The 143,338-nt window shown below is 40.4% G+C and overlaps 1 protein-coding gene across 3 annotated transcripts; it reads left to right on the top strand.

The window, feature by feature from the left end:
- The first annotated feature begins 23,227 nt into the window (after positions 1-23,227).
- On the top strand, positions 23,228-128,633 carry EPSTI1 (epithelial stromal interaction 1). Of its 3 annotated transcripts, XM_089668827.1 has the most exons (15): positions 23,228-23,487; positions 32,495-32,553; positions 45,085-45,168; positions 48,424-48,497; positions 62,294-62,377; positions 65,787-65,860; positions 89,186-89,273; positions 97,214-97,267; positions 99,630-99,683; positions 111,010-111,078; positions 112,170-112,370; positions 116,640-116,732; positions 126,445-126,515; positions 128,164-128,242; positions 128,454-128,633. In XM_089668827.1, the coding sequence occupies exons 1-15, from the start codon at positions 23,285-23,287 to the stop codon at positions 128,457-128,459; spliced, it is 1,293 nt and encodes a 430-aa protein (XP_089524953.1). In that variant the 5' UTR covers positions 23,228-23,284; the 3' UTR covers positions 128,460-128,633. The 3 variants fall into 3 exon arrangements, with proteins under 3 accessions (XP_089524953.1, XP_089524954.1, XP_089524955.1); XM_089668828.1 differs by lacking the exon at positions 97,214-97,267; XM_089668829.1 differs by lacking the exon at positions 128,164-128,242 and having other exon boundaries at positions 23,229-23,487.
- Positions 128,634-143,338: the final 14,705 nt, after the last annotated feature.

Here is a 143,338-nt window from a genome sequence, read left to right as displayed (position 1 = left end):
TAGACCCAGATGGATACCAGCAGCACCCTAGGCTCTTCAAGAAAGCTTAATTCATTGTCCACTAAAAAAGTACGTATTAAAAATCTTTTAAAGTGTGTTTGTCATTTCATTGGGTTTTACTGTAGCAACTGAGTATCTTCAGGTCTGCTTTTATATGTGACTTTTATTACACTTCTATGGCAATGAGGTACCCTATATAGGCATATATATACAGTCATGGCCGAAATTGTTGGCACCCTTGATATTTTTCCTGAAAATCAAGTATTTCACACAAAAAAGGTATTGCATTAACACATGTTTTGCTATACACATGTTTATTCCCTTTGTATGTATTGGAACAAATATAAAACAGAGGCAGAAAAGCAAATATGACATAATGTCACACAAAACCCCAAAAATGGGCTGGACAAAAGTATTGGCACCCTTAACTTAATATTTGGTTGCACACCCTTTGGAAAACATAACTGAAATCAGTCGCTTCCTATAACCATCAATAAGCTTCTGACACCTCTCACCCGGAATTTTGGACCACTCTTCCTTTGCAAACAGCTCCAGGTCTCTCTTATTGGAAGGACACCTTTTCCCAACAGCAATTTTAAGATCTCTCCACAGGTGTTCAATGGGATTTAGATCTGGGCTCATTGCTGGCCACTTCAGAACTCTCCAGCGCTTCTTTGCCATCCATTTCTGAGTGCTTTTTGACGTATGTTTGGGGTCATTGTCCTGCTGGAAGACCCAGGATCTTGGACGCAAACCCAGCTTTCTGACACTGGGCCCTACAGTGCGACCCAAAATCCTTTGGTAATCCTCAGATTTCATGATGCCTTGCACACAGTCAAGGCACCCAGTGCCAGAGGCAGCAAAACAACCCCAAAACATCATTGAACCTCCACCATATTTTACCGTAGGTACTGTGTTTTGTTCTTTGTAGGCCTCATTCCGTTTTCGGTAAACAGTAGAATGATGTGCTTTACCGAAAAGCTCTATCTTGGTCTCATCTGTCCACAAGACGTTTTCCCAGAAGGCTTTTGGCTTACTCAAGTACATTTTGGCAAACTGTAGTCTTGCTTTTTTATGTCTCTGTGTCAGCAGTGGGGTCCTCCTGGGTCTCCTGCCATAGCGTTTCATTTCATTTAAATGTCGACGGATAGTTCGCGCTGACACTGATGCTCCCTGAGCCTGCAGGACAGCTTGAATGTCTTTGGAACATGTTTGGGGCTGCTTATCCACCATCCGGACTATTCTGCGTTGCAATCTTTCATCAATTTTCCTCATCCGTCCACGACCAGGGAGATTAGCTACAGTGCCATGGGTTGCAAACTTCTTGATAATGTTGCGCACTGTGGACAAAGGCAAATCTAGTTCTCTGGAGATGGACTTGTAACCTTGAGATTGTTGATATTTTGCCACAATTTTGGTTCTCAGGTCCTCAGACAGTTCTCGTCTCCTCTTTCTGTTGTCCATGCTTAGTGTGGCACAGACAGACACACAATGCAAAGGTTAAGTGAACGTCTCTCCTTTTTATCTGCTTTCAGGTGTGATTTCTATATTGCCCACACCTGTTACTTGCCCCAGGTGAGTTTACAGGAGCATCACATGCTTGTAACATTCTTATTTATCCGCAGTTGTGAAAGGGTGCCAATACTTTTGTCCAGCCCATTTTTGGAGGTTTGTGTGACATTATGTCGAATTTGCTTTCTTTCCTCCCTTTTTTTGTTTTGTCCCAATACACACAAAGGGAATAAACATGTGTATAGCAAAACATGTGTTAATGCAATACGTTTCGTGAGAAATACATGATTTCCTGGAGAAATATCAAGGGTGCCAACAATTTCGGCCATGACTGTATATTCTCTGGATGCAGATAGTGATGTAACCTGGCCATGCTTCCACTACGACAGCTTTGATGAATGCTGAAGCTAAAAAACCTCCGGGTTTGACAACATCCTTTACAACACTCCTCATTCAATAAAGCAAAGTTATTTTAATTGAATTTATTTAGTTGTCTTTGTCATGCAAATATCCTAGCTGCTTCCTCATCATCACCTTAATCACAATAACTACTCCGATAAATGAAAATTTTGTACATGCACATGAGCAAAACTGGAACATAATCAACATTTCCAGATTTCTTTTGAATTCAGTTACTAGCTGCCATTTATTTAATAAAGTGGATTTTAATCCACATTTTGGCTTTTTAGGTGTAGACGGGTTTTAGACCCTTGCACATGGGGCTGTCTAGGAGCATTGCATGCCTCCTGGCATTTTTGTCCACCCAGGAGGGGCAGGTGCAGCGTTCAGACCCTGCTTCAGGCAGCCTGTCAAAATCTAGGCACTGGTTGTATGGGTCTGAACTCTGTATCAAGTGGTACCCAAGTCTGAGGTTCTGTGCTTTCAGGGATGAATGTCTAGAACACAGAAGACCTGTGTTCATGATCTTTGTCCTGAAAATGTACAGGGTCCAAAAATTGGTACCAATCATTTAGTCCTTTCCAGTCACAGTTTTTTTTTAATCTTTTTGGTTACTTATGTCATGTTTTTGAGGGAGGACACAAGGAAGAGATTTTTGACGAATTTTGATTTTTGACGCACTTTGACGTCTGTTCCTGCAAGCTTTATTATATTCAGATAGTATCAAGTCTGATGCCACAAGCATTTATTAGACCCAGATACAACAAGGATCTTCACACATAGTGAGAATCCTAGGGAAAAAGCATTATCTTCTGTTTGCATATTAGGATTGTTTTGTTTTGATATAGGCTTTGAATGGACATTTGGACAGTATTAATAGTACTGGCTTTGAGTTTTTATGTTTTAGTCTGCCATGGGGGGCATAGTGTTGCCAGCTGTTGGGGAGTATTTTTTTTCTTTATTTACTCCTCCTGTGCAGATACTGTATTAGAGAAAATTTCATAGGGGTACCTGTTCAGCTGTTGTATTTAATAACTTAAATCTGATCATTCTGGCTCTCTTCAAGATGCATGTCCCAATAACATTCTACAATGTAATATGGCTTTTGTAATAATTAAAGTGGAGTTCCAGTTGATTTAAAAAAAAATAAAAGTCAGCAGCTACAAAAACTGTAACTGCTGACTTTTAAACTACAGACACTTACCTGTCCCTCGGTCCAGCGGTGTCATCACCACGGCTGGTTTCACCAGCCATATTCTTTTCCTGGCGCCGACATCTTCAGTGTGTGCACCCGGCTGTGACAGCTTGCGGCTTCACAGCCTGGTGCCCTCTGCACATGTGCGCGTAGCGCTGCACTTTGTGAATGGCCCCATAGTCTTCTGGGACCTGTCACGTGACGCAGAAGACTACGGGGAGGACAACTTTTGCTTCCGATCGTCTTAGGCGATCGCAGCGGATGTGGGAGCGGGTACCTGTCAAATTTGGGTACCCGTTCCCCAAAGGTGCCAATCCTTAACGGGGAGCAGGGACAATGCATTAAAGCGGAACTTTCCCTTTTGGGTGGAGCTCCACTTTAACTGATTTGACTGATATTTGTTAAGGAAGATCTAAAGTCACATCATACACTTTCATTTTACTGTATGTCATCAGGATTTTAACATAGTTATGTTTGACAATCACATATAAGCTAAATGATGTGAGTGCTGCCTATCTGTTGGTCATCTCGTTCAATAATGTGCAAAGAAGGTAAAAGTGAGCGCTAAAATTCAAGCTGCTGTACACTGAAAAGGCACCAAAGAACCTCTCTTAACTAAACTGACAACAAAGGAGCAGCGCTGTTCTAACATGGAATATAAATGCTGATATGGCAAGAAAATGATTAATATCAATGTAATCACAATGGCACAGTCTTAATAAGCATATAATCCCACTAGTAATGGAAAAGGTGACAGTAGTACATATACATAAAAGTGACCACTTAGTGCAAAAGTGTCAAAGTCTATGTATATAAATGAATGACGTATGTGATCCGCTGTGTGTCTTCTGGTGATCAAATATTCGAATTATACATTCACCAGATGCATAATTCCAATATGCATATAGAAACATGTATCATCTCCATGGTTCAGTGGAATCATCTTACGGGTACGTCTACCATCTTTGGTACCATCTCTGGGTACTTCTATCCTTTTATGGGGTTCCCTCTGGATCATCCGGTTGGATACTGAACCTCTGGACTCCCTTCCCTGAGGACTTTGTGGGTGATGGGCTCATCAAGAGTCCCAAGAAAGGATGCCAGAATGGTGTGATATCGTTTTAAAATAAATGTATTGATCCATAGTAGACATAGATAGGTAAAGAAAAACACTGACCATGAACAGATTAAAGATGGCCGCCGGCCCATATAGGGACACGGCGGCGTGACGTCTGGACTCCGCAGCTCTTTCCCTTTGCGTTTTGTGCTAAATGCCACCCATCTCTTTTATTCAGTGGATTTCAGTTTTTTTCCAGGCTGGTATCCACCCATTAAAGCATTTTGCTATTTGCATAACACTCTCAAAAGCCAGCCCACTGCTTGGATCAGGACTGACGGCTCTTGAGAGTAGTACAGGTGCTGTAATGTTTTCAGGAAGTTAAGTACAGCACCCTGCCAGCCCCATGATCAACCTGCATTACATAGAAAAGCACATGGATCTGGATCTAAAATAATTTATGTAGTAGAAAAAAAAAAGTTTTTTTAATTAATAAGCATGTAGAAAAGAGTATGTAGCGGAGAACCATAGAAGGCAACAAATAAATAGATTTAATTTCTGCTTCTGCTTAAACCCTTTATAAAATGAACATAGTTTTCTCATTTTCTAGCAGGGTCATGGTATAGAACGGGTGTCGGCAACCCACGGCTCCAGAGCCGCAAGCGGCTCTTTTTCACCTTGGCTGTGGCTCCGGAGCACACTGCCCACCAGGTGACAGGCAATAGGGTCTTCTGTGTGCCGGGCGCCCGCTCCCCTCCCTCCTCTCAGGCTGCCGCCCCAGAAGTCAGGACTCTGCAGCTAGCCCAGCAATGGGCAAACTACGGCCTGGCGGACCTTTTAATCCGGCCCGCGGAGCGTGGCAAACATTGGCTGTCAGGATGTAGGCGGGGCAGCGTGACGAACTCCTCTCCTCTCACAGTCCGCCCTGAAGACCGGAACGGCGCGGGAACACGGCGAGAGGAACGCGCGGAGCAAAGGTAAGTGAATTGACACAATATGGGGAATGAATTACTATAGGGGGGATGAATTACTATAGGGGGGATGAATTACTATATGGGGGATGAATTACTATGGGGGATGAATTACTATATGGGGGATGAATTACTATGGGGGATGAATTACTATATGGGGGATGAATTACTATGGGGGATGAATTACTATATGGGGGATGAATTACTATGGGGGATGAATTACTATATGGGGGATGAATTACTATGGGGGATGAATTACTATGTGGGGGATGAATTACTATGGGGGAAGAATTACTATGGGGGATGAATTACTATATGGGGGATGAATTACTATATGGGGGGTGAATTACTATATGGGGGGTGAATTACTATGGGGGATGAATTACTATATGGGGGATGAATTACTATGGGGGATGAATTACTATATGGGGGATGAATTACTATGGGGGATGAATTACTATATGGGGGATGAATTACTATGGGGGATGAATTACTATATGGGGGATGTATTTTCAGTTTTAAAAATGTGACTCTCAAAATAAATTTCAATCGTGGTTTTGGCGAGATTTGGCTCAGTTGAAAAAAAAGGTTGCCCACCACTGACCTAAGGCTATGATTGTGATTATGACGATACACTGTGGCCCTGATTAACCCTTTGCTTATTGGGCCCTTAAACCCCCTTCATGACCAGAGCGCTTTTTGCAATATATGCAGTGTCAGATTTGTTTTAAATGTTGCAATGGTTTTGCGGCTCCCAGTCTTTTTTTCCCTCTCGGAAACGGGTCCAAGTGGCTCTTTATGTCTTAAAGGTTGCAGACCCCTGGTATAGAAGCTTAACAGGTTAATGTATTCTCAACTTTTTTCTCACAGGGTAAGATGTGTACTTGTAAACCTGTAGATCAAATCTGGCATCATCCAATCCACATGGAAGATACATGTAAGCATAGTCAAGCAGTGTGTTGCAATCCTACTAATCCTTCAGGTACTGTATATAGTCAGGCACACTGCTTTAGTGAAAAACACCACAAAGTAGAAAGATGAATAAGTGTAACACTGTACCAGTAATTAATGTCCACAATCCATGCAAAGAAGTCCAATGTGCCAATCTGCTCAATAGAGTATCATATACTGTACCAGCATGTCTTTAGAGTATGGGAGGAAACCAGAATGTCCAGAGGAAACCCACACAGACACAAGAACATGGAAATTCCAAGCAGGTAGTGCCATGGTTGGGATTTGAACCTATGACCCTAGTGCTGCATTTTGAGCAGCATATTTTATAAATACATATTTTGTTGGGTGGTTTTTCTTCACTTCAAAGGCCAGCTCCTTAGCATTAGGTGAAGGTTGTAGCATGAGATAGCCTATAAGAAACAGTTTAAATCATGTACAGCTTTAGATCTGTAAAGAAAACATATACTTTTTTGAACAATGTAAATTAAAATGTTGAGTTGATTGTGGATTTTTTATTTATTTATAGCATGTTTGTCAGCTGCTGTATCCCAAGAAACTCAGGTGCAATTTTGAGGCAGAACGGGAGAATATCTAAACTCCTTGTGGTGCCTTACATCTAGTAAATCAAATAATCTGACCATATTTTAGATAATCAAATTCAAATTGCCAACTACTTGTAGACTGATGGAATAAAATTCCTTACAGTTTAGAGATATACACCAATCAGCCATAATTTTAGGACCACCAACCTAATATTGATTAGGTCCTCCTTTTGATACCAAAACAGCCCTGACCCTTCAAGGCACAGAAGCCACTAAATCTTTGAAATTATGCTGTGGTACCTAGCACCAAGTCACCACTAGCAGATCCTTTAAATCCCGCAAGGTGGAGCCTCCATGGATTAGACTTGCTTTTCCGGCATATCCCATAGATGCTCGGTTGGTTTGAGAGAGTCAACACCTCAAACTCATTGTGCTCATCAAAGCATTCTTGAACCATTTTTGCAGCGTGGCAGGGTGCATTGTCCTGGGGAAAAAGCCTAATGCCATCAGGGAATACCATTTCCATGAAGGGGTGTACTTGGTCACCAACAATATTTAGGTAGGTTTTACTGTACATGTCAAACTAACATCCACAAGGATTACAGGACCAAGTTTTCCTAGCAGAACATTGCCCAAAGCATCACACTGGTTTTCCTTTTTCCCATACTGTATCCTGGTGCCATCTATTCCCCAGGTTAGCCTCACACATGCACCCAGCCATCCACATGATATACAAGAAAATGTGACCAGGCCACCTCCTTGCATTGCTCTGTGAACCAGTTCTGATACTCGCTTGCCCATTGTAAGCGCATTTGGCTATGGACACGAGTCAGTGTGGGCACCCTGGCGGTCTGTGGCTACATTGGGCATTCCAGCAATACTGCAAAAACCATTTTTCACAAGATCATATCCTGATCTCAACAAAGACATTTCTATATATTTTTGCTCTAACTGGTACATACAGTAGCTACCAGCGGCGGACTGACAACTCATGGGGCCCCCGGGCAATAGGGGATCATGGGGCCCCTGTGTCCTTGCCCAAACTCACAAAAAGCCTATGAAAAAGGTACCAGGGGCATCTCATGGGGCCCCCTACTGACCCTGGGCCCTCGGGCAGTGCCCGAGTTTCCAAATGGTCAGTCCGCCCCTGGTAGCTACTAATACATCCGCAAGCCACTGTGATAAGGAGGCCTGAGATATACCCATCAACAGCCTGCTTGCAAAATTCCTTTCCAAGGAAATGGAGACAGAAATAAAAAAAACCCTTTACTAGGCCAGTAACTACATCGCTACGGTGTGCTGCTTTTCAAATGTGGGCACATTTTCTCATACAGACAATAAATCATATCTGCGGTTAGCTGATATGTCACAATAACCACTGTGTCAGAGAATGATCCAACTGACATCTTGGACAAATACCTTGGATGAAATAACAGCTATCCTTCTTTTCCAACAACTCGGGATAATTTCAAAATCAAACATAAAGCCTGAAGAGAGTTCCCTAGCATTTATACAGGATCAGATCAGAAGCTGACACCGAATCATTCTAAGAGCTGACAGAGGACCGCAGCTGCAGCAGTAATAAATACTGCCAAAACAAATTGGGGTTGATTTACCAAAGGCAAATAGACTGAGCGCTGTGCAAGTGCAGTTGCTTCAGAGATTGGTAAATAAGGTAAAGCTTCACTTTACAAAGAATACCCAATCATGTGTAGGAAAATAAAATTTTAAAAAATGCACTTTTGCTCGCACATGATTGGATAATGGAAGTTATCAAAGCTTCCCTTCATTTACTAAACTCTGGAGCAACTACACTTGCAAAGTACACAGTCTATTTGCCTTTAGTAAATCAACCCTATTATCTTCAGCAACAGAAAGAAGACATTACCCTTGACCCATAATAAGTTATCATCGACATTTTATGAACTGTTTTTAGTTGAATATTTATAAGCAAAATTTTATTAATGTCAGTGTAGAGCTACCCCTGTAGGAGCTGTTGGATGATGCGTGTCCTCTGGTGCTGCCTTGACCCTCTAAACTCCTCAACCCTTCTGACACTTTAGGTTTAGATATAGTTAGACCAATATTGTTCATTAAGAATACTCAGCACAGAATAAAAAAGGGCAATGGACACAATAGTTTCAAAGCCAATAATATTGGACACAATAATTCAAATACCTCAATTATGACTTGGGGGATTACAAACTATTTACAGCAATACACTCAACTGGAAAGAATAAACAGTGCTACTTCAAGTGAATATCAATGTTTAAATAACACTGCAGGAGATGCAGTGATGAAGGTTTCTGGCTTGTATTCAAATATATATTTTGCATTGAGCATGATAACGGAATGGACTGTTGTCCAAAATAGCTGAATCAATGCACAGAAATATAAGATATGCAGTATTGTGGCTGCTTTAATGTTACATTGCTAACAGATAAAGGACATACTATTTGGGGTAACTTTTAGTATAGTAATATTAGTATACTGTATATGGAGTATACAATACCACTGTCCAAAGATATTGTAATCAATAATAATATTGGACACAATAATTCAAATACCTCAATTATGACTTGGGGGATTACAAACGATTTACAGCAATACACACAACTGGACAGAATAAACAGTGCTACTTCAAGTGAATATCAATATTTAAATAACGTCAGCAGTGTATAGCCATTGTGCATCATTTGTGCCTGTTGAGACTGCAACATTAGTTGTGGGGAGGAAGCTTAAGAAAACTGCCAACTCCCTTGTGACCACTGGTGCAACACAATGGGACCACATGAATGCCTTTTTATGGATGTTTGTATAAAGAAGGGGTGCCAATTTAAATAAGTGAGAAGCAGCGGGGTATATGGAATACAGTCAGTCCAGAGGTTGGAGATAGTTTCTTCTGCTAGCATCTTGGGGCCTGTAAATGGTGAAGAATAATGAAGAATTAATGGAGTCAGATCTGCAGACAGAACTGAGTAAATTGCAAAGCAAGGATCCCTTGATTGATTTGAATGGACCTGTGTCTGCTAGCTGTGTCTCTATGCAACTTGGTAAATCGATAGTTGGGCCACTCACCAATCCTGGTACAGATGAAGTCTCCAGCACTCCAGGATGAGCTGGGTGGTTGCAGGAGATGCAGTGATGAAGGTTTCTGGCTTGTATTCAAATATATATTTTGCACTGAGCATGATAACAGAATGGACTGTTGTCCAAAATAGCTGAATCAACGGACGGACATATAATATATGCAGTATTGTGGCTGTTTTAATGTTACATTGCTAACAGATAAAGGACATATTATTTGGGGTAAATTTTAGTATAGTAATATTAGTATACTGTATATGGAGTATACAATATCACTGTTCAAAGATATTGTAATCAGTTCTTCAAATATGACTGGTAATAGAGTTTTTGTGGTTGAGGAGGCAGAAATGCTTCAACGGAGGTCATAAAACTGAGTTCAGAGATCTGACTCTTAATCATTTTCCAGATAGAGATTCCCCTGAATTCTATGCTGACTTTTGTCACCAGATACTAAAACATATTATTTTTATAATACAGGATTTATATAGCATCAGTCTGCACAATACTAAAAATAAAGGGATACAGTACAGTTACAATACAAGAGGGTTCTTGAGGGCCTAACGTGTGAGAGCCTACAATCTGATGGGAAGGGAAAGTGATACAAAAGATAATACCTGTTTGTGGGAAGATTTTATGGAGAAAGCGAGAGCCCAGTCTTTAGGTAGAGGCAGAATAAGCTTCCCTGAAGAGATAAATTTTCAGGGATTGCGTAAAGGTGGACAGAGTAGAGGATAACCAGACAGATTGGGGTAGGGAGTTCCAGAGAAAGGGAGAAGTTCTGGAGAAAATCTGGTTGTGAGCATGGGAGGAGACAACGAGGGAGCAAGAAAGCAGGAGGTCTTAGGAAGAGTGAAGAGGATGGTTTGGGCAATTTTTTGAGACCATGTTGGTGATGTATCATGGGGCATAGTTGTGGATGGCTTTGTAAATTGTTAGGATTTTGAATTTTATTCATTGGGTGAGCCGGAGTCAGTGGATGCTTTGTTACTGACTCATAGTATAGGAACAGCGCTGTGGTAATAGAATATGGATATACAGGACAATGTTGGTATTAAGGTAAAAGAATGCATGGGCAAAGCTTTATACACATGTACTAGATAAAGTGGTATGACTGTTACCTACAGATAAAACGTACAGCAGCTTTCTGCTAAAATAGACTGATTGTGTAAAATAAGAACCATGAGAAGGAAAGCCTAAGTACGCAATTTTAAAAATGTTGCTATAAACAGAATTTCTGTTCATAGCAGAATACATTCTATTCTAGACTTCCTAGTAATAATTACAAAGTAAAGCTTTTGCATTGTGGCTTGATATTTAGTATAATTCGGTTGTATTCTAGCCACTGAGGATGACAAAACTGATTTGCACCTAAGGCAAGTTGGTAAGTCGCAAACATTTTTTCAGCCCGATATACTGTATATTTGTTCAGTCTGCAGTAAACCATACAATTAATCAATCCTCAATCATAACAGGCCAGCCACAAATTTTTGGTTTACGTGTGTATTTTTATGTCGGTGTATCTGATGTGAGTAGAATTAAACAATTCAGGATTCAGTTAAGCTTGATTAATATTCAAAGTGTGTCATTAGATAATTCTCCAAATACAGGTTCCAAGATTAATAAATTGTATCATTCTCTGTGCAATACATTTTTTTGATTATATGTAAATTAATTTGCTCTTCCTTACTCATGTAGTGCTTCCTCTGTAGAGGGCTCTGGCAATTACAGGCTGTCCACCACTGCAAGCACCAGTCCATTCACACCAGAATCAATTATATAGTCCAGGTCAAGTCTTTTTAGAATTTATTTCTTGAAGAAACTTTAACAGGAGAGAGGTTTATGGTCACAGGATACTCCAAAATGATCGATAGCAATAATGGGAGGACAAACTTCTCACTAATCGACTTACAGCAGCCTTTCCTGGAGGTAACAGGGAATGGCCAGTATATCTAGGACTCCATAAGGGATTGTAACACGGGGACTGTAGGTTAGAAGAGACACAGTACATTTTAGTTCAGCATGTAGTTTGCTCTCTAGTGTAGGCTATATTGCCATTGCTAGGGACAGCCATACAAGTATCATAGCTTAAATTCAGCCAACCAGCCAGGGAATGGGTGACTGGCATAGGGTGATGGTTTCTCTGGTAGTGAAGGGGTGGTGTGGTTGTCCCCTTCACTGACAGCCAGTTCCCCACATCTTGGAATCAGACCTGCAGCACAGGTACCTAGGGACCTAGTCTGGGAGTCATGCATGAAAGCAAGATCCTGCCTAAAAGGCATATACAGAAAGTGCAGTACTAAAATAAGTGAATGATATTATAGTGAAAATAAAGTGCAAAGTCAATCAGACATACAGCGAGAAAAAAAAAAAAAGATCAGAGGAACAGTCAAGTGCAGCATATACAAATCAAATATAAAAAATGTTCAATAAATCATTCAATACATGTGAAACAGTAAAGTGCAGCATAAAAGTGAGAATATATAAAGTCCATAAAATGTCAGTGGAGTAAGAGCTATAAATTGTCTGTAAGGATATCAGTACGGCAATCATTTCTATATATTTATCCATAAGGTGTTGTTACCGATACCTTGGTGCTAGCTGCTTTATAGTTCCAGCGCTCACCTACGCTTGATATTTATGTAAGTTAGTGACTGTAGTTCTAGAGTCCCCCACAAGGGCAACTAAGCCCCACCCACAAGTCTTCTCTAGGCCCTGCTGAGACCCAGACTGTAATTTCCTGTTTCAGAAATTCCCTTCTAGGGGCAGTAACCCCCCCAGGAGACTTGAACCCTTCCTGATGAGGAAAGACACTCACTCAAAGCTTTCCAAACATTTATCTCCTTCCCAGCCACCTCCTGGATGCCTCCTTCCTGGGATTGGCTGGAGCGTGATAAATATTCATACTGGTCACCTTCATCTCTGTGCCGTATATTCCTGAAGCTTCTTCCAAAGACAGTAGGTAATCTAACACCCAGCTTAGGAAACCCTGAACAGACAAACGCTATCACTCACTGTTCCACTAACTACAGTGAAGCCAAGAACTATATTTACCTAGCGGCAAACTAGGAGGGCGCTACACTAGCCATAGGAAAGATTTTGCCGAGGGTCTATCCATGGACATGTGCTTAAGCCCAGCTCAAGACAAAACATTTTTGTTTTTCATTTTGAACATGGAAAGTTTAGAATGTAATACTCCATTTGGGGAGGAGGGTGTCTCTTAATTTTCGTTCCCTGGAACACCAGGACAAATGACGGAACAGTGATCTTTGGAACAGGAAAGCATAGGCATCAATGAACACTTTACCAGGGGCAGACTGACAACTCATGGGGCCCCCGGGCAATAGGGGATCATGGGGCCCCTATGTCCTTGCCCACACTCAAAAAAGCCTATAAAAAAGGTACCAGGGGCATTTCATGGGGCCCCCTACTGACCCCGGGCCCTCGGCCAGTGCCCAAATGCTCAAATGGTCAGTCCGCCCCTGCACTTTACAGAGGTTCTATCCTTATCCCACTCCAGCAAGACAAAGTATTTTTGTGGTTACCTCTGTCCTCACTGGAGAAAGATCTTATCACTTTCTGTCCAGAAACTTGCTAGAGGTTTTACACATTTCCCAAACACTTTGGTTAGGAGCAGGGGCGGACTGACAACTCATGGGGCCCCCAGGCAATAGGGGATCATGGGGCCCCTGTGTCCTTGCCCCACTCAAAAAAGCCTATAAAAAAGGTACCAGGGGCATTTCATGGGGCCCCCTACTGACCCCGGGCCCTTGGGCAGTGCCCGAGTGCTCGAATGGTCAGTCCGCCCCTGGTTGGGACTGAGCGTATAAATGCTACTTAAATCACTGAAAGTTGTATTGTACATAAATGTTTTTCACTAAATGTATATGCAGCCCTGGGTCAGCAGTGGAATAAGTAGCAATTTTAGAAAATTGCCACAAAGGATGCAAACCCTATTAAGTGAACTATATTCATAATATAAAATGTCCTCATAAAATGGAGTATGATTAATAAGGCAGAGCATTGATTATATGGAAAGTTGTAGTAAGCTTGATATAAATAGAGATGTCACTTCACCAAAATGTCATTAGAGGGTAGTAATAGAAATTAAAGTGTATGGGTACAATGGCTTTATATGGCTTCTGAAGGTTGTGTAAAGCGCCTGTCAACAATCCTTTACCTGTTTGTATGGCAAAAATATACTAACATTTAAAGTGGTTGTAAACCTCAAGCATGAAATATGAACAAACATATCCCTCTATAGTGTGTACTCATCTCAATTCAAAGTGTTAAAGTGTTACTAAACCCAGGACCCTGCATCCACTATATCTGGTCTCCCACAGTACACACAACATGGAAGTGCAATTATTTTAGTAAATATAAACTGCCAAATACCTTTTCTCATCAGAAGTTAGAGCAGTGTTGTGACTTCTATCAGTGTCCAGTCCAGCACCAGCTAAAGCTTGTAGGAGGAGATTTCTTTCTGCTGTAGGAGGATGTAAAACCCCTGATCTCTGTCTGGACAGTGCTGATTGCCCCTGTACTGTTCTCATGCACTCTCCCAAGAAAAAAAAAACTCTTTAGCAATACGCACCAAACTGAGCATGTGCAAATGCCTACAGTTCAGTCTGTCTTATCAGGAAATAAGAGGTGGTCGCTTGAAAAAGGGGAGGAACAGAGAAGTAAGGATCAAACAGCCTTTTTACACAATGCAGAGAAGTAACCCCTTAGGTTCCACAGTGAGTATAACAAGCATGCCTTACTGCATATACAGACTGATTTTACTGTTGTGGGTTTAGTAACACTTTGTCATTTCTGTCCACTGCCTTATTCCTCTGCTATATGCATGAACCACTTCTGATTAGTTTTTCTGACATCAAGAGAAAAATGGTGACAGGGGAGGGCACAGGTTGTGACTGACAGCTACAGCTCTGTTCATGTGTGCTCTGTGAAGGAGGGTGTGTCCCCTACCTCCAATCAGCTCTCAGAGCTCTAATCACTGATGTAACGTCAGCTCTCTGCCCCCTGCTTTTAAAAGATGAGAAATCCTGTGTAAAATCTACACTTTGAATGGATGTAGGGGAAATATGACTATAGATAAACAGGTACAACTTAGGGTGATTTGTTTAATCTCTGTGTATCACCTAAAACCAATCAATTTGCTGGGTATATTTAAGGGTTTGCAACCACTTTAACTCTAAGGGTAACAGCCTGACCCTAAGGTAAAACATAATAACCAAAACTCTGTGTTTATTAAGTGTTCTTGCATGGCAAGACCACTTACTGTTATCTCACATATATATTCTTATTATTACAGCCAAATTTACCACCCTAACTCCTCCCACAGTTTTTACACTACATAGACAGTAATATACCGAAACGTGCGGATTGTTCCCGATTGGTGTGCTATTACTTTGTGGAACGTTTCGCCGAATGGTTCACTAAATATCGGCGTTTTTGTGGTGAAATTGGTCCCATAGGAATGAATGGCGCAATGTTCAAAACTAGAGTGGGAGCTGACAAAAGCTAGAGTGTGAGCTGAAAAATCAGGACATGATTTCTAAACTGCCATCACTCCCTCATTTTCAAGCCCACCTACCCAAATCTTACATCAAAACGTTATGCTGCCACTAAAAATGTCCACGGCTAAGCCATAGTCCTGATAGTTTTCACAATATGATCATTTGTTTGCCACTCACGCCGCCAATTGACATTCATTGAAACTCCACTCTAGCCACCTCAAATATGAAGGGCAATTTCTAAACTGTGACTGTGCCTTCATTTTTAATATTTCAGAGACATACTATGCATCAAAATGTAGGTCTGGGTCTTGTGATTCTCACTAACTACAACTGTTTGAAGATGGCAACCACCAGTGAAGTGAGCAAGTTGGAGCAGTTTGTTTTTAACCGCTCTTCTCTGCCCTTGCTGTAGAGTGAGTTGCCATAGGAACCCAGGTGTGTGAGCAGGCAGCAGAGTGACAAGCCACTCCACCCAGTTACTCCGCCCACTCCAGTTGAAGATTACTGGTGGAGGCAAGAACACTTCACACAATTTCCCAGAAATTGTAGCTTTTCTAGTTAACAAAGCCATGCATTTGCTATGTTAGTTGATCATATAAGTGTTTATTAACAAAACCATGTGATGTGTCATGTGCTGGTATGGTAATAGATAGCTTTGTTTATAAAAAAAGGTTATTCATCATCAACACTGATGAAAAATGTAAAACGTAAAAACCTGCCCTTGAATAAATACATACAAAATAAAAAATTTAAATTGAATAAAAGAAGCTGCTTGCAAAAAAGGCAAAATACAAAATGAAAACAAAGAAAATGCAGTGCTAATCTATAAACATAATAGATAAACATAAAGTCCAAATAATAATCAAAAAACATTTGGATAAATTGCATGAGAGGAGTTTGGCACCATATTCCATCACCAAGGCACCTGAATCAATAAGCTCCTTACCGGACTTTAAGACCGTAACACACCGGCCATTATATGTAGCCCAAAAAGGGATCAATAGTATGGATGATAAAGCTGACAGTCATCCTAAGGATAAGGTTCACTTTTCCTCTTATAAGGTCCTCGAAAAGCCATAAAAAGGGCTCCCATCCAGTAGTCAAAGGATATAGAAAGAAGACCACTCACAGTGTAGTAATTTGTTAATATTGCTGAGGCTCCACCCAACATGTTTCGTCATCCAACCGACGATGTCGATTGGATGATGAAACGCGTTAGTTGGAGCTTCAGCATTTTGGAAGGACAGCGGCCATCTTTTTGGTTGGAAACATTTATGTTTAATGTTGGTAACTATTCACATGGTGTACGTGGAACTTTTATTAAATTGGTTTGCAATATTAGCAAATTACTACACTATGAGTGGTCTTCTTTCTATATCCTTTGTTTGACTACTGGATGGGAGTCCTTTTTCTGGCTTTTCGACGACCTTATAAGGGGAAAAGTGAACCTTATCCTTAGGAGGACTGTCAGCTTTATCATCTACACTATTGATCCCTTTTTGGGCTGTGTATTTTGACCGGTGTGTTTCGGTGTGAAGGTCCGGTAAGGAGCATATTCATTCAGGTGCCTTGGTGATGGTATATGATGCCGAAATCCTCTTGTGCAATTTATCCAAATTTATTTGATTATTATTTGGACTTTATGATTATCTATTATGTTATAGATTAGCACTGCATTTTCTTTCTTTTCACTGATGAAGAATGGCTTTGTCATTAAACAAAAAAATGTATCACTAGCTCAGCTGCACTAAAAATAAATATAGTTATCGGCAAAGCCAAGTCACACAGCAAGGTGTAACACAATTTTGTTGATAAGCAAAGTCACATCACACATCAATTAGGCTGGCTTTGTAAAAAAAAAAAGAAGAAAACAAACCTTGACAGCAGTCGTAATAATTCTTTACTTTATCCAGCAAGCTAGAAAAAAGATTTTGGCTTATTATACACTTTAGTAGGTAGGAAGTAATGATTTAACTAAATCAAGTGCTCTTCTGGCCATATTTGTCTGCACGAGTTTTAAATTAATTGGATCATCATGGAAGACTGCCAAATGATTCTTAATAATGGCATAGATCTTGAAATACCCAAACCTAAATCTATGAAGAAAACCAGAGGCTTACACCTCTTCTTAGCATCAGGAGGCGAGTTATCAGTGAGCAGAGCCGTGAAAATGTTCCTAAGGGCTGTCTGATAATCTCTACCCACCATCCATTTAGAATCCCCCCTGACAAAAACCTATTTTCCACATTTTCAACTCTCAAAATAAATTAATCCACATTAGTCCTAATCCTTTGATGTGTAGTAAATTGTCTAATTAGAATACTTTGATTATATACAAAGGGTGTGCCTGGCATACTAGCCGATGCTTTAAAGACCATGAGCTTAAATATTCATTTACAATTAAAAAAAAAAAAGAGTCAGTTGTACCGAATCATTTTATTGATGCACATATTAATGCAGTTCAGTATTCATTTATACATCATTGCATGTATTTTTCTCAAATGCATGTGTAACCAAGACACTAGGTGATAACTGCTGTGGAGCTTCTTCCTTTGTTGCTGCTGTATTATCTTTCTGCAGTGTGGACAGGTTTAAACTAATGATTCATTAATGCAGAAGTGCAATAGTTATCTTTGACTACTTAGCGCCTTCCCGCTCACCTGCAATGTGCTGCGGATGTTCGGCTGCTGTAGGCCAAACAATGTACCTGTAGCAAAGCAAAGCAAGTGTGCCCCCTGGCCGTCACCCGCTGTGATTGTACACATCAGGAGGTTCTCAGCAAGTCCCGCTCAATGATTCATGGGCAGGACCTGCTGTTCAGCTGTGTACAGTCACAGCCCAGAGTCCATGAACATGCATTTAACTCCTTGTTTGTCCTAGATGTTGACCCATTTAAAGCCAGTGTCATTAGTAAAGTGACAGTATATAATATTATCATTGATCACTGTTTTAACTGCTTCCACGCTGCCCTATAGCAGCACGGGTGCGCAAAATCAGGTATATATAAATATGTGATTTTGCATTTCCAGGTAGGGGGCGTGAGTGCGCCGCGCGCGCACCTCACCCGCACCACTATTTGCGGCCTCGGCTGTCAATCACCGGGTCCTGGCCGGTGATTTCTCGCTGACACCCAATGATTGTCGAGTATCACCGACGGGGGGAGAGACCTGTATGTAAAGAATACAGATCTCTCCCCTGTCAGCTCCTGCACACTGCTTTGTATGGTTCTGCATAGCAGAGCCATACAAAGCAGTGTTCTTACAGTGAAACAGCCTCATAGTAAAAAAATCATACAGCACATAGTTAACCCTTTGATCGCCCCACATGTTAGCCCTCTTCCTGTTCAGTGCCATTAGTACAGTGTCAGTGCTTTTTATTAGCACTGATCACTGTATTGGTGTCACTGGGGATGTCAGTGACACCAAGTCAGTTCCCCCCCAGTGTCAGAATGCCCGCCGCAGTCCCGCTTAAAGTCACAGATCGCCGCCATTACTAGTAAAAAAAAAAATTCCAGTATGTACTGTATATCGCCGTTAGTAAACGCTATAACTTTCATGTAAATCAATTAATTTACACGTATTGGGATTTTTTTTTAGCAAAGACATGTAGCAGAATACATATTGGTCTAAATTTATGATGTAATTTGATTTTTGTAATTTTTTTACTGGACATGTTTAATAGCAAAAAGTAAAAAATGATGTTTTTTTTCAAAATTGTCAGTCTTTTTTTGTTTATAGCGCAAAAAATTAAAATGCACAGGTGATAAAATACCACTGAAAGAAAGCTCTATCTGTTGGGAAAGAAATACGTAAATTTCATTTGACTGTAGCGTTGCATGACCACGCAATTGTCAATTAAAATAATGCAGTGCTGTATCGCAAAAAATGGCCTGGTCAGGAAGCGGGGTAAGTCCTCTGGAGGGCAAGTGGTTAATGTCACTGGCGATGTCAGTGGCAGTTGGTCAGTTCCCCCCAGCATCACTTAGTGTCAGATTGCCTTCCCACTATCGCAGTCCCGTAGGCTCTATAACGGACACGCAAACCAGTCAAAATACACTTATTGGGATTTTTTTTTATCAAAGACATAGCGGAATACATTTTGCCAAAATTTAAGATGAAATTTGATTTTTGATTTTTTTGCATTTTTTATTGGATATGTTTTATAGCAGAAAGTAAAAAATAGTTTTTTTTTTCAAAATGTTCAGTCTTTACTTTATTTTTATGGCAAAATAATAAAAAACCCAGTGGTGATCAAATACCAACAAAAGAAAGCTCTATTTGTGTGAAAAAAATGATTTAAATTTTGTTTGGGTACAGCGTTACATGACTGCACACTTACTAATTAAAGTAGCGCAGTGCGGTATAGGGAAAAATGGCCTAGTCTTGAAGGGGGTAAAATCTTTTGGAGCGCATCTATGGAGTGTCTCCACCGCAGGGGGCAGCCATCTTGGCTGGGTCCAGATCAATCTGAAAGTGCAGTGATGTGGGGACAGGAAGGGGAGAGGCTGAACAGAAGGTGAGCTGAGAGAGAGCTACTAATGGATGGTAGCATGAGAGGGAGAACACTTTCACAAACCTACATGGAAACACCTGGAGCTCAGAGAGTGCCTTCTGTAGTGAGAGACCTTTTGGCCATTGGCTTTTCTTGTTTCCTGATTCAGTGTAATAGTTCTGTTCCCCTGCGGTTGTCTTAAAGGATACCTTTTGGACAAAAATAATAAATGCTAATTTTTTGCAGGTAAAAAAATGTGCATTTATTATTTTTGTCCAAAGGAGCCTGGACAGCATTGCACCAGCACCATGCAGGTCTCCTGCAGACCTGTCAGAATATCTGCTTGCTGTACGGGATGTACGAGCAAGGAGAAAGCTTCAATGAACTACCTCGGCGCTCCAAAGCGCCATGGTAGCTCATTGGAAATGACAAGCTGACAGCCGCAAAGGCTGTCGGGACTTGCAGTTCATTCATTCAGTCCAAATTTGACAGATAGTACGGGGAGACTTCTCCCCGTACTGTCAGGGGGGGGGGGGTATGGGAACATGTTACATGTTCCACCCTAAAAACGGGTGGAACATGTAAAATGTTTCCAAAGGTGAACTTATCCTTTAAATCCCATTTATTAGGGAACAATGCAGTGCCCATTTGGATTACAACGACTGTACCAGAAAACACTACCACCACTTGTAAGGGAGAGAAAGAGGGACTGTCCCTGCTGGATTGAAAGACAGAGATCACAGCAACTTCTGTCCCTGTCTGACTTGACGTTTACTGAATCAAAGCACATGTCTTTAGACCCAGAAAAGAGTGCCCTGAGTCTGGTAAGAGACTAACAGCATACAAGTTAATCTGTTGTCTGCTGGGAACAGTTGTGCTTTCTTCAAGGGCCCCAACTTTGCAGCCAACATTTCTTTTTCTTCATTCACCGGCCAGTGTGACAAAACAGGGAGTGTTATAGCAATGAAGGACTGTCTGCTGTTGCTAAGTAAATGGCAGTTCAGTTCTGTTAATTACTGATAGAATACCACAGGTGTTTGACCATATCTCTTGGAGTACAGTAATGTTGTCCTATTGATTGTTTGTATACACTTGCTAATCTCTCTTCTTTTGGGCTATGCTTTGAAATACCCCAAGGTGTGTTGGTAAGTGCTGGTTGAGAAAAGTGTGTCATCTCCAGGTATACAGAGAAATTATATCCAACAACGCCTCCAGGGGTAGCGCTACACATGCAATATCAGTGGTTGAATTTGGCTTAGTATCAATCTCTTTCAGTCCCTGTACAGCAGAGCTCAGCCTGAGATAGGAAAAACTTCTACCATATACTTCTCTGATTTGGTTTTACTTTGTTACTGAGTCTTAAAGCTGGCCATACAATATGCAAATTTCATCCGATTCCTGAGGAACCAAGTGAAATTTGCTTTGTGCCTTATCACCACCCTCCCAAGCAGATGCAGCAAGTGTTTGGGTATTCTTACAACTGCTGGCACTGGTGGGAAAGCTGTCCAAGTGGAAGGAGGAATCTGTCAGATTTTCTTTTTTTTCGTTCAGTCCACAGGCTGTGTACGGCCAGCTTTACTTCTGCTGACTTCATGGCTAAGCTATATTTACTGCCATTCTAGTTTCATCTATGACAGAAGCAAAGTAACACTAAATCAGAGTGTAAAACAGAAGAGGCTTTTCTGACTAATAAAGGTAATAACAATCATTTTTCTTCTACTCTGGCCATAGACTGATTGAAATTCGGCCTGTTCTGCAGGGACCAGGTGGATTTCATTCAGTGTGTGGCTGCTCCTGCTTGACAAAAGTCAATCATTTGATCAACTTTTGTTGAAGGGCATGTTGGAAAATTTTTCTCAATGAGTGGCTGCAGCCATTGATCAGCATATTCTGACAGCCGTGGGTGTCGCTGAAGGGGAAAATGAAACAACCATTTTATTCTTCAAACTTTTAGTTTAGTTTAACCATTTGTCTACTGAGCACTTACACCCCCTTCCTGCTCAGGCCAATTTTCAGCTTTCAGCGCTGTCACACTTTGAATGACAATTGCGCTGACATGCAACACTGTACCCATATGACATGTTTACAATTTTTTTCACACAAATAGAGTTTTCTTTTGGTGGTATTTAATCGCCACTGGGGTTTTTATTTTTTGAGCTATAAACAAAAAAAAATAGCAAAAAATTTAAAAAAAAAGGTTTTTCTTTGTTTCTATTGTAAACTTTTGCAAGGCGGCACTGATGATGCAGCACTGATATGCAACAATGATGGGCACTGATAGGCGGCACTGATGGGCACTAATAGGTGGCACTGATGGGTGGAACTGACTGACGGCACTGACTGGCGGCACTGCTGAGCACTGTCTGGTGACACTACTGGGCACTGATGGGTGGCACTGCTGGGCATTGGTGGGTGATACTGCTGGGCACAAGTGGGTGACACTGCTGGGCACAGGTGGGTATAGCGCAAAAAATTAAAACGCACAGGTGATAAAATACCACTGAAAGAAAGCTCTGTTTGTGGGGAAAAAATATATAAATTTCATTTGACTGTAGCGTTGCATGACCGCGCAATTGTCAGTTAAAATAATGCAGTGCTGTATCTCAAAAATGGCCTGATCAGAAAGGGGGGTAAATCCTCTGGAGGGCAAGTGGTTGATGTCACTGGTGATGTCAGTGGCAGTTGGTCAGTTCCCCCCAGCATCACTTGGTGTCAGATTGCCTTCCCACTATCGCAGAAAAAATGTATGTACAGTGTTGTATGACCACGCATATGTCAGTTAAAGTAACGCAGCGCTGTATCACAATAAATGGCCTGGTCAGAAAGGGGGGGGGGTTAAATTCTCTGAAGGGCAAGTGGTTAAAGTAAAGCTTTTAAACTTTCAGGCTGGGTTCACATATATGCGGTGCAATATAGCGCATGTAATTCGCACAGGAACCGCACTGCATTCCTGTGCAAATCACATGCGATTTGTGTGCGGTGCGTTTGGAGCCATACATTATGTATGGCTCCAATCGCACTACACCTGTACCAAAAAGGTGCAGGACCCTTTTTTGGGTCCGCACTGGAATTGGATTGCTTTGGTATTCACACCTTTGCGATCCGATTCTGCACATCGCACCGCGTTTTGCGTACCAATTTCGGGGTGTTGTTAACATACACACATGCAGCGTTTCGTATGAATGGGGTGCGATTCTGAATTTGCACAGAAAACGTTGCGAATTCCGCACTGCATTAGTGTGAACCCAGGCTCAAAGATACATTTTCTACCTAAAGTTCTGGTTATACATTGAAAGTAAAGCAGATTTCTCCATTCACACAAGTCAAGTGGATAGAGGAAACCTCCTGACAGGGAAACTCAAGCTGATGTTTATTGTTCTGAAAAGTACCTTTATTTCTTCCTTTTCCAACCCATCCCCTTCCCCAGGTATGCTGTAGTACCAGCCCCTTGTTTGTAGGGTAAAGTTCAGGGGAGTGGTATGACAGCTGCAGCTGAATTTCTGTGACAAGCTACAGGTATTATCTGCAGAGACAACCAGCCCAGACCGCTCAGCAAAATGTATAGGCAAAACTCAGGACAAGGAGCAGGTCCATATAGACAAGGTTTTCAGTCTGGATCTCACAGTAGGAATCCCTATGGAAGGGATTTCAGCACTGAAAGGATGGAAGATCAGCTGGATCAGCACCAGGACCCCAACCAAGAGCAGTTCAATAATCCTACACAGGAACCAACCCCACAGGTATCCCAGGAACCCCAGCAGTAAGTTACATTTTGTTTTTGTTTTTTTATATATATTTATAAGTGAATTCTAGTGTATAGTCTGTGTACACAATAAAAGTATATTTTTTTTATAAAATGTTATGAATCCACTACATATATTATTGCAATATTCAAAATATTTATTTAAAGCTTTATGTTATTTTGTAACATTTGAGACAATGCAGAAATGTAGAACAATACCTTCATGCTGAGTTCAGAAGACGTTTCAATGGCGATGGTCTCTAGCTATAAAAAGTACAGGAGATCTCCATAGTTTCGTTTCTCTGATTCATCTGCAGTTTCACTTTCATTTCTTTCATGTGCAGACAGTTTGCAGATCAGCTTAGTAAGGAGCTTTGGAATTGTCTCTGTAATGGTGGCCAATGATTCTGCACCAAATGATCAATTTCTTTTCCAATCGATCTCTTCCAGTAGGAAAAACTGATTAATACAACCCATTCGATCAATATGTCACACACTGGGAAGTGGATGTCAATTGATAGTTAAAATATGACCATAACTTATGATCTTAACCACTTGCCAGCGGGTACTTATACCCCCTTCCTGCTCAGGCCAATTTTCAGCTTTCAGCGCTGTCGCACTTTGAATGACAATTGGCGGGCATGCAACACTGTACCCATATGAACTTTTTATCATTTTTTTTAATACAGATAGAGCTTTCTTTTGGTGGTATTTAATTGCCGCTGGGTGTTTTATTTTTTGCGCTATAAACAAAAAAAGAGCAACAATTTTGAAAAAAAAAGTTTTTCTTTGTATTTATTATACAATTTTGCAAACAGGTAATTTTTCTCCTTCACAGATGTGCATTCATGAGGCTGCACTGATAGGCAGCATTGATGGGTACTGATAGGCAGCACTGATGAGGTGGCACAGATAGGCAGCACTGATGGGCACTGAGCTTGTACTGATGGATGGCACTGCTGGGCACAAGTGGGTGGCACTGCTGGGCACACGTGGGTGGCATTGCTGAGTGGCACAGGTGGGTGGCACTGATGGGCACAGGTGGGTGGCACTGCAGGACACAGATGGGTGGCACTAGGCACAGGTGGGTGGCACTGGGCACAGGTGGGTGGCACTGCAGGACACAGATGGGTGGCACTGGGCACAGGTGGGTGCCACTTCAGGGCACAGGTGGGTGGCACTGATGGGTACAGGCGGGTGGCACTGCTGACCATAGGTGGGCGGCACTGCTGGGGACAGATCATCAGGGCACTGATCATCAGTGCCCTGATGATCAGTTCCGATCCTTTGCGGACAATTTCCGGTTCTTGGGAGTACTCACGCTGTGAGGAAAGTGCAGCCGATAACCAGCAACTGCATTTACCCAGTGATTGCTGTGTCATTGGACACATCTGATCATGTGGGAAAAGGCTGCCGTGATTGTCCGATTACCATACTCCGTGATCACCTGTGTCCGTAGGACACAGCGATCACCGGCGGGGCCAAGTGCATACCACTAAGGACGCACAGGGGTGTGTGGCCTGAAATGACGTTCATGGACATCGTCCCAGGAATACACAACCATGCTGTAGCCGCTGGGAACTAGTTACAGTCATTTAAAAAAAAAAAGTCAGCAACTACAAATACTGTAGACATTTATCTGTCCAGGGATCCAATTCTGTCGTCACCAGTCCCCGACACCACCATGTTTACTGTAGGAAGCCTGCTCTGACTCCCTTCAGCTTCACAGCTAGCTCCCTACCTGCAAGAAATAGAAAAAAATTGCAAAAAAAACCCTAGCAAAAGTCAAAGGGGGGAAGGGGGGGGGGGGAAGGTAGGAGGATCAGATCATCCAAAAAATGTCAGACACCCCCAAAAAATGTCATCAATGTAACATATCCAGTCCTTCTGCCCTGCTGCCAGGACCTCCCATTTACACGTATTTGGATTTTTTTTTTTATAGCAAAGACATGTAGCAGAATACATTTTGTCCTAAATTTCTGGTGAAATTTGATTTTTTAAATTACCGGTAGATTTTTTAACCGCTTCCCAACCACGCTATAGCCAAAAGACAGCTACAGCGTGGTTGTCCAGTTCTGGGAGGGCGTCCATGGACGTTCCGTATGTGTTTTTCATCTGTCCGTTTACAGATGAAAAATGGAGACCCATTTCTGTGAACTAGTGGATGTAAATGGATAATCATCAATTTACATCCGTTAATGTCCGTATCCGTTAACATCCATTTTTTTGAATGGAAGAAAACCCAATTTTTCTTCCATAAAAACAAAATGGAACAGATGAAAAACGGATGTAAACAAATGAAAAACGGATGTAAACGGATGGAAAACTGATGAAAAAAACAGTTGTAAACTGATGACAAAAAACTAATGTAAACTGATAAAAGAGGATGAAAAACAGATGGAAAAACGGATGTAAACTGATGAAAAACGGATGTAAACTGTTGAAAAAATGGATGTGAACTGTTGAAAAATGGATGTAAACTGATGAAAAAGGGATGTAAACTGATGAAGAAAACGGATGAAAAACAGATGAAAAAATGGATGTAAACGGATAAAAAACAGATGAAAAAATGGATGTAAACTGATGAAAAATGGATGTAAACTGATGTAAACTGATGAAAAAACAGATGTAAACTGATCTGTTTTTCCTTAGCAAAAACATGACTGAACTGATGAAAAAATCGGAATGTCCATGTGAAAGGACCCTTAGACTGACACTTGGACATAAAAGGCATTTGGATATTTACACAACTCCTCCTAAGAGCCAGCCCACTTGCATCAGAGTGAAAACTGCTGAGAGTAGTACTAAGGCAGTGTGCTGTGATATATGACGCCAACGTCAAGAGCACAGGAACATGACCTCAATAGGGTTGTCACCTCATTCCTTTAAACCCGAACAAATATTAATTACACAGGTTCTTTGGCTGATTAAGGTGGTAATTAAACTCACTTAGTGCTTTGTCTGTATTAAATTTGGCTCAGAATCTGTGTAATTAATATGTATTCGGGTTTAAAGGGATGAGGTGGCAACCCTAGACCTAAAACCAATGGGAAGAAAGATCAAAACTAATCTTAGAAAGTCTTATTTCACTGAAAGGATTTTTGATGCTTGGAATAGACTTCCGGCAGAAGTAGTGAATCAGTCAACAGTATGTGGATTCAAACATGCTTGGGACAAATATAGATCCATACTTGGACAAAAAAGTAAAAAAAAAAAGTTCTGCCATTACTCTGTTTTGCTTTCAGGAAGCTACAGTGTTTACAGCACATCAATGCCCCCCCCCCCCCCAACTTCAGAAATTATCTACCTGCAATGCATAGAGAAAAACAGAGACCCAGTAATGGCATTACTGGGTCTAAAGTAAGGCATGTAATGAAAATGGAAAGATTTTATTTAAACACTTTATTTGCATGTTGATGGGGGAAGGGGGGGATTGGAAGGACCAGGAAAATCAAAATAGAAGCAAGTTGACTGTCAGCTTTAAGAAACATGATTTTTGTGTGCTTTTGCAAATTTGTTAAGTTGGTGACAAGGTCTCTTTAATGCAGGCCATACATTGGTCGAATTCTGAATAAATTTTCTTTAGAAAATGGGAAATTTTGTGCATTTTGTAATCCGATGGTGCCACTATTGATTTAGAAATTAAACCAACCAAGCCTTCAGTTTCACCTCATGTTGCTACAGAAAAGAATTTTTGTGGGCAAGAATTTTCTTTTCATTTCAGGTCACAGCTCATGCTCATTTCTTTTTCGTTTATAATTCTCCCATCACTAATTCGAAATTTGTTTGTTTTTTGAAAACATTTCCAACATGCCCGATCACTCAGATTCGATGGTTACATGAAAATCAACCGTTTCTGTGACCCACTAATGGTGCGAAATTCGAATGAAAATTCTTAGAAAAGATTTTTTAAAGAAAATTCTTTCGGAACTTGACCCGTGTATGGCCGGCTTAAAACAGTTATTAACATCTCTTTATTTATTTGCTAAAACAGTATAATCTGTTGTGGGAATCAGGCCTATGCAGCACAAGCTCTGAACACGTCCTCCCCAGGTCAAGGACTGGGGGAGAGAGAGCAAGACAAGCCACTCCCCAAGCTTCTATAACTTCTCCAAGCATGCACCACTGTAGGAAGACTACTAGGGGGAGCCAGAGGGAAAATAAAGGCTCAAAAGCAAATGACTTCCCAAACCCCATAACTATAGCCATTGGCACCTATGACATCCAATAATGATAGTAGGGTGCTGCAGCAACTCTGAAACATAAGGGACAGACAAAAAGAGCAGCTAGCAATTGTCCTAGGCTAGTTACCGCCCAGGACAGATACATTTAGGCACCCAACAAAGTACAAGGTGCCTACGCAGTATTTGATTTAAAGTGTATAACTAACTAAATCATTTTCTTTTTGATGAGAGGATTAAAACCCCTTCTATCAGGGGCTCCATTTGATAGATTTTCCCCTGGCTTACAGTCCCAGAGACAACAATTTTATCAGATATAATGTATATGTGGGAAAGGGGGGGGGATTCTCAACAACAAAACAGAGAGAAATACAGAGTACAGGAAGGCTAGAACCACTGCCAGCTTTTTTCATGTTGCAGATTTCCCCTTACTTTGTATCTAGTGAATTGCCACTATGACAAAAAGAAAGAAGAAAAGCTCTGTAACAGAGCTAAGGTTGTCACCTCATCCCTTTAAAACCAAACACATTATTTACCACTTGCCTACAGGGCACATTTACTCCCCTTCCTACCAGGGCAATTTTAGCTTTCAGCGCTGTCACACTTCGAATGACAAGTGTGCGGTCATGCAACATTGTATCCACGTGAAATTTGTATCATTTTTTTTTCACACAAATAGAGCTTTCTTGTGGTGGTATTTACTCGCTGCTGGGTGTTTTATTTTTTGCGCTATAAACAAAAAAAAATAGCAAAAAATTAAAAAAAAATTTTTTTTTTGTTTCTATTGTAAAATTTTGCAAACAGGTAATTTTTCTCCTTCACTGATGTGCGTTGATGAGGCAGCACTGATGGGCACTGATAGGCAGCACTGATGGGCACTGATAGGGTGGCACTGACGGGCTCTGATAGGCAGCACCGATAGGCGGCACTGATGAGCTGGCACTGATGATGGGCACTGATAGTCAGAACTGATGGGCACTGATAGGCGGCACTGAATGGCACTGACTGACGGCACTGCTGAGCACTGACTGGCCGCACTGCTGGGCACTGATTGGTGGCACTGATGGGCTGCACTGGTGGGTGGCTCATATCTGATCTGTGTGTTTATATGATTATAGGTATCTAGTGTAGTCTACCCAATGTATGCCACTTAAAGTGTATATATATATATATATATATATATACATATACACAGTGGGGATCGAAAGTTTGGGCACCCCAGCTAAAAATTTGTATTAATGTGCATAAAGAAGCCAAAGGAAAGATGGAAAAATCTCCAAAAGGCATCAAATTACAGATTAGACATTCTTATAATATGTCAACAAAAGTTAGATTTTATTTCCATCATTTACACTTTCAAAATAACAGAAAACAAAAAAATGGCGTCTGCAAAAGTTTGGGCACCCTGCAGAGTTAATATCTTGTACTGCCCCCTTTGGCAAGTATCACAGCTTGTAAACGCTTTTTGTAGCCAGTCAAGAGTCTTTCAATTCTTGTTTGAGGTATCTTTGCCCATTCTTCCTTACAAAAGTCTTCCAGTTCTTTGAGATTTCTGGGCTGTCCGTCACGCACTGCTCTTTTAAGGTCTATCCATAGATTTTCAATTATGTTGAGGTCAGGAGATTGTGAAGGCCATGGCAAAACCTTCAGTTTACGCCTCTTGATGTAATCCCCCGTGGATTTCGAGGTGTGTTTAGGATCATTATCCATTTGTAGAAGCCATCCTCTCTTTAACTTCAGCTTTTTCACAGATGGCATCAAGTTACCATCCAAAATTTGGTGAAATTTTATTGAATCCATTTTTCCTTCTACTCGTGAGATGTTCCCTGTGCCACTGGCTGCAACACAACCCCAAAGCATGATTGATCCAATCCCATGCTTAACAGTTGGACAGAGGTTCTTTTCATTAAATTCTGTGCCCCTTCTTCTCCAAACGTACCTTTGCTCATTCCAGCCAAAAAGTTCAATTTTAACCTCATCGGTCCACAGAACTTGTTTCCAAAATGCATCAGGCTTGTTTATATGTTCATTTGCAAAGTTCAAACGATGATTTTTGTGGTGAGGATGTAGAAGAGGTTTTCTTCTGATGACTCTTCCATGAAGACCATATTTGTACAAGTATCTCTTTATAGTGGACTAGTGTACCACAACTCCAGTGTCTGCCAGATCTTTCTGGAGGGATCGTGCAGTCAAACGTGGGTTTTGAATTGTTTTTCTCACAATCCTGCGAGCTGTTCTGTCTGATATTTTTCTTGGTCTTCCAGATCTTGCTTTAACTTCCACTGTTCCTGATGACTGCCATTTCTTAATTACATTCCGAACAGAGAATATTGACATCTGAAAACGCTTTGCTATCTTCTTATAGCCTTCTCCAGCTTTGTGAGCGTCAACTATTTTCAGTTTCAGTTTTCTAGACAACTGCTTAGAAGAACCCATGGTGCTGATTGTTGGGGCAAGGTCAGATGAGTCTGGGCATTTAAAACCTTGGAGATTGACATCACCTGGTCTTCCCAGACGATGATTGAGAACAATCCATGACACTGGCAGGTCTCAGCTTGGCAAAGGGGGCAGTGCATGCTATAAATTCTGCAGGGTGCCCAAACTTTTGCAGACGCCATTTTTTTGTTTACTGTTATTTTGAAAGTGTAAATGATGAAAATAAAATCTAACTTTTGTTGACATATTATAAGAATGTCTAATCTGCAATTTGATGCCTTTTGGAGATTTTTCCATCTTTCCTTGGCTTCTTTGTGCACATTAATAAAAAATTTTAGCTGGGGTGCCCAAACTTTCGATCCCCACTATATATATATATATATATCGTGACAAGTTGGGGGTTTTGCAGCTCATTGTTAGTGCAAAACAGTTAGTTTATTCCACACCAGAAGTACATTTCAGGTCTTTTCCTGCCCACTTTTATTTAACTGCCTCTATGTCACCCTATAGCAGACATACTGCTACAGGGCGGCAAGGGTGCGCAAAATCACACCTCGGCTGTCCCAGCTGGTGATTCCTCATTGCCTAGTATCTCTGACGGGGAGAGACCTGTGTATAAATAACACAGATTTACCCTGTCAGATCCTGCACGCTGCTTTGTATGGCTCTGCATAGCAAAGCCATACAAAGCAGTGTGCCCACAGTGTAAAGCACTCACACAGCACACTGTGAAACAGCACACTGTTAACCCTTTGGTTGCCCCAGATGTTTACCCCTTTCTGCCCAGTGCCATTAGTACAGTGTCAGTGCTTTTTATTAGCACTGATCACTGTATTGGTGTCACTGGGGATGTCAGTGACACCAAGTCAGTTCTTCCCAGTGTCAGAATGCCCGCTGCAGTCCCACAGTCCCGCTATAAGTCGCTGATCGCCGCCATTACTAGTGAAAAAAAAAATTCCAGTATATATACCACCATTTGTAAATGCTAACTTTCACATAAACCAATTAATTTACAGGTATTGAGATTTTCTTTAGCAAGGACATGTAGCAGAATACATTTTGGCCTAAATTTATTATGAAATTAGATTTTTAAAATTTTTTTACTGGACATGTTTAATAGCAAAAAGTAAAAAACAAATTTTTTCTCAAAATTGTAATTTTTTTTGTTCATAGAGAAAAATAAAACATGCAGAGGTGATCAAATACCACCAAAAGAAAGCTCTGTTTGTGGGGAAAAAAGGACATAAATTGAATTTATGTACAGCGCTGCATGACTGCGCAATTGTTAAATTGTCTGTCTTTTTTTGCTTATAGCGCAAAAAATTAAAAACGCACAGGCAATCAATTACCACCAAAAGAAAGCTCTATTTGTGGTGAAAAAGGGAAATAAATTTCATCTGGGTGCAGCCTTGCATGACCGCACAATTGTCAGTTAAATAACGCAGTGCCATATTGCAAAAAAATGGCCTGGTCAGGAAGGGGGTAAATCCTCTGCAGAGCAAGTGGTTAAATAAAGTACCATTGTAATTTTATATGTGGTTTTATGTATTACTTGTCACCTTAAATGCCCCAATACTTCAGTAAAAGAATTTGCTTTTCTGTGGACAAGATAAAATTTAGTTTTGATTCAACTCAAGCAGATCTTCTTTGCAGCCATGCCAAATGAAAAAAACATATATACAACACCCAGGTGAAAAAGAGGATATACAGATTGTAATTTAAAACTGACCGATAAATCAATTAGCGTAGCTGGAGACCACATTGCTGTACCTCAAAGTTGAAGAAAAAAAACATCAGTAGCCCTGGTTTACACTGATGCGGCGTGGCACATCGCATGTGATTCGCACAGGAACAGCACCGCATTCCTGTGCAAATCACATGCGATTTCTGTGTGGTGCAATTTGAACCATACATTTTGTATGGCTCAAATCGCATTGCATCCGCACCAAAATAGTGCAGGACCCTTTTTTGTCTGCACCAGAATCGGAATCGTGAACACCCATTCGATCCGATTCTACACATTGCACCGCATTTTGCGAACCAATTTCAGGGTGTTGTTAACTTAAAATACACACCTGCAGCGGTTCGCATGAACGGGGTGCAAATATGATGCAGAAATCACAATTGCGGTTCGCATGAACAGGGTGCAATTATGATGCAGAAATCAGAATTCAGAAATCAGAAACTGGTGCGAATTCTGCACCGTATCAAAGAAAATAGTCTCAAGAAAGAAAAATTCTGATGTTAATTGACATGAATGCATGTAAAAGACAATAAACTAGAGCAGAAAAATGTTTAAAAGTGAAATGTTTACCTGTTTCCTTCAAATTGCTGATGAAAACTGTTTTGGTGTGAATAAATCTGTTTTATATATATATATAATTATATTGATTTATTTTTTATTGCAGCAATGGTAGCTATGTAGTTATTCCACCGAATCAAACAAAAAGAAACAAACTTCTGACAAGTAAGAATCGGTTTCTTTTATTCTAATATATGTATATAGTACATTTTATTAGTATGTATTAAACGAGTGACTGTAACGCATAACCTATATTTGCATTTGTACACATTTGATATAAATCCACACAGTGATTGACAGAAGATAATTTCAGTATGCCTGGCAGCATTCAGCTTAATGCTGCATTCACACCTGAGCGTTTTGTAGCGCGAAGCTTGAAGCTCCAAAACACTCAGGGAGAAAAAAAAAATCAATATTTCTCTATGGAGATGGTTCAGATCTCCACTCCAAGTCATCTGAAGCAGAATGCCTGAAGCTCAAAAAATTTTTGGAGCTCAAATTGGGCAGATTTGCATGTTTTTGGAAAGTTTACCTAGCAACAAATGACACAATAGATGATATTGGGCACAATTCACTAAGCGGTATGTTACCGCATCCGAGTATGTGGTAGGATACCGCATAGCATTTAAAAAATCATTTAGCAAGGGGGCCCCTAGATCCCTCCCCCCCATGTGAATGAGTATGGGGTACATGGTACCACTACCCATTCACAAAAAAAACTGAAGTGTGAAAAAAGACAGGAGACAGTCTTTGACAAGTCCTTTATTAAAAGAAGAAAAATAAAAGAATGTCCCCTGAAGTAGATCCAACATCAATCACGATGTCCGCCACCACCACCTGAAAAAGAAAAAAAAAAGGGCTCAGCTCCCAAATATGGCTCCCACCGTCTGACTATATGTAAGGGGTGGGTCAACCCGGTGACATCACCCGCATGACCCTGCCCCCGTGTGTCATTCATCGACCAGGGCATGCTGGGTCACATGGGGGCGGGGGTCACATACATGGTGACCCCGCCCTTTACATAATTAAGAACTGTAAAGCCAGCAGAGCAGTCAGACTACCGGAAGCCAGCATCAGGAGATGAGCCTTTTTTCACTTGGGGGGTGGGATCTAGGGACTCCCTTGCTAAAGGGGGGCTTCCAGATTCCAATAAGCCCCCCACCTGCAGACCCCCACAACCACAGCCCAGGGATGTGGGGAAGAGGCCCTTGTCCCCATCAACATGGGGATAAGTTTCATTGGGGGGGAGCCCCCCTGCCCCAAAGCACCCCCATGTTGAGGCATGTGGCCTGGTATGTTTCAGGAGAGGGGGGGCGCAAGCTCACCCCCCTCCCTTTCCTGACCTGCCAAGCTGCATGCTCTGATAAGGGTCTGGTATGGATTTTGGGGGTGACCCCACGCCATTTTTTTAAAATATTTTGGCGAGGGGGTTCCCCTCAAAATCCTAACCAGATCCAAGGGGCTTGGTATAGATGGAGGGGGAAGGGACCCCACTTAATTTTTTGGATTATTTTGTAATTGCCAGCTTTTTTTTTTTTTACATTCAGCTGTCAGTGGGGAAGCCCTCTGACAGCTGATTATTCATAGGTCGTTAGGCCCATTTTTCTCTATTGGCTGATAAAAAATGCCAAAGCTCAAAAAAAACGACTAAAAATGCTGTATAGAAATGCGGAAAAATCACGGTAAAATATGCACAAAAAAATCACACTAAAATCGCTGAAAAACGCTATGCTCAGATGTGAATGGAGCCTAAAGCTGAACTCCAAGCGCACAACTAAATATACAGAATAAATACACTTGAGAACTATTTTACCAGCCAAAAGATTTGTGTTTCTGTCCATCCAAACCTGAGATTTACATAGCTTTGCCCTGTCTAGCACGGGAGTGGGCATGATCTTTCTCCATTGCGGTTTTATTTTCACTTACAGATTCCCTCCCTACCTATACCCTAATATGAGACAGTGAAAGGAGAAACCTTACACTGATGAGCGTATATGTTCATCACCATGCTGTCTCTTCCTATCAGCATGTCTCTTTGCACGGCAGCAAACCTGACTGGCTGCTTGTGCTGCTTTTCCTTTACGCTTTCTGAGCTCTGCTGTAAAGACTTTACATTTAACTGTAAGAGACTGTTACTAAGTTAAATTTAGGTATTACACTGCTTGTATTTAAAAAATATTTAGAGCAACAATTATTTGTGCCTTTAAAGTGTTACTAAACCCAGGACCTTGCATTCACTATATATGGTCTCCTACAGTACACAGAACATGGAAGTGCAATTATTTTAGTAAATATAAACTGCTAAATACCTTTTCACATCAGAAGTTAGAGCAGTCTTGTTACTTCTATCAGTGTCCAGCCCAGCACTAGCTAAAGCTGGTAGGAGGAGTTTTTTTTCTGCTCTATGAGGATGCAAAACCCCTGGCCAGTGCTGATTGGCCTTGTGTTGATCACATGCACTCTCCCAAGAATAAAAAAAACCTCTCTAGCAATACACACCAAATTGAGCATGTGCAAAATGGGGTGGGTGCAGCTGATTTCGGCATTCGGCCATGCGCTGAGAGCCAGAGCCAGCTGTCAATCAAGTAGCTGGGTGGATCCCAACATTGTGGTCTGGACCTTTTCAGAGCCTGGAGCAGCTCTGCCACTTCAGCTGACATTATAAGCTGACTCGGGGTCAAAGGAGAGCAAAAATATGTGCAATCCTGTGACCCACAAGAGAAGTATGACCAAAAAAACGCTGTGGCCATAAGTAGTGTTGTTCTCTCTAATTCTGCCCAGCAACATTTTTATGATTACTGTTTGTACAAAATAACTGCATTTAGCAAGTTTTACCATTTTCTTTGGAGAAGACAAGTTGGGAATGGGGTGATACGATAAAAATTGAAAAATACAATTAGAAAGACCATAAAGTCAGTACTATACTTTTATAACTTCCACTGCTTTAAAAAAAATAAGCATAGTAAAGAGATATTATGTTGTGAGAACAACTTGTTCAAAATGGGATGCAGTCTTAATTATTGGGGATTGGAGGGAGTTATGCATTATTTCTACTTCTGGTAGACCCCTGAGTATATGTGGCACTGGAGATCATAAAACGTGTAACAAATTGTATTGTATAAAATATCCACGACAAACAAAGCTTTTCTTATTATGCTTTACCTAATGCTCACACATTAAAGTATGAATAATTCATGCACTGGAAAATAAGCTCAGCAGTACCCTATAGAGAACATTTAGGGAGCTGTTCATTAAAATGACATTCAGTTTAAAACAGACAATTAGAAATAAATTTGCATCTCCCAAGTCACATGATCATACTGTGGAAACACATTCTCTGATGCGTAATGATCGTATTACTCCACCAATACTCTATTCTAATCTTCTGCGCACTGAAATGAGGCAAACTACAAAATTGCTTTTTACAACTGTTTATTATTGTACAAGATTTCAGCTGCCTGGGAAGCTGCAGGCAGAGCTTTGCAAATTATTTACTTCAGCTTAAGCTTGCTAAGTAGACATGTCCCCATTTGTGCATATAGTATATTTGAAATTAACTGCAAATACCTTTCATATTACAGAGCTAAACCACAATTTCCATGTTCTGTCTTTTCTGTTTTGATATCACAATGGATTTACTTTCAAGAACAGCACTGAAAGCACTCCAGCTAGGGGCAAGTACTTAAAGAGGACCTTTCCCCCCTTTCACTAAAAATCACATCAGCATTCAGCTCTGCAATGTGATATGAAATCATCCCACATTAGTTAGTTATACAAACATTTTTTACAATGACTGTTTTTTCACTTTCTGGTAAAGTGAGGTACTGGTGACATAGCCCTAGCCGCAGAGATGCATCATGGAAATTTTTTTTTTTTGCCCCTTAAATATTACCCTTAGTGAAAATGGGCATTGTGAGAAGAATAGGGAGGTAAAGTAAAAAAAGATATGCAAAGAACAAAAAGCCTGTAATTACAGTGCTCAGCATAAATGATTACACCCCAACAAATTTGTCAGAAAGCCTTTACTCTCCTGTCAGAATCAACATTTTCTATAGGACACTATACTCCCACAAATGCCGGCCATTGACTGCAAACAAGATTTGTTCATTAGCACACACAAAAAAAGTATTTTTCCTAACAAATTTGTTCAAGACTATGTTGCTAAAATAAATACACCCCAATAAAAGTCTTAGGAGCAATGCTAAATTTTAGACAACAAAATACTAATTAACAGGAATTCAAGCACAGGTGAGTCTAATTATTCATTAAACAGGTGTCCAGCAGACAGTTCATTATAAAAGGGAGTTCTTAACAAAGAAAACCCCTTCCCATTTTATGATGTCAGCAATGCCACCACATGGAAGAGAAATGTCACAAGGCCTGAGAAAGAAAATAATTTCTTTACACAAGAAAGGTGAAGGTTACAAGAAGATCAGCAAAACTTTACTTATCAGTCAGAATACTGTAGCAAATGTGATACAAAAATTGAACAAAGATGGAACTGCAACCAACTTACAGAGACGTCCAGGCTGTCCACAGGAGATAACACCTCGACAGGAGAGTCTTCTGATGAGCAGGGTTGAATAAAATCGCCATGCAAGTTCACTGTAGTATGCGTCCCATGACACAATAAGCCATACACTTCAGAGGAATGGCATGCATGATGTTGTCCATGAAGGAAGTCTCTCCTAAAGCCCATGTACAAAAAAGCCTGCCTAGAATTCACCAAGGACCGTGCTGAAAAAGAAGACTACAGGGACTCTGTACTCTGGTGTGATTAGACCAAGATAAATGTTTTTGGAATTGATGGCTTCAAAACTGAATGGCATTGCAAAAGTGAAGAGTACAAAGAAAAATGCATGGTGCCTACAGTGAAACATGCTGGTGGCAGTGTCCTTCTCTGGGGCTGCATGAGTGCTGCTGGTGTCGGGAGCTGCATTTCATTGATGGTATCATGAATTCACAGATGTACTGCTCTATATTGAAAGAGAAGATGCTACCATCACTCCGTGCCCTTGGTTGTCATGCACTTTTCCAACATGACAATCATCCAAAACACACATCTAAAGCCACTGTTGCATTTCTGAAGAAGAAAAAACAGGGTGAAAGTGATTCAGTGGCCAAGTATGTCTCCTGATCTGAACCCAATCGAACACCTATGGGGAATTCTGAAGAGACAAGTTGAGCATCATTCTCCATCTAGCATCCAGGCCCTAAAAGAGGTTGTTCTTGAAGAATGGAAAAAGATCAATGTTGCAATATGTTGCCAACTTGTTCATTCCATGCCTAGAAGACTTGATGCTGTCCTTACAACTGATGGAGGTCATACAAAATACTAGAAATAGTAATGTTGTGTTAGTGGGGTGTATTTATTTTTGCATCAACTAAATTGAGTTAAACTGAAGATTTTGTCATCTAAGTTATATTATTAACCTTACTTTCATGTAATGAGCTAAACAAATGTTGAATAAAACTCAGTTTTGTCAAAATTTTGGAAATTGTGCTAGTTTTCATTGAAATATTGATTTGAATCTTACTTTTCAAAAGGGGTGTACTCATTTATACTGAGCATTGTATATATAAGTATCTATTTGTAGATTGCCATTACTAACAATTTTTAAAGGTGTCTTTGTTGTAATTTTTAAGATAAGGGTGAAGCTATCCCTTTAACTCTTTGATCTTAGCCATGTGAAATCCCGAGTGCTTCACACCTGAATATGTAAAGCTGACCATAGATATAATATTTTGAACAAAAATTCTTAAGAAAAGTCTTGGAAAATTCCTGCAAAATTCTCCATCTATCGATCGACTTATGTACAACCACCCTGCCCATACATGGATTGAAACTCAGACAGTCCCTGCTGAACCAGCCAAATTTCGATCCATGTATGGCTGGCTTTAGCTAACAGCTGAGGAGGGGATGTGATCCTTCAGTATGTGGGCCTCTGGTCTGAAGGGTATTAATGCCAGCAAAAAGCAGAGAGTCAGAGTACTACTTTAATGACTTCCCTGCTTTGGCCTGAGATTTTCGTAGACCAGTCATTGCCACACCTACTGAGCATGATTCGGTTTCAGTTCCCTTCTAAGCTTTTCATTCCCTCCTCTTATTTGTGCAGCCCACATGACTATAGAGTCACACATGTGGGCATATACACAGTGGAAATGATTTTCTAAAACTGGAGGGTGCAAAATCTGGTGCAGCTCTGCATCGAAACCAAACCATTTCAGGTTTTTTTTGTCAAAGCTTAATTGAACAAGCTGAAGTTAGAAGCTGATTGGTTACCATGCACAGCTAATGCAAACAATTGGTGTAGCGCTCTCAAACAAAAACAGTGACTAGAATCCCCAATGGAGAATAATAATGTGACAAATGGTGAAACAAACAGTGAAAAAAAAAAACAACTTAAAATGGTTAGAATAATGGATAAATGACACAGAAAAATGACCACAACACAATATTAAATATATAGTGAAAACACTTCTGTGACCCCAGCACTGGGAGATATATCCTACACAAAAAATGTGACAAAATAGTGCTCCATGTCCACACACTCAAATCAAAGTACCAATATGTAAACCACTAAACAGTAATAAAAAAAATCAAAACATGGTGAATATAATATAAATAATTACTCCTTCAAAAAATTAAATGATATGTGACACCAGTGTCCACAAAAATATGTAAAAAAAATGCAGGTGATTCTTGTGCGTTGTAGCCTCTGGTGATGACTCCACACACAGCTAGATTGGCTCCTCACCTCCTTACTGTGACCCTAAAAGGGCCTACAGGCCTTTGGGATCCTCCTAGATCAAAACGTATCCTCCAGAAAATTTTCAAACCAGCAGCAACAGCATATTCTTCCAGACCAGGGACCAGCTCGATTTCCCCTTTCTTAAATGGCTCTAATCAGTATAACCTGCTCCCATGATACCATTTATTAAGCAGTAAAATAAAATGTAACCAAAACACTCACATTGTTGATCATCTTGTACATAGCCTTAGAACCTCATGTATGGGTGTACTTGCATGGGTTCTTCTGAGAGTCCAAAGATGGCGATCGTGCCGGAAGTGACTTCACCTTCACGATGCGTCACTGCTCAAGTGACTTCATCAGTCACATGTGTGTGTGTTTGTGTGTGTGTTTTGGGAGGAGGGGTAAAAATTCATAAACTTTTAATATAGGTACACAAACTGACTGTAATTAAATTCAAGCAGTGTTGTACACTTTTTCTACATCCTTACCCATGCACAAAACCCTGTGGCAGTGTCATTAGGGTCTTAGTTTAACTTTCCCATTAAGTAACACAAAATTGCACAGGTTCATTGACTAACAATAAATGAAATAAAAAATTCCACATACTGAAACAATGGAGACCTTAATGCTATCAACCATGCCAGGGTGCTCATTACCAAACCAGTAATAATGACAATCTCACAATAAATAAATAAAATAAGACAGGTATAAGACAATACAGCAAAAAAAATCCCCTCCAGAACACTCTCCCACTAACATTCAAAGGACAAATTAATTGTCATCAACTTCTGCACACAATCAGTGAAGCACATTCTTTCCCTGCTTTTGAATGATGGAAAGTTCATAAACTGTATCCACTTGTATATAGTATAGCAGTGCCTTTAGAAACAACAGCCCCAGAATAGCGATTAAGTTGATGCTATGTATGTGTCAGATAATAATGTTGTCACTCTTTTAATTCAAGTGGGAGACCATTTTGGATGGGGATTTTTACTCATTTTATCTCATGCAATAATAAATAATTAATCCTATATTTCCTTTTCTTTGGTTTATTGTGGCAGAGAGACTCTTTCACTTTGCCCATTCAAAGCAAAGTAACAGGCTCTTTGAATGAACAACCCAAACCCTCTGACACTCAGCTTCACCACCCTACTCAGCTGTTCCATTAATTTGTCACTGCCCCAGGAATACCTGGCTCTTCTAGGTGTGGTTTAAAATATGACCTCCTTGCTTTGCTTCAGGATGCAGTGCTCAGGCCTGATCCACCAGTCTGAAAGCCTAAACACTCCTACATTGTGAGAGAGAAGAAAGTTATTAACACTATGCAAGTCCTAACACCAGTTGACTTTATACAGGGCTTGGACCCCTGGCTCCAACAGAGGAGCTCAGTAAAGGTGGGAGGTTGTTGTTTTTTAAAAAAAAGAATCTGTCTACCTGATTGGCTAAAGTGAATGAGTATCGTTAAAATGCCAAGAATAAACCAGTAGTGATATAGGGTTGTAGTACAATATTTCAGTGGACATTGTTATTGATGAGCTTCCAAGATATGAAAGATAAACTTTTTGAAAATCCTCAAAAACCTGCCCTTGCAGATATTGAAATTTGCTGCCTTTGTCTTGATAAAATCATTCTAGCACAATACCCATGGAAATAAAAGGCCCCACGTTATCAATAAGTTCAAAATAACGGAGCGTGGAATTCTTCCACATATTGGTAACTATTATACATTTGTACAGGTTATGCTATGTATCCCGCAAAATTTCAATAAAAATCTATTGAAAGTGAAAATAATGGACTGTTGTAGTTGTAATTGGTACTTTGTTAAAGTTGAACTCCAGCCTTATTTTCAGTCTTGCACAGTTGTACAGATTCTTCTGTGAAATTGCTTACTCCGATTTCACTTTACGACTAATGTCTGTGGACGTTCTCATTTATCCAGATTATGGTATATCTAATAGTTGCTAGTCACAATCAACTGGACTTATGAGCTGTATAATGTTGATGACATTTCTTATTTTACCAAGCTGAAGAAGTGACTTGGTAAGCTGTGAAATGTCTTTGACATTACAGCTTAAGTCCAGCTGAATGTGATTAGCTACTACTAGATTCACACCATGTGTAATATGAGCAAGTTAGATTTCCTGGCTGGAGGATACTATCAAGTTCTTTCCTCCCCAGCCTTACTGTCCCTGGACAGTCATTGGGTTTACATTCTTTTAATCATCGAGGCTCATTCTGGCTAGGAATGCCCACTCCTCCAGGCTGACATCCAAACATAAAGGCATTTTGATATTTGAATAACTGTTTGTGATGGACCACCTGGGACTCTGCTTGAGTGCCTCCGTCAGAGAACTGCTTCCTCGTTGCTGGGACACAGGACCAAGGTATTAAAGCTGGGCATCGCACCCAAGACTAGGTGACAATAGCGCTTTGTCTCCAGAACTGGACACAGTATTCTAAATGAGGCCTAACTAAAGATCTATATTGGGGAATCAGGATCTCCTTCCTCCTACTAATGACCATTCTAGTGATGCATCCTTGAATTGGTCACACTATTTGCTCATTTTGCAATAATCTGAAATAAGTACCTCCATGTCCTTTTCCTCTGACGTGTTGGCCAACACTGTACCCCCAATGTTGTACTCTCTCAAGGGATTTTTTTCCCCTAGGTGCATTATTTTACATTTAGAAGCATTGAACTGCAATTTCGGCTGTTTTGACCAATCTTCCAGCAATGCCAAATCATGTTTCATGTTACAGACACCTCCTTGGATATCAACCCTATTACACACCTTTGTGTCTTTGGCAAAAAGACTTACCTTGCCCAACAAACCTTTATTTCTATCATTGACATATAGTTTAAATAGAACAGGACCTAGTACAGAGCCTTGTGGTACACCACTAGTGACTTGTCTCTGTTCTGAGTGAACCCCATATACAACCACACTCTGGTATCTATCCTTTAGCCAGCTGCATATCCACTGAACCACCCAAGGGCTAAGTTCTAGCTTCTACAACTTTTCTATTATATCACTATGTGGAACTGTATCAAATACCTTGCTGAAATCAAGACATGTCCACAGCACTACCCTGGTCCAAAACATTGGTAATATAGTAAAACAATCCAACTAGATTAGTCTGCCATGCTCTGCCCTTGGTAAAGCCATGCTGCTTTGGAACCAGCAAGTTGTGTGTTTTTAAGTGATGATTGATCCTTCTTTTCAGCAGTGATTCCATTAACCTGACTACAACCGATGTTAAACTCACTGGCCTGTAATTGCCAGCTTCTACCTTGCTGCCCTTCTTGTGAATCATTACTAGAACCAATATGATTTCCTAACTTATTATTGTTAGTATAATTTATTTCTGAGAAGACTGATCAAAAGTAATTGTTTAAGTGGTTTGCTACATCCAGGTCTTCCTCATTATAAGTGTTGTGCCCAGTTTTAATTTTAGTGATCCCATCATATTTTTTCTATCACTAATGTACCTAAAAAAGGTATTATCTCCTTTCTTAATAGATTTTGCAATTTCCTCCTTTTTCTGTGCGTTGACAGCACTGATAACTATGCTTATACTATTCAGCTACACCTCCTGTTTCCTTAAATCTCCCATTTTCTATTTTCTTTCCTTTACTATCCTATCCTCTAGTCCCCTCCAAAAGCCCCTGTCCTGGTTGGGTCTGTCAAACTGCTCTGAAGAGCCAACACACTGATGAAGGGCTGAAGGTTTTTCAGAGTAGCGATGAGACATGGCACTGTTATGTTTTCAGAAAGCTATGTCCAGCAGTCTGCAAGCTTCTCCTACTAGCCATGATCTGCCTGAACTGCATAGAAAAGGAAAGATACCCAGTTATGATATCACTGGGTCTAAATAGGGTATGTAATGAATTAAATGTAATGAATTTCATTACCATGTTGATCTGGCAGGAAAGAAGGAACCAGATCGATAAACATCCACTTTAAAGTGGTTCTTAGACCAAAAACCTTTTTACTGTAATGCATTCCCTGCATTCCCACTACTTGTGTCCCCCCCCCCATACCTAAACAATTACCTGAGTCCTGTCATGATCCAGCACTGTCCCATCTGCAGCCCCACTCTCCTCTCTTCTTAGTCTCACAGGAGGGTTGAGCTTCCGCGATACATCACTTCCGATTGGTAGAATGCAGGTGGGACACAAACCGGCATTCTTTTCTGGTGATTTATATGCCTGATTTTTTTAAATTAATGTAAGCGCAATTTTATATTGTTTTTTTAATAAATAACCTTCCTACACTATGAGGATGTCCTCTATGTCTTTCCATCTATGATGGAGATTTTTTTTTATCTCGAGTCACTTGCTGCACATTACTTTTGGAAATATCTGGTGTGGTCCATATATGCAAGTCAGCTAAAATGAGAAGATAAAGATCTATTTGTGGCACTTCAAGCGTTTATGACCTTCTTTAAGTGAGTGCAGTGTGTTACTTTTTCTGGGAAGAGAGGAGGAACACTGGTTTCTTGGGTGACCTTACCTTTGCACACTGGAAATGGAAGTCGCATATGAAGCTTTATCAAAAAATGGAGTTTTATTATTATATGAAAGTAGTCTCATTGTTATTTGTTTTTGCACATGAGTTATAGAGGCAATAATTTGTATGTATTTTTACTCACAGTATTCAAGGAGCACGGTACATATTGTTTACATGATTTGAGGCTTTTGAGCTTACTAACAAGCAGCTCCATATTTACACTAATTGTGGCGGAACCGTTCTGCCTGGGCTACCTGGTGCGGAGCAGTGCGTCTCAGCCAATGCTCCCCTTTTCCAGCAAGGCTTCCAGTGCTCTGCCAAGGCAGGTATTATAGCTCAAACACTCCCTTCCCTGCTCTCCCAAACCACGAGTCAGAACTTCGTGTAGGGTGAAAATTAATGACTCTTTATTAAACACAGCTCAGCATATACAACTTCACCCCCACCAGACAGCCTGGCATCGGGTTTTCCCCACCCACAACAAACCCTACAACCAACAATACAGTAGGAACTCTATAGAAGTGAAATACTACAAGATCAAATTACCCTAAGCAAACAGTGTAGAATGTCTGTGAAACATGTCCAGCTTTACAAAGGGGAGAAAACTGGAACAGAAAGGGCAAAATGTTATGAAAAAAGGGATGGTTCGTCACACTAATAATATGTATATTTGCTAAGGCTTAAGGGGACCGCAATCTTGGAGATTCACTGCACAGGAGACACAGGCAGTAGCCAGAGCCATAGGTTCCTGCTGCTGTCAGTCAAACTCCTGTGAGGAGTGACAAGGGCGGTGATTACCAGCTCTGTGTCTATGGACGCACACAGCCCGGGTCAGGAGCATGCCCGCATGGGTGTCCCCTCATCACTTGGCTTGGTGAGGGGGGACAAGCAGGCGGGAGGACCAGAGAGAGCCAGCAGGGGACTCCAGAGTAGGTAAGTATATCATTTTTTTTAATTTTAATTCATATAATGTATTCACTATTGGACCCCTTACTATGGTCCACAATGTCTTTCATAGTGATTGTTTCCTGCACACATTCCAGTACTCTACTGTTCAATGAAATTTGATTGTCCCAGTATTGACATAGAAGTTAATATCTTTCAACATGGCAAAGTACAGTTGTCTGTATTGGGTCTACCTATGTGACATGTCTAATATTTGCTAAAATAAAGAAATTACAAAAACCAACATTACATATATATATATATATATATATATATATATATATATACATACATACATACATACATACATATACACATACACACACACACATAGTATGTATTTGCATTTGCATATCAATTTACAAAGACATACTGGTTTCTCAAATTATCTGCTGTGGAGCACCAAGGATGACCTTGCAATATTCATTCATCAACCTGTAATTGCTATATCAAGTTGAGAGCTTGTAAATGTTCTTGTTTTACAGTGGCTAATAAAGAAGAAGAGGCATATAATCATTTCAAGGAATCCCTGAGGTCTGGACCAATAAACCTTACCCCTGAAAAGCTAGGTCAGTGATCTGTCTCTGTCCCCTTTTCTTTGTCCCCTTTTATTCCTTTGTCCTCCATCGCTTTTTGACTTTTCCCTCTCTATCCCCTTGCCTCCACTCTTCTCTTTTCCTGATTCAGCCTTCCTCCTCCTCTTCCCTTTTTATTCCCTTACAGCATTCCATTCCTTCCCTTATCACAATAACAATAGAGTGTAGTATTATGTTACACATCAATCAAAGCAGAAAGTTTGGAGTAACTAAGTTTGGAGTAAAAACCCAACTCTGGGGTAACTTTTAAATGATCTCCAAGGAGGTTTGAAAATGAAAAAAAAAAGCTCAGACATCAGTACCTCTGCTCCAGCACTGTACCCCAGAGTAATTCCTTTACGCCAATCAATTTCTTCAGTCTTCCAAGTTGAATGATGCCCAGCATTCCTGAAGGGGAGTCAGCATGGCCCCTTGAACTCACAGTATAGAGAAGAAGAGAGTGGTGGTGACATCATCCTGGTAATGCCACTCTCTACATTATTTAGGATCGCCCATCGTTAGAGAAGATCTGATGAGGAAACAGACTCTGCACATCATGTGACAAGCCTGACAACATTTGGAAAATATAAACATAAAAAAATTAAATTCTGGCTGGTGGTATCCAGGGGAAGGCATATAATATCTATACACACAGTTTTGATGCTATCCTTGGAGAATGCTGCCATCCTTCATTTTGATAAAAAACTTCCATATCCCTCCATCTTGGGCTGATCAGTTAGGCACACCAGGAATGCAGGCTGGTAACCCCATAGCAAAGTAGAAAAACATACAGCACCCTTCTGCGTTAATACCAGCCCACATGCCCTTCAGCATTTGGGGTGCATTGAGAAGGGTTTCCCAAAATACAGGAGTCTTTCTTCAAGGGATCCCTAAAATCAGTTCAACAGGGAGGGGACAAACACCTATTTGTTCCCCTATAGTTAGCTCTTGGAGGAGAACCATGCATTTTTTTTACAGTCAAAAAAAAAGAAGATAATGCTGAATGATTACAATTCTTCATAGACAAAAACCACTGCCCATAAACAAACACTTTTAAATAAACTTTTCAAACTCCAAACCACAGAATAGTTTATATATTGACCACGTGAAAAATTGGTGAATATTGGGTGAATTTCAGAATGAAACTACATTCAATGGGTGACAAATAGGATGAAATCAATAGTTCTGTTCTGTTTCTAATATCAATAAATACAATGCCATACCTCCTTAGATCTAGTCTGGGGGGGCACAATATGGTCACTTCTGACTTGGCACCATCCACAGGAGCGTTCCTCTTCGATAAGACAAACTTTGAATCCAATGCACTTCTATTTCAGATGAGCGCAGTACAGAGGATGTTTTTCCTGTCTTTTGAAGTTTAAAAAGACAATGACTTTCTATACCTTGTCTCTGTGAAGAATAGCATCGGCTTAGGGAACATGGAAGAAGCAGGAAGGGTCTAGCTAGTCCTAAACTAACTAACACTAAACAGGAGGGAAGAATAGAAGTAGAGACCAAATACAAGATAAACATGTTGTAGGGGCACTGAGCTACCAGTAGATGCCAGTATATGTCAGTATGCACCAGAACATAACAGGATAGATGCAATAGCAGTAAAATAAATATTGGTGGGACATTAGTGCAGAAAAGCAGTTTTCTCATTGAAAAACATATGCTGAGTGAATCTAGTTTGATGCATTTTTTCACGCGGTGAATGTTGGATAAATTGTCTTTGAAAAGGAGTGAAATTCACAGAGATAAATAGTGCAAATGTGGAAAATCAAATCTCGGTAGAAAATCAGGTGAATTTCAAGCAAAGCAATGATAAATACACCCCTTAGTGTTATGTTATGCAAGCTGAAACTTGAATTTTATGTGCTCTTCCGTGTTGGATTGGGAAGCAGGTGATTGGTGGAAAATTACAGGGTGTAGCTACCAAACTGCAATGTTACCTGCCATAATTACAAGTTAGTACATAGTTGCTTTAACCCTTTCGCTGCCAGAGCTCTTTTTGCATTTTTTTTGCGCACATGTTTAAAAAAATCATTTTAGGCCTAAAGATTATACAAAACCCCCCAAAATTATATATTTTCTGAAAACAGACACCCTAGAGAATAAAATCGTGGTAGTACCAATTTTTTTATCTCACAAGATATTACCACAAAGGTCTAGGAAACACAAAATGTCTGTAAAAAACACACTAAAGTGAATTTTAGGGCAAACAGATGCAATAAATCACCCACATTTTTGGTAAAATATAAAAGATGTGGTTTACCCAACATGTCAAACATGCCCCCAACGTGCGCATTTACATTCATACGTGCAAATATGCGGGGGTGGGGGCCTCAAAATTTTTTGAGAAGGGGGGTGGAGTTTATGTGCTTGGGTGTAACTTTATTTTGCAATTAAAAATAACTTGTTTTGCTTAACTTTTTTTAACACATAGGGGACAGAATGTCTGCTATGTGATGATTTTTTTTGTGACAGGTTCTATTTAATGAGACAGCAGGTTCTAAATGTCTCCTCTGGGCTCCACCGAATGTATTGCAATGTAGATCGCATTGCAATACATTCCTTCCTGGCTATGCTAGCCAGGGAAAATGACATGAGTGATCCCAAAGTGACATCATACACATCACTTTTCGGGTCACAGCCGTGTTGGTCCCAGGCCCACATATGGGCAAGCGAAGCTCAGAATACACAGCAGGGACACGCTGGGGGGGGGGGGGGGGTGTTACCAGAGGTGTGTGGAAGTAATCAGGCGCAATTGCCTTAATGCTTCCATCTGACAGGTGTCTGCTTGTCAGTTTTACACACAATCCCAGTGGCTGCAGCCACTGGATTGTGTGTAAAACCCCCGCTGTCAGGTCCATACGGTGCACGAATCTGGCAACAAAGGGGTTAAAGCAATACTCTTAGCTGGCTAAATCATGCCTGACCAAGACACAAAACAAACTGGAGCATTCAGAATCTGGTACAGCTGTTCATGGTAGCCAATCACCTTCTAACGTCAGCTTGTTCAATTATACTTTGACAATAAAACATGGAAGCTGATTGGTTTCTATACAGAGCTGCACCAGATTTTGCACCATGCAGTTTTAGTAAATAACTTTCTTAATGTGTTTAAGAAACTTGCCTTTTGAGTTAGCTAATAAATAGAATAGCCTTAATTCCAAATGTTCTGCTTTTGTCATGTAACAGAAAATAGAAGGCAGTCTGCTTTACTTTTTTATATATTTTGCATTGCAGGAGGAAACACATCTGAGAAAAAAACAAGGGAGCAACAACAAGTAACACAGTCACAGTCTAAATATCAAAAACAGGTGTGTTATTTATTGTTTTCAGTATCATTAATTCTGTCTACTCCAAGTCTGTAAAATATATCCAGTTACAACCATACACTTCAGAGAACGGTTTAAATAAAAGCTGGTTTGTGATACACACCATGAAGGTTAATAGCAAACATGGCACTATAATATAACATGATATAACAATATAACATGATATATTATATTTTAGTAAAACAATAATTTTCTATTGTAAAGATATTCAGTATATCATCAAGTGGATGTAAAAAAGTAGGTTAGTTGTTATATGTTTTTTGAAGGGATAAGATTAGATGGTACTACATTATATATTGTCTGTGAGATGGTATTACATAGGGCTCTTTCACACGGACATCCCAAGCAGGTCCGCCTGCACGATTTTCAGGTGGACCAGATCGGAACCTCCATTCTCCTCTATGGAGCGGCGGGTGTAAATGGAAATGATATCTCATTTGATTGGGACTTTATTATTATTATCACTTATAGTATTCACTATAATATATATGTTTCTTTTTTGTGTGTAGCGCTGCACAGTATTTTTATTTATTTATTCACTAGCAGATTTAGATACCCTAATAAATTGAAGCCAAGCTCCAGCTCACACTGTATAAGCAGTACAGCATCAATTTTGTTCCTTTTGGGATAAAGATTTTACATGAATAAATAAAAGTTGATCATTGTAAGCACCTCTTTGTTTGTCTGAACACTCTAACTGTTACATGTGCAGCATGGCATGTTTTGTTGAAAACTTACTGGTAGGAGGTAGGATCACCTGGTAAAAAAAAGAGAGAGCACTTAAAAAGAATTGATAAGATGCCATACAACTTATATTTGTATAGCGCTACCCTGCAGGAGCCGCTTGGTGATCTGGGTCTTCTGTTCTGCGCCATGACTCCAAGAACAACCTCAACCCCTCTGGTGCACCTGTTTAAATGAAAGTTACTGCAAACACATATAAGAACACAAGCATAGACACCTCTAACTCAGCTGTGAATCAGCACCAGGAAATAGACACAAGACCGTTTAGTGGTAAGTGAACTCCATGGGATTTGCTGCAAGTGCAGTTGTTCTAGAGCTTTGCAAATGAGGTAAAGCTTCACTTTACAAAGTATACACAATCAAATGCTAGGACAATAAAAAAAAGCAGCATTTTTACTTGCACATGATTGGATTATAGAAATCAGCAGAGCTTCCCCTGTTTTCAGAGCTTCCCCTCAGATCTAGACCAACTGCACTTGCAGTGCACAGCATATTTGCCTTTAGTAAATCAACCCCAATGTACTAGTACGGGTTAGAATAAATGGTGGTTTGAGCATAAATAAACACACAGTGGGTAGGTTAGACACAGTCCTCTAGACAGTATATTCACTATGCCAAGGTAACATAGAATAGGGTTCTGTATCACTATACTGGGATCAACACATAAATCAGCAAAGTCAGCAATAACATTGTATAACAGAATTAACTGCAATATGAATACTGAATGAATGTGAATATGAATACTGTGACTAGTCTAGAGTGCACTCTGTGAAAATGGCTAGGAATAAACGCAATGTCCCCTGAGAGGTAGCTCTTTGCATAAGCAATAGGGAAAGTCTCTGTATAGCAGCTGTAAAGGGACAGTCTTTAGACCTAACTCTTCAGCTGGCTAGCATTGGGGCCCAATGGTACTATAATTGCACATGAAAATAGTCTCAGTCAAGCTTGCAGGGAGCAGTGAGGTTACTAGATGGCTGTATGGTCAGTTCCTAAAGGCTTCAGTGTCTCTTGCTATCAATTAATAGTAAATCCCTCACTAGTCCTAGCAATATTGCAGCTCACCATCTAGTAGCACACAGCGATTAGACCGCTCTCTGCTCTGCACCCAGGTGACTCTTGTTGCTGGCACCTCCAAACTCAGTGCTCCGGATCCCACTCAGGCCACTTATATGCAGCAGTGATGGTGCAGACTGGACAGAAATGTGCACTTTCTGATCTTCCTTGTGGCCAAAGGAAACTATTTAATCTGCAGCGAGAAATACAACTTTTTTCTCCACCTATCCCTGTCTCCCTCTGGGAACTGTAGTCCAGCAGTCCATAAGAGTCCATAGCATGGCTCCATTCCTGAACCATTCCATTGTGGCCAGCAGAGAGCTCTCTTGAATTCTTTAGGTTCATCTGCTCCCCCTACTGGATAGAGGCAGGCACTGTTGCTAGGTCCAGCATGAACAGTTCAGTAAACGTATAGAGCGCAGCTGCAGCACAGTGATTCTCTCACTCTCATTCTTTGCCAAGCACCTGCTTCTGGGTTTAATACCACTTTAGGTCAAAACTTTTTTTCATTTTGGATAGAGTAATTGATGGTTAAAATCGCTGTGATTTTTTTTTTTCTTTGCTTCGGTGTGTCATATTAGAGGGATTTCCCTTCACGTCCTATCCTGTGACCCCAACAACATGAGAGAATATTTTTCCAATGTGAGGGATTTCCTCTCACTTTCATTCCCAGTGACATTGGTGACCAGTACAATTAAAGAGTAAATTTCGCTAACAGTGATACAGGCAATATATATGTGACAGTGGTTCTAACCCCTTACCACTGTCCAAATATTTGAAAAAAGGTTCTGCCTTTAGCTATACTTGAAGTCCGATCCTAACCCTAGCCTAAGCTCTAGCTAAAGATTTGGGTTTTTGTTTTCCATTTTGCATAATTTAGGGAGAGTTTAATGCTTTATTTTTGTTTATGACCCCCATTGGCTTGGGAGTTTTGCCTAATTTCCTTTCCCTGTAATGCTCATACAAAAAATGAATTGCCAAGTAAACAGGCATAAAAACATTGACTGAAATCCAAACCCTTCCTCACTAAAAAAACATTTTTGTCTTCATCCTCACTGGAGAGATTTTTAATTACTTTCTGTTCTGAAGTCAGGCTTTAACCTCCCATTTCCCTAGCCTCACCTTTGGTTAGTGAGACTATTCACTAGGATGGACCAATAGTGAGGCATGGCTGCAGCCAAACATGCATGGCATACAACTCTGTTGGCATGCTGTTCATGTTTGTTTGCAGTCTAAGGTATTTAAATGTAACATAAATTGACTTTAATCCCTAAACCAGGGATTCCCACCCATGTACCACAATACATGTAGGTTTCCTGGCAGCACTGTAGATAGGTTGTAAACTTCCTTTCAAGTGAAAAGTGAGAGTACTGCTTCCTACTAGGATACAAAGTCTGGTAAAATGGCTGTTGGAATGCACAGTCACTGACATTTTTTTAAACACTTGTAGCTGAAACTATTAAACTAGATGTCCACTATTGTGAGTCTACTTATCGTAATCCTAAGTAGATTCTCTGGCAAGCACAGGCTGCCAATTCAGCTTCCTAAAATGTAAAGAACAATTCCCCTACTGGTACTCTACACAATGTAGGGGCAAGTCACGGGACAAAAGTCTACCATGATAATTTAGGCAAGAGGAAAGACCTCAACACATGGAATCAGTGCTGAGAAGTAAATAGATGTTATTTCCCCAACAACTAGCGTGAGCATTGGATATAGAGGGGGAATATGAGGGGACATCAGCCTGCCTGATGAATTAGTTACACTTCTTTACATCATTTCTCTTAGGGTAACCATCCACATTACAATCTGACCCCTCAATCTTTGTACAGTCAACTTTACATTTACCAAACCTATGTAATTTGAAGACCTACCTATATAGTGCAATCAATTTGTAATGGTATTTAACAGAGCAGCACTGATCCTCCTCTTCTCAGGTCCCCCACTGGAGCTCTTGGCTCCTTCCCCTGCTCAGTACATTATACAATTAGATGGTAGCATAAGCTTTAAAGTTACTGGATTTAAGTCAAGTTTAAAATGGGTCTTTTCGATCTGGAAGTTGGTAGGACCATTTTTTTTTTTTTTTTGCTTTGATGCTTCATCATGTATCTGAAAGTAGTTCTAATCTTTTTCTTTTTTTCAAAGCCAAAAAAAAATTATAGATACACTTTAACAGCTTCCCCGCCACACTATAGTTTAACTACTGCTACAGGACGACAGGGCTGCGCAATATCATGTAATATACGTGATTTGCATTTCCAGGTAGGAAGTGCATGCGCATGTGTGTGCTGCCATTGGCGGCTGGGCATGTCAACCATCGGGTCCCAGACGGAGATTCTCCGCCAGCACCCGACAATCACTGTGCAAAGCTGACAGGGGAGAGACCTGTGTGTAAACAATGCAGGTCAGTCTCCTGCCATCAAGGACATGCTGTTTTGTATTTCGCTGCACAGCAGAGAAATACAAAACAGCATATCTCCAAAGTAAAACAGCCCACAGCCCACACAGTAAACCACACACAGCACACAGTTAACCCTTTGATCACCCAAAAGTGAATCCCTTCCTGCCCAGTGTCATTAGTACAGGGTCACTGGGGATATCAGTGGCAGTTAGTCAGTTTCCACCCAGTGTGAGAATGCCCGCCGCAGTCCTGCAGTTGATGATCACCTCCATTACTAGTATAAAAAAAAATTCTAGTATATATACCGCCATTTGTAGACGCTATAACTTTCACATAAACCAATTCATTTACACGTATTGGGATTTTCAGCAAAGATATGTAGCAGAATACATTTTGGCCTAAATTTATGCCGAAATTTTATTTTGAAAAATTTTTTATTGGACATGTTTAACCTCTTCACGCCGGCAGCACGCAAATGTGCGGCTTCCCGACGTCTGGGCCTTGACGCTGAGCAGCCGCACATTTGCATGCAATTAACAAAAACATATGTGCTGTGAGCACGTGCCGTGCGCGCTCCCAGCACACATGTCCGGTACTCACGGAAAGGTCCCGATCTCCTCTTGAGATCAGGACCTTTTCCGATCATGTGACGGTGAATCACGGCGGTCATGTGCCCTTAAAACCCTGGCTTCTGAAACCCTTAAAGGTCCGGGAGGCGCTGGCGCCAAGGGGTTAATAGCAAAAAGTCAAAAATATTGTTTTTTTTTCAAAATTGTAATTTTTTTGTTCTTTTATAGCGCAAAAAAAAAAAACAAACAGAGGTGATCAAATACCACCGAAAAAAGCTCTATTTGTGGGGAAAAAAGGACATCAATTTAATTTATGTACAGCGCTGCATGACCACGCAATTGTCAGTTAAATTAACGCAGCGCCGTATTGCAAAAAATGGCCTGGTCAGCCAGGAGGGTAACTCCTCTGGAGGGCAAGTGGTTAAAGTGATTGTAAACCTAAATGAAAACAAAAAAATAAATGTTTCATGCTTAGCTGCTCTGTGTAATGGTTTTTCACAGAGCAGCTCTGATCCTCCTCTCCTTAGGTCCCCTGCTGAAGCTCCTGGCTCCTCCCCCCTGCCGAGTGCCCCCATAGCAAGCCACTTGCTATGGGGGATAATCATGTTTGCTCATTTCCAAGCCATGCTGCATGTGTCCATAGACACTTACAGTTCGGCTCAGCCCCGCTCCTTGCTCTCTTGCCTCACAGTCTGTGATTGACAGCAGCAGGAGCCAATAGCTCCTGATGCTGCCTCCATGTCTTGAACATTTGAGGTAGAAATATTGTATAAAAAAAAAACATTAGAAATGATTTTTAGAAGCCTAAAACCCTGACCTTACCCTTTAGAGTGTATCTAAACCCAAAACCAAAATTGTTATACTGTATATTGCAGCATACTAATCCTTGGTGTGGTTTTTTCAAGCTTATTTTGTTTTTGTTTTTTTTTCACCTGGACATCCTGCAAATACCACACCTACTGCCCCAGGGTGACTACATCGCCACACTCCTGTATCTATGGAGGCAGCCGAAGCCATCACCCTAGGCTGCGCTCCTGATATGGACGACAATAAGTCCGTGTCACTTTATCTTCATTTCATGGGGGGTTGGGCAATTGGTAGTTAACAGACAATAGCTAGGAAGGATGATATTCTTCAGTGCAGGTCAAAGAAAATAACAAAGACACTGCATTTCTGGCAAGACCAACAGGTGTTTCCTGTATTTGCTAAAAATGTCCTTAGCTTGAAAAAAAAAAGAAAACTAATGCAGCTACCACACCTAAGGACTGTAAGCTGAAATAAATTAAATTTTTTTCTTGGGTTTATTTATCCTTTAACTAGCTTAATAATGGCATGCAATGCCAAGCTGCGGTTAATTAAATGAGCAAAATCCTCTCTTGTATTAAAAGAGGTATAGACTCCAGAGAGAGATATCATATTACCCCTGTACAAATCATTAGTAAGACCTCATCTGGAATATGCAGTTCAGTTTTGGGCACCAATTCACAAAAAGAACATTGGGGAACTGGAGAAAGTACAGAGAAGGGCAACCAAACTGATAAGAGGCATGGATGAGCTCAGCTATGAGGAAAGATTAGAGGAACTGAATTTATTCTCTTGAGAAGAGGAGATTAAGGGGGGATATGATCAACATGTATAAATACATCAGTGGTTCATATAGTGAACTCGGTGTAGAGCTATTCACCCTGAGGTCATCACACAGGACAAGGGGACACTCTTTACGTCTGGAGGAAAAGAAATTTAATCTTTAAACACGGAAAGGTTTCTTCACAGTAAGAGCTGTGAAAATGTGGAATAGACTCTCTCAAGAGTTGGTTCTGGCCAGCTCAGTGGATTGCTTTAAAAAAGGCCTGGATTGTTTCTTGGATACACAGAATATAACTGGATACTAACATTTATAGGTAAAGTTGATCCAGGGAATATCCAATTGCCTCTCAGGGGATAAGGAAGGATTTTTTTCCCCTGCAGGAGCAAATTGGATCATGCGTTGCTGTTTTTTTTGCCTTCCTCTAGATCAACTGTGGGTGTAGAACTATAACTTTTTTTTTTTAATGGTTGAACTGGATTGACTTTTGTCTTTTCGCAGCCAGACTAACTATTTAACTAAAGCCCTAACAGTAAAATAACTGCTAAAAATGCTCAACTACTTTGATGGACACTATTTGCACATCATAGATTACCCGAGCATACCTTGGCTTCTTCTTTAGTCAACCCAAAGCTGAAAACTTTGAGATGTATTTAAAATATATTCTGCAGAAAAAAATACAGCTCTTATTACTGTTCTCTGTTGTGTTTCATAAAAGCAATTGAAAAGCTACCTGGCACATGGCACAAGTAAAATAGACAACAATACCTGCCATCAGTAATTACACCATACTGCAACTGAGTTTGTGCCTCTCTTTTTAAAGAACCTTTGACTGATATAAATGCTAGAAAATTCAATTAGAAATCTGAAAGGCTGTTTATTACAGCACACTAACACAAATCAATAAATATGACATATTCAAATTATAAACACAAATGACACGAGGGACAATTTTTTTTTTTTGTCACAGCAAATATTGTTTTTTCTCTTTAATGAACAAGCAGGTTATTAAATCTGTGTACTGCAGAGATATATTGTGTAATCACAAGTGAACAGCGAGAACAGTAATGCAGGCGCTTATTACTGTTGTCACATCACCTTTGTGTTTAATACTGAAATTTTACCTTTCTTGCAAGCTTTTAATTTTTTTTTGTAATAAACATTCTAAATATATTAATCAGGTTAAAGGAGAATGTAACAAGAGGCAGTTACCGTGTTATAAACCTATTCGTGACCAGAGATCATTGATGCATAGACGCCCAAACCAGATTTAGCAGCATCAATATGTGTCAGATAACTTGACAATAATTTCTGACTATTTTGCTGACCTTTTAATACCCCCCCCAACCTGCAAATGCAGCGGAGTGGGATGTACATATGCAAATATCTCGAGTGTTGCCTTCAGCTGGCAGCACCCCAACTAGAGGTGACCATTCAACATTCAATGAGCATCCCACAACCGCACTGGTGCAGGGTTTAAAATAAACAGTGAGGAGGAAATATAAGGCTTTCTCACAGCTTGGCAAATGCCCCCAGAAGAGTGATTTATTGCAGATCACTTTCAGAGGGTGACACAAGTGTAAACAAGGCCATATAAAATTGTTTACTACAAACCCTGCTTAGCTATCCATTGTGATCACATGATTCTGGGGCTTTACTGAGAGCAGTGGGAGCCATTGGCTCCCTCTGCTGTGCAATCAAATCCTGTGAGGCAGCAGGGGATAGGGCTCAGCCATGCAGTGTGTGTCTATGGATGAACACAGGCCAGCTTGGGATTGAGCCTGCATGTGTGCCTTTATAGAAAGGAGTGTCCAACCTTTTCACTCTCCTGGGCCACATTGGGAGAAGAGAAATTGTCTTGGGCCACACCTAAAATACACTAACAATAAGGATAGCTGATGAGCATAAAAATTCGGGCAGATCACATATAAATAAAAGAGGGCAGCATAAAATTATTTTGATATTTGACACTGTCGCAAATACTCAGATAGGTGGACTGTTGAAATAGCCGATCCAATGAAATTACGCTATGAGAGGCATCATCCACATGTGAAAACAAAGACTGATAGGACTTTAGTTATGTCTCCAGTGTTGAAAATGACTGCTAATTAAAATTACTTATGCTATTTTAATAATACTAAATAATTAAAGACCCATTGGTCTTTGTTTTCACATATCGATGATGCCTCCCACAGTGTAATTTCAGTGGATTGTTTATCTACAACACTCCGCCTATCTGAGTATTTTCATGAAATCCTAGGGGGGCACAGCCCACCCCAGCACCCCCATGTGGCACTTCCTTGGCTAGCAGGAGTCCCTCCATGTGCTGCTGGTATTATAGCAAATACAGCATCCCTCCTGATGTGCCTGGGCCCTGCTTGTCTGTGCCAGCCACAGCCGCGTGTGCTATGCCAAACACTTCATCCCCAGCATCCCTCTAGCCTGTCAGTTTACAATTTCACGTTGGGTCGCATGCAGCTTGGGGGCTGTGGGTTGGACACCCCTGCTTTATTGCTATAAGGACACTTGCAGAAGAGGAAGAGTGGACAGTTCCTTCAAACCCTTTACATAGCTACATAGTTGGTAAGGGTGAATAATGACACTAGAACATCTAGTTCAACCTATGTGGTTGTGTTTGTGTTCATGTAAAAAATCATATCCCATATCCCTGTATATTGTGTTCGCTAAGATGCCCATCTAAGAGAACTCTCAATACTTCCCACTGACACCACCGTTTGTGGAGACGAGTTCCACATTGCTAGTGTTCTGTCAGTGAAAAAGCCCCTACACAGTTTAAGGTTTAACCTCTTCTCTTCCAATTTCATTAAGTGGCCCCATGTCTTCTTATACTCCCTAAGACTGAGTAGTTTACTCTTTATGCTAGAATCACCGATGAGGTATTTGTATATTGCTATCATATCCCCTCTCAAGCATCTCTTCTCCAGGGAGAATATGTTTAATGTTTGTAGTCTTTCCTTGTAACTGAGGTCCTCTAGTCCCCTTATTAACTTTGTTGCCCTTCTCTGGACTCTCTCCAGTTCCAGCACATCCTTCCTGAGGATTGGTGATCAGAAATGGATGGCATAATACAGATGTGGCTGAACCAGAGATTTATAAAGTGGCAGGATTATAGTTTTATTTCTAAAGTAAATACCCTTTTTTATGCATGCTAATATTCTGTTAGCTTTGCTTGCTTCAGCTTGACATTGCATGCCATTGCTGAGCCTGTCATCTACTAGGACCCCCAGAACCTTTTCCATCCTGGATTCCCCCAGAGGTTCTCCCCCTAGCGTGCAACTTGCATTCAAATTTTTAGCCCTAGAGTGCATTAATTTACATTTTTTAATATTAAACCTCGTTTGCCATGTATTTTCCTACTATTTAATTTTATTGAGGTCTTCTTGTAAATTTTCTATATTCTGTTGTGACGGTTTTGCCCTACTTAGCTTTGTATCAGCAAACACTGAGATTGAGCTATTTATACCAACCTCTATATCATTTCTGAAGAAATTTAAAAAAATTGGTCCCAGGTCAGAGCCCTGGGGTACCCCACTTACCACCCCAGACCAGTCACCACTCTTTGGTTGCACTCCTGTAACCATTTTTCAATCCATGAACAATCCCTCTGGTCCATGCCTGCAGACCTCAGTTTTTAAATTAAGCGCTTATGGGGAACTGTATTGAATGCTTTTGCAAAATCCAGGTACATCACATCCACTGCCCTATCTTTATCTAGTTGGCAGCCCACTTCCTTATAGAATGTTAACAGGTTGGTTTGGCAAGAACGACCTTTTGTAAAGCCATGCTGATTATTACTAATGATACTGTTTTTATCAGAAAAATCTTGGATATAAATCCTTATCATCCCCTCCAATAGATTACATACAATCAATGTTAGACTGACTTACCTGTAGTGTCCAGAATTGAATCTCTGTTCTTTTTTTAAATATTGGTACCAAGTTTGGCACCTTCACCAATCAGCTGGTACCACTCCTGTTAGTATGCTGTCCATAAAAATTAGAAATAGTGGCCTGGCTATAATCTGACTTGAGTTCTTTGAGGAGAGATCGATAAAACAACCAATGTTTTTACTTTAAAAAACAACTGCCTTGTGGAAGATGTGTTTCAGAATAACGCTTGAGCTGATTTGTAAAAGAACACATGATCTGCCTTTCTTTTCTGATGACAAGCATCTCCAGGTGCAGCCACTCCATATGTAGATTAAAGCACACATCCTCCAAATCTATTCTCTGCATAGCACAAGGATCTGTGTTACACTGTAGAAGATACAAATAGAAAGATATGGATTTTCTGAGGTTGTTTCGTGGCCAATTTGTATATACAGTATGTGTGTGTATATATATATATATATATATATATATATATATATAAATAAATCAGTGTTTTCTTGTTATATTAATCTAGATTATGGATGTATTATTTCAATCTACTTTAGTGAAGTAAGACATCATGAAATATTCCATAAAACTACAGTCACCTATATTGCTATGTTGCACAGCGCTGTTTTATACTTCATACTGGGACACAAAGACATAAAATTCTGCACCAATTTAGAACAATTTATCAAATAACTAAAATATCTGGACCCCTGCACATATTTAATATAATATATTTACCCATAAATAAAAGTATGTAATATATATATCTTTTTAAAGTAAAGTCTTAAAGGAAGTCTAACATTTTCCATATAGCTCCTCCAATGATGGTATTAAACCCAAAAGCCCACATTTATTTTATTGTAGTTTATCAATTCTTAGATGTGATGGCTGCATTAGTTTTCTTTCTTAGGCTTCCTTTCCTTTATTTTAACCTAGTAATCCAGCCAGTATGTACAGTTGCAAGAAAAAGTATGTGAACCCCTTGGGATTACGTGGAGTTTTGCATGAATTGGGCATAAAATGTGCTCTGAACATCATCTAAGTCACAACAGTAGAAGAACACAGTCTGCTGAACATAATACTACACAAACATTAGATGTTGCCATGGTTTAATTGCACATAACATGTAAACATTCACAGTGCAGGGAGGAAAAAGTATGTGAACCTTTGGACTTAATAACTGGTTGACCCTCCTTTGGCAGCAATAACCTCAACCAAACGTTTCCTGTAGTTGCAGATCAGACCTGCACAACGATCTGGAGTAATTTTGGACCACTCCTCTTCACAAAACTGTTTCAGTGTAGCAATATTCTTGGGATGTCTGGTGTGAATCGCTCTCTTAAGGTCATGCCACAGCATTTCAATCGGGTTGAGGTCAGGACTCTGACTGGGCCACTCCAGAAGGCGTATTCTGTGCTGTTGCAGCCATTGTTTTGTTGAATTACTTGTATGCTTTGGGTCATTGTCCTGTTGCATCATCCATCCTCTGTGGAGCTTCAGTTGGCAGACAGATGGTCGTACGTTTTCCTGCAAAATGTCTTGATAAACTCTGGAATTCATTTTCCCATCAATGACAACAATCCGTCCAGGCCCTGAAGTGGCAAAGTAGCCCCAAACCATGATGCTCCCTCTGCCATGTTTTACAGTGGGGATGAGGTTTTGATGTTGGTGTGCTGTGCCTTTTTTTCTCCACACATAGTGTTGTGTGTTCTTTCCAAACAACTCAATCTTGGTTTCATCTGTCCACAGTATATTTTGCCAGTAGTGCTGTGGAACATCCAGGTGCTCTTTTGCAAACTTCAAACGTGCTGCAATATTCTTTTTGGACAGCAATGGCTTCCTCCGTGGTGTCCTCCCATGTACTCCATTCTTGTTTAATGTTTTCCTTATTGTAGATGTGTCAACAGAAATGTTAGCATGTGCCAGAGATGTCTGTAGGTCTTTAGCTGACACTCTGGGATTCTTCTTTACCTCATGCAGCATTCTGCGTTGTGCTCTTGCAGTCATTTATACAGGACAACCACGCCTAGGGAGAGTAGCAACAGTGCTAAACTTTCTCCATTTGTAGACAGTCTGTCTTACCATGGACACATGAACATCAAGGCTTTTGGAGATACTTTTGTAACCCTTTCCAGCTTCATGTAAGTCAACAATTCTGGATCGTAGGTCTTCTAAGAGCTCCCTTCTGCGAGGCATGGTTCACATCAGACAGTGCTTCTTGAAACCAGTAAACCCAAAACAGGTGTGTGTTTTTTAAGGGCAGGACAGCTGTCAGCAACACATCCAATATCATCACACTGATTGGAGTCAAGGTTGGCTCACTCCTAGCTCCAATTAGCTCTGGGAGAAGTCATTAAACTAGGGTCTCACATACTTTTTCCTCCCTGCACTGTGAATGTTTACATGTTATGTGCAATCAAACCATGGCAACATCTAATGTTTGTGTAGTATTATGTTCAGCAGACTGTGTTCTTCTATTGTTGTGACTTAGATGACGTTCAGAGCACATTTTATGCCCAATTCATGCAAAACTCCACGTAATCCCAAGGGGTTCACATACTTTTTCTTGCAACTGTAGTTGTTTTTAGCAGAACAAGCTGTCCTGCATATATAGCATATAGAGTGTTGAGAGAAGTCATTTACTACTGACAGGGGTGCTTGCTTACATTTATTTATGTATAACTTTTATCCTAAAAGGAAACAAAAACTGTTTGCTGTAACTGTTTAAAAAGTGTTAACTAGAGCTTACCTTCAATTTGTTAGTGTATGTAAAACTGCTAAAACATATAACATCTCCCCACCCCCCAAACTGACAATGCTGCTGCCCAAAGGTGTCTCTGTTGCTCCTTCATCAAGAGTGGAGCCACTCTAATACGGAAGGTGTGTTACTGGTCAGATCACCAGGGAAAACAGAGGAGAAAAGCCTAAGTCCTCATGCACACTGGATGTTTTTACAGCAGCTGTTTTTGGCTTTTGAATTTTTTTCTACAGCCAGTAAACTCCCCAGCATGTTATCCTATGTGTCACACATAGACTGTAATCACCGTTTTTTGGCAGGGATGTTTTTTGGCTGGAAAAAAAACCCAGAACTAGAGGGTTTCTAGAGGAGTTTTTTTTAGCTGTAGGAACACTCTAATGCCGAAAAACGCAGCAAAATGCGGTAAAACTCCCCAAACCGGCGTTTCTTGACCAAAAAAATGCTGAAAACTGCAAATGTGGGAAAACTCCGCTAAACGTTAATGCAAAAACGCTAAAAAATGCTTAACTTTACACAGCTAACGTTACCAGCGTTATCAAACGTCCAGGGTGCATGAGGGCTAAAAAAGAAAACTGATGCAGCCACCACATCTAATGATTTGTAAGCTGTAATATATTCCATTTTTGGTTTTAAGTTTAATACTACTTTAAGAAGTGTGAGTACCTTGTGCTTGAAAAAACACACATTTACTAATGGAGCTCATGCTGCATTCACCACTTTACTACACTAACCATTATCATTCTTTACTAAATAATACATCTATTTTAAGTTCAAGAGAGATGAGTACAAAAGGAGACAAAGGGAAGAAGAAGAAGCTGAAATACAGAAGATGAAAGACATTCAAAGAAAAAAGGTAAGAGTGCAAGAGGCTAAATAGTTGACTGTTGTAGACACTACAATTATTTATGCCAAAGCTAAACTCTAGGTAAATAGCTAAATACACATTTAACCCCTTCCCACCCAGCCCTGGTGTCCCTTTTCAATGTTGCATTATGCATGTCACATTGATATCTGTGCAACTGTACCATAAATAAGAGACTCAGCTCTAAGGCTTTATAATATGCAAATCACAAAAAAAATTGAATTTGTCTTGGTTATGGTACCACTCAGAGCCTTAAATAAACATGACACAACCGAAAATAAAGTGAACATTGGTTTACAAACTAATAGGGTGGAAGGGGAAATACTAAACAGGCCATAAATGATTACTTGATTCAACCTTGAACAGAGTCAGTGCTGATGGGTGAATCCCTCCCATGGGGCTATTGTGTTCTGTTGTGGGGGAAGGGGGGGCTGCAGGGAACCGTCCCTGCTGGGAGAACACAGTGATTATTGCTAGCGGCTATAGCAGCTGGCAATAATCACATGCTAGAAATCCGACATGTTGGTTGTACCCAAGTAAATTGATGGCTGTCAATAATAACCCCCAGCATTGGCTGGTTGCCATAATTACCCTCAGCATTGGGGTGAATGGCAGCAATAATAACCTCCAACTATGGTGTCCGTGGCTGCAATAATAACCCCCAACTATGGTGTCAGTGGCTGCAATAATAACCCCCAGCTTTGGTGTCAGTGGCTGCCATAAAAACTACAGCATTGGTGTCAACCCCCCCCCTCCACATTGGTGGTCAGTGGCAGTGCCATTCTACCCCCATTCCCCCCCTACTCTATATACACACTGGTGGTCAGTAGACATAGTATTTAACATCTCCACATTCCATTTCCTCCACCTTACCTGATCACACTCCCGAGCTGCTCTCCATCCCTCCAGAGCCAGACTTTCATTGGTCGGTGCTGGAAGACACAGGAGGACCCAGGATCTAGCTGTAGAATGTTGGGACTTGCTCTATACTGGGCTGCCCCCGCCCGGCCCCATACACAATTCAGTGCTCACCATTCTCTCCCCGCCACGATCAACATCCCAGCCACAAGGTGAATGTATACTGGGGGGTGGGCCCCTCCACCTTCACTCATGCCCAGGCTCAGCAGCATCTAGGGCTCTGATCACTTCATTCAGTGGATCCCAGCCTATCTAGAGTGGGTGCAGTAGGCACAGGACTTCCGGCGCCAGGACCTGCAGATCACTGGAGGGACTCCTTTTAAAAATCAGAATCCCCAGCAAATGGCTGGGGATTGTGATTTTACCACCCCCTTTATCCAGGCGTCCGAAGGCGGCTGCCTAAGCCGCCTTATGCTGGCACCGACCCTGGGCCTAACTTCATCAGGGGCTGTTGTTACTGTTCACTAGATGTTAATTTAGTGAAATATTCCCAATGTACACATTCCTGGAAATGGCTATAAGGTAAATGGTTGCTGCAGCAACCACCGACTAAGATTAGGAGATATGTCACATTAGTGTATGTTGATTAGTGTATGTTGATAACCTGGGTTACATTAATGTAAACTACAGGCATTAGCTCCATCTTGTGTACAAAGGAAAGGGACTTGACGTCAACATGTAAAGCCATGGTCTAAGCATCTATCCCAACCCCGGCATTCCTTTACTGTGGTGTTCAACTTTAACCGCTAGACCTATATTAATGCCCTATTGGATTTTAAGGAATCCTCTTTTTAAAATAAATTGCATTCACATTTGTATTGTTGTTGACACCATAGAATCAGGATATCATTAGGAGTCCATGTAGGTAGCCCCAACATAAGATCATTTGACATGAAAACCAAACTAAAACCTGCATAAGGTAGGAACACAGTGCAATTACTATTTGTAATGTTGTATTATAAAAAAAATGCACAGTTTATGTAGAAAAAATCTCATATAATAGAATTTCAGAACTATATCAAGTGAAAAAATATATATTTATGATCGCACTTTCAGGAAGAATCTAGCCAAGTAGAAATTGACTGTAGTATAGGCTTATGGATAAACCTTATATTAATCTCTACGATGTTTTCTAGGATAGAAAATACCTACAGTCAGGTCCATAAATGGTGGAGGCAATATATTGAAAGAATGACTTAATCTTTATTAAAATGTGATAAAACATACATACAACTACACTTTCATTAAAAGTGTGCCTATGGGTTGGAATTCCTAAGCCAGCAACAGGGAGCAAGTGCAGGCACGTTCTAGCACACATCGGCTGTTACTTTTTACTCTGCAAAAAATATCCTTTTCTTGCCTGCCTCTGCTTTTTTTGTGTTGTTTTCGACAGCACTGTTGATGATCAGCTTCACTGGCCAACAGGGAGATAAGGAAAGTGAGAAGGGGTGGGCCACAGAGAGATTAAGAAAATATCTGCTCTCTGTCTCGGGGAAATAGGGCAAAGTAAAAAGTACAAGTCTTCATAGGTATCCCAGCCCACAGTGCAGGCCTTGTGTGCACAGATAGTGAGAGTTTGAAAATAAATTTTTGTGCATTTTTCTGTGCCACAGGTATTGAGAGTAGAGTACATGTCATGTTTACTCACCCTTCCTTTCCTGAATGAACACAGTGAATGAACAACATCAATCACTTGTGAATGAATTGGAGCCTTTGTACAGAGCATTTCCTGTTCATTTATTCTGCAGTGCAGCTGAGGCTGCTGAAAAAGGCTAGGGGTCTGTTTGGACTCCTGATATTTCACCAAAGCTCCTTCCCCCATAGGGTTGTCCAAACAATGTAAAAGATAAATATATAAAATTGTACAAAATAATAAAAAAAGTAATTAAGGACTTATTCAAAAAGGTACGTTGGAGATGCTGTGGGGTGGATTTACTAAAGGCAAATGGATTGTGCACTTTGCAAGTGTAGTTGCAATCATTAAACGTGGTAAAGCTTAATTTTGAAAAAGATAACCAATCAGGTGCAACAAAAATTTAAATAAAAAAACAGCATTTTTTTATGCACATGACTGGATGATGAAAATCAGCAGAACTTTACCACATTTACTAAGCTCTGGGGAAAGTGCAACGGCACTTGCAAAGTGCATAGTCCATTTGTCTTTGGTAAACCCACCACATGTGTTTGGATCTGTACTCCTGCATACACCTCAAATTTTGGCATGCAACTGCGTCTGTGCAGCCATTGTGCCTCCACTTCTATAGGCTGCCTGCATGCAGCTCCATGGGCGATGCAGATGCAAATGACAGTGGCTCCCCACGCAGGGCAGGTCTCAGCGCTCATCTGAATGAGCCCTAAAAGCAATGTACATATTCAAAATATTTTGCATTTTTCTATTCAAAGAACTGTGTGTAAATTCAATCTATTCAGAATTTAATTTTGTCAAGGTGAACATTGCTCTCTTTTTTTATAATGGCTTCAGGCAGAGAAACTAGAAGAAAAAAGACGCCTAGATGACAGAGAGAGAATGGAAAAATGGCATAAACATATGCACATGTAAGTAAAAACATATAAACACAGAGTACAATAATATTTGGAGCAATTAATATTATTACAGGTATTTATATAGCACCATCAATTTATGTATCACTTTACATATATATTGTACATTCACATCAGTCCCTAACCCTCAAGGGGCGTACAATCTAAGGTCCCTAACTTACATTCATACATACACATACCAGGGCCAATTTAGACAGGATCCAATTAACCTACCAGCATGTCTTTGTGGAGTGTGGGAGGAAACTGGAGTACCAGGAGGAAACCCACGCAGGCACAGGGAGAACATGCAAACTTCAGGCAGTTGGTGCCATGGTTGGGATTCAAACCTACGACCCTTGTACTACCAGGTGGAAGTGCTAACCATTTAGCCACTGTGCTGCCCAATTGCTGCTCCTGTAGGAGCCGCTGGTAGTATTGTGTCACTGCTGTTGACACCACCAGAATACCCTTGTTGAGGACTCCCAGCAGTTACACAAGAAAGGCATACCCCGATTGTGGTTAACAGGTTGTGTTGGCAAGACTAGAGTAGTAAAGTAATACAACAGTCCAAAGATTCAAAGTTAACACACAAGGGGAAGGCAATCCAGTTATTGTTAGCACCAGTACCTTTAAAGTGATGCTGAATATGTACTGCAGTACCAAAAGAATAAACAATAGCTCTCTGACTGGGAGGTAATGCCCCAAGTGACTTCATATGGCTACCAATAAGATGACAGGCTAGTTCACTTGGTTAGTTCAGACTTAGGCCTGAAAGGCTATCAAATCTTCTGCACACCAGTGCTGCTACAAGACAGACCCTTGGATCTGAATAGTCCTTGGATTTAGCTTTTGCCAGCTTATGTTGGTGTGCAAAACAGGGTGATGTTGCTTTAAGGTTTGAAGTCAATGGGGAAGTTCACTTTAAGATGTGGAATTATTGGGAAGGTTCATTTTAGGATGGGAAGTTAGTAGGGAAGTTCACTTTAAGCACTTGACCACTTGGAGGTTTTACCCCCTTCATGACCAGGTGACTTTTTGCTATTAAGCATGGAGTTACTTAAATATAAATGAATAAATAAAATAATTGTGAAAAATATTTTCTTCAGTTTGCAAAATATTTTGACAAAAAAGTACAACTTCAAGAAACTCAGGTTGACTCTTACTAAATACTGCAGACTATCTACTTTCCAAAAAGGAGTAATTTGGAGGGGGGGGGGGGGTAAAATGAAAGTAGAAAATATTGGCTTTTTTTTAATTTTCAGTCTTTTTTTCGTTTATATAATAAAAAAATAAAAAACCCAGTGCTGATCAAATACCACTACAAAAAGAGATATAGTACTGTATTTGTGTGAAAAAGGTTATATAAATTGCGGTTAGTGTTGCACGACTGTGCAATTTCCAGGTAAAGTAGTACAATGCTGAATAGCAAAAAATGCCCTGGTCATAAAGGGGGTAAAACTTTTCAGAGGGCAAGTGGTTAAGTTGGCTGAGCAAAGGTAAATGCTGTTGAAGTAAGGGCTCGATTAAACAGAAAGAAAAGTGTTAATCCAATTCAGCAGTTTGGGTTCAGTGATGGCTCACAACAAAAAGGGCAGCAGCTCATAGCAATGGATTGCAACATTTTATTTAGCTAAGATCAAAAACAGTGTCAGGAATTGACCATAGCACAAGCAGGCCTGTGTGGCAACAAGAACTAACTGTAATGAGTAGCAAGAAAGTGTGGGTTGGTGACTCTCTCCTCCAGTTCTTCTACGGTAATCTGGAAGGAAGACAAGTTGTCATGTGGCAGGGGGTCTCCTTAAATGGCAATGCAATGCATACATTCCTCACAGCGACTCCGTATGCTGAAGGATCTCCCCAGAACGGTTTCCTCGGCTCAGAGCTTGGCACTCAGAACGGTCACTCACACACTCCTTCCAGTTGGCATGTCTCTCCCTAACTGCCCCTGCTCCATCCTGGGCTTTCCCTTTTATGATGTCCCTACCCTTGGCTGGTGTTTGTGGGCTTTGTAGTTGTGACTTTGGCTTTATGGTATAGGAAGTCCTGCTTCCAGACTACATCTCCCAGAATGCTCTGAGTATTTGGCAAGGCAAAGTGCTGAATGCTGCCATCTTGTGGACTATCTGCATCCTCAGTAATAATGCACAGGGTTGCACAGTAATAATCTAATTTTATCACAGGTAGTTTGATTAATGAGCAAAGAGCTTTTATTCAAGTGTGGTATAGAAATAACACTAACCAACATACTATAATAACCAGTTATAAATGATGTTTCATAAATGCTACTAACATAACGCTGTTCTGCTCCCAGTTGCTATGGGAGACAGATCACTAAGGAGGGAGCCAGAATAGCAACTCCTTCACTACCAGAGGATACCTCACCTTACCCAGGTACCATACTTTGACTGGTTGCTTGGTGTCTTGAACGTGTAATTAGTTACCCTTGGCAATGACACTATAGTGTGGTGTTTTTCATACCCCTCTAGAGCTTTCCAGGCCCAGGGTCTTTTAATATGCCAGCCCCAATAGGCACCCCTTTAAATGACTTCAGACCAGGCTCAAGGACAAAGTTTAACAGTCTCTACTGATCAACTTCAGTGTAAACAGAATAAAAGTGCAATGATTTCTTCCCTAATCCTGACTAACTGATGGGTGGCCCATGCATATCTAACAGGTATTAGTCAATAGTGTAAAAATTCATACTTAGTGGTATCCCAGTACTTTCAGTGGTAGGATGACACATGGCTTCTCCTTGGCTTTCTTGAGATGTTGTGGGTACAGCAGCACACAGCACTCCAGAACGCAGTGGCTCTCGGACCTCAGTTTTCGCCCAATTTAACAGGTGGGCCAGCTGAAACCCAAAAAATCTGTACACAATCTGGGAGCAGAGAACTTAACCCTTTCCCAACCTAGCCAGTGCCAATATCTAACTCTTTACGTATTTTTCAACCTGCTTACATACAGTATACAGTAAAACAGCTAACGCACTAAGATGTGTGTTGAAATAAATGTGCCCTTTGTTTTCTGTGCATGAGTTTTTGATTTCTGAGTGTTCCATTTTTCATGAGTTTCCATGGAACAGGGCATTTGTAGCGCTACCCCTGGAGGAGTCGCTGGATTTGTTTGGGTCCTTTTTCCTTTGCTCCAGTGATGACCATCCCTGTACCTGAACCTGTGTAATACCAACACACCCAGAACTGTTGTAAAAGGCTTTATTAAAGAAGGCAAGATCCCTGGAAAGGAAGAATGGGTAGATAAATGCAGTTTATACAGATTAGAACAACTTCACAGACAATGTCAGAAAACAATACAATCTTTGACATACACAAGGATGGCCTCACTACAGGTCCCAGCCCCTGACTAGACCACTGGCCAGTGAAGAACTTACTAAAGTGCTGCTGGCATTAGGGCCTTTAACTCTTGTTGGGGAGCACACTCTTGACTGGGAGATTTGTAATTCACAGGGAGATTAAGTGTTCAAGTCACATCTGGGCAAAACGTCTTTCCTAAAGTACAACATTATCAACAACAGCTGAACAATACATCATGGTGGCCAATAGGCATCTCACCACCCTTGTGCTTAGGCAAAGTCTTCTCAGCTGCAACCCTCAGATGGCCGCTCCCACACTCAGGATGGATGTAGATGGATTTAGCCACAGCTACTGACTAGGATCAGGCAAAATGCAGCTCCTAGTACTGAATCAGTAGCACAGTACATGAGCCCTCAGCAGTGTGTGGTCCTTCTCAGCAGCACTGCAATTCTAGCAGCAGCAATCTGACAGCAACATTAAAGTGGTATTTAACGCAAAAGCAAACAATATTGCTGTTTACCAATTCTTAGATGTGGTATCTGCATCAGCATTTTCTTTTAAAGCTTTCTTTTTTTTATTTTCACCTCGGTATCTGGCGAGTAAGTCTGTTGTTTTTCAATAGCACAAGCTCTCCTGCAGATGTACCAGTTACAGGGTTGAGACAAACCCATTCACACTGACAGGGGTGCTTACAATGATCAGCTTACGTTCATTTAAGTAAAACCTTTATCCCAAAAGGAAAAAACAGTTTGTTATAACTGCCTAAAAAGTGTGAGCTGGAGTTTGGCTTTAATTTGTTAGTGCATCTAAATCTGCTAATGTATCTAATACTACCCTCCCGAAGATGCTGCTGTCCAAAGGTGTCTCTGTTGCTCCTTCATACAGGATGTAGGCACCCTAATACAGGAGGTATATTACTGGTGTAAACAGAGGGAAAAAGCATAAAAATGAATGCAGCCATCACATCTAATCATTGGTAAACTGCAATATATTATATTTTTTGTGTTAAAGATTCTGTATATAGCCCTACAGAACAGACAGTGCCCAGTCAACATGTGTTTATCTACTGCTTCTCTGCAAACAGGAACTTTTTTTTATAGAAAAAAGACATAGAATTTAACCAGAGATGCAACTACAAGCGTATAAACATTGCCATATACTGGTTGAAGAATGTATCTCTGCTGAACACGGATGCTGATGTACTGAAGTAGTTGTTGCACAAAAATACATGAACATTGTATTATAACCTTTTGTTTTGTGTTTAATACTACTTTAAGCACCTCTCTGCCACTATTACAAGCAGCAAAGCTCAGCCAGCTCCTCTGACAGCTCCTCTGTCCTGGAGTCCTGGAAATCATCAGGAAACCTGAGCCCCAGACACAGGATCCCAGTCTCTCTATGGGCAGGCATCCACAATGCCCTGTCCTTGGGCTTCCTGCACACTCCACTACAGCTACGAGAGTGGTGGGCAGGTCTACAGTGCAGCCATGACAGCAGGAAATTGAAATTCTCCTGGGCCTGTTGCTAGGGCATAGTTCAGGCTGCAGTAGCAGACAATAAGGTCCCTCCAACATCCCCTCTCTTCATATTCTGTCCTTGGCAGGGAGGGGAAATGATCTGCAGGAGCAAAGGAAGAATGAGCTACTGAGTAGCATGAAGGGCCCACCAGTCATCACCACACACGGCATTTGAAGTGTTGCTAAGGAAGGTCTCAGTCCTGCGAATACAGCACATGGTACCTTAAATCCTCGGGGGATCCATATACTGGTAGGCAGGAGGCTGTTATGTAAGAAATTGTGTGAAAGTTTAGCTATTTTTGCAAACCTGGACATGAACAAGTGAACCGTATATATTATATAATAAATACTGTGTATGCCCAAGCACAGGGCATGCCTGTACACAGCTAAATGGCTTTGCAAAAACATGGCTTAGGCGCCTTTTCCAAGATGCTTTTCTCCTGCTAGGAGAAAAGCGTTTATAAAAGCCCCAGTGTGGATGAAGCCTTATACACAGTCTGCCTTGACTCCTTCCTTTGTTACCTAATGTCACAAAAACACATAATAAGGTGAATTTCATCAAATTTCTGATAATAGTTTCAATGTTTAATTGTCAGAGTTTGTTGTCACAGATTGTCCAGAGTACATCATGATATATCTGTAAAGTTACATAAAATAGGCAGCACAATGGCTAAGTGGTTAGCCCTTCTGCATAGCAGCACTAGGTTCGTTGGTTTGAATCCCAGCAATGGCGATACAGGTGTGGAGTTTGCATGTTCTCCCTGTGCCTGTTTGGGCTTCCTCTCACACTCCAAAGATGTGCTGGTAGGTTAATTGACTCCTGTCCACACTGGCCCTAATATGTGTATGCATGAATGTGAGTTAGGGACCTTAGATTGTATGCTCCTTAGCGGTTAGGGACTGATGTGAATGTGCAATATATATGTAAAGTACTATGTAAATTGACAGTGCTATATAAGTACCTGTAATAAATTTTATAAATGAAATGGTTTATAGTCCTCCATGGAAAACTTTTTTTCTATTTCAATAATGTTTATTTGGTTGAAACAAGAAATATATAAGCAACAGATCTGCCTACGCAGGGGCTTGCAGTGGTATTTGCAATGGCAGTGAGCTTACATAAAGGCAAAAGATGGCAAAATAAAGACAATCAAGGACTGGCACAGCAGCAGTAACTAAACACACATTGTTAGCTTCAAAGGGTAGAGGGCCAGGAGCTTTCCCCCTACTGCAGCGAGGAGTCCCTTGGATCCATCAATACCCATGTGAGTTTACCCTCCACAGCTCATTTAGATGCAAGGGAGTAAGAGAGCTGAGCAGGAACATAAAAGACTAGGCTAGAAGGTGATGCGACAGGGGAAATAAGTTGTGCACCTGTAAAGTAGGGAGTGAAAGAAAGAACAGGGAGAGAAGGGAGTTGGCCAGAGGGTCGAAAGCCTTAAAGGAGGAGAGGGACAAGGACTCAGGAGCAACAGGACTGTCCATCAAAGTAGGACCAAGCTGGCTTGAGGAAGAGTGGGAAAGGCATACGTCATCCATGGTTCCCAGATTTTGAGAAAGGTAGCCTGAGAGTCATTGCGAATACTAGACATCTGTTTGCTGAGCATTAGTGTAGTCATACAGTCGCTCACCCCCTGGAAGGGGACAGACCTTTTTTTTCCAGGCTTGGGCTATCGTTCTGGTAGCATAGAAAAAAGAGGAGAGGTAAGAGGCGAGCTTCCGCTGATGAGCAAACAAACCCGGTATGGGGCAGTGTAATAAGGCAAACTTGGCCTCTCTACGCATAGGTAGGTGAAACAGAGTAAAGAGGAGGCCAAATACACAGGACCAAAACCCATTTCATTTACGGTATGTCCACCATGTATGCAAAACATCATCTTGATGGCCACAAAAACAACGGTCACTTTAGGATGGAAATACATGGGCGACACAGGGTGAAACCCAGTACCAATGTAAAAGCACCTTGTATACCGCCTCCAAGGTAGCTGTGTTAAATGAGCATTTAGCTACAGAAGACCAAGCTTTGCTCCAGTTCACTAGGTCTATCTCGACTGCCAAAACCTATTCCCATTAAGTGAAATGGGAAACCTTTTTAAAAGATATGCATGACCTTTTATGTATCCATTACATCCAAAAATAGAATGTATCCCCATTTAAAGCAAATCCATGCACAAATAATCAAAAACCTCACCATCATTGCATTCGCAAAATGATTGCCAGTGATACTGTACTTGATACTTTTTAGACGTTTGGAAAAGCAATAAAATCATAAAACTTTCTGTTAATCCACAAAATGTGCAATTTTACTTTTAATTCTGCTTGATTGCTACTTAGCACAGCTGTCACTTATTCTTTTGAGGTGCCGAATTAAGCACAAACTAATTTTCTCATCTTACTGCTTATCCAAATGTCTAAAATATACTTGTTAAGGAAATTAAGAGAAAATAAAAATGTACAGTAAATTAGAATATACAGATATGTGATTTTAGTGGTCAGGAGCTGTGAGAATGGTAGCAAGTGATAGAAAGGATATCTCTCTTCTGGAATTCATGAGAGTGAGAAACTCAAATCCAGGAGCTGATCAGAACATAGTCCTTGAGAGACAGTTGAGGAGGTTTTGGCTTTTTACAAAGCTGCCTCCCAGGTACCTCTAATCTTCAAGGTATGTGGCACACCAAGAATACACAGTTGTCACTATATGTCCCTGATGGTGTGGAAATCTTTGAAACCTTGCCAAAAAACCTCAACTACCTTTTAAATATTTTTCTTTTTAATCAATATATGTTTACTGCTTGAAATCTAGAATTCTTAGCAATGCAATTTTCAAAGAAAGCCAGTCATGAAAAAATATGTAAAATGACGTTGATGACCCGTGTTACTGGTTACCTGGATGCCTTGAAACAAATATAGAGATTAGGAATTCTGACTTTTTTCCTGCATTTATTTGTTGTATGATTGCTCCTTAACTGGTATTCATAAGTATTAAAGCCCCACAGCCTGGCAAAAAGCATTTTTTTCAGAAGGAAGCCAGTAATTTCAGCTCCCATATTTTTTTCAAGGCAGGCGTACTTAACATCTCACTAGATGAAATACCATTAGAGGGGATATAAATCTGTATGTTATTTTGTTGGTAAAAATATTTATAAAATTTCCACACAGGGTACAGGTTAAAGTGCAGTAGAATACATCCAACAAACACAAGAAACAAGGGACACAATGACATGGTAAAAGACCATTGACAATAAATGTAGACAGGATAATACAAGGGGTGTTCAAGTGAAAATTTTAATTTCTACAGGTATAAACAAAAAGGATGCTAGAGTGGCGGTACTACATGCAGAAGTAAGTGGCAAGTGCGTCCCATTACTGATAGGCCGCTCATGTGCCACGGGGCAGTCCAGAGACTGTTAATGAAGATGGCAGACGTTAGTGCGTACATAGAACAGCGTGTGGTGCTGAAGTTTCTTGTGAACGAAGGCGTAAAACCCGTAGATATCTACAGAAGACTTCAAGCACAGTTGTCATGTACCTGATTGGGGAGCCTGACGTGGAGAGGAGACGTCCTCTTACTACTCCCGCTCAGAGCCCCTGATAGTGGGGAAAGAGGGCACGGAACCAGGAGTGGCGCCGGGTAGATCTGGAGCTGGTGGCAGGTAGGCGAAGACCCAGGAGATCCGGAGGCAGGCCAGGTGCGGATGCAGGAACATAGGTGCAGCAGCAGGCAGGTATGGTGGCAATCAGGATGCAGGCTGGGAACAGACACAGGAGCGTGGATGCGGCAGCAGGCAGGTATGGCGGTGACCAGGATGCAGGCCGGGTGCAGGACCGTGGGTGCAGCAGCAGGTAAGTATGGCAGTGACCAGGATGCAGGCCGGGTGCAGGACCGTGGGTGCAGCAGCAGGTAAGTATGGCGGTGACCAGGATGCAGGCCGGGTGCAGGACCGTGGGTGCAGCAGCAGGTAAATAGGTGCAGCAGAGTCAGACAAGCCGGGTCAGGATCAAACGAGCAAATCAAGTACAAGGGAGCAGGCAAGCGGATAATCAGGGATAAGCCGGGGTCGGTGCAGGCAGAGTTCTTTCTTAGGTCAGATCAGGATACAGGCAACAGAATCAGGTTATGGAGTGCAGGATGTTATAGACCAGAAGGCATTGATTACACTGTATTGCGGGTTTAAATAGCCCGCCTTGTGGTGACGTGTACGCTACTGCGCATGCACGCACGCATGCTCCCGCGCATGTGCACTCGCTCTGCCGCGGCCCGAGGGGATCCGGCACCATCACACGGCTGCACAGAGGGATCCCTCACAACAGTACAGTGATGAGACACTTAGCTGCAGTAAGACATTTCAATGGTGTAAATGTTTAAAAAATGGATTCATGTCCGTCAGTGAGAATCCCGGCTGTGGTGGTTCCCAGCCCACAGCAGTAATTACTGTGTACATTCAGCATGTGGAAGGCCTGATCCTGGATAATCGACACATAACCTGTCCTGAAATTGCACAAGAGACAAATTTTTCTGTGGGAACTGTGAACACAATGATGACAAAGTGAAGCATGCTGTCCTAGGATGGTTCAGGCGTACTGACAAATCTTTCTATGCCGAAGCTTCCCAGGCATTAGTTAAATGCTGGGATAAGTGTATAAATGTAGCAAGGGAGTATGTCGAAAAATAAATGCAGCTTCCACTCCTTGAAGTGTGTTCTCTTTTAATATAAACTCAAAAGTCCCAGTTTGACTTGAATGCAGCGTTGCCAACCTACCAGATTGAAATTCACTAACATGACAACCAAATTTTACTAGCTGAATTTTTACTAGCATTACCAAAAGTTACAAAATTACAGTTTTAAGTGCAAATTTCAGAATTTAGGCTACAAACAAGTACAAAATGCAATTATCAATGTGATTTAAGGTAGATATTAAGGCAAAAATCATATTTCCTATTTTATTTTCGATATAATAGGTAAGTAGCTCAGGGACAGGACTCAGGAGGGCATGGTGTTGCCCAGACGATGAGTGTTACGGAGAAACACGTTGGGTTGGACCACACACGTGACATCATTCCGCATATTGGGGGAGACTCCGATGGTGCTTATCTGCTGTGTTACACATTGTTTGTATCCATGCTTCCTGTAAGTGTAATTGTAATATTCATGAAACTTGCTGCCTACATACTACACTAAGATGGAATCCTCTATGTTTTAAATCCCTTCTCTGGATTAAGCCTATTTGAGAGAGAAGTACTGTGTCATCTCTGGACCGGAGTATATGTGGCTTTTTATAAAAATTAGAACACACACATGAAATCGACTCTCACAGTCACACTGACAGCAGTATGCAGCAGCACAGATGATGATGACACCTCATCAACATTGCATGTCCCCTCAATAATGACAGTCTTTCTCAATGCCAGGTGGTACCTTCAGTCCACTCCAGTCCTTGCCTTGTTCCGTCACCCAAATCCGCACAAGAGGCTCCAGTGGCTCCGCTCAGCTACCTTGCACCATGACATCACATAACAAGCTCAGGCACCACCTCCGCCAGACCTGCCACCCGAACACACTGTAGCAGGCACTCAGATGGTCTTGGCGGGCTCCAAAGCGGAACTGCACATGCGCAGTTCTGAGGCGAGCGTCACAGCCATATTTTTACCTGGCAACCTATCTTGTTACTGACATTTAATTGTAGGAGAAAAGTACCCATTTTTTTACTGGCTGCCAGTAAAAGTACTGACTGTTAGCAACACTGCTTGAATGCCCCTTGTATAATGCATACACCATCTTCACATTATTTAGTTGCAAACTGTATTTACTAAAATTGAAGAGTGCAAAATCTGGTGCAGCTGTGCATGCTAGCCAATCGGCTTCTAACTTCAGCTTGTCCAATTAAGCTTTGCCAAAAAAAAATCCTGGCAGCTGATTGGTTTCTATACAGTCTCCAGTTTTAGTAAATCGACCCCTTGATTTTTTTTTTATACATACTACTTCAAACAAGTCATTTTTTTTTTTAATTGAAAGGATAACTTTATCTTTGTGAACATGTTACATGTTACACCCATATTTAGAGTATAACACGTAACATGTTCAGCATCTGCCTGCTCCTTCTGCCCTCCCTATGACAGTGGGCCAGGGATCTTCTCCCAGCATCCGCTATCTCAATTCAAAAAGAGAATGGGCCCAGCTGTGTCTTTCATTCACAGTGTTTTGTGAATTAATCCAACTGCAAGTACCATCAGTCTTTTTCAGCTGATGGCTCGTAGTTCTCACTGAATTGCAAGGGTACTGGTGAGTGCTCTAGGTAGTTAATTTATCTTCCCGTCATTCAATAACTGCCTGCTAGTATTGGAGATACGGGCAGATAGCTACATAGTCTATAGGAGCCTGACACTGCACCCGTGATCTGCTAATCGTGGGTGAAATGCTTTACAGGCTCCTAAAATAAATAAATAAATAATAATGAATACACATTTTTTACCTATTTTATTTTACATTTTAAAGATGAACTTATCCTTTAAATTTTTATTACATTTCACAAATAAACAAAACATGGCTCAACAGAGCAAAAGTGTTAACAGTGAATCTTAAAGGAGAAGCACAGCCAAAGCTGTTTTGGCTGTATTTCTCCTGTGGATCACAGTTTGTTCTGCACTCCTGTGACCTGTTTTTAGCTGATAGCGGGCTGAAGCTCGCTGTCAGCTGACAGCAATCTGCCAGTCCATGCTGGAGAAAGATCCCGACTTTAAATTCAGGATCCACCCCAGAGTCTGGAACGGCACATGGTTCAGCCTCTCAGCAATCCGATGAAAGTTTGAGCCACCCACTCCCTCCACAGCCCAGAACAGCGGTCATGTGATTGCTGAGTTCTCACGCCTAGAGCCGGCGGGGTACAGATGCAGCATTGGACTGATGCTGCATCCACCTAGGTATGACTTTTTAAAAAAACAAATTCCCATACTACACTTTTAATATATAATCCAACAGCATCAGTTTGAGGAAAACAATTATACATCATGTTGCAATAGCTAAGCAAGTCTTTTAAATCTTAGTTTGCTACTATTGCAGTGTTCTGTCTGAAATCTCGATATTTGAAATACCAGCCTGTCTTTTTCAACGGCACAGCTCTTTTTTTATAAATACCCTTCTTTCATAAAGTTTGACAGACCAACCAAAAAAATCAATGTTTTTGCCAAGGAAATTCATGTAACACCTGGAATTGTAACTGGCCAAATTCAGTGCACTGAGCAAAAATTACAGTGTAGACAAGGACGTCACTGACATGATATGTGAAAGGTTTTGCAATGGCATTGTCTCTGGATTTTCCAGAGTACAGCAAAAATCATCTGAAAGTCTGCAAGAGAGAGATGGCTCAACTCTGAGCAAACTAAATTATATGTCATAATATCTTTTAGTTATTTGCAGTTCAGTGAATATACACTGATTTTATTCACAGAGGATGAGTAAAACATGCTCTTGGTTAATTGAAATTTGGGGAATTTTCTATTTAGAGATCATTTGCTGAATATACAAATTTGCATCAAAACTTTATCAAGACCTCAGTACACAATAGGGTTGATTTATTATATCGGAATAGGCTGTTCACTTTGCAAGGAAATTTCCCCTACATCTTAGGGAACGTGGTGCAATTTAACTTTGCAAAAAATACCCAATCACATGCAAATACAATTTTTTTAAAAAACAACATTTTGCTTTCACATGATTGGAGATGAAATTCAGCAGAGCTTCACCTTATTCACTAAGCTCTGGGTAAAATCCCCTCGCAAAGTGTAGCATCTGTTGCAAAGTGCACAGTCTATTTGCCTTTAGTAAATCAACCTCAATGTGTTAGGCTGCCTGGGCAATTTTAATCCATTGCTGCTGGAAGACACTTGGGGGTTTATTTACTAAAGCTGGAGAGTCCAAAATCAGACACCCTTCTGCATAGAAACCAATCACCTTCCAGGTTTCATTGCCAAAGCTTCATTGAACAAGCTGAGGTTAGAAGCTGATTGGTTTCTATGCAGAAGGGAGTCTGATTTTGGACTCTCCAGCTTTAGTAAATAAACCCCTTGCTGTCAGTCACCTCATTAGTATAAGGTCACCATGGAGAATTTTTATTTGCACATCTCTCCCTAACCGCAGGTAATCGCTCCATGTGCAAATAGCTGAGGATAGTGTCAGCCTGTCATTGATTTCTACAGGCTTCCTGTCCATGGCTGATCAGACACACCTCGGTGTACCCTCTGCTGAAATATGTTGATCTGGTCAGTGTATGGCAATAATTGTGGCTGTGTACTTCAGCCCAAAGTGCTAGGAGCAACAACTAAACAGTGAAAAAAAAGATGGAATTAATGGCTCCTTATGGCATGTGGTAGAATGTAATAGATCAATTAGCATGATCACACAATACTAAAATCATAAATGCTACAATATGCTTCAAATGCTATTTGCTTAGCTTACTCAATAGAGAGATTTTTTTTTCTGTTTACCGATCAGATGCTACTCCTAGTGATTAATCACTAGTGATTTTATTAGCATTATTTACATACTGAAAATTTTCTTTGTAGCTCTAGCATAATGGAGTGACTGCCAGTAAGAGGTTAGTCACTTAGTAGCAAGAATTTAACTTGCCCAAGTAGTTTAGCCTGTAAAGTCAAACGAAAGTTTTAAAAAATAATCCTCAGTAAATCCATTTTATTACTAGATGTCCTCGGTCTTTGAGGTTGAATGACTCTCAGAATTAGCCAGGAAACATCCTATGAGTGTAGGGCATCATAAATCTGCCCCCTAATGAAGCATCAGCATGGTACCCTACACTCATAGACAATGATACAGAGGGCAGCACTAATTTCATCCTGTCAGCACTGCACTTTGCGTCATTGAGGACTTCCCATCGTTGGAGAAGATTCAAAGAGGAAGAAAACTAAGCATGAATGGCCTGAAGACATCCGGAGTAAGTATAAAAAAAGCTTAGTCTATACTGCAAGAATAAAAAAAATACCTGTTGATCCTAACACAAATCCTGTGTGTTCCTAACTTCCTGTTTAATAGATAAGTTCACCTTTTGACCAAAAATAAATGCACATTTTTTTGGAGCCTGTAAAGCATTGCACCAAAGATCAGCAGATCGCTGATGCCATGCAGGTCTCCTGCAGACCTGTCAGTACGCGATATATGGGCAAGCAGATATACTGACAGGAAGAATCAATGAACTACCAAAACGCTTGCCGCGCTATTGTACTTCATTGAGAACTACAAGCCAACAGCCTCTAAGGCTGTTGGGACTTGTAGTTTTCTCATTCAGAGAGGACAGTGAATGAGTGATGTGTGCGGGTGGAGCCCCGTGCAGCCGCGTTTTTTTTTTATTTTGACAGCTAGGGGGAGAGAAGTTCCCCTGATAGCTTCAAAGAGGGGGAGTGGGGGCTGGTCCATTCAAAACATGTATGGGTGTAACATGTTATGAAAGGTGAACTTATCCTTTAAGCTGACAACACCGTTCCTCTGCAGCACTGAAGGCACCAGTCAGTGTTGTCAGCCCTGCCTAATTATCTTCTCTTGGATGACAGAGCACCACAATTCTCTTTATTTCCATGACTTATGGGGGAGGTGTTCCATAGTCTGGAACAGAGCTGATGACACTGGTTAGGATTTCAGTGCAGCCAAAGCAGAACTGTCAGCCGTCAATACCGCTTTAACGCTGAACTCCCTTATCAGTTCCCTTATATGTATTTCATCTTTTTACCTATTTACCCTGTATTAACCTGTTTGCCTGGAGTTCAGATTTAAAGCAGTATTGATGGCAAAAACAAAAAATGTAATGCATATATTGCAGCTTATCATTCTTTGGATTTTGTAGCTGCAATTGTTTCCTTTTTTTAAGCTTTATTTTTACCTGGTGATCTGGCCAATAACACACTTTCTGTGAAAGGGGGGCTCCTCTACCTATGAAGGAGCATTGGATAGCAACACTGTATGGAGGGTAGTATTAGAGGGACTAGTAGATTTAGATGGACTTTACAGTGTTCGTTACAGAAACATTATTTTCTTTAGAGATTTTAACTAAATGCATAAATACTGGCCATTGTAAGCACCTCAATCAGTGTTAAATAGTTTGTCTCAAACATTTAACTTCCACTTTTGTATGACAGCTTGACGTTTTAAAGGAAGTTGAAAAATAAAAGCAGGATCAAAAAAATGTACAGGGGGACTATTGTTTTGTTAATGCTATTGACAGAATGCATCATTTATGTCATTTTGACTATGCCTTTAGGGCCACTTTAACTACAAAAATTGTGCTGTTCTCTTTGACCCGAAGCTGACAATTTCATTTGTTGTGTGCTATTCCACACAAATATACAGTAATAGTTCTCTGTGAGCAATGCAGATTGTAATGGGATGAGCTTGGTTCAATGACAGAACCACAGTAGGAAAGTGCCCTAATTTGCTTTTAGAAGTACAAGGGGGAAGAAAACTTTTCATAATACTACACAGAGGTCTGAAGCAAAGCTCAGCTTACCAGTACCATTTTCACTACCATGATCTCTTGCAGTCTTTGGTGAACTTCAAACTGGGAACCTTGCTTCCACTACGCCTTTCCATTTGGCCTTGTCTTTTGAAAGGTTAACCTTCTGCTTTTCATCACAGCTGCCTGTCATTTCTTGAATGTCATTCAACCAATATGTTCTCTTTTTTTTTCACCTTGCCCTCTTCCACACTCTTGCATAACTCCTACCCAACTGATTTTCTTGCAATATGGCCAAAAAGTGGTATTTTCTCTTCAATATTCCTTCAAACAGAAGTGTATTTCCTTCATTTGCATTTGGTCTTTACATCATCTCTTCATTTGTGATCATGTCCATTCAGCTGATTTTCAAGATCCTTCTGTAGCACCTCAGTTCAAAACTTATGATCGTCATCACTTAGGAATGATAAGTTATAAGAGGAAACCATACCAGGGAACAGACCAGATTTGCATTTGTAGCAGCATCTTCTTTGTGCTTGAAGGAAGGTTGTTTCTCAATAGTTTTTTGTGTCTCTTATTTAAAATGGCCTTCTTTTAATCCAATATTTGTGAAGCTGTACGGCTGCAGTTGTTTCATTTGTTTGACAACACAGAATAAGCTGTATAAGAGGACACCAAATTAAATTATTAATATACACTAGCTGTGCTGGATATTTTACACTTTGCCTGTTATATCACCTAGATGGCAGTTAATAATGAAGGTGCAGACTTGCTTTACAACATACAATGCATTCAGAAGTTTTAGTTTTGTCTTAAACTGTTTTATGATTTCTTTAGTTTTAGGCAAATTACTCCCTCCTGGTGATTTAAAGGCAGGTCAATTATTTAGCTAACAGGCAGAAAACTAGGCTTTTATAGTCTTTTCAAAGAGGCTCTCCAGAGTGTAATAATGAAAGCAATTTATTGAATGCCTATGAGCTTGCTTTCCAAGCTGTGCACATTAATCTAACAGTATTTTCTAGTGTAAAGTGTGCAAACAGATTGCACCAGCTAATCTACATCAAATGCTGCCTTTTATGAGAAAGGACAATGCCAGCTACTACATGCTACTATGAGAATGTCAGCCTATTTAAAGGGCAGTTTTGATTGTTCAGTTATTAATAACAAATAAAAAAAAACCGCGCAAATGCAAAATCAATGCAAAATCAATGCAAAATCAAGTCAAAGTCATTGTTGATTTGAAAAACTAAAGACCGATCACTTGCACCCTTCTCAAGTCAATCTTTAACCTTAAAGTAGAAGTCTGGTCTACACCTATCTAACTTTAAACCTGCTCCAACACCAATTCTAAACTCTATACTATCTAGCCTGTAAAATAAAGATGTCTATGTCATGTGACCTCCCCCCCGCAGCCAACTTTAAGGAAGAGGAGAGAGCATCAACAAAGGATGCAGTGCCTGGGCAGTGATATCACCTTACAATGGGGCAACCATTTCCACTGTCCCTCTTATCCCTTGAAGCCGGTGCCAATATAGTGCATTCCCAGACGTTTTTGGCTGCTAAAATATATCATAGTAGTTACATAAGTTGTATAAGTATGTAATCGTAAAGAGGATCTTTAGTAGCCCCAAAAAAAAATAAAAGACAGCAGCTACAAAAACTGTAGTCTTTACTGCTAACTCTTAATATAAGGACACTTACCTGTCCAGGAGTCCAGTGCTGTCCTCCCCCGGGGTCAGTTTCTTCACTGGTCTTCGGTTTCCCGGCGCCAGCATCTTCACTATGGGAAGTTGGTTGTGAGTACTGACCTAGTGGCTGCACAGCCAGCTTCCTGCTGGGTCTGCGCAAGCCGGCTGCAGTTTGTGAATGGTCCTGCATCTTTCTGGGACCTGTGACATGAAAGAGCGGGGGCCAAACTTCCTAGGTGATACAAGTGGAAGTGGGAGGCACGTACCTGTTAAAACTAGGTACCCACTCACCAAAAATTAAAATTTGTGTTCAAAGGTGTTGCAGGAGGGAGTGGAAGACAGAAAAGGGGAACTTCCTCTTTGGGTGAAGTTCCACTTTAAGTTAATCACAGAGTCAAATCAAACCTTCCAACAATCTGAAATGAGAATAACCAATGCCTTTTAGTATAAATATACTGTACAATTTAAACACACAATTATCCCTTTACTAGGATTTCATAGCAGCATACATGTTGAGATTTGACATAAATTTACAGCATCGTGAGTATTTTGGTTACTAAATAGTACAATCTGGTATACAGATCTCCACTTTAGAATAAACCTAGGGACAGCTATGGAGGAAAGAGGGAAAGAAGGATTGGTCTCCAAAATAGGAATTCAAAATTGGACCAGCTGGAAGTTTGAATTCAATGCTGTAACTGCAGCCAAAACAATTGACTTGTACTACCTGCCCCATATAAATAAACAATGTCATGAAAGCAAAAGAGGTAGACCCTTTATAACATAACCAAGGCCACAAGACCTCCCAACAAGAAAGGGCAACATCACTAGTTTTCATTTATAATGATGTGTGAACATACATTACACAATCATTTACGGGATCAACACAAACAAGAAGCCAGCCCAGTACAAAAGATACATTATATACTAACAGCAATAGACGTGACAGGTTTTTTTATGGCGTGACCTGGGGTCTATGAGACCCCCAATCCCTCCTCTGCGCTTGAAAGCATTAAAAACACCAAGATTGGTGTTTTTGAATGCTTTCAGAATATAAAAATTTTGCTGAACGCTTCCAAGTAAATCGGAAGTGATGTCAGGCCGTCACCTCCAGCTAACAATAAAGGAGAGCTGATCAAAGCCGATTCTTGCTTTGTTCGGAAATCCGGCCAGCTGGTCACTCGAGACTAATGGTGGGATGGGAGATCCCAAGAGATCAGTAGGAGGCAGTGCTTGTACAAGCAATTGAGTGGCTAGTAGCTGCTGCCTGTAAAAAAACGGTACTGGGGTGATGCCTGCAGTTGCAGGCATTATTTCAGTACAACCACAGAAAGTCCAGCAATGTGCAGGTACATTGTTGGTCCAGAGATGGTTAAGTGCACCAACTGAGGAAACTCTCAAAATTATAGAGTTAGGACTGCAGTACACTGGGGTGCTGTGATGTGGCTGCTGAAGCCTACACATAAATTTGCAAATGCGTGCAAGCTAAACCCCTTGGTTTTAATCTGAACTTTTAGAAAGTGGCACTGGCTGGTAAGTGATCTGGGAATTTTTCTTTGATATGCCTCGTCTTTCCATGTGCTCCTTGCTGTAAATGCCAGTTATAGGCTGGTGTGGTTGCCATTCATTTGTTCAGTAGACCTGGGTCTTATTGCAACTGACCTTGAAATGCACACTTAGTCCCCACTGACTTGAAGGGGGTCATATAATGAGCCTAGAAATCTCCAGTATATAGTCTTGTCAGAATCAATCAAAGATAATTCATTACTACTGTAAACACTGGGCTGCAATTGCGGGTAAGTAAGGGGCTGGAGCTGGTCCATTTTAGCTTATGAGGACTGTGGGAGTGGGTTATCTGGTGATTTTATGGAGCATGGCCTGTTTGTATAAGGGGGCCTGTGCATGTTCTGCTTTATACCCTGAATGGACTAGTTCACAATATGGTGGAAGAACTTGTAGGTGGGCCCAAACCTGGAGTGCCACACACAGTTCTTGATGCTATGGTTATCCTATATATTGAATATAGAATAGCAGTAATGAATGACAATACTTGTAGGCATTGGTGTAAGGCAATAGAGCACTTGGAGTTTACATAGTGTTCTAAGGCTTGGGCCTGTATTACCAGAGGACAACTTCTTCTGGAGGTGTGGTGGTTGGTGGTGTACTGTGACAACACTGTAATGACACTGGGATAATCCCCACATTCCTACCAGAATGTTTCCTAAAGGCAAGTGTTGTCCTTGTTCAGACCCTACTTGCCAGGAACCTTTTTCTGTGCTTCGCTATCCTTAACAAGTGGGGTGTCTGTCCCTGACCTATCACTTGTTCCAAGCACACCTGAACAGTGCGGACAACCTATTTTATAAGGTCCCACATCAAGGTGGCCACCAAAGGTTACTAGAGGTTGCATTGTCAAATCAGACAGCTGGCTCCTCTGAGACACTGACATAGTCCATGAGGGGACATTTACTCTAACAGACTCCATTTTACCTGTAACAGAAATAACATGCCTAGGTGCCACATCCCAGAAATTTAGGGAAAAGATAAAAAAAATATCAAATATTGAAAGAACCCATCCATGGCTCTCAAGTATCAGATATAGAAAGAACCCATAGGTGAAGTTTCAGTCCACCTGTATAACGGCATAGTGCCACCTATTGGACAGAGGTGAAATCTGCACTTGCCAGTAAATTTCAAATATACACCTGCCAGCAATATATTTGCAATAATTCACTCATTTGTAAGTGTTCTTGTATGGCAAGACCACTCACTGTTATCTCACATATATATTCTTATTATTATAGCCAAATTTACCACCCTAACTCCTCCCACAGTTTTTACACTACATAGACAGTAATATACAGAAACGTGCGGATTGTTCCCGATTGGTGTGCTATTACTTTGTGGAACGTTCGCCAAATTGTTCATGAAATATTGACGTTTTTGTGGTGAAATTGGTCCCATAGGAATGAATGGCGGAATGTTCAAAACTAGAGTGGGAGCTGACAAAACCTTTTCACAGTTACTCCAGCCACTCCAACCACACAACAGTTACTCAAGCCACTCCACCCAGTTACTCCGCCCACCCCAGTTGTAGACTACTGGTGGAGGCAAGAACACTTCACACAATTTCACCAGAAATTGTATCTTTTCTAGTTATTATTATTATTATATTATTATTATACAGTATTTATATAGCGCCAACTGTACATTACAATGGGAAACAATACATGAGACAGTACAATAACAATACAGTGCGATACACGAGGGGTTAAAGGGCCCTGCTCCTTGGAGCTTACAATCTAGGAGGGAGGGGATAGTGGTACGAGAGGAAAAGCTGTGGGGGATGGAGTGGTAGGAAGAGTGGAGGAGATCGGCAATTAGCAGAGGGCGGGGTAGGCTTCCCTGAAGAGGTGAGTTTTCAGGGTGCGCCTAAAAGGAGAAGAGAGTAGGTGATAGTCTGATGGATTGGGGTAGGGAGTTCCAGAGGATGGGTGATGCCTTGGAGAAGTCCTGGAGGCGGTCATGGGAGGAGGAGACCAGGAAACTAGAGAGAAGGAGGTCTTGTGAGGTGTGGAGAGTGCGTTTTGGGTGGTATTTTGATATTAGGTCGGTGATTTAGTTTGGGGCAGAATTATGGACAGCTTTAAACATCATTTTGAATTTGATCCATTGGGAAATCGGAAGCCAGTGGAGGAATTGGCAGAGGGGGGGTGGTGGTGGAAACAGAGTGGTTGGTAAGGTGGATGAGTCTGGCCGCCGTATTCAGGATCGACTGAAGCGGGGATAGCCTGTGGCGAGGCAGGCCAGTGAGGAGGGAGTTGCAGTAATCAAATCGTGATATAATGAGGGAGTGGATGAGTTGCTTAGTGGTTTCTGGGGTTAGGAATGGGCGTAGTTTGGCGATGTTGCGGAGGTGGAGTCTGCATGAGTTTGTTAGCGATTGGACTTGGGGCTGGAAGGATAGATTGGAGTCTAGAATTACACCAAGTACTCTGGCTTGCGGGGTGGGCCTGATGGTGGCATTGTTGGACGTGATAGAGAAGTCAGTAGGGGGTGCGCAGGCTGGGGGGAAAACTAGGAGCTCGGTTTTGGAGAGGTTCAGTTTAAGGAAGTGGAGCGACATCCAATCTGATATGTCGTTCAGTAGGCTAGTGATTCGGGCGGAGACTGAAGGGATGAGGCGAGGGGTCAAGAGGTAGATTTGCGTGTTGGCATAGAGGTGATAGTTGAAGCCGTGAGAGTGTATCAGTTGGCCAAGGGAGGAGGTGTAGATGGAGAAGAGAAGGGGCCCGAGGACAGAGCCTTGAGGGACCCTGACAGAGAGGGGGAGTGAGGGGGAGGTGGTAGTGTTATAGGTAATGCTGAAGGAGCGCTGTGATAGGTAGGATGAGAGCCAGGAGAGAGCGGAGTCTCTGAGGCCAAGGGAGTGTAGTTTTTTGAGGAGGTGGGGGTGGTCAACTGTGTCGAAAGCCGCGGAGAGGTGTGGGCACCGTAAGTCAGCTCAGCTGTCATGACTGCCATCCTCACCAGTGGATTTTTCATTGACTTCACATTGCAGAGATTATAGTAGAAGGAGTGAGAAGCAGGTGGCAGATTCAGGAATTCTAGCAAAAAAGTCTTCTCTCTGGTGCCCCTGAGAGATATAATAAACCAGTGTTTGGCTCTAACCCCCATTCCACTGATGTACAGTTGCAAGAAAAAGTATGTGAACCCCTTGGGATTACGTGGAGTTTTGCATGAATTGGGCATAAAATGTGCTCTGAACGTCATCTAAGTCACAACAATAGAAGAACACAGTCTGCTGAACATAATACTACACAAACATTAGATGTTGCCATGGTTTAATTGCACATAACATGTAAACATTCACAGTGCAGGGAGGAAAACGTATGTGAACCTTTGGACTTAATAACTGGTTGACCCTCCTTTGGCAGCAATAACCTCAACCAAGCGTTTCCTGTAGTTGCAGATCAGACCTGCACAACAATCTGGAGTAATTTTGGACCACTCCTCTTCACAAAACTGTTTCAGTGTAGCAATATTCTTGGGATGTGTGGTGTGAATCGCTCTCTTAAGGTCATGCCACAGCATTTCAATCGGGTTGAGGTCAGGACTCTGACTGGGCCACTCCAGAAGGCCTATTCTGTGCTGTTGCAGCCATTGTTTTGTTGAATTACTTGTATGCTTTGGGTCATTGTCCTGTTACATCACCCATCCTCTGCGGAGCTTCAGTTGGCGGACAGATGGTCGTACGTTTTCCTGCAAAATGTCTTGATAAACTCTGGAATTCATTTTCCCATCAATGACAACAATCCGTCCAGGCCCTGAGGCAGCAAAGCAGCCCCAAACCATGATGCTCCCTCCACCATGTTTTACAGTGGGGATGAGGTTTTGATGTTGGTGTGCTGTGCCTTTTTTTCTCCACACATAGTGTTGTGTGTTCTTCCCAAACAACTCAATCTTGGTTTCATCTGTCCACAGTATATTTTGCCAGTAGTGCTGTGGAACATCCAGGTGCTCTTTTGCAAACTTCAAACGTGCTGCAATATTCTTTTTGGACAGCAATGGCTTCCTCCGTGGTGTCCTCCCATGTACTCCATTCTTGTTTAATGTTTTCCTTATTGTAGATGTGTCAACAAAAATGTTAGCATGTGCCAGAGATTTCTGTAGGTCTTTAGCTGACACTCTGGGATTCTTCTTTACCTCATGCAGCATTCTGTGCTGTGCTCTTGCACTCATTTTTACAGGACGACCATGCCTAGGGAGAGTAGCAACAGTGCTAAACTTTCTCCATTTGTAGACAGTCTGTCATACCGTGGACACATGAATATCAAGGCTTTTGGAGATACTTTTGTAACCCTTTCCAGCTTCATGCAAGTCAACAATTCTTAATCGTAGGTCTTCTGAGAGCTCTTTTCTGCGAGGCATGGTTCACATCAGACAGTGCTTCTTGAAACCAGTAAATCCAAAACAGGTGTGTGTTTTTTAAGGGCAGGACAGCTGTCAGCAACACATCCAATATCATCACACTGATTGGAGTCAAGGTTGGCTCACTCCTGGCTCCAATTAGCTCTGGGAGAAGTCATTAAGCTAGGGCCTCACATACTTTTTCCTCCCTGCACTGTGAATGTTTACATGTTATGTGCAATTAAACCATGGCAACATCTAATGTTTGTGTAGTATTATGTTCAGCAGACTGTGTTCTTCTATTGTTGTGACTTAAATGACGTTCAGAGCACATTTTATGCCCAATTCATGCAAAACTCCACGTAATCCCAAGGGGTTCACATACTTTTTCTTGCAACTGTATTTCAATGATCTATTCATTAAGTATGTTTTAAAGCTTGTCATTTTTTTTAACCCTAGGAAAAATAGTAAATTTCTGGACCAACTTTCACAGCGTGCAAAAAGTTCCTCTTCCTACAATAGCTTTGAGAAAACACCAAGTGCATGGGTAAGAGTTTAATTGTATTACAATCATTTACACATTGATTCACACGTTCTGCAATAATGTGTCTTAGATTTTCAGAGGAAAAAGTCAAAATCAAACTATGGGATTTATAACAGAGGGTAAAGTAAAATGATAAGCAGCAATCTAAAGCAACAGATAATTAGATATCAGCTCTCTTCTGTTTAAAGGTATACCTCAATTGACATTGAAAATTAAAGTGGTAATAAACCCAAAAGCAAACATTTATTATATTGCAGCTTACCAATTCTCAGATTTAATTTATTTATGTAAAACCTTTATATCAAAACGAGCAAAACTATTGCTGTAACTGTTAGCTGGGGTTTGCCTTCAATTTGTTTAGTGTATGCAAATCTGCTAGTCCACCTAACATCCCCTCCCCCCAGACTGACAATGGTGCTGTACAGAGGTGTCTAAAAGGAAAACTAATGCAGCCACCACATCTAATGATTAGTAAGCTTCAATATATTACATTTTTATTATTGGATTTAATACTGCTTTAAACATTGAGATGCAGACAATGAGAACATCCTATCTCCTGAGTAGTACAGATTCTCATCCAGACACTACTGCACTTTACTAGTTCACTCCATTCTTTTTTTGTATGTAATCTGGTGATCCTGGAATGCATCTCTTGGTTGATCTGGAATCATTGCAGCTTCCCACACAAAGCAAGTTGGATGCAAAGAAAATGCCAGCGCTAAGCTTCCCTAAGCTGCCAATCAGATTCAAATCTTAAAAGTATGTGATTGGTATTGCAGAAGGCGAAGAGAAATTTACATGTGGCTGAAAAAGATCAAGTGGTCGACTCACTACCTCTGCTGCAAGTCTGTTCCGATCATCAATTACGCCTTCAGTAAAATAATACATTCTAAGATTAGATTTAAAACTTTCCTGTTGCCAGTTTGAGTTTTTAGCTTCATTTTGAAAATACTGCCTCCTGCAGATTATTCACACTCGTAATGTTTTTAAAGGTTTCATTCATGTCCCCACTTTCCTTTCTTACCTCAAGTCTGTACCAACTTCTAAGTGAGGTCTAACTAAAGATCTATATAGGAACATCAGGATCTTCTTCTTTCTGCTGTTCATACCTGTAGTGGTGTACCTCAGAATTCGATGGCTTTTTTCACTTCTAGGCCACACTGATTTCTCATTTTACAGTCATCTTAAATAAGGACTCCCATATATTTTTCTTCTGTAGTTCTGGCCAACACTACACCCAATCCTTTTTAAAAGGGTTGAGATGATTTGTGTCTTGGCACCACATTCCCATCAAATAGTATCTACAATATTATAGAGAGTTTATATGGGACAATGTATGCTAAAAAATATATATATTTATGCATAAATATATATTTTAAAACATCACATGTATGAGAATATATATATATATATATATATATATATATATATATATATATATACAGTTGCAAGAAAAAGTATGTGAACCCCTTGGGATTACGTGGAGTTTTGCATGAATTGGGCATAAAATGTGCTCTGAACATCATCTAGGTCACAACAATAGAAGAACACAGTCTACTGAACATAATACTACACAAACATTAGATGTTGCCATGGTTTAATTGCACATAACATGTAAACATTCACAGTGCAGGGAGGAAAAAGTATGTGAACCTTTGGACTTAATAGCTGGTTGACCCTCCTTTGGCAGCAATAACCTCAACCAAACATTTCCTGTAGTTGCAGATCAGACCTGCACAACGATCTGGAGTAATTTTGGACCACTCCTCTTCACAAAACTGTTTCAGTGTAGCAATATTCTTGGGATGTGTGGTGTGAATCGCTTTCTTAAGGTCATGCCACAGCATTTCAATCGGGATGAGGTCAGGACTCTGACTGGGCCACTCCAGAAGGCGTATTCTGTGTTGTTGCAGCCATTGTTTTGTTGAATTACTTGTATGCTTTGGGTCATTGTCCTGTTGCATCACCCATCCTCTGCGGAGCTTCAGTTGGCGGACAGATGGTCGTACGTTTTCCTGCAAAATGTCTTGATAAACTCTGGAATTCATTTTCCCATCAATGACAACAATCCGTCTAGGCCCTGAGGCAGCAAAGCAGCCCCAAACCATGATGCTCCCTCCGCCATGTTTTACAGTGGGGATGAGGTTTTGATGTTGGTGTGCTGTGCCTTTTTTTCTCCACACATAGTGTTGTGTGTTCTTCCCAAACAACTGAATCTTGGTTTCATCTGTCCACAGTATATTTTGCCAGTAGTGCTGTGGAACATCCAGGTGCTGTTTTGCAAACTTCAAACGTGCTGCAATATTCTTTTTGGACAGCAATGGCTTCCTCCGTGGTGTCCTCCCATGTACTCCATTCTTGTTTAATGTTTTCCTTATTGTAGATGTGTCAACAAAAATGTTAGCATGTGCCAGAGATTTCTGTAGGTCTTTAGCTGACACTCTGGGATTCTTCTTTACCTCTTGCAGCATTCTGCGCTGTGCTCTTGCAGTCATTTTTACAGGACGACCATGCCTAGGGAGAGTAGCAACAGTGCTAAACTTTCTCCATTTGTAGACAGTCTGTCTTACCGTGGACACGTGAACATCAAGGCTTTTGGAGATACTTTTGTAACCCTTTCCAGCTTCATGCAAGTTAACAATTCTTGATCGTAGGTCTTCTGAGAGCTCTTTTCTGCGAGGCATGGTTCACATCAGACAGTGCTTCTTGAAACCAGTAAACCCAAAACAGGTGTGTGTTTTTTAAGGGCAGGACAGCTGTCAGCAACACATCCAATATCATCACACTGATTGGAGCCAGGAGTGAGCCAACTTTGACTCCAATTAGCTCTGGGAGAAGTCATTAAGCTAGGGCCTCACATACTTTTTCCTCCCTGCACTGTGAATGTTTACATGTTATGTGCAATTAAACCATGGCAACATCTAATGTTTGTGTAGTATTATTTTCAGCAGACTGTGTTCTTCTATTGCTGTGACTTAGATGACGTTCAGAGCACATTTTATGCCCAATTCATGCAAAACTCCACGTAATCCCAAGGGGTTCACATACTTTTTCTTGCAACTGTATATATATATATACACACACACACACATTATTTGATTTCTTGTTTCATTGAGATAGTTTACATAGTTACATTCTCCATCTGATTCCTCATAACACCACCTTCCTTGTATATACTATATTAATTTTTTCAACATTACGTGCTTGTAATAGTACATCATTGCAGTGGTGAAAGGGAAATGATGTCACAACATGTTTTGCAGCTTTGCTTCTTCCAAAGAACGAAGGGGAATGTATTCATGCATTCACAAAACATATCTGTCATTTATAGTAAAGAATATTTATCAAGAAGCACAATTATACAAAAAATGCCTTCAGAATTAGTCTCGTTGCTCACTCCAAGAAACCATAGAGTGGTGTATCAGCAGGCACAAGCACATTATATTTGTCTATTGTGACTTATATGAGGATCAGATCACATTTTATGGCAAATTAATGCAGAAAACCAGTTAATTCTTAGAGGCTCACATACTTTTTCTTGCCACTGTATGTATGACCATATCAAACAATCTATATTTATAGATCCATACTATACAGTATATGGATTGCTATGATGCATACAGGCGAAGTCACATCTCTACACATTTTACATGATAGCTTCCTCAGGAGACAGATGAGAAGTTAATAAATAAATGAATATTAGATTATAATAAAAACCTACAGTGTCAAAAAAATCTTCATTTAGCACAGAAATACTTATAATGAACATAATGAGTTTGATTTACTAATACTGGAGAGTGCAGCTCTGCATAGAAACCAGTCAACTTCCAGGTTTTGTTGCCAAAGCTTAATTAAACAAACTGAAGTTAGGAGATGATTGGCTACCATATACAGCTGCACTCGATTCTGAGTGCACCAGTTTTAGTAAATCTCCCCCAATGTATTCTAGAATACTCACATGCTGTTGGGTAAATCCCGGGAGAACAGTGTGGTCTAAAAGTGAAAGGAAAAAAAAAAGATATTTGTAACAGATTTTGGGGGTCTCAGTTGTCTCTAGTATACAATGCATTCATAAACTATAAAGACAACCTTCACTTTTTTCAATTTTGTTATGTTGCAGCCTGATACTAAAGTTGTTATATAGATTTTTTGCCTCATAATGACAATGTGAAAACAGAATTTTAGAAATGTTTGCAGATTTATGAAAAAGGACAAACTGAAATTTCGCATTGGCATAAGTATTCAACCCTTTGCAATAACACTTGAAATTTAGCTCAGGTGCCTCCCATTTCTCTTGGTCATTGCTTAGTTTGATTGGACATGATTTGGAAAGTCACACACCTCTCTATAAAAGGCATCATGGTTGACAATGCATACTGCATCAGAAAAAAATCAACGAGATCAAAGGAACTGCCTGCAGAACTTAGAGACATGATTATTGCAAGGCACAGATCTGCTGAAGGTTACAAAAAAAATTCTGCTGCATGAAGGTCCCCAAGAGCACAGTGACCTTAATTTTCACAACCAGGACCTCTTCCAAGAGCTGGTCACCCAGACAAACTGAGCAATCGAGGGAGGAGGGCCTTAGTAAGGAAGGTGACAAAGAACCTAATAGTCACTCTGACTGAGCTCCAAAGAGTTTGCTTAGAGTTTGAAAAAGTTTGCAAAAGCTTTTTTGCAAACTCCAAGAGGGCTTTCATGTGTTTTGCGCTGAGGAGAGGCTTCTGTCTAGCCACTCTGCCATAAAGTCCAAATGTTGGAAAGCTGCAGTAATGGTTGTCCTTTTGGGACTTTGTCCCATCTCCATGAAAGGATCTCTGGAGCTAAGTCAGAGTGGTCATTGGGTTCTTGGTCAGAAAAGTTCTAGATTTAGATTTATAAGTTGCATGTTTCAATGTAGCTGTATCTGTTACGTACATAGAGCTGTGTACCAGCTCTTTCCTTGTATCTCCTATATTCTGACTTGTTTCTCCTTTACTATCCATCTGTAGTGAACCATAATGTTTTTTTCTCCTGTTTATTCTTACTAATGTGTCTCCAGAATGGTAGACTTTATTAGTGCCCACTGATTCTTGCTTCTTTACTCCAAGTTTTTTTAGCCATTTTTTTTTACATTCACCCTTTCAGCTAAATTTGTCTTTTTGAAATATAAAACTTTTTTGTCTTTGTTTATGATCTTTCAGTTTTCATGCCAATATCAAACTAAAGACATTGAGTCACGAGAATCCACCTTTTCTCCCACATCAGACAGTCAATCCTCATTTGTCAAGTCATGATCTCCTCTGGTTGGGCTTTTTACTAACAGTAAAAGCTTCAGGAAGTACATTCCTACTTTCCTCCCACTGCTCCCACATGTTTGTTCTGAGGACTCTTTTCAGTCATAGAAAAAAACTAATTTTATTAAGTGGGGAAGGTTGGACCTTTTGACCTTTTTTACTGCATTATGTGCCTTCCTGGCCTAGTTATGTCCTGTTTCTAGTAAAGGTGTACGTTTTGAAGCTTCATTAGAATTTTGATTACTATGGATCACTAAATGCAAAAAATCATAAAACTTGTAAAAATTGGATTATTTCTTCACTTTGCTTAAAAAACAATTGGTTATTTTTTTTACTGGGTACAGGATATGCAGTTGTGTCCTATAAATTATGGACATTTCATATTTATAACAAAAAGGAAAAAATTGTCCTGTTCTTATTATGTACAAATTTTCTAAATATCTCCTAATTTATTATGTAATTGTTTCTTACTTCTGGAAAAGTTAGGGCCACTAGTTATGTGCAGTAACTAACACCTACATACTTATACACTTTGGCCCCTGCCATAATTTAATTGGAGGGTGCAGTGTACGAGATGCTTGTAATTTCACTTGCATCTCTATGCAGACTCCTGGGGAAAGCAAAATTACACAAATAGGAAATTACATTTCTGAGAAGAGGAAAAAAAAGTAAACTGTATATAGAGTGTTTCCAGTAGCCATGATAATAAGAAAAATCTGATTGTTGGCAGTTTTAGAAAATCCTATCAGCAGATTAAATTGGAAGGGTAATTTTAATAAAATTTAATTACAAAATATCTTGTGTAGCTGTTTTTATCAAAAGTTCCCTTTTGCTTATAATACATTTTTGTAAAGTAAAGATTTCCCAAGCTAAGGAATCCGTGTTGGTTTCATGCAAGCTAATCAAGGTAAACTGTCTGTAAAGCCAAAACATTTTTTTAAAGAATTGGGATGGAGTAAGCATAGGTTTGAATCCCCATTCTGTTTATATTGCTATCTATGTCCCCATTGGGGATATTCACCCTCTTTAATTGTCATGGTAACCACTGTCGCATTTTCTCCAATTGGACACAGACAAAAAAATAAAATATGACAGGGCTTTAACCATTCTCTATTCAAACCAAAATTAAAAAATAAGATTTGATTTTAGATACACTTGAGGATTGGTTTACTAAAGGCAAATAGGACTTTCAAGGGAAGTTTAATTGTGCAATGGATTTTTCTCAGAGCTAAGTGAATGTGGTGCGTTTTCACTTTGCGAAGAATGCTTGAAATAAAAAAAACAGCATTTTTGCTTGCACATGAATGGATGATGGAAAGCACCAACACTTCATGTCATTCACTAGTGATTCTGGGGTGAATTCCCTTTCAAGGCACATCTTTCCCTGCAAAGTGAACAGTCTATTTGTCTTTAGTTAATCAACCCCTTGCTGTATTAAGAGGATACATCACTGTTGACATGGGAACATTGGGGACAATTCAAGAAGCGCTATCTTGCCACATCCAACCATGCTGTAAGATACCACACAGCGTTTTCAAAAAAATGTTGGCATTGTCTAAAAAATACTAGTTAGTCATGCGGTATTTTAGTAGTGAAAACATGCAGTAATGTAACAAGTCATCCGCTGTCAGCAGGTTCCCCGCTGACAGCGGAAAGTAAAAAAAAGAATTACTGGGAATTGAAAATTAAGAAAAAATGGCATGGGGTCCCTTCCAAAATCCATACCAAACCCTTATCCGAGCATGCAGCTTGGTAGGTCAGGAAAGGATGGGGGCAAATGAGTGCCCCCTCCCCTGAACCATACCAGGCCACATGCCCTCAGCATAGATGGGTGCTTTGGGGCAGGGGGGGGCCTGTTCCCCACAACCCTGGCGGTGGTTGTGGGGGTCTGGGAGCAGGGGGCTTATTGAAATCTGGAAGCTCCCTTTAAGAAGGAGGCCCCCGATATTCCCCCCCCCATGTGAATGAGTATGAGGTACATGATACCCCTATTTGTTCACCACAAAAAAGTGTAGTGTAAATAAACACTTGAGGGGTCACTGTATATATATCAAGTAAATAAAAAAAATGTAAATTCCCATGTCTACACAGTTTTACTTTCATGTTTTGAACTTTCAGAATGGGAAATGTATTTTTCTTTCTCAGTGACAAATGTTAGCATATATGTCGTAAAGTAGTTTACAGGAAATGAGATACAAAATCAGATAATTATGAAAATAAAATTTAAATTCAGATCTCTGAAATTATTTTTTTATGAACCAAGATATCTAGTCAAACCAAAGTATAGGATCTTGGTAATGTGAATTTATCATCTGTAGCAAATTAATGTGAATAATATGAATAATAATTACCTAAACAATAATTAATTATTTCTGTTTTGTTTGCATCAAGAAAAAGATTTTTAACTGACAATTAAGCAGACCTAGTTGTAGCAGCTACAACTGGGACTGACAGCCACTTAATATGCTATGCTATTGTAAAATCTCAATGAGTTCTTTATTTTATAAGGAGCTCAGTTGGTAAAGAACAAAACTGGAATAAGTATACCGTAATGACATAACTTTTATTTTAGCTTCTCATTGAATACTGTATACATACAAAATATATATTGAATGCTTCTATTGTATGTTGAATACGTTCTCTTACATTCCATATGTGACTGCACAGGAGCAGGATGAAGAAACGATGTTTCAGCTAGCAGTTGAAGAATCCATGAAAACAGTGTGTATGACCTTACTAATTACATAATGTACCGTAGTTTTGGCGTTGACATGTTTGACAAGAACTCCCCATAGCTAAACAAAAAACCAAGTAGTCTTTTTATAAAAATATATGTGATAGATTTCCAATTGTTAGAAGGAATATACTGTACAAGTGGAGAAAATGTGTGCAGTAGACAACTCATATAGAAAAGATGGTGAAAAAGAAAGGTGATATAAAATGGTATCATGGAGTAAATTTCTTTAGCTACTTATTGTAGTATAATAAACATCCATTCAAGGCAATATTGAGCATGAAAAAATAGTTTTTGTTTACTTTGTTGTATTTTATCTTTACCTTTTCTGGTCAGGACTAGATAAAAATGCATGTAAATTGAGGTAAATTGAGGGATATTCACACCAGATGTGGTTGGAGTGCATTGGATGGCTATTCCAGCGCAATCCCAGCACATGGAGATTGACCTGTCTCCTATGTGCCCAGTTCACTGCATTGTGGTGATGTGTGGGAATGGTCCGCAAAAAGCACTGCATGCAGTACAGCAGGGTGGGAGGCAATTCACTGCAATTGAACTGTATGAAATGTCTTTGTGACATCTCAATAAAGTTTGTTTAGGAAAAAAAAAGGAATCACACTGCACATGAGCCCCTGGAGGGGCAATGGAGGGGGGAGGGTTGTGTAGAAGTTGTAGAGAATGGCAAGACTAGAAAACCAAGCAGCAATCACTACTTTTTAAATTGATTGTCTTAAACTGGTAATTCGAGATGGTATCAAAACGTTTTGAGACTAGTGTTGTAACATGCCAACAGATGGCAGCACAAGGCTTCACAAACAGTCACAGGGAGCACCGACCTTCATAAGTCAGTGTGCCAAAAAACATCTTCCTGTGTACATTGAGAGCTGTGTAACTAGTACTATTTTGACCACGTTCATTACCACGTCTGCTATATCATCATGGACAGCAAGTTAGAACAAAGAGCAAATGTGAAATTCTGCGTGAAACTGGGCAAATCTGCCACAGAGACATTTGACATTTTGGCAGGTTTACAGCTACGCTACAATAAGTCGTTTAAGGTGTTTTGAATGGCATGAACGCTTCAAGAGCAGAAGAACATCACTGGAAGATGATGAGAGATCAGGAAGACCTTCAACAAGCTCAACCCCCGATGTACACAGGACAATGCCTTTTGGCACACTGACTTATGAAGGTCAGTGCTCCTTGTGACTGTGCATGAAGCCTTGTGCTGCCATCTGTTGGCATGTTGCAAAACTAGTCTTATAAATATTTTAAAGGAAACACTAAAGCTGGCCATAAATTATACAATCTGATTATACAATTGCTGCGCAATCTTCTTTTGAAATCAGGCCCTTTAAAGGAGAGACTGTACAATGATAGATGGTATTGTATAATGTATGGTCAGCCTAATATAAATCATTTGAGAACATACAGTATTTTGAGGTATTCTAACAATTTGTTACGATTTTTACATTTGATGGTTTATAGTTTCATGATTGTATTTAACATGTTTAGTGGCCATATGTATATGAGGCAGTTTAGTCAGATCCTTTGTTGAGCAAATTATAAATCACTATGTATAATATGCCACATTTAGCATAGCAGCCAATAGTAGCACTGCATATGCGCTAGATCAAATGCTGCTTACCAAAGCACAGGTTGGTATTAGTTTTCTTGGTATCATAATGTAACTGCATTTACATGTGGATAGAACATCCAAGCCCACTGTCTCTTTAAAGGAAAAGTATAGTAATTTCATATTTTTTTATTATGTTCAGGACCAAAAGAAAATTGGATTTTTTACATTTTCTTTTTCTTGGGTAAAATAAAATAATACATATAAATATTTCATATTTACTGATTGAAGATGGAAGCTGGCAAATTTAGGACATCTTTCTCATGAACCACAACTGTTGTGAAATAGAGTAGGGGAAATCAGATTACACGGACTTCTAAATCACTAATGCACCTGCTCTACTTTGTAAACCAGTCAGGACTCAACTGTTCTTGTCAGTCAGTCACAGGGTGTCTGCAAGCAAGCAGACAGGTAAAGCTGGACTGCTTATTAAGAAACTTAGCAATTTTTCTAGGAACACTTTTAAAAATCATATTAAACTTCAATATACAAACTTGTAAATTTAGAAAAGTAAAGTTCATAAAAAAGGGCTTCCCTTTAACAACTGTGGTTGCAAACATTATTGTTTTGGTCAGTGTCCTGCATAGTCATAAATTTGCACTAAAGTCAATAAATAAGAAAAATATAAGATTTGAATACTGAATAATTGGTATGTGACACAGTCAAGTGCTTAATTTTTTTTGTTGCTTCTTTTATGTTTTCATAATACCCAGAAAGGGGAAGAAGATCAGAAGTGGCAAAAGCTGAAAAAAAAACAATCTTGGCAGGTATGGCCAGAAAGTAATATAAATATATATTCAAATATCAAAGGAGCTGCTCTATTAAATGAGTAAATTTAGCAAAGGGAATCTTGTGCACAGAGTACATGCACATGTTGCAGACTTTCTTCTGAGCTTGACTTCCTTCACTGACAGTTCTGTGATCTGTTTTGTTGTCGCTGCCACCAAATTTCTGGGGATGGTGTCCTCTTCTTCTGGCCATTGTGTGATCACTGATAATGTAGTTATATGTGCACTGGAGTTACATCATCCCAGAACCAGGCTCCATTCCTGACATAGACCCAAAGTTTTCACTGCACTATGCTTGGATTGAAGGTAGTATACAAAAAAAAATTCTAAGAGAAATTAAAAACATGCAAGGTCTCTTTTGCCAAAAAATCTGTTCCTCCTAGCTGTTTGTAGTTTGTATATTAGTTAAACTTTAAAACAAGCAATCACTGGCCTCTGTAGCTGCATGCACTGTGGATCTATTCATTGTCAAAGTTTTTAATGGAAGCAGTAAAGTCGTTCCAGTCATGTCTCTGCGGTCTACTTCCCCTTCTTCCTATGTACTTTCCCTGCAATTACTTTTGAGATTAAAAGGCTTGCAGGCTGCCAAGTGGAAATAGCTGATATAACTGAAACTGAAAGTACTGGCTGCTGTAAAATTTGAGTATGAATTACTTCACTGTTTTTCCAGCTACAGAGGTCACTCAGATCTTATTCGAAGTGAGAGTAAACTCCCTCTGGACACTTGTAACTACAAGAAAGCTTATAATAAAGATTACCTGTAGGTACAAGGATATCTCCTAAATGTGCACCGTTTAGGAGATATTCAGTGTCCCTGCAGCCAATGATGTCACCGGCACATGCACTCTGAAGGAACAGCATACCATAGCTCTGTGCCACGGCCAAGACTCCAACGTGCATGAGCGTGAATTTGGAAGCTCTGTCAGTGGTGACAGCTCACCACTGGAGGGCTTCGTTCTAAGGTAAGTCATTAATAATGTGCTAGTGTGTGATGCATACTAGTACATTATGACATTACCTTGCAGGAGACATTTTTTTTTTTATTTTTTACTTTTTTACTACTATTGTTGAAATAACCAGTGCAATTTCTTCAAGGAAAGCAGATCTACACTTTCATAGTAGAGGATAATATTAGCCTATAATGCGGAAGGAGACATGAAAATCTATAAAACTATACTTGCATTCATATAGTTTAATGTGCCTTTGTATATGATGTACATCATGTTTTATGGTTTAATGAAGGGTGTGTTTTTATATGCTATTTATTGATGATATCTAGGACACAGATTGAAAGAATACCGAAGGGTCTAGTATGGATTTTAGGGGGACCTGGTGCTGTTTTTTTTTTAAATGGAGGTCTAAGTATAGATGTTGAGTGGAATCCCTGGCTATTTTGTAAATTTCCTTTAGCACACTGTACAGCTTTGACATGTCACGTGCAGGTTTAAGCCCCTCCCCCCAAGCATGTTATTTAAGGGAATTATATCTTTTTAAAGGGTAATTCTACTTGTGGAAAAAATATACCAAATAAAAAATATAGCATATACAATTGCTACACAAGCCATATTGTAATATAATGTTATTAAAAGTTACCTTTCCTTTTCAATCTGCAGCCGCTGTAATTTTCTGCACAATCCAAGTGAATATGGCAATCTGGAGACCTTCTGTACACAGGAGGTGTACAAAACTTTCCCAGAAATGTAATTTCTTGATTGTGTAATTGGCTCACTGATTTTCCCAGAAGTCTGTGATAAGACACAAGTCAAATTTTTGGCATCCTCTGCCAAAACCATTTTTGGTGAGATATTTCCTAAGGGTCAATCATTGCTAAAGGGATGCTGACACTACAACTTTCCTCATTAGAACTCTGTAAATGCATCAGCTGATTAATAATGAGAAAATCCCATTTAGATTAACTCAGAACACTGACATAATGAAACAAACAGCTATTTCTTCAGAACTGAAATAGATATAAATCTGCAACAGAGTTTGTTAAATTAAAGGGGATTGTTTTTTCTCAACAAAAGTGTAGTTACGCTTTAATGTTGCCAATTAAGCTCTTTTAAAAGAGCTCATTTAAATTAAAAACCTAATAAAAGTCTTTGTGAAATAAAATGTTAACATACAGCTTTGTATGCCTATGAAAATTGTAAGAAAAAAATTTTTACAGCAGAACTGTAGCTAATCATATCTTGCCAAATTCCAGAACCTGCAATGTTTATGCTTAAGATGACAGCGACTTACCTGCTAGTATACAAAGGAAAAGGATAACAGTCCTGGAGCCTGCTTCATCCAAAAAATGTCAGCAATGAAAGCGTCCTTGTTTCTTTCCTGAGACATGACTGCTGGTGATGTCTGCACTACCCGTATTTTTCCGCTCCATAAGACGTACTTTTTTCCCCCCAAAAAAGGGGGGAAAATGTCAGTGCATCTTATGGAACGAATATGGAGCGGCTGGTCCTGTATTTCCGCTGACGCCACCATGTCAGAATACTGGGCCGGCTGCTCAGCTCTTCTCTGCAGCAGGACCTTACCTGTTCCTCGGTCCAGCGCTGTACAGTCTTCCCGCGCCGTCACCTGTAGTGTGGGCACTCGGCTGTGACAGCCGAGTGCCCACTGCGCATGCGCGACAAAGGTGGCGCTTTGTGAATGACGCAGCGTCTTCTGGGACACATGACAGGTCGCAGAAGACACCAAGCCATTCACAGTTCGCAGCGCTTCTCGTGCATGCGCAGTGGGCACCCGGCTGTCAGCCGGGTGCCCACACTAAAGGGAGGACAACTCCGCGGAAGTGGGAGCAGGTACCTGTCAAATTCAGGTGCCCGCTCCCCCTCCCACCCCAATGGTCCGCAGTCTCTTGGTCATCCCCTGTACGGTCCGCAGTCTCTTGGTCATCCCCTGTACTGTCTGCAGTCTCCGGTCATCTCCTGTACTGTCTGCAGTCTATGGTCATCTCCTGTACTGTCTGCAGTCTCTGGTCATCTCCTGTACTGTGTCCGCAGTCTCTGGTCATCCCCTGTACTATGTCCGCAGTCTCTGGTCATCTCCTGTACTGTGTCCGCAGACTCTGGTCATCCCCTGTACTGTCTGCAGTCTCTGGTCATCTCCGGTACTGTCTGCAGTCTCTGGTCATCTCCTGTACTGTCTGCAGTCTCTGGTCATCCCCTGTACTGTCTGCAGTCTCTGGTCATCCCCTGTACTGTCTGCAGTCTCTGGTCATCCCCTGGACTATGTCCGCAGTCTCTGGTCATCCCCTGTACTGTCCGCAGTCTCTGGTTATCCCCTGTACTGTCCACAGTCTCTGGTCATCTCCTGTACTATGTCTGCAGTATCTGGTCATCCCCTGTACTGTGTCCTCAGTCTCTGGTCATCTCCTGTACTATATCCGCAGTCTCTGGTCATCCCCTGTACTATGTCCGCAGTCTCTGGTCATCCCCTGTACTATGACTGCAGTCTCTGGTCATCCCCTGTACTGTGTCCGCAGTCTCTGGTCATCTCCTGTACTGTGTCCTCAGTCTCTGGTCATCTCCTGTACTGTGTCTGCAGTCCATTGGTTCAGAATAATTTTTTTCTGGTTTTTCACCTCTAAAACCTAGGTGCGTCTTATGGTCAGGTGCGTCTTATGGAGCGAAAAAAAAGGTATAGTGTCAAAAGTATTGTGATGCCTACTTTTACACACACATGAATTTTAATGGCATCCCAGCCTTAGTCCGTAGAGTTCAATATTGAGTTGGCCTACCCTTTGCAGCTATACCAGCTTCAACTCTTCTGGGAAGGCCGTCCACAAAGTTTAGGAGTGTTTATGGGAATGTTTGACCATTCTTTCAGAAGTGCATTTGTGAGGTCAGGCATTGATGTTGGACGAGAATGCTTGGCTCGCAGTCTCCACTCTAATTGATCTCAAAGGTGTTCTATCAGGTTGAGGTTAGGACTCTGTGCAGGACAGTCAAGTTCCTTTACCCCAAACTCACACATCTATGTCTTTATGGACCTTGCTTTGTGCACTGGTGTGCAGTCATGTTGGAACAGGAAGGGGCCATCCCCAAACTGTTCCCACAAAGTTGGGACCATGAAATTGTCCAAAATGTCTTGGTATGCTGCCGCCTTAAGAGTTCCCTTCACTGGAACTAAGGGGCCAAGCCCAACCCCTGAAAAGCAACCCCACACCATAATCCCCATTCCACCAAACTTTACACTTGGCACAATGCAGTCAGGCAAGTACTGTTCTCCTGGCAACCGCCAAACCCAGACACGTCCATCGGATTGCCAAACAAAGAAGCGTGATTCGTCACTCCAGATAACACGTCTCCACTGCTCTAGAGTCCAGTGGCGACATGCTTTACACCACTGCATTCAATGATTTGCATTGCACTCGGTGATGTAAGGCTTGGATGCAGCTGCTCGGCCATGGAAACCCATTCTATGAAGCTCACTATGCACTGTTGTGCTAATCTGAAGGTCACACAAAGTCTTAAGCTATTGAGTGTGCAGACAGTTGGCGACTTCTGTGAAACGTGCGCTTCAGCATGTGCTGACCCCGCTCTGTCATTTTACGTGGCATATCACTTCATGGCTGAGTTTCTGTTGTTTCCAATTGCTTCCACTTTGTTATAATACAACTAACAGTCGACTGTGGAGTATTTAGTAGCAAGGAAATTTCACGGATGGACTTATTGCAATGGTGGCAACCTATCACGATACCACATTTGAATTCACTGAGCTCCTGAGAGCAACCCATTCTTTCACAAATATTTGTAGAAGCAGTCTGCATGCTTAGGGGCTTGCTTTTATACACCTGTGGTCATGGAGGTGATTGGAACACCTAAACCCAATGATTTGGAGGAGTGTCCCAATACTTTTAGCAATATAGTGTATGTGAAAATTGGTCTTCCATATTACAGCAAAAAAATGTAAAAAGCTGGGGAGGCTCCAGTGACCAAAAAAACCCCAACAAACTAGACAAGGATCTTTATGATTTTAAAGAGGAGGAGGTCTTCTCCTGGTCTGTGCTCAGACACGCAAGGCACATGTTACCATCCACCAGCATGCCTGTGTCCCTCATGAGTATTTTGATATAGGTCACAGAAGGAAATACAAAAATCAAGAAGCTTTCCCTGCCCCAAATAGGAGATGCCCTGTCAGACACAAAAATAGTTCCAATAAAGATCTGTGGATTGTCCAATGCCTCCTCACTGAGAACTTCAGTTCCCTCCAATAGTGTGCAAAGGGCCATTTCTCCTTCTCTTATTTTCAAGAATTCCCTTATATTCCTTCTGGTTCTAGGCATTCTTTCTTACAGGAGGGAAGAAAAAGAATTAAACACAGCATAGTACCACCTCAGACACCATAAAAAATATCCTCCTATACATTTTGCCCTTGAGAAATCTCCCTATTGAAAAAAGGGTCTTAATTTTGCATAATCTCATTACTCTTAATCCATTATATACAGTAGGGATTTGAATAAGTATATACATAAATTGACACTAAAACCAGTTACCACTAAAGTACATTACACCAATCTGTTGGATAACAACTCAACACTGAGGATCTAGTGGCCTTGACATATTAGAGTAGCTGTGACCTGGTGGAACAGTCTCTGAGGGTGTATTTCCCTTGGACATTCTACAATTGATAATGCCAAATTGGTCGTCAAACAAGCCATTAAGAGAGGTGGTATTTTTGCTCTCAATAGGTCAGATTATGTTGCTGAAGCAAACAGATTACTGTCTATAGAAATACCTATCTTACATTGTCTTGTGGACTTTTAGATGAATACAAGCTGCAACTCAAACGCCTGTTGGACACAGCAAGGACCAATCAGGTTGACATAAAAGAATGGGTGTTTCTCTACAGAAACCTTTACAAACCCCTTATTTCTACATTTTGTTTAAAGTCCACAAGGACCCCATCAATCCTCCTGGTACGCCTACCATGGCCTCTATGGAGAGTCTAACAAATGGGTTGTCCCAGTATGTGGAATTTTTCATACAGCCTTTAGGATTCTTCACAACTACCAGATATTTTGGAGAACTACATGCGCGCACACTCCTACTTTTGGTTGTCCTTAAATATACAATTCCTATACACCTCCATGCCTCTGGAAATGGCTCAGGGCCTTGTGGCCCTGAGCCATTTTCTAGTTAAAGAGTCCAACTTACACCATACCCAGTCAAAGTTTGCTTTAGAGAGCCCTGAATTCTCTCTTGAGCACAACTATTTCACATTCCAAGGTGACTGTTACCTCCAAATACAGGGCACTTTCTTTGTGCCCAGCTACACCAGCTTTACGATGGGATGGTGGGATGAGTCTTGTATTTGGAAGAATAACCCTTTTACTTTCCATCCTATTTAGGAAGCTATATTGATGATATAATTATCATACAGGACAGACCCCCTGTCTAATCATTTAATCCTTTGTTCAACACTGTAATGACAAAAACATGGGCCTCCCCTTTACACTTGTGTGGGATTCCACCTCTCTAAAATTTCTAGATTTGGAGCTTAGTCACAGTGAAGGTAGAATCATTTCCAGAACTCATTTTAACCACCTCCTGCCCGCCATATAAGGAAATGATGGGCGGGCGATGGTTCACCTGTTCTGGGAGGATGTCATATGACTCCTCCTTCTCTAACTGCGCATGCTTACCCCCGGGTGCGCGCGGTGTGGCGATCGGTGGGGCGCTGTGTCCCTGGAACACAGTGGATCACTGATCAGAGTAAAGAGCAAATGACATTGGCTCTGTCATGTGATCAGCTGTGTCCAAGACTGCTGACCTGACAGTTGTGCAGAAAACCATCATTGACACCCTCCATAAGGAGGGAAAGCCTCAATAGGTAATTGCAAAAGAAGTTGGATTTTCCCAAAGTGATGTATCAAAGCACATTAATAGAAAGTTATGTGGAAGGGAAAAATGTGGAAGAAAAAAGTGCACAAGCAGCAGGGATGACCGCAGCCTGGAGAGCATTGTCAGAAAAAGGCAATTCAAAAGTGTTGGGGACTTTCACAAGGAGTGGACTGAGGCTGGAGTCAGTGCATCAAGAGCCACCACACACAGACGGATCCTGGACATGGGCTTCAAATGTCGTGTGCCTCTTTTCAAGCCACTCCTGAACACTCCAACAAACAACGCAAGAAGCGTCTTACCTGGGCTAAAGAAAAACAGACCTGGTCTGTTGCTCAGTGGTCCAAAGTCCTCTTTTCTGATGAGAGCAACTTTCGCATCTCATTTGGAAACCAAGGACCCAGAGTATGGAGGTAGAATGGAGAGGCACACACTGCAAGATGCTTGAAGTCCAGTGTGACGTTTCCACAGGCTGTGTTGATTTGGGGAGCCATGTCATCTGCTGGTGTTTGTCCACTGTGCTTCAACGCAGGCGTCTACCAGGAGATTTTGGAACACTTCAAGCTTCCTTCAGCAGATGAGCTTTATGGGGATGCTAACTTCATTTTCCAGCAGGACGTGGCACCTGCCCACACTGCCAAAAGCACCAAAACCTGGTTCAATGACCGTGGGATTACTGTGCTTGATTGGCCAGCAAACTCGCCTGACCTGAACCCCATAGAGAATCTATGGGGCATTGCCAAGAGAAAGATGAGAGACATGAGACCGAACAATGCAGAAGATCTGAAGGCCGCTATTGAAGCATCCTGGTCTTCCATAACACCTCAGCAGTGCCACAGGCTGATAGCTTCCATGCCAGGCCGCATTGAGGCATTAATTGCTGCAAAAGGGGCCCAAACCAAGTACTGAGTACATATGCATGCTTATACTTTTCAGAGGTCCGATATTGTTCTATGTACAATCCTTGTTTTATTGATTGCATGTAATATTCTAATTTTCTGAGATTGTGGATTTGGGGTTTTCATGAGCTGTAAGCCATAATCATCACAATTATGACAAATCACAGTTTGAATTATCTTACTTTGCATGTAATGAGTCTATCTCATGTATTAGTTTCACCTTTTAAGTTGCATTACTGAAATAAATGAACTTTTGCACAATATTCTAATTTTTCGAGTTTCACCTGTATAGAAATCACTTTACATAATTTCAACAAGCTTTCCACAGGTAGCACCTTCAAATACCCTAAAGTTCAGCAGGACCTATTCTCAATCAATTTTTCTTTGAGATAATTGCGGATTCTAGCAATGGGGCAGAGGTGTAAATCTTCAATGCATTTTACAGGCTATCCTGTCTTCTTCATCTGGAAGTCGTGAAACCATTTCAATAATGTCAAATATTAGAGAGTTGATAAGTTACACAATTTCAGTTACTCATCCATAGTCAATAAAACAGTGGTTCTTAACCTGGGTTCGATCGAACCCCAGGGGTTCAGTGAGTCAGTCTCGCGGGTTCGGCAGAGGTGAAGACCCACACCCGACTCATATGATTCGTGCAGTAAATATTCATTATTATGTTTTTGTTTTTGTGTGAAAATCATGTTTTAATGGTTTTGTTCTTTGTTCTTAACGGTTTTGTTCATTTTGTGCACCTATGTATAAATATATACCTATGTTTTGAATTTTAAAAATCATATTTTATTTTTCCAATTAAGAAGGGTTCGGTGAATGCGCATATGAAACTGGTGGGGTTCAGTACCTCCAACAAGGTTAAGAACCACTGCACTAAAATCTGAAACCTTACTGACATATATTTTTAACTGCAGACTTGTTGGTTCTTGTGATGTAAGGCCTTAAGAGTCAACTTCCATGCAGAGACATAAATCGTTCGCTGTTTAACCACTTGACCACCAGAATGACCATGGGCATTTTTTGCTATTTAGCACTGTGCTGCTTTAAGGACCAATTCACATTGCAACTCAGAGCAGCAGGAGCAATTCACGACTACAGTTGCTCTGCGTTGCAGGCTGCACTAGGGGACAACTCCGTTCTGATCAGTTCTGATGCACTGATTACCTATCTCATTTCGTGAAGAAAAAATACCCCTCAAATGGTCCCTTTTTGGAAAGTAGAAAGTTCAAGGTATTTAGTAAGAGGCATGGTGAGTTTTTTGAAGTTATAATTTTTGTCACTTTTTTGGAAAATGAAGGAATTAAATTAAAAAATATTCACAATTTTTTTACATACTGTCACCAGTGCAGTATCATCATATGACTGGTGTGGCTGTGATCAGGAAAACTGACTGGTGAAAATTAAACAACATTTTAAATATTTTTTTTATTTGTCACCATAGGGACACTGTACTTCTCTGGGGGAGTGATCAGAGATTTATTTTGTACACTGTTTTTGCTTATAACAGTGATGATCACTGTTAAAATCAATAGTTTAACTATTAGTAGCTTGCTTACTGTTGACATGCTGTGATTTATCTACTGCTAATCACATGGTACAGGGTGCCAGGTACCATGTAAAAGCTGTGGGCCAATCACAGCATCATGACAGTAAGCAAGCTGTTCATGAATGAAAGTTATTCATGACTGTTTGTTTACATAACATTATGTGACCTCTATGACTGGTAATAGCGATCACATGATACCCTGGCCACTCGCACAGCCGGGTAATGATCACCATGATTCTCTGTGTCCACTGTCATAGATCTCGCCGCTGTACGCCCCAGAGGGGCGCATTAGTGTGCATTTGCATGGGCGACGTACCAGTATGTCACCATGCCTTCCTCTGCTGCTCGCTCACAGTACATTTACTGTGAGCAAGTCAGCAAGTGGTTAAAATTTGTCAAAATCAACCTTAGAATACACCAAATTAGATTATAGAGTGGGCTAATAGGTTTTTGGGTCTGTCACTTAACCACACCACTGCACAGCAGACAAATACAAAGCTGGGATGGGGGGTAAATCCTCTGGAGGGCAAGTTATTTAAAGGTCCAACAACTATACCTAAAAGTTCTCTTAGAACTCTGGGATGAATACCAACCCAGTTTTTGTTCAGAAAATTATGTTTGCTTCTTTTACTTTGGCAAAACCTAATAACCTTATAACCACCTTATCAGTCCTGTAGGATCTGCATCTCTTTATGTGTAGCTTAGTAGTTGAAAGTACCTTATCAAGGAATAAACTTCTGTTGCAGGATATGCCTATAATTAGTTGTACCTTCATGCATAGGACCGGTGATGTGCAGTGTTGTTTTTGCACCAAACATATCTTTTGGAATTATGGCCAAAAAGTTCAACCTTCAGACCATAACACGTTTTCCCACATGCTTTTGGGAGACTTCAGATGTGTTTTTGCAAAATTTAGCCGGGCTTGGATGTTTTTCTTTGTAAGAAAAGGCTTCCATCTTCCAAGTCTACTCCATAGCCCAGACATATGAAGGATATGGGAGATTATTGTCACATGTACCACACAGCCAGTACTTACCAGATATTCCTGCAGCTCATATAATGTTGCTGTAGGCCTCTTGGCAGCCTCCCAGGCCAGTTTTCTTTTCATCAATTTTGGAGGGACATCCAGTTCTTTGTAATGTCACTGTTACGCTGTATTTTCTCCACTTGATTATGACTGTCTTCACTGAGTTCCATGATGTATCTAATGCCTTGGAAATTCTTTTGTACCCTTCTCCTGACTGATACCTTTTAACAATGAGATCCCTCTCATGCTTTGAAAGCTCTCTGTGGACCATGGCTTTTGCTGTAGGATGAGACTAAGAAAATGTCAGGAAAGACCTACTAGAACAACTGAACTTTGTTTGGGGTTAATCAGAGGCACTTTAAATGATGGCAGGTGTGTACTGACTCCAATTTAACATGATTTTGAATGTGATTGCTTAATTCTGAACACCACTACATCCCCAGTTATAAGAAGGTGTGCACACTTATGCAACCACATTATTGTAGTTTTTTTGTGTTTACTTCCCCCCTAAAAGATTTAAGTTTGTTTTTTAATTGAATTGTACAGTTTATAGGTCACATTAAAGGTGGAAAAAGTTCTGAAATTATTTATCTTTGTCTCATTTTTTTACATCACAGAAACCTGTTTAGGCTTTTTATATCCACTGTGTTTCTGAAAGCATTCTAACTTTACAACCTTTCTTCACACCTGCCTAAAACATTTACACTGTATTGTGTATCATAAAGTTTTTAATTGAAAAATAAAAATAAAATCAGCTAACATTTATGGAAAGATCCTCTAAATACTTAGTTTTAAGTACCATAAGATACAGTATAGTAAAGCCAGAATACAGATCTAGATAATAAGAATTTGTTATAATAAATTAATATTTACAATTATTATCAATAATAACAATTATTATTATTGCCATTGATAAATAATAGTGTGGGAATATTATGAAGTAAACACCATTTGCCTGTGCATGTTCTTTATTTTTCAGTCAAGGAGCTCAAGTGATAAAGAAGAACAAGGCTGGGCACCACGTAATCCAGCAACAAGAGAATATACAGTAATAACTCATTTTATTTTTTTCAGTTTCATCCATAATATAGCTTACGTATTATACTAGGTGCCTTTTATTGTATATTAAAAAACTACATGTCAGTGCACAGAAGCAGGATAAGGACAGGACATTTTAGCGAGCGCTGAAAGAATCAATGTTTCACCTTACTAATTACGTTGAATTAAATTACTTTTAGTGTTGACAGGTTTGACAGGCACCTACATAGAGTATATGTCTATACAACACACCAACTAATCATTTTACAGAAATCTATGTGAACCTTACAAAATGGCATTACAAATTAGGGAAATGTGTGCAGTACATAAGTGACATAAGAAAACTTGATTATATAAAATGGTAGCATGCAGTAATTTGTGTTAGCTAAACATGTAAATTCAAAATATATTTATCCAGTGCAAGGTTTAGTATGATGAGTTTCCCAGACACTGCCTGGGACAACAAGGTAGGACGGAGTAGTACAAAAGAACACATTTTTACATTTTTATTTAAATAGTGTCTTTTATTTTTACCTTGTTAGACCACTTACATAATATTTCAATATGTTATAAAAAATAAAAATATAATGTATTTCTACTGTATAGTTTACCCATGCAACAGTCAAGTGTTTGCAGTTTCTTTATAATCCCCAGAATAAGGGTAAAGAGAAGAGGCAAGAAGGGGTTCAGCCGTGCCCACAAATGATCAGTACAGAGATTGTGTCTTCCTCTTGGGTTTTCATAGTTACTCTAAAACGCTCTATTCTCCCTTTCCATAATCTAAATATATAGGTAGGTTAACTGGCTTTCACTCATAATAGTCCTTTTATAGTGCATATTTGTAATCCCTGATCAAGGAACACCAGAGACACATATTAAACAGAAATTTCAGTTTATGATGTTTAATACTATTCACTGGGAAAAAGATAAATACACTGAAAGAACTGTAGACCTTGCTAACTTGGTACACCATGCTGTTTGCTTCTGATTATGTGGGTTTTTACAGAAAATCTGATGCTGTAAAAAAGTTGATTAACAAAATGCTCCTCCAAAACATCTCTTATTATTTCAGTGTACTGACCCAAGTAATATTTATTATAGGCAAGTCAGCAATTTTTCAAACAGCTAAGGGAGGAAGAAGAAAGAAAACGGCAACAAATGCTGGAAGAAGAAAGAAAACGGCAACAAATGGTGGAAGAAGAAATAAAATGGCAACAAATTGTGGAAGAAAAAAGAAAACGGCAACAAATGGTGGAAGAAGAAAGACAACAGCAACAAATGGAGGAAAGACATTCCAAAAAGGTATCTCTATATATTGCTATTTCTATAAACGTGCAGACATTCTCTATACGTATTCTTCATTTACCATATCTATGACTCTGTTGTATGATGAAAGAAATTTATATAGTTTACTAGTTTCATGGGAACTATAGCAATTATAACTGGTTATATTTTTACTGTAGCTACAATAAAACACTAATGTACAGTACATGGTCTGGCCCTTAACTTTCACATATCATTACAGAGAAACTGTATTAACCACTTGCCTACCGGGCAATTATATCCTCTTCTTTACCAGGCAAATTTTCAGTGCCCTGATGATCGGTGCCGATCCCTGCTCTGACAACTGCCGGTTCTCGGCAGTACTTTCCTCACGCTCTGACAGAACCGACAATTGCATTTCCCGGTGATCAGCGTGTCATTGGACACGGCTGATCACGCTGTAAAAGGCCACTGTGATTGGTCTTTTACCACATAACGTGATCAGCTGTGTCCGTAGGACACAGCGATCACGGAGATCGCCGGGTGCGTGCCCCCGGGGGTGCGCAGGAGAACGCGTTCTGGAAGGACGTCATATGACGCCCTCCCAGAACTAGCCAGCCTCAGTTTAGCCGTCATTCGGCTATCTGCGGTTGGTAAGTAGTTAAATACCACAGCCAAGAAAATGGCAAACATTATGTCAAAGAGTTTGGGACCAAACTGACTTGATGCAACATGCTGTTTGTTTAAATTTTGAAAATATTTACAGAAAATCGCACTCATATGGGCTATTCACAAAACTTTCTACCAGCCACCATCCTACTAATTCATTGTTCTGACCCAAGTTCATTAAAGGCAAGTCAGATATATTACAGACAAGACCTAAAGGAAGAAGAAGAAAGAGAATTACAACAAATGAAGGAAGAGCATTGTAGAATGGTATTTCCATGTAATGCAGTTTTCTGTGAAAAACATTCAGTTACCATACCTTTGCCGCTCTATGGTATGATGTAAGGCATACTATATAAATATACATTTTTCAAATGTATCCTTGGTTTACCCATTGCATAAGAGCTATAGTCATTTTTAACTGATTCATATATTTGTACCGGACCTGCAAAACATTGTGCAATAGGACCTAGCACCTAACTTTAAGGGCTCAAGTACACGGGGCATTTAGAAAACTCTTCTGAACGATGGAAACTGACTGCTGGAAAATGTAGGTTAAAAAACGTCTGTTTAGTCACGTTTGCATACTGTGTTTATGCGCGTTTGCGTTTAGAAGCGTTTTCTAAAGGTAACATCAGGAGACCTTCCAAAATGCCCAGAATGCACTGAAAAACAGTGAAAAAATTAACTATTTCAGACATTGAGAGGAATAGAGAGAGCAGAAGCAGGGAGAGCAATATGTGTTGAGATGACCTGTCTTTTCTGGTTGTATTCACTATGGATTCCATCATGAGCATAATGCGGCACGTTCTACCATTTTTTCCTTCACGCGAAACCTGGAACTGACTACGCTGGTGTACCGGGTCCATTTGAATACATGGAAAACTCTTTCCATGCATTCCTGATGATAAAAAAAGGCTCTGGACAGCATCTGGACATGGAACAGTTAAAAAATGCTTATAAACCCAAACGCTTATAAACATGGTTAGCCGCGTTTACAAGCATTTTGCGTTTGAAACGCTGATAAAATCTACTCCTGAACACAAGTTTGGTGCGTTCAAAAAAAGACTGTAAACTCAACTGCCTGTAAATGACTGTAAACGACACAGTGTACATGGACACATAGGAAAACATTAGGGAGAGTTCAGGCACTGCTAGAAAAAATGCAGAAAAGCTCCTGATCGTGAGTTTATCAGTTGCAGTGTACATGAGCCCTAACGCAGACCTTCACCCTCCCACAGCACTTTCCTCCTCTCCATCTGGCACCCCCTCCACAGTGCTTATATCAGGTTCTTTTTTTTTTTGTCTACTTACTGTATTTTTTTGCTTATAAGGCTCAACCCACCCCTCAACTTCCAGCATTCACATAGGTGAATGACTCTGTGCCCCCTGTGCTTCCTGGGACGCATGACGTGCAGTCCCATTCAGTAAAGAGGAGGGGGCGGCCTATCGGCACCTGCACTCAGAAGAGCCCACAGTTGTGACAGGCAACATGGCGGCACTGAACCCGTGTAGCTGCTCCAGAGAGGAAGATCCCAGCAGCTCAACGCTGGATCTGCTGGCTAGGCGAGTATCCTAACTCTGCAGGACAGTAAAAGGTAAGCAGAGGGAAAAAAATGTGGGGGATGGAAAGGCTGAAATTCCTTTTTAAGTTAACCCTTCTGCTGATTTTAATACCTAACTTCCCTCATTCAAAGACTAAATATTAAGCAACTCATAATATGAAAAAACTTGACTCTTAGCACTTAACCTGACCCTAATATTTACCCCTTAAATATACCTAACATTAATCCTCCACCTAACTCAGAAGATAAACCCTTAACACTTATTTCTTTACTTCACTGCTCTTAATCTAAACCCTAACCCAAAAAATTCCAGACCAGATGTCACTAATCCCACCTCGGACCCAAAATCACTGAACACAATTGAACAAATATTTTTCTAACTCAATTCTACTAGTGTATTTGCAGCTTTAGTACTGAATCTAAATGCTTTGAAAAATAGACATCTAAATCTGTGCTTCCCTGTGGTCACATTGTGCCTTGCAAGCACTCAGTCTCATTATTATTATTTCTATTTTATAAGCTACAAAAATTAGGACTGTTTATGCTAACTGATTAGGCCTTTTTTGATGTTCCAAGGCAGCCAGATCTACAATTGCTTAGTAGGAGTAAATAGTAACTTATACCATCAGGAAAGAAACATATTGATATAAAGATTCAGAAAATATAACCTGCTTGTTTCTATAGTTACACTAGGATTTGTTTTTTTCTTAGGTGGTATATTTTTGTCATATATATGTTTCTGGAAGTCTAGTGCTGTGCTATGCTTTTTTCCCCTTCTTCCCCCCCCCCCCCTTTTTTCTCTTTCTTTTCCTTTTTCTTTCCTCTTATTTCTTTTATTTGAATTATTGCCATTCTAAGTGTTATGGTTATTCTGTTTATGCGCAACTATGGTCAAGATGTCCGTTTACCTCTGTTGTCATATGGGGGTTTCTTTTGTATTTATTACTTCTTTGTCAAGTTAAAATATATCTGCTGACTTACTGTTCTGTTTATTTTACTTCATGTCACTGGAAAATGTTATTATAGATTGATTATATTCAAATATATAGAACTCAGAATAAATTGAGAGCACTCTTGCTCCTCTTGAGTGTTTATAGTTTTATAGATTTCTTCTAGATTCTCAATCATATGTAAATCTAATAATAAACTTCTCTTAGTTGCTCACTTTTGGTCTGTTGAATATACTGCTAAAGGCATGTTGTTACATCTGTTCAATAAATGAAAAAGATAGTGTCCCTGGCATGAAACAAGCCAAGGTCCTTAGTTCCTTTAGACAAAAGTGTTAACCACATGACCATTGTGCTGGGCAATAAGACAACAAAGTTGGATTTTGTACTCTTATGAAGAAGATTTGTATTCTCTTTACTCTTTAACTACAGGGCCACCTGTCATTCCACAGGTTATGATGTTAAAGTGTATCTATGGTCAACATTTAAAGTCATACAGTATATTAATTTCCACATTACATTTCATTTATTTCTAGCCTACTCTTAATAATTTGAAGAGTACTGAAGTGGAAATCTTACTTTTTGAGTAAAACCACACATTTACTTCCTTGAATTCTGTGACAAATCTTCACTATGTCTAGTGACTATACACCGATTGTGTCACACGTTTCATAGAGCCTGCTGTATGCACGACAGGAGGCACACTGAGTACAGGAAACACTAACAGTTTGAAAACAGCAAGGTAACATGGGATATGTAGCCCATAGAAATGGAAAGTAAACCAAAAGGATAAGCAGAGGAGACGCTGCAAAGTATGTAGAGAATTCAGGAATTTGTGGAAAGAGATGGCTAATAAATAGGCAGTACTTGTAACAATCTTTTGTATTGCTATTACACAACTTTTGTTATAAAATTAAAGCGTATACTGTTACTATAAAATTATTTTAAATATTATCAAATATTACAGTGGAAGACAAGGTTATTGAGTTCTAGGTGAAACTAGCATCATACATCATGCTTCAGAATATGATCATTAAATAAAATCTGAAGCAGCCATTATGGCTGGTCACAAAACCTTTCAATGACCGTGTCCATTTTCAGTGTTCTGACCCAAGTAATATTCTTTACAGGCAAGTAATCAGTCTTACAGATCTTACAAGCATAAGCTAAAAGTGGAAGAAGAAAGAAAACTGCAGGAGATGAAGGAAGAACAGCACAGAAAGGTATCAATATAATAATGTTTCCTGGGCCATGCATGAAGGCATTTAACCTTCTCAATTACATATGGCACTTTAAAGGAGCTATTGTCAGCTTTAAATTTTCTGCATGTGTAGCCCTCTTTGGGGAGGAGGGAGGGGGGTATGACAAATGGCCCCTTCCAAACAGGATTTTGAGATAAACCTGTAGGTAAATAAGATAAACAGAACCTACACCAAGGCTCAGCTCACATTGCAGGACTTGGGGTCCGACTTGTGAGACCCAAAATGACATGACATATGAAATCCCATGTTAGTCAATGAGAGCTGCCTTAATTAGCCTTACTGAAGTCGCTCCGACTATAGAAAAGGTTCCTGTACTACTTCAAAATGACTTCTATCCGACTCGTACCCATAGACTTTAATGGAAGTCATCTCAAGGACAGGTCGTCATCTATATTGATGTGATTTGGATCCGACATTACAGGAAGATTACCCATGCAAAGTCACATGGCATTACGGTCGTACATCAAAGTCATGCTCAAGTTGAATCAAGTCACTAGCAAATTGCCTGGCAAAGTCGCACCATAAGTCGCACGAGTTGATTTAATAATAGAATTGGCAGTACCACCACCCAGGACAGGGCCTCTGTGAACAGAGAGGATTCCCTTCCTGGGAAATAAATCAGTAATCTAATCACAATAATTGGGTGCAGAAGAACTAATGAAACCAGCTGATACCATATTTTTTGCTCCATAATACGCACCTAGGTTTTAGAGGAGGAAAACAAGAAAAAAAATATTCTGAACCAATGGACTTCAGACATAGTACAGGAAATGACCAGAGACTGCGGATGTACTAAAGGAGATGACCAGAGACTGCAGACACAGTAGAGGAGATGACCAGAGACTGCGAACACAGTACAGGAGATGACCAGAGACTGCGGACACAGTACAGGGGATGACCAGAGACTGCAGACATAATACAGGAGATGACCAGAGACTGCGGACACAGTACAGGAGATGACCAGAGACTGCGGACATAGTACAGGAGATGACCAGAGACTGCGGACACAGTACAGGAGATGACCAGAGACTGCGGACATAGTACAGGAGATGACCAGAGACTGCGGACACAGTACAGGAGATGACCAGAGACTGCGGACACAGTACAGGAGATGACCAGAGACTGCAGACATAGTACAGGAGATGACCAGAGACTGCGGACACAGTACAGGAGATGACCAGAGACTGCGGACATAGTACAGGAGATGATCAGAGACTGCAGTCATAGTACAGGGGATGAACAGAGACCTTTCAGCAATGCATATATATACAGTTTGGTATAGAAGTCCACAGGCAGTTTGGGGGGGGGGGCATACCTGGCCAGCCGGCTCAGCATCCTCTCTGAGGGCGGGGCTCACAACAATGTCTTCAGCATACCCTGTCAGCTCTGCAGTGCAGTGATTGGGGCCCCAATCTAAGGGCGGCATGGGCTTAAAGCGTAGTTCCACCCAACAGGGGAAGTTCTGCTTTAATGCTTTGACCTCTACTCCCCATTAAGGATTGGCACCTTTGGGGAGTGGGGGGGAGCGGGTACCTGAATTTGACAGGTACCTGCTCCCACTTCCGGAAGCGGAAGTTGTCCTCCCTCCCTGTAGTCTTCTGGGACACGTGACAGCTCCCAGAAGTCTATGGGGCCATTCACAAAGTGCAGCGCTTCTCGTTCATGCACAGTGGGCACCCAGCTGTGAAGCCGCAAGCTGTCACAGCCGGTTGACCACACTAAAGATGTCCATGCCAGGGAGAGAAGACAGCTGGTGAAGTCAGTGGTGGTGAGGACACCACTTTTAAAATTCAGCGGCTACAGATTTTGTAGCTGCTGACTTTTTTTTTGTAAGCTGGAACTCCGCTTTAAGGGGTAGCTGCTTTAGGCCCTCTCTTCTGCATTCTATCGGTCATCGGTCCGGTATTCTGACGCGGCGGCGGGGAGTCCTGGTCAATATTCACTCCATAAGACGCTCAGACATTTCCCCCATATTTTGGGGGGAAAAAAAGTGTGTCTTATGGAGCGAAAAATACGGTAACATTAACCATAAGTATATAGATGCACACCAGTATGGAAATAATACAAGCTTTATATAAGAAAAGATTAATATTAGTATATTCTTCTAATGTATAAACAGGTATTATCGGCAAATGGCCCAAGAAGAGTCCTGATAAAATTGTGAACCTGGTATATATAGTTATTAATAAAGATACGTAAGATGAATGTTGCAGCAAAGTTCAGTTGCAGGAGCCCCCTAGAATGATCACAATGCAGAGTCTGCCTTCGTGTCAGAGACCTGAAGACAAGATTAGCAGTGGTGGGGAGAGCCTTCAACTGTTGTCATCCAGCCTGGGATGCAAATTCTCATTTGTGAAACCGTGGTTCGGCATTGGAACTCTATATTTCAGTCCCTAGTAGTTTGTAATCTGTCATGCAACTGGCCCTCCAACTACCAGAACTGGCTGTAGGATGCCTAACCTAGCTGTAGCCTATGCTTGTTATTCAGTCCTAAGCTAAAACTCGCTATAGAGTCACAGACCAGAAGGGACAGGGTCAACTAAAATAACAAGAGCTGCATATAAACACTACCACAATAAACAGGTGTAAAACACCCTCAAGAAGCTATGGGCAGCTACAGTTAAACTATTAGAACATAGGAATACTTGCCTAATAGTCTTTGCTTCTGGTCTGAGTGAAATACAACAGCAGCACCTATGTGTGTAATGTCAGGAAGTTCAGTTCTTTTGTCTACTTCCTGGAAACTCCTCTTTATATAGCACCACAGTCCCCCATTCAGGGTTTCTGACCCAGCTAGCAGGGACAAAAAGTGCACAACTAACTCTGTGGTAATTATAAGCAAAAGCTATTTACACATACAGAGAAGTAGAGGGCAGCAGACCCCAACACATGAAATTTCACTACCTAATTATAATGGCACAGATACACTCATACATACAGAAGAGAAACTGCTGCTGCATGTGAGATCAGCTCACCGCAATGGTGCCTGCACCTGGATTTAAGTTTGCCTTATTGAAGTATGTTACATGGCCAAACGTTTGTTGCCACCTGACCATCATACATACAGTATATGAACTTACCAGACAACTTGTTTCAAAAGCAATGAAAATAATATGACATTGTCTCCACCCTTTTGGGCTATAAGAGCCTCCACTCATCTTGGACATTTTTGCACCAAATTTTGCAGTGTGTCTCAAGGAATTTGCGCCCATCCAAGCAAAAAAGCATTAGTGAGGTCAGGTATTGATTTTTAGCAAGAAGCTCTGGTACACCACTGGGAATAACGTTTCAATCCAAAGGTGTTCGGCAAGGTTGAAATTAGGACTTACTTTACAAGCACACAAAGTTACCACCCCCTCCTTTCCTTTTCCAAAGGAGATTGCGTTCTAATGGCCCTACACAAGCACACAACCGGAGACCCTAGCAAAGAAAGACATATATGCTAATCTTTTGTTTAGGGGAGGCATTCAAAATATATTATGTGTTTTCCTGTGAAAGAAGCAACACAGCAGAAACTATGGGCATCTTAATTTTCTCCCAGCCATTAGTCTACTTAAATTCTGACCCGTGGGGTGTTTCTGACTTTGGTATACAACCGCTTTGACATGTATATTGAAATTCTACCATAAATCCCCCAGCAGCTGACAAATAAAATTGATTAGTTTTGTTAGCTAACCTTTATTTTCCCTAGCATTTATAAAACTGTCACTAAGGTGTTATTGCATTAACTTCTGTCAGCCGCTCAGATTTGCCATCGTTGTTCCACAAAGACACCACATTTTTTTCTCTACTTAATATTGCATTAAGCTTCTTCTCTGAGCATTTTTCCTGCTGCATCAATCATTCTGCTCTCCTGTGATGTATCTTTTATGTTTCCTTCAAACCATTTTTCTCTTATGCATTACCCTAATCATCACGCTGACTGGCTTCCACATTTGTTAAATCACCTTTTATTCTTGCAGGTGTTTCATCAACTTCTGATAATCCTCTGGCTATTTCCAGAGTCACATCAGGTTTTTAACTTCTGTTTTGAAAGAGTAATTAGACTTTTTCTTACAGTTTTAATATCATATCCTGAGATTTTAGTGTTGGTTATAGGCACATAATTTTTCCTCATTAACACAGATGTAACTGCCTCTAATTTTATGTGAGTGAATAGAATAGAATAAAGAAATATATCTCCAAGTGCTGTCAGCTTCTTCATGGAGACACACTGTTCTCTTCACTCCTTATTACATTTTACCTGCTGTATGAACTTGATGGAGGCAGATATTTTGCAAGTTAATACAATACACACATGGAAACAGCTGGAGATCTATGGTTTTTAGAAAGAAAGATTATCAAAATTCCATACTTCCTGTTTTCCTTAATAGACCTTACATAGAGTCAGTACATAAATGGCTGTAGGTATAAAATGCAGTCACCTGGAGGTGCTGCATATATTTGCATCAGCCTCCCAATCCCCATCACAGCTGAATATTATTCTGACTGGTAAAGTCTGAAACCAAAGCTTGCCCACCCCTTCCTGTCTCCTGCACATCCCAATTCCTCCATGAGAATGTCTATCAAACTGATCGGCCAATAGGAATGTTTTTTGGGAACTGGAAATAGCAGCAGCATCTGACACTGACTGAAGTTTGTCAAACCAGCCCCAAACTCAATTGTAATGGGAAGATTTTGGTGGCTACAGCTGTTATCAGTAAGCAACTTTTACCTGAAAGTATAGTGTTCCATTTATGCATCCAATGTCTACAGTGAAAATCTACCAATTCTCCATGCAAAGTCTAACCAGGCCTAGACCTATAGTCTGATGTATGTTCTTGAGGGTTGTTTGGCTGACACATTCGAAAAGTTTACTAGAGCTAGATCTTCTCTACATTAGAAATGTACTGGGTCAACAGAAGTACCGGTTCCATAATATTATTGCTCAGAGACTAATAAATAATTATGGATGAGCAAATCAGATAAATAGGCAAACCGGCAAATCACAAATATTTTCAGTTCGCCATTCACCATTATGTAGTTATGCCATATATATATATATATATATATATATATGTATTATGTATGTTATGCCAACCCATGAAGAACCACATTGATCCTGAATTACATGATTCGCTTCATCCTTCAGGTAAAGTGAATATGCAGGTGAAACAAACTTTTCAAATCTCCTGTTTCTGTCAGAAGAAATCAGGAGAACCAGTGAATAGTATATTTCAGCATTTTTTACAAATCCATTTTAATTATCTTTAATTTACCCCCTTTCATATGCATGACTTTGTTGATCTTGCAGCAAGAACAATGTATTTTCCTTAATTATTAGATTTTCTTGCTATGTACTCTGTGCACATATAATCTTAAAATAGCATATTTTTAGAACTTTTAAGCCATATACAAAAACAAGCAAATCAATTACCTATCTTCAGTGCAACACTATATAACCACTCCAAATGATAAAATAATCACTTTATTCTAGGTAAAATTTTAAAAAAAGAGAATCTACTTATTTATTAGCTTTTTGATTCCCACACACTGTTCTCCTAAAAGCTTTTTTTCTTTTCTCTTCATCAAGTTCATCGGGTGTCACAACAAAAGCCATTCTGCGTACATACAGAAGGGCTGCTAGAAAAAGTCACAAAACTAATGCAAGTATTAGCCTTTCTGCTGACCTTTTGCTGGAGCTGGGCGGTCGATACTCTGACAATGTGACTTGTAGTGTTGAAATAATTGCTTAGAGGTGTGCTGTAACTGAAGTATTTTCTAGCACAGCTTTTAGATGGCAACATGTTTATTTTAGTTGCAAGAACCCATATAAAAAAAATAACACTGATACTGCAGCTATTCATGTGTGCCTTTTTAAGCCCGAGTTCACACTGATGCTGTGCAGAATTTGCAGCGTTTTCTCTGCGAATTCTGCACCGCATCGGATTCGCACCCCATTCATGCAAACCAATGTGGGTGTGGGTGTTAAGTTAACAACACCCCAAAATTGGTCCGCAAAATGCAGTGCGATGTGCAGAATCGGATTGCATAGGTGTGAATACCCATTCGATCCGATTCTAGTGCAGACCCAAAAAAGGGTCCTGCACCTTTTTGGCGCGGGTACAGTGCAATTTGACTGCAAAGTGAAAAAAACAAGAAGCGCACCAACCTTGCGCATTACCTCAGTAACCAAAATTTATTAGTAAAGGAATGGTACTCACAAACAGCAAATAAAAACAGGAATGTAAGTGCTCCAAGGGACTTCAGAGACAAGAGGCCAGCGCGAATCCCATCATGGGGGTAGACACTCAGAGCTCTGAGGAAGAAGGTACAACCTTTGAAACGCGTCAGCTGAACTGAGTGTCTACCTCCATGTTTTTATTCGCTGTTTGTGAGTACCATTCCTTTACTAATACATTTTGGTTACTGAGGTAATGCGCAAGGTTGGTGCGCTTCTTGTTTTTTTCACTTTGCAGTATTGTTCAGGCTTCCCCAGCCTTGTTTTGGAGCTGCACAACCTTTCATGCTCTGGTGGTCGTTTCGTTTGGGTTTGATTTCACCTACTCGCTACCGGCCTGGGTCCTGGAGTGCAGGAGGAATCGTATTTTGTCCACTGCAATTTGAGCCATACATAATGTATGGCTCCAATCTCACCGCACACAAATCGCATGTGATTTGCACAGGAATACGGTGCGGTTCCCATGCGAATCCCATGCGATGTACTGCACCACATTAGTGTGAACCTAGCCTAAAAAAGGTTTCTTCAGAAATTCCACCCCTGCTGTCTCCCCATTATAAGACAAAGCCCAATACTAAAATCCCTATAATGGTTAAATATTACTAATCTTTCTCTAAAATATGAATATCACTTTCATTGCTTTCACTACATCAGCCTTTTTTGGTAATCAAATGATTTTGTTATATTGATTATTTTTAAACCTTTAGTAGAAAAGGCATTCATTACGAAATACAGAAGAAGATCCCCTTCAAATCATGTTAGAATACCTCCACGAAAACCCTGTTCCCTGCCAGCATGCTGCAGAGAAGGATCCTTGTTCTTTAAATGGAAACAGTGGCCTCTCTGCAGAAGTACATATTCCCTGCTAAGTTACAGCTAGAGCTTTCCAATCAGAAAAGCTCATACTCCCTGCTAATTAGAGAACACTAGATCTGGCTGAGCAGAGGGTTACATAGTTTTACAGATAGTCAGGATGAAAAGAGACATGTATCTGTCTTGTTCAACCAACAGAAAAAAGTTGAAACCCTCCATATGCAGTACACAATCTTATACCCACAGTTTATCCAGAGGGCCTAAAACCTATGAAGCATGATCCAATTTGGTGAGTGGGGTAAAAATCCCTCAGTGTGTCTCGAAACACTGAAACGCAGCTTCTACAGAGAAAGAGAGGGTACTTCTCTGCAACATGCTGATAGGAGATGATTTTCTTTTCAATCATCCAATCCATTTGTTGTTCAGTTTTCTATGCAGATGATTGGGTATTCAAAGTGAACACAGCTTCACCCTATTTACTAAATAAACATACATTTTGCAAAGTGAACATTCCCTTTGCTAAGTGAACATCCTCTACTACTTTAGTGAATAAGACCCAATGTATTTTTGCATATAGCTGGGAGGGCAGACCAAACAGACCATCATCATGCATGTGTTAAAGTTCTGCAGTTTAATCCACAGAAACACCACACTGATCACAGTAAGAGCTTTTGAAAAGTGAAAATCTGGAATAAACTTCCTCAAGAGCTGGTTCTGGCCAGCTCAGTAGATTGTTTTTAAAAAGGCCTGGATTATTTCCTAAATTCACAAAATATAACTGGATACTAATATTTATTGGGAAAGTCAGTCCAGGTTGCCTCTTGAGGGATCAGGAAGGATTATTTTCCCCTGCTGGAACAAATTGGATCATGCTTTATTGGGGGGTTTCTGCCTTCCTCTGGATCAACTGTGGGTATAGGATTGTGTATGTGGAGGTTTTTGATTTGTGTGTGTGTTTTTTCTTTCTGTGGGTTGAACTGGATGGACTTGTATCCTTTTTCAATCAAATTAACTATGTAGCTATGATCATTTTTCTCTCTCACTCACCCACAATAGGTCAGTATGCTTGGAAACTCTGGATAGCCCTCTGGCTGATGTGCTCAATATCGCAAGTAAAATAAATTGGGCTGGTAGTTGGGGAGCTCTTAGGAGAGGAAGGAGAGGGGTGGTGGGTGTAAATATGAATGGTTGTCTGTAAAAAGAAATGTGATATATGTTCTTCAGTCATTTTAGCTGAGATTGGTTGGATTTTGCACCATTTTGATTACATACTCCCTTGTTATCTCACACCTTGAATATTGCAACTATCTCCTTGTTGGCCTACTTCTATACAGGCTACCCCACCTCCCCCTTTAGTCTGTGATGAATGCTGCTGCCAGACCTATCCATTTTACCAGTCCTTCAATGTCCTGTGTCCCTCCCTGTCAATCCCCCTACTGGCTTCTGTTCACCAAATGTATAAAATTTTAAATACTAACAACAAACAAACAAAGCCATCCACAACTCTGCCTCCAACTACATCACCAACCTTGTCTAAAATATCACCCAAATCTTCCTATTCACTCCTCCCAAGACCTGCCCTATAGCTCCCTCATCAGCCTTCAGGACTTATCCAAAGCCTCCCCCATCTTCGGAAACTCACTACCCCGATCTGCACGACTATCTCCCATCATGTCCACCTTTAGGTGATCCATAAAAGTCGTCCCTTTAAGGAATTCTATCCCACAGCTACCTAAAAACTGTGTGTTTTGCTTTCTCCATTAACTTTATTTCTGACAGTTAAAACTGTTAGTATCAATTGCACCTCCCTTTTAGATTGTTGTAAGCTGTCACAAGCAGGGCCCTCCTAACCCTCCTGTATTGAATTGTATTGTAGCTTTACTGTTTCCCTTTATTTTGGAAACTGCTGCACAAGCTGTTGGCAATATATAAATCCTGTATAATGATAATTTAAAAGCACGAAGTTTATAAAATAAATCAAATGTATAGTTTCAGAAAATCTAGGGAATAGGTAGTTTGACTGTGAAGTTGCAAATAGTAGTAACAATATACCTTAACAGTATATATTAGAAAGTGGACAGATTTGGAATGGGGTACATTAGAATACGTATAACCTTCACCCAATCTACAATATAATATGGCCATGAAAACAAGGAACACTCAGCGTACCCAAATGACTGTTAATTATGAGATAATTATCATTTAAGCCTAGATTGAGGAAAAAGTAGCAGATGCCTGCATAATTTTTTCAAATTCAAAGGCTGTTAAGAGCAGGAGCTCTAATTCTGATCCACTTACTTTACTCTGGTTGAAAATTAAAGGGAACAACTGACTTCTAGCTATGGAACTACATCTTAATTGTTTCACTGCTGGTAGCAAACATGTATTTGTCTCAACCTCTAGTGTCACCATTGAGTTACAAGTAATTTCCAGTACGTTACACAATTTCACATGACTGTTTTCAAATGTAATAACCATGATGCATCTTTAGTGCCATAGTTTATTATATAAACCTAATGATGCATTCCCTATTCCATTAAAAGGAATGTGTCAGTATCCATCACACCAAGGATTGATGGAAACAATCTGATTGCCTCATGTTGTATGCACATACAGAAAATGATTTTTTTCTCTTTGTAGAGCGAGTTGTTAGAAATGAAGAAAGCAGAAGAAAAGGAAAGAAAGCTGTCTCAACAGGAGGAACATAGAAGGTATGTCTCATTGAACAGAAAAAAAAAGATTATTCATAATATACACAAAGAAGAAAAATGCATCTTTTATGCCTTGAAGTAGTTACATCAACGTTACACCAAAACACATTCCAAAAGTGTATCTAAAGCCAAAACTTTTTGTTTTGAATACAGTGGAGAGGGATTAAAACCCACATCGGGTTTGTGTTGCTGTTTGTATCCCTGAAATTCATCCTCTGTATTTGTCATTTTGATTGCTATCATGGTGTCTGAATGTGTGTCTGGTGTCTGAATGTGATGGAAAAAATCCCAAATTTTGGGTTGCCAACAGAACAAGATAAGAATAGAGATGTCCACCCCTTTGTCTCTGGGACAAGAAGTGAAGGAAATCTCCCTAATAGGCCATGGATGGCCAACAAAAAAACTATGAAAACCTTGTTTTTTTTTTACATTATTTACTCAATTGAAGATTAAATAATGGTTTTGACTTTTTATTTACTAAAAGGCTACATTCACCTTTAGGAACATGTTACACCAATATTTAGGGTGTAACATATAACATGTTCCTAAACACCTGCTTCCCATCCCCAGAGCCTCCTCCCTGTGACAGCATGCTGGGATTCCTCTCCCCCACAGCTGCTGTCACGTTTAAAATTGATATTGCGGTGTGGGCTTCGCTAGCTCAGCTGTGTAATTCATTCACAGAGATCTGTGAATGAATAAACTACAATTTCCGTCTGCCACTGTGGCAGATGGACTATAGTTCTCAATAGACTCCCCAGAATATTCATGCTTTTCAGTGCCAAGTCTTTGGAGTTTATCCAGAAAAGCATTGTTTACTCTATAAAAAAACACAAGAACATGCAGTTAGTCATTTTAAATAATTGTTTTGAAATGCTAAACACATGCTTTTACTTGCTGTGACAGTACTATCAAAATGTAACAGTCATATATGCTGAGATAGCTATGTATACAGTGGTGAATGTGAAACAGATTTAAATGTAACGAGTGTTAACAGATGTAACGAGTATGTTAATCACCTCACTCATAGTGCATTGACACTAGCTCTAGATTACTAACTGAAAGTCCATACAGAGATATGGGCAGAAAGCTGAAGGAAGAGGGTGCAGGGTCTGACATTGCACCCACGATCCACTCAACTTTTCAGGCTGCTGTGGAAAAAAAATAATAAATGCACACTTTTTTCCTACAAAACATGTGCATTTATTATTTTTTTCTTAAAGGAGAACTTAACCTTTACACACCCAGTCCGTTAGTCACCTGCTTCCAACACCTTGCATAAATTAGGCTTGAAAATGCGTTGCTTGCAGTAAATCATGCTATTCAGATCTGGTCAGTCAGCAGGTGTTGCTATGAATTGTAATAGTTGAAATATGGCCAGTTTAGTCCACATTTGTATTCAAATCTGGGAAAACAGTTATGTCATCAATATTCCTATTTTCTTGTGCAGAATGCATCTCCTCTGCTTCCGGAATATATTTAAAACCCATTTAAATCTGTTTCACATTCACCACTGTATACATAGCTATCTCAGCATATATGACTGTTACATTTTGATAGTACTGTCACAGCAAGTAAAAGCATGTGTTTAGCATTGCAAAACAATTATTTAAAATGACTAACTGCATGTTCTTGTGTTTTTTTATAGCGTAAACAATGCTTTTCTGGATAAACTCCAAAGACTTGGCATTGAAAAGCATGAATATTCTGGGGAGTCAAACACATGGGTGAGTATATATCATTAGTGGTGCTAGTAATGCTTTAGTACAAAATACTCTAGTTGTCATTTAATAGGTCAAGGTAATTATTTATACCCAGAGAGTAAACTCTTATAATAAAAAATATGTAATAATAAGGATTCCAGGTAAAACCCCTACAAGAGAACAGGGATATATGTGACCAAGACATTAATTACAGAATTCTTTCTTTCTCTTTCAGGCTTAAAGTTCACTTGTGAAGAAATCAAGCTACAGCCAAGTGTAATTAGATTCTCAACAAATAATGGAGCTGTTGATAAACGACCTGTCTAATACATAAGAACAATGAGTTTTGTGACTAATTTCTTTTCAGTTTATTCAGCCTAATCATGTTTACAAGTAAAAGTTCATTGTAATAGTACATACGCTCCACTCCTTTACTAAATCAGGGTCAATGTGTCCATGTAACTAGTGCTTTCAGGGCAGCAAGAAAGCGGAAATCTCTGAGCACACATGAGCCAAAAAAAACACTTTCCCATACAGTAGGTCTCTATCAGATGTCCTGTTGAAGAAAGAGAATAGAAAGGGAAAGTCTTGCCAAAATGGACAATCTAAGGGCTCAAGGACTATACTGCCATGCCTCTGAAAAGTAATTCCCCATCAATTTTCAAAGGGGTTTTGTTTAATGTGGTTGTAGGGCAATTGTGGCGAGGTCTCGCTCACTTGAATGGGTCGCATATGACGTCACCACCTGCTGAATGCTGAATGCAACATGCCATTTATCTTTTGATGCAACGTATCATGGTCATGGCATGGGTACAGCCCTGAGCGACTGAATAGCTGTTTTTCTTTGGAGGGCCGTCGAGAGATGGTAAAATCACAGCTTGCCTGCCTGCACTTCACCCTTCCCCGTCCACCCATGTAAATGACCCTTAAGTGAGATTCTAAAACTTCCCCACCACATCCAGAAAAAAGTTTGAACCGGAGTTCAAGCATTTTTTATTTGCACTTATTTAATTGTTTAGTGTCCACTCCACATTTTTTATACCATATATAATATGGTACTATTTAGGCTACATTGAAAATCAAGTATGCAAAGATTAAAAGAAAAATGCCAGTGATTCCCATAGTAACTAGTAAGCTTCTTTTCTCCATCACTAACCATTGAAATCTAACTGCTGCTATATCTTTTTTTCAGTCAGTATTCAGTTTTGCACTTAAAGTTCAACAGTTTTACATCATGTCATAAAAACATATGAAGTGTTCCAGTCCTATACCTCATCTATACTACTGCTGAAAAAAAAACTCTGTGTTCTTTTCATCAGTCCAGAAATACTGCAGCAGAAATAAAAAAATATGTGTCCTTTCCATTAGTCCAGGAATAGTGCTGAAGAGGTTAAAAAGAAAAGAACTCTTGGGGAAAGTTACTAAGACTAGTGCAGACAGAATCTGGAGCAGCTGTACATAGTAACCAGTTAGCTTTTATCTGCAGCTTGCTCAGTTAACCTGTTCCCACTCGGCTAATAGCAAAATGACAACTCTCATCGATCCAGGTTGGCTTCATATGACATCCTCCCAGATCGCACCTCGCTCATGACCGTGGGGCTGCACTGTAGCAAGATCTGTCACTGGCTGTGTCCCTTGGACAGCCGATGACAGATCTGTGTACCGGCCTGTTGCCAGCAGGTCACATGACAATTGTAAACAATGGATGGCTTCCTTTCATGCCATCCATTGTATACAATTTTGTTACTGGCTGTGATTGGTCACAGTGATCACATGTACAGACTGGGCCAATCACAGCCCATCTGTGTCATGTGATTAGCTGTGGCCAATCACAGCTAATCACAAAAAACTGAATTAATCGATTTAATTCAGTAAAATGCTTGCTTATGGAAAAAAAAGAGAACATTGGAAAAAACACTGATCACTTCCCCAGAGTAGTACAATGTTACTGTGGTATCATTATACCACTCTGGTCACAGTGTGTTATGAGAAAAAAACATTAAAAAAAAGAAAACAAAATGTAATTAAAAAAAATAGAAAACATTTTTTCAAATTATCAATTTATTTTTTTTCATACTGTCACCAGTCAGTGTCTCTGATCACCGCCACACCAGTTATATGATGACGAAGTACTGCACCAGGGACAGTATGCAACTTTTCTTTTGTCAATTTCTTCATTTTCCCAAAAATTATGACAAAAAAGTTGCAACTTCAAAAATCTCGCCATGCCTCTTACTAAATACCTCAGACTGTCTACTTTGCAAAAAGGGGTCATTTGGGGGATATCTATACTGTTCTGACATTTTTGGGCCTCAAGAAGTTAGATTGGCCGTCAGTACTTCAGGATTGATTTTCAGATATATACCATCGTTTGTGGACTCTATAACTTTCCTACAGACTAAATAATAAATACTGATTTGGGTTATTTTTACCAAAGAAATGTAGCAGAATACATCTTGGCCTAAATTTATGAAGAACAATTATTTATTTGCAAAATATTATAACAGAAATACGTGGGTTTTTTTCAAAATATTCAGTCTTTTTTTCATTATTTAGCAAAGAATAAAAAATATAAAATGATTAAATACCACCAAAATAAAGCTCTAGTTGTGTGAACAAAATGATAAAAATTTAGTTTGGGTACAGCGTTGCATGACCACGCAATTGTAATCCAAAGTGCAAGAGCACCGAGAGCTGAAACTTGGCCTGGGCAGGAAGGGGGTAAAAATGCCTGGTATTGAAGTGGTTAAGCTTCAAAAATTTAAGTTAGATACTAATGGTTGCCATGCACAGCTGCCCCAGATTCTGTCTGCTCCAGGCTTAGTCCAGGAATATTCCTGTAGAGATAAAAAAACTCTAAATCTCTGTTTGAAAATGTTTAAATAAATGTTGGTAGTTTAACATATCTAATACAGCATCCTTTTCTTAATTTGCAACACTTCAGTGATAAATAGGAAGTGCAACGCACTTTTCTGCAAAACTGTTTGGTGCGATTACATTAAATCGTTAGTTACATAAGGAGTTGTTTTGCAGTGGTTTAAAGGTTTATTGTAAGTTACAAAGTCTGGTTGAAAAAAAAGACACCATCCAGTTCAAACCACAGAGAAAAAAAACCACACACACAAATAACCTCCATATACGCAATCCTATACCTACAGTTAATAGAGGAAGGTAAAAAAAATAAATAAAGCATGACGTAATTAGCTGTAGCAGGGCAAAAATTCCTTCCTGATCCCCCAAAAAATCAGATATTGACTGGATCAACTTTACTTATAAATATTAGTGTCCAATTCAGGGGCGGACTGACCATTTGGAAACTCGGGCACTGCCCAAGGGCCCGGGGTCAGTAGAGGGCACCATGAGATGCCACTGGTACCTTTTTCATAGGCTTTTTTGAGTTTGGGCAAGGACACAGGGGCCCCTGATCCCATATTGCCCGGGGGCCCCATGAGTTGTCAGTCCACCCCTGGTCCAATTATATTTTGTGCATTTAGTAAAGAATCCAGGCCTTTTTTAGAACAATAGCCAGTGCTCTGCTGAATACTGATAGAAGTCACAAGACTGCTCTAACTGCTGATGAGAAAATGTATTTAGCAGTTTATATTTACTAAAATAATTGCATTTCCATGTTCTGTGTACTGTGGGAGACCTGATATAGGGAATGCAGGGTCCTGGGTTTAATAACACTTTAAGTGATTAGAATAACTTTGTATTATTAAAATAGTAACAGTAAGGAAAAAAATTTATGAAGTTTCAGCAATTCTTAAAAAAGTGTCCAACCTGAAATAAATTAAAACTTTATATAAGAGAGAGTTCAGCTTTACAAATATTGCAAATAGCTTGTTTTATTTTTGCTATTTATTATCAAAAAGTTGTAAAGATAGCTACCTTTAAATATGAACAATATTTTGCACAATAACTCCTCTCTAAATTCACTTAGGTTTAGTTAACTAGAGAAAAGTGACAATAAGAGTTTTCAATTCCCATAAATTTCAGTAAGAATCAGGTGATGTTAATATTCACTATTTTGACTAGAAATATTGCAGTCAGTGGAGAAGGCAAAATTAAAGTGGTTTAAACTGAAAAACATAGAAAAAGATTAAAGCGATTGAAAGCATTATACCATTAACAATCAAATATGCTTAAAATGGTTCTAAAGGCTCAAGGTTTTTTACCTTTGTGTGTTCTATGCATGAAGGTAAAAAACCTTCTCTGTGCAGCATCTTGCACAGCCCCCCTAACACTCACCTAAGGCTCTCTCAATCCAGCGATGTGCGCTGGAGTCTTAGATATCCCAGTAATCCCTCTCCTCATTGGTTGAGACAGAAGAAAGAGCCGTTGGCTCCCACTGCTGTCAGTCACAGCTAGTGAGCCAATGAGAAGGGAGAGGGGGCGTGGCTGAGCCGCAGCTCTGTGTGTGAATGGATACAGGGAGCATCGGGTGCCCCCATATCAAGCTGCTTACTGTGGGGGCACCCAGCAGGAGGGAGGAGCCAGGAGCACCAGCGGGGGGCTTGAGAAGAGGAGGATCCGGGCTGCTTTATGAAAAACCACTGCACACAGCAGGTAAGTATAGACATGTTTGTTATTTTAAAAAAAAGCCTTTAGAATCACTTCAAAAACACAAATACAAATAACACTAATGGAAACAAATGAAACAATCCCAAGCACATCCCATAATTACCTTTTAAATAAAGAAAAAAAATATTTTTTTCAATTAAAAATTTGTTGAAATAGCTTAATGAGTGCAATATCACCAAATCACTCTGCTCATTGCTGCAGACAACACTTTGTAACAATATTTTATAAAGCAGTGAATGTGACAATCACCAAATTATCATTGCAGGTAAATCCTCCTAGTACATTTGTTTGATTATTTGTCACATTCACTGCTTTAAAATGATGTCTCTTGATGCCTCATTATTTAATCTGTCAATTATCGAAGACAAATTCAAGAAAAAAAAGTACCTATCTCATGTGTGTATAAATGTGCTGTCTCAAATATCACTTTATGCAAAAGACATACCTCCTGAGACATAGTCTGTACAGATAGTATGGTAACTTGCTGACTTGACAAGATTCACAGATATTTGGTGCCAGTTTGCCAAATAACTTAGTAGAATCCAATGTATTTTATTCCAGCTTGGTATTAGAGGAGGTGTTTATGGGTATATTTTGTGTGGTAAAAAGACATTTCTCTCTAAAACCTCCTTAGTACCGATTCACACATGCGTTCCAGATTTCAAGGTCCGGTTTCAGTGCGGATTGCAGTCTACTTGTTCAGCGGTTCAGGAACAGTTTTTGTAACACAGCTGTGGATTGTACTGCTCACAGACTCAGGGCCGGTTTGGATGCAGTTTTGCATGGCTTTTTTGTTTTGCTGAGATGGAGAAGAGGTGGTGAGGAGAGCAAACTGTGCTGAAACCTGATCCTGAACTGCAATCCTATTCACAACTGATGACGTGTGCTTTAAAAGCAGTTCCCATAGAAGTTTATAGCCTGTAATCGGACCGCAGTGCTCAGAAATCAGACAGGACTCTTTTTCAATCCGCACTGAAGTTGCACTACCAGTGCTCCGGACATATGTGAACAGTTACCATAGGAAGCAATGTCATGCAGATTGGATGCGGCTCAAACCACATCCAATCCGCATATATGTGAACCAGCACGTACTCAACAAGGATAAAACTGAAACAAATCCTGAGTATGGAATGGCTGTGAGCATCTAACTTAGGGCTGGTATAACCAACAGCAAACAAAGGAGGGTAGAGAAAAAATCATACATATCTCTAGAGTGTGGAAGTGTTCTGTCTCTAATGTTGATTTATGCAACAGGCATACCAGCCGGTACTGATTGACAAGTCTGTACTGACAGTATGGCAACTTGCTTGACTCAACAAAATACACAACCAATTGGTGTTGACTCACCAAGAAGACTCAGTAGTAGAATCCAATAAAGTGTATTCCAGCTTGGCGTTAGAGGAGCTTTTTAAGGGTATCGCTTGCTTGGTGAAAAGGCATTTCTCTTGAAAGCCTCCTTACTCAAAAAGAATAAAACTGAAACTAATCCTGAGCATGGGGCTACTAGGAGTGTCTAACTAGGGACAGAGATGGGTACAGAGGAACATACCAAGCACACAAAATAAAGAATAATAAACAGGCTGATTGTGACACCACAACATATACAAGTCAAGTTGACAACACTGGAATAGGTCAACCTATGTATATATGATATGTGTATAGTTTATTTATTACAGGTTCTTATATAGTTCTGTCAATTTACATACTGTAGCTGAGTTTGGATTATTTTACACACAACCTCAATCTGCACAGTGTGCAGGAATGGGAGTAGAAGTTTCGCCAAGTGTCCTGGCAAAAGCGACCCCTGTCCTTCATTCTGCTGACCCTTGTCTTCAGCTCAGCTGACCCCTGAAAACTGCCCTGCTGACCCCTGTCCTCCTCCCTTCTGACTCCTGTCCCCTGCCCTGCTGACCCCTATACACTGCTCTGCAAACTACTGACCCTATCCTCTGCCCAGCTGACCTCCCATCCTCTGCCCCCCTGACATTTTTTGCTGCACCCCCACATCAGACAACCATTAATAGGGCAAGGAGTACATTTAAAAACACTGGGACACCTCCATTAGTCTAACACTTAGGACAGTAAGTTGAAAAACATTGGCCAAATGATATTTGGTATCTATTTTCATTGCTTAAAAATTACTTTGTTGCAATTTGTCACAACCTAAGCACAACTCCCGAGGAAATGTATGCATGCATATAGCACAGTGGTCTCCAAACTGCAGGCCAGATGTAGCTCTTTGTTTGCCTTCATCTGGCCCTTGGGGCATTACTCCTCTCATTGATCCAAGGCATTATTCCTCCTACTGATGGCAAAAACAGGCTACTTCCTTCCACTGACACCAACGATTGGGCACTATTCCTTCTACTGACACCAGCGATTGGGCACTATTCCTTTTTCTGATACCAGCAACGGGGCACTATTCCTTCCATTAACACCAAAGATAATGCACTATTCCGTCCACTTACACCAACAACTGGGCATTATTCCTTCCACTGAAACCAACAAGGGGGCACTATCCCTCCCACTGACGCCAACAACGGGGCACTGTTCCTTCCACTAACATAAATGATGGAGCACTATTCCTCCCACTGATACCAACGATGAGGCACAACTCCTCCTGCTGACACCAATGATAGGGCACTATTCCTCCTACTAACCACAGGTGCCACATGCACTATATTGCCAAAAGTATTGGGACACCTGCTTTTTCATGCACATGAATTTTAATGGCATCCCAGTCTTAGTCCGTAGGGTTCAATATTGAGTTGACCAATCCTTTGTACCTATAATAGCTTCAACTCTTCTGGGAAGGCTGTCCACATGATTTAGGAGTGTGTCTATAGGAATGTTTGACCATGCTTCCAGAAACGCATGTGTGAGGTCAGGCACTGATGTCGGACGAGAAGGCCTGGCTCGCAGTCTCCACTCTAGTTCATCCCAAAGGTGTTCTATCGGGTTGAGAGCAGGACTCTGTGCAGGCCAGTCAAGTTCCTTCACCCCAAACTCGTTCATCCATGTCTTTTTGGACCTTGCTTTGTGCATTGGTGCACAGTCATGTTGGAACAGGAAGGAGCCATCCCCAAACTGTTCCCACAAAGTTGAAATTGTCCAAAATGTCTTGGTATGCTGACGTCTTAAGAGTTCTCTTCACTGGAACTACGGGGCCAAGCCCAACCCCTGAACAGAAACCCCACACCATAATCCTCCCTCCACCAAACTTTACACTTGGCACAATGCAGTCAGGCAAGTACAGTTCTCCTGGCAACCACCAAACCCAGACACGCCCATCGATTTGCCAGACAGAGAAGTATGATTCGTCACTCCAGAGAACACTTCTCCACAGCTCTAGAGTCCAGTGGTGGTGTGCTTTACATTATTGCATTTCACTTGGTGATGTTAGGCTTGGATGCAGCTACTTGGCCATGGAAATCAATTCTATGAAGCTCTCTATGCACTGTGCTCTCTATGCATATCTGAGGCCACACAAAGTCTGGAGGTCTTTAGCTATTGACTCTGCAGACAGTTGGCCAATTCTGCACACTGTGCGCTTCAGCATGCGCTGACCCTGCTCTATCATTTTATGTGGTCTACCACTTTGTGGCTAAGTTGCTGTTGTTCCCAATTGCTTCCACTTTGTTATAGTACCACTAACAGGTGACCGTGGAATATTTAGTAGCAAGGAAATTCCACAGATGAACTTACTGCACAGGTGGCAACCTATCACGGTACCACGCTTGAATTCACTAAGCTCCTGAGAGCAATCCATTCTTTCACAAATGTTTGTAGAAGCAGTCTGTATGCCTAGGTGCTTGATTTTATACACCTGTGGCTATGGAGGTGACTGGAACATCTGAATCCAATGATTTGGAGGGGTGTCCCAATACTTTTGGGAATATAGTGTAATTGTTTTTTCTTTCAATGACCACCAAGCCAAAGGCATTTTCTACTACCACTGACCATCGTCTGGCCCTCATAAAGTCTGAAAGACAGTTAACTGGCCTTTTGTTTAGAAAGTTTTGAGATCCCTGATATAGTATATGTATGTATGCAGACCTAGGTCCAAGAATATCCAAACAGGAACAGACCACACACACACAGTCCTTGATGCCATAATTTACAGTATCTTGATTATTATATAAAGATTAGTGGCAATGAGATTAGACAGTTTCTATAGGCACTGGTATTAGCCAATATAATAGTTGGTATTTGTAGAGTGTCACCAGACTTGGGCCAGAATCACCGGAGAACGGCTTGTGCTGAGGGGGTGGCAGTTTGCGTTATATTGGGATGGCACTCTGATACTGCTGAGAAGAGCTCCACTTTACTGGCCTGCATACTGGAATGTTTCCTCTGCACAGACATTGTTCCTGAGCTGACCTTACTTGCAAGGAACCTGTCCATGTGCTGTTCACTCTCCCTAACAATTAGGGTCTCTGTCCTTGACCTACCACTTGTTTACTAAAACTAAGGACACAATGAGCACTGTTATCTCAAATAAAATGTTTTAGAAGTAGACTTAAAGTATATCCAGAGCCCAAACTTTTCTTTATCTTGGATAGAATTTGGCAGAGTAAACAACTCCTTACTGCTGTCAATGTGCCCGCTGGGAAGAGTATCTATTCATAGTGACACCGCTCTCTGGTATAGAAGTGATGGACAATCCATAATTTTTGAGTTGTCAAGGGAATAGAGGAGAAGTATTATAAAAGGTAAACCACTTCTGGTGACAACTGTTTAGGAGGGTATTTCCCCTCTCTTTGGAGGGATCGCCTGCTGTGTCTTTGGGACAGACAGTGAAGTTAAATCTCTCCAGAAAGCCAAAAAAAAAAACTGATGGAGTCTTAACCATTTCCTACTGTATCCAAAGCTAAAAACACCTTAGAAACAAATTTTTGCTAGTATGAGTGTAAACCATAGTGCAAGATTGCTGAAAACCTTGCTGTAAATGTGCCTTGTTTCTAGCTTTGACTGCAAAAACAATTGATGACAATAATTGGAAAAAGCAATAGCGAGTACAAGTAGCATGGATTATCATTTCATATCTAGGTGTTAGGAGTCTGTACGTGAACAGTGAAAGAAACTGAAAAACATGGTCCTTTTTTATTACAGGTTGCAATTGTTTCCTGCAGTGTACAATATGTCACCTTGTTGTGGCTGCCATTCATTCATAAGGCCATGATATGTTCTGTCTGAAAGAACAGTATGTGGCTAAAAATGTAGCTTAATGTTCTATAAAATGAATGTTCCAAAGGTGTACAAATACATTAGGTGAGCAGGTTACTGTTCATGAGTAAGTGTTATTACGCGTTAACAGTGAAATAATTTTTAGTTTATTACTGTTGTGTTACTATGACTTTTTTTCACCATCGGTTACCTTGAAACTTTGAAAAAGTTATTACCCCTTTGTTTCTATGCTTCAGTCACACAATGTAATATATACTTTTATTTAGTGCTCTTAGTTTACTAACATCCATAAGGAACAATCTCAGTACTCACACATTGCTTTTAAACAATAGAAAAGTGTTCAAACTAGCACTGCATGAGAAAAATAATGATTACTCACTGAGCTTGAACTGGTTGGCTCTGCCATGTGTGACATACTCTATTAGACAGTATGAGCTATTCCAAAACTGTAAACAGTTGATCCCCTAAAACAATCAGGTTGAATAGTAGAGACTGCTCACTTAACCGCTTTCCTTCCGCCCTATAGCAGAAATACTGCTACAGGGAGGCAGGGGTGTGCAAAATCATATATACACCCTGTTCCAAATTATTATGCAAATTCTATTTAAGTGTCACAAAGGTTAAATATTTTGTTTTTCAGTGTAACTCATGGATGGCATTGTGTGTCAGGGCTCTGTTGATCACTGAAAACAATCTCGGACACCTGTGATAATTAGATTGGCAGGTGAGCCCAATTTAAGGAAAAACTACTAAAGGAGGGTGTTCCACATTATTAAGCAGAGCACCATTTTCAAGCAATATGGGGAAGAAAAAGGATCTCTCTGCTGCCGAAAACAGTGAAATAGTTCAATGCCTTGGACGAGGTATGAAAACATTAGTTATTTCATGAAAACTTAAGCGTGATCATCACTCTATTAAGAGATTTGTGGCTGATTCAGAGCACAGACGGGTTCGTGCAGATAAAGGCACATTGAGGAAGATTTCTGCCAGATCCATGCATCGGATCAAGAGAGCAGCTGCTAAAATACCATCATATAGCAGCAAACAGATATTTGAAGCTGCTGGTGCCTCTGGAGTCCCACGGACATCAAGGTGTAGAGTCCTCCAGAGTCTTGCAACTGTGCATAAACCATCTATTCGGCCACCACTTACCAATGCTCACAAGCAGATATGGCTGCATTGGGCAGAAAAATACATGAATGCTAATTTTCAAACAGTCCTGTTCACTTATAAGTGCCGTGCAACCCTGGATGGTCCAGATGGATGGAGTAGTGGATGGTTGGTGGACGACCACCCTCTTCCAACAAGGCTGCAACGTCAGCAAGGCGGTGGTGGAGTCATGTTTTGGGCCGGAATCATGGGAACAGAGCGAGTCGGCCCCTTTAGGGTCCCCGAAGGTGTAAAGATGACCTCTGCAAAATATTTGGAGTTTATGACTGACCACTTTCTTCCCTGGTACAGAAGGAAGAACTATGCTTTCCGTAATAAAATCATCTTCATGCATGACAATGCACCATCTCATGCTGCAAAGAATACCTCTGCATCAATGGCTGCTATGGGGATAAAAGGAGAGAAAGTCATGGTGTGGCCCCCATCTTCCCCTGACCTCAATCCTATTGAGAACCTTTGGAGCATCTTCAAGCAAAAGATCTATGAGGGTGGGAGGCAGTTTACATCCAAACAGCAGCTTTGGGAGGCTATTCTGACATCTTGCAAAGAAATTCAAGCAGAAATTGTCCGAAAACTCACAAGTTCAATGGATGCAAGACTTGTGAAGCTGATATCAAATAAGGGGTCCTATGTTACAATGTAACGTGACCTGTTAAAATGTTTAAAAAGTTAAAATGTTGTTAAAAGTTTGAATGAAATAGCTTTTGATTTCAGTAAATATGCTGCAAACACAACAAATGACAATTTTCAGTTCTTTACAACCTATAAAGTGTTTTGAAACTTACTGTTAGTAATAATTTGGAACAGTGCATTGGAAGTGTTTTATGTTTAAAAAAATACTGTTATCATTAGGAGGTATGTTCAATAAAATTTGAATTGTACTCTTAATAGTTGATAACATGAGAATTATGCTGACTGTTATTTACATCAATTATTTAGGTAAATGAGAAAAATATGATTTGCATAATAATTTGGAACAGGGTATATATATATATATATATATAATATATATATGTGATTTTGCATTTCCAGGTAGGGGGCGCGTTTGAGCCATGCATGTGCCCTACGTACCATGACATTGGCAGCCTCAAATGTGGATCACCAGGTCCCGCCTGGTGATTCCCCGCCAGTAGCTGGCGATCGCCATGTATCAGAGGCGGGGGAGAGGCCTGTAGGTAAACAACACAGATCTCTCCCCTGCCAGCTCCTGCACATTGCTTTGTATTGCTCTGCATAGCAGAGCAATACAAAGCAATGTGCTTACACATTAAAGCACACACACAGTAAAACACAACACAGCACACAGTTAACCCTTTGATCGCCCCAGATGTTAACTCCTTTCTGCTCAGTGTCATTAGTACAGTGTCAATGCATTTTATTAGCACTGATCACTGTATTGGTGTCACTGGGGATGTCAGTGTCAGTTAGTCAGTTCCCCCCCAGTGTCAGAATACCTGCCGCAGTCTCTCATACATACATTTTGGCCTAAATTTATGACTAAATTTGATTTTTTCAATTTTTTTTTACTGGACATGTTTTATAGCTAAAAGTAAAAAAATATTTTTTTTTCTCAAAATTGTCTTTTTTTTATAACGCAAAAAATAAAAAATGCAGAGGCCATCAAATACCACCTAAAGAAATCTCTATTTGTGGGGAAAAAGGTCATAAATTTAATTTGGGTGCAGCGTTACATGACCACACAATTGGCAATTAAATAATGCAGCGCCATATCGCAAAAAATGGCCTGGTCTGGAAGGGGGGTAAATTCTCTGGAGGGCAAGTGATTAAAGGATAAGTTCACCTTTATACAGAAATAATAAATGCACATTTTTTTTTTTTAGGTAAAAAAATGTGCATTTATTATTTTTGTTGCAGGAGCCTGTAAACCATTGCATCAGCGATCAGCAGATCTCTGGTGTCATGCAGGTCTCCTGCAGATCTGCCAGTATATCTGCTTGCTTGTACGGGATGTACAGGCAAGCAGATATACTGACAGGAAGCTTCAATGAAGTGCCACGGCACTTCACAGCACCGTGGTAGTTCATTGAGAACAACAAGCCTACAGCCGCTAAGGCTGTTGGGATTAGTAGTTTCTCATTCACAGGACACAGTGAATGAGTGACGTGGCCAGGCAGGCAGAATCTCCCACAACAGCCACAGTTTTTTTTAATTTGACAGCTAGCGAAGAGGGAGAAGATCCTCCGCTAGCTGTCAAAGTGGGGGTATCGGGCCAGTCTGATCATAACACATTACATGTTACACCCTGAATATGGGTGTAACATGTTATGAAAGGTGAACTTATCCTTTAAGTCAGCCATAGACAATTGCATTTTCTTTCCTGCAACTACAGAATCCCTCCCGCTGAGCTATTGTGTTCTCCCAGCGTGGGAGGGGATATCCGTCCCTGCCAGAAGAACACAGTGATTACTGCTAGCAGCTATAGCCGCTGGAAATAATTACATGAAAAATCCAACAGGCTGGTTCTACCCAAGTCATGCAACAATCAAATTGTGTACAATCAGCCTGCCCATAGATGGTTAGAATCTCAGCTGGACCCTGCTGAACAAGTTGAGATTCGAACCATCTATGACTGGCTTTAGAAAAGTAAATATCCATTTTGCAGAGTGTATGTTCACTTTGCTAAGTGAATAATGGCTACATAAGGTGGACCTTTGTTCACTTTGAATAACCAGTCAATACAAATAAAAAACAGGATGTTGCTAGCTCTAGCTCTTTGCTAGCTCTTAACCACTTGAGCCCCAGAGGATTTACCCCCCTTAATGACCAGGCCTTTTTTTGCTGTTTGGCGCTGCACTAATTCAAATGATAATTGCGCGGTCATGCAATGCTATACCCAAACAAAATTTACGTCCTTTTTTTCACACAAATAGAGCTTTCTTTTGGTGGTATTTGATCACCTGTGCGCTTTTTATTTTTTGCGCTATAAACAAAAAAACCACGAAAATTTTGAAAAAAAAACAATATTTTCTACTTTCAGCTATAAAAAATATATCGTAAATAGAGATGAGCGAATTTCTCAAAAATTTGATTCGGCTGATTCGGCGAATTCCAGTGTGAAATTCGATTCGATGCGAATTTCTTCGCTACGAAGATGACTTATAAAAAGGGTTTCTAGGCTTCAGAGAGCCTTTAAATTAGTGCAGAACACTGTACCTTTAATTTAAATGCCCTTGGAGATGAGGAAAGAGAAGGAGAAGGAGAAGGATGAGAAGAAGGAGAAGGAGAAGGATGAGAAGAAGGAGAAGGATGAGAAGGAGAAGGATGAGAAGAAGGAGAAGGAGAAGGATGAGAAGGAGAAGGATGAGAAGAAGGAGAAGGATGAGGAGAAGAAGGATGAGAAGAAAAAGAAGGATGAGGAGAAGAAGGATGAGAAGAAGGAGAAGGAGAAGGATGAGAAGAAGGAGAAGGATGAGAAGAAAGAGAAGGATGAGAAGGAGAAGGATGAGAAGAAGGAGAAGGAGAAGGATGAGAAGAAGGAGAAGGAGAAGGATGAGGAGAAGAAGGATGAGAAGAAGGAGAAGGATGAGAAGAAGGAGAAGGAGAAGGATGAGAAGAAGGATGAGAAGAAGGAGAAGGATGAGAAGAAGGAGAAGGAGAAGGATGAGAAGAAGGAGAAGGATGAGAAGTATGAGAAGAAGGAGAAGGATGAGAAGAAGGATGAGAAGGATGAGAAGAAGGAGAAGGATGAGAAGAAGGATGAGAAGGATGAGAAGAAGGAGAAGGATGAGAAGAAGGAGAAGGATGAGAAGGAGAAGGATGAGAAGAAGGAGAAGGAGAAGCAGAAGGAGAAGGATGAGAAGAAGGAAAAGGAGAAGGATGAGAAGATGGAGAAGGAGAAGGATGAGAAGATGGAGAAGGAGAAGGATGAGAAGAAGGAGAAGGATGAGAAGAAGGAGAAGGAGAAGGATGAGAAGAAGGAGAAGGATGAGAAGAAGGAGAAGGATGAGAAGAAGGAGAAGGATGAGAAGAAGGATGAGAAGAAGGAGAAGGATGAGAAGAAGGAGAAGGATGAGAAGAAGAAGGAGAAGGATGAGAAGAAGAAGGAGAAGGATGAGAAGAAGGAGAAGGATGAGAAGAAGGAGAAGGATGAGAAGAAGGAGAAGGATGAGGAGAAGGAGAAGGAGAAGGATGAGAAGAAGGAGAAGGATGAGAAGAAGGAGA

Source organism: Staurois parvus, unplaced genomic scaffold (assembly GCF_062004578.1).
Source record: "Staurois parvus isolate SC_StPar_1 unplaced genomic scaffold, SC_StPar_1.0 ptg000064l, whole genome shotgun sequence".
NCBI lineage: Eukaryota > Metazoa > Chordata > Amphibia > Anura > Ranidae > Staurois > Staurois parvus.
The sequence above is the reverse complement of the archived record's forward strand: the minus strand, read 5'-3'. Positions and strand labels throughout refer to the sequence as shown.

What these genes read in the sequence shown, in the direction of transcription:
- EPSTI1 (XM_089668827.1), top strand. Translation starts at nt 23,285, where the DNA reads ATGTATAGGCAAAACTCAGGACAAGGAGCAGGTCCATATAGACAAGGT. An exon ending in AGAAAACACCAAGTGCATGG is followed by an intron (nt 89,274 to 97,213) that starts GTAAGAGTTTAA and finishes GTGACTGCACAG; the next exon opens with GAGCAGGATGAAGAAACGAT. An exon ending in CAACAGGAGGAACATAGAAG is followed by an intron (nt 126,516 to 128,163) that starts GTATGTCTCATT and finishes GTTTTTTTATAG; the next exon opens with CGTAAACAATGCTTTTCTGG.